A 140,471-nucleotide genomic window follows, 5' to 3' on the forward strand; every position below is an offset into this window, starting at 1 on the left:
GCAATTACCACAATGATGGTGACACAGCAATGATAGGAAGCTCTCCTGTATCACTAGTTCTATGCTAGAAACCTGTCTATTATTGATTGCTATTCTCTGTTGAACACGAAATTACCATTTCAGGCTCCCCTCCCCTTCTTTTGTCTTTCCATTGTGCTCTATAAAACTTAGTTTTGGGGGCTGGGAATATGGCCTAGTGGCAAGAGTGCTTGTCTCATATACATGAAGCCCTGGGTTCGATTCCCAAGCACCACATATATAGAAAACTGCCAGAAGTGGCACTGTGGCTCAAGTGGCAGAGTGCTAGCCTTGAGCAAAAAGAAGCCAGGGACAGTGCTCAGGCCCTGAGTCCAAGGCCCAGGACTGGCAAAAAAAACCAAAAAAACAACAACAACAACAAAAACCCCAACAACTTAGTTTTGTATAAAAGCCAGAGATTTTCTGAGGCTCAGCTAAGCTCTTGGTGCTGATGAATACTCTCATCTCCTAGTCCATCTTGTAATTACAAAGCCTCTTATCTGCACAACTGGGTTCATTCTGAAGCACACTCTCCATTTTCTCCCTCTCTGATTAAGGGGTTTTGACTGCTTGTTAGTGTGTATCAGATGGAGAGATTAACCCCTAATTTCCCTGCCCCTTGTTAGCCTTTCATCCATCTGCACATTAGAATCCAGTTTCTTCCCAACTGCCTACCTGAGGGTCCACCAGGCCCCCCATGGTTAAGAATATACTTCCACTCACACCTCACTGATGATTCTCTTTGTGTTTGCTCCGCTTATGCATTTCCTGTCTGAGTACAAGAATTCTTTCATTATTTTCTTTCATCTAAATTCCATTCTTCCTTTAAGGTCAAGTTCAGAGCCCATAAAACTTCCCAAGGCTAATCAAACTCTCAAAAGCATATGATTAATATTTGTTTTGCCTTAAAAATATCCTTTTAAGGTAACTAAGTCATAGTCCCTCATCCACAATAGATTATAATAAAACAACCTTCTCTTACTTTTGTTGTTTCTCTCCATCTCTGCCTCTGGGACACAGTAAGTATTAAAAAAGTAGTGAAATAAAACTGTAACCTCTCTGTACATCACTTTGACAATAAATAAGAAAAATAAATAAATAAATAAATGAATAATAAAAAATAGTGAAATACATTACTGTTTTAATGATCTATGGGCCTTCTGACCATGACAAAATCTCCCTAGATACCAAAAGATTTCAAATCAGTATGTGACTTCAGTCCTGTATTTTATACAGATGTTTAATTTTGTTTGAAAATTCTTTTTTTTTTTTGGCCAGTCCTGTGGCTTGGACTCAGGGCCTGAGCACTGTCCCTGGCTTCTTTTTGCTCAAGGCTAGCACTCTGCCACTTGAGCCACAGCGCCACTTCTGTATATGTGGTGCTGGGGATTTGAACCCAGGGCCTCATGTATATGAGGCAGGCACTCTTGCCACTAGGCCATATTCCCAGCCCCTGAAAATTCATTTTAAAAAATCCAGTTTAAGAAGATACCAGGAATTTGCAATTGAAGCTACAAAGCAAATTATTCCTGGGTCACAGGAAGCTCCAAGTCCCAGGGACTTGACTGACAGGTTCAGTAACCTATAGGCCAAGTGCCCACCTCTGTCTCTAGGGATTCAGGAACACCCATCACCTGGGGATGGGACTTCCCTTCCTCTAGGAATACAGGCACAGCCATCAAGACAAGATGCCAGATAGTACATGGTGCTGGCCAGATCTGACCTCCCCACTACAGGTAAGACCAGGCTGGACTCAACCCCCAGTTTGAGAGAACATGATTTTTAAAAACTTAAGGTCTTTTTCCGGGAAGATCTAATGTAAGTAATCACTGTAGGTTTTCTCTTTATAGCTGATATTTTAAAAAGGAATGATCACTCATAAAAGCAAAAAACAACAAACCTCTTACAAATGTCTTTATGCCTATGATTCTTGGCACAAAGAACTTCATAACTTGAAAAGTGATAACTAAACACAAACTAAGGTACAGGAAAAAATAGTAGAATAAAAAGAAGCAACAATGACTCATGTGTCTTTTGTTATTTCTTTGCCAGTGTTGAACTACAGGAGACAGTGAACCTGGGATTGCAAACAGTTAAGATATGGCCAGTCTTCAAAGGACATTTTGAAAATATCTAGCTTTTCTTGTCAAGTGCAAGAGCAGAATACTCCAAGATAATTCTCAATCCTGACTGATATTTAGAAGAGGTCATGAAGAGTACTTACATGGGCTGTGGCCTGTTTTTTTTTAAAGCTGAAAACAAGACAAAAAAGGGTGGTTCAAAAATCCAGTTTCAGGGAAGTCAAGTTAGCAAAGTCAATTTCTATCTTAAGACTGTTTCTATCTTCTTTGTTCTATTTTGGCTTTATTGTGGGTTGAAAAGTGAATTATTTACCATAACATTTTGTAACCATAGCTAAGTAACATTTTCCCAACACTGGATGCTCTGTTGGTATTTGCTGCTAGGTGGGTTGTGTTCTCTTTCCAGGCTGTGATTTGACCATATTGGCCCTCAATGCAGTTACCTCTCACATGGGCACAAAACAACCATTGTTATGCCTAAGTCGCGGGAAGACCACCAAGAAGAACACCGAGAGCCAGACATTCCGAAATGAAAAAGCAAGGCTTTATTCAAGCGGGCTGCAGCTTGGGCCTCGTCCTATACTCCGACGCAGCGGAGGTTAGGAGGAAGCCCCGAGTTGCGATTTCACAGAGCTTATAAAGGCATAAAACAAAGTTACAGCAATCAGGTGTTCAAGCAAGCAAGATTAGGACACGGGTACAAATCTGATTGGCTCAGGGCTCGAGGCATTCCGGGGTCGGTTAGAGTTAGGTATTCCCAGGCGGCTAGAGTTCTTGATAAGCTTGTCCTGGGTTTGCTCACAGGGCCTGCTTATCTCAGGTTTGTGTGGTAAAGTGGGGCCTGACTTCAAAATGGCTTTAGTCTGGCTCTTCACCATCTCTCCTTCCTCCCCCAACCCTCAGTTCCAGCCTCCCTGGAAGTTCCTCTCAAGGCTAAACTGTGATGCTTGTAGACTATAAGGATGTAGGTTTGAGTTGAGCATCCTCAGCTGGAGTCCTTGTAGTCCTTTATCAGGGTCTTATCCAAGCCACCTTAAGGTTATCTAAGCGGCCTTAGAGTTGGCTCATTAGCTTGTGAGCCCGTCAAACAGAATTTGTCCTTTCTCTCTCTTTTTGTTTCATTCAGTTCCTCAAAGAATCTACTTTCCAACTTAAATTTTGGCTTTTCTGCTTATTAGATATTAAGATTTTTTTTAAAGAAGAAAGATTAGTTTTATTTGAAAATGCTAAAGACAGAGGGGTTCCAGATGAAAAGAGTACACTTCCCTTTGGGCAATATCACCCCTTTTCTCAATCTCTCCCTCCCATCCTTGAATTTGTTCACTTTTTGTCCCTCCATTTCTGTGCCTTCCTCTTACACTCCCAAAGACAAACATAAGACAAAAACAAAACAAAACAAAACAAAAACCAGCAAAAAACCCTTTTGTTTCTGTTTCCTGGAGTTCATTTTGGTAATATTTTGTGTGATCAGGATTCCTTAGTGCCTTGTCCTCAGTTCTGTCTCCATTCTGTACTCTTCTAGATCTCTGCACATATCATCCCTGCCATGGTATCCTTCATTATCAATGCTACCCACTCCCAAATTGATGACATTGGCCTAGCATCCATTCTCAACTGTAGATCTTGTTGATACTTTACTTCTCTGCTTGGATTTCTCAAGCTTAACATGTCCAGGGCTGAAGTTGTTGTCTTCATGAGTAAAAGTGGTTCTCTGGGCTTCCCAGCCACATTCCCATGTGGCTTAGTGTACAGGCTTGCCTAGCATGCACAAAGCCCTGGGTTCGATTCATCAGCACCACATAAACAGAAAAGGCCAGAAGTGGCACGGTGGCTCAAGAGGTAGAGTGCTAGCCTTGAGCAAAAGGAAGCCAGAGACAGTGCTCAGGTCCTGAGTCCAAGCCCCAGGACTGGCAAAAAAAAAAAAAAAGTGGTTCTCTTCCCATGCTACTTTAGTGAACAGAACGAGTGGGCCTGCACACAAGCAGCAGCCCAGGTTTTGTCCTAACTATAGCCATCTTTACTTTCTGAACTCAGTATAACCAGCTGCTCATTTAATCTCTAAGAAAGTTGTAGTTTCCTTCACTGTCACATCTAGTTAGAGCAACTTCTAAGGATCTTCAGTGAAAGCATATAGCACTCTGGTTTCTTCAGGTTCCCTCCCTTCTACCTTCAACTTTAACAAGTACCAGTGCTCAGGAATATATCTGATAATGACTCATGGAATAGCAATGGAGTTGTTGCCTATAGACAATATTTTATGAGCAAAATTGAAAATTTGTAATATTTAAATTCTGACATGACTACATTTTATATAAGTTAAATTCTGGATAAGATTGACATTTTAAAAAAATTCAATGTGTAACTGATAATAATTGCTAATAACACAAGTATGGCTTGTAAAAGATTAAAATAGGGCTGGGAATATGGCCTAGTGGCAAGAGCACTTGTCTCGTATACATGAAGCCCTGGGTTCGATTCCTCAGCACCACATATATAGAAAACGGCCAGAAGTGGCACTGTGGCTCAAGTGGCAGAGTGCTAGCCTTGAGCAGAAAGAAGCCAAGGACAGTGCTCAGGCCCTGAATTCAAGCCCCAGGACTGGCAAAAGAAAAAAAAAAAGAAGAGAAAAAAAGATTAAAATAGACTGAACATAGTACATTTTTTTTGTTTTGTTTTGTTTTGCCAGTCCTGGGGATTGAACTCAGGGCCTGAGCACTGTCCCTGGCTTCTTTTTGCTCAAGTCTAGCACTCTGCCATTTTCTACATATGTGGTGCTGAGAAATCGAACTCAGAGCTTCATGTATATGAGGCAAGCACTCTTGCCACTAGGCCATATTCCCAGCCCCTACCTGGGATTATTTTTTAAGGCTCTGTGTCAACAAACAAAAATAGATTGCAAAATTTTATTTTACATAAACAAATTAAAACTAAGAGTAAATTAAATGCTATATGGAAAGATTGCAAATGGGAACCTAACCCAAATCTGGCTTCATTGAGGAACTGAGTTTCCAAAGCTTCCTCATCAAGCAAAACAATCACAATATAAAATGAACACAACAAAACAGGCTCTGCATGTCACAAAGTGCTGTCAGGAAAAGAGGGCACCCAAGATGTAGGAGTTGTTTTGTCGGTCATGGGGCTTGAACCAGGGCCTGAGTGCTGTCCCTGAGCTCTTTTGCTCAAGGCTAGTGCTCTACCACCAAGCCACAACTTGACTTCTGGTTTTCTGGTGGTTAAATAGAGATAAGAATCTCATGGACTTTCCCTCTGGGGCCAGCTTTGAACCATGGTCCTCAGTTCTCAGCCTCCTGAGTAGCTAGGATTACAGGTGTGAGCCATTAGCACCTGGCTTTAGGAGTTTTAACAAGAGAAAACTCTCTCAGCAAAGAAGTCCAGTAGTGCAAAGCTTTTCTCTATGAGAATAACTGCCAGGTTGTGAGCTGCACAGGAGTAACCATGACAACAGCATCTGTATAGGCTAGCTGATGTAGTTCAAGGTCAAACTCGGCATTTGTCAGAAGGCCTCATCCCGTTCCTCTGCACAAAGTTGTCATTGAACAGCAGCCCAAATCTGAGGCCCCCTTAGCCTTGTAGCTGTTGGCCAAATGGCCATGCTAGCTTTCCTCCTATGTCCTGCCAGGACTTGTTTCCCACATGAGATCCTCCATTTCTGGAAAGCAAGTTGCTGGGCTACAGATGGACTGGGTGCCTAAGAAATCCTTCCACTTCATCCCTCTGTCATCCTCTTCAGTGCCTCCTGGCTCCTGCTGTAGGCCTCAGTTAGAAACTCTGCTTTGAATGGAGCTTTTGCTCTGCCTTCTTTTCTGTTTGCTGATTATAATTGTAGTTTATCTTTTTGTTGGTTTCGTTATATGGGTTTGAGTTAGAGGAAAGCAGCCAATTGAGGAATTGTAGCCTATAGAACTTGCATCTTGGCAAGATAAGATAATGAACCAAAACCTGTCTGACAACAAAAGAGAGGCAATGGACTGAAAAATAAGGAGGCAGTAAAAAGGATAAAAGAATGAAGAAATAAGGATGGGATACAAAATCTTTGGCACCAATACCTTACAGGAAACAGAAAGGAGACCCACCAGCCAGAAAGCTATCCAATTCACAGTTTAACACACGCCAAATTCTGCAAATAAGGAAGATGGCCAGGATACAGAGAACGGTCTAAAGTGCCATCTTTCTTCTAACATGTCTATGCCGCATGCTTTTTCTCTGTTATATTTCTCTTCTAGTAAACTTTCCTATCACCTTTATGTTTGTATATTGCATGAAATCTCCTCTTGCCAGATTCAAGGACTGAAGTAGTTTAGATGCCTTTAACTTTCTAGGAACATACTCAGAGCATTGGACTGAAAGTTAACTGTTAAACTTTTTTTTTTTTGACTCACTGACTTTTTTGGACTCACTAAATGGTTACAATACCTCTTATTTAACTCGTTGGTTTAGGGTTTATAGCACATAGCTGGACAAGCTAAAGTGACTTACTACTTGTTTCTGTAAATAAAGTTTTATTTACAATTTACTAGTGAATTTGTTTTCTCTGGCTGCTTGTGTCCCATGCCAATAGAGCTGAGTATTATAAACAAGACTGCATGGCTCATAAAGTGTCAAATATTTACTAGCTGACCCTTTACACAAAAGGTTGCCCATTCCAGATAAGCATTTGAACTTAGTAAACTCTATTTTCAAGAGATGTTTATTATTTCATGTTTACTTGCAACATAAAGCCAGAAGTGGTGCTGTGGCTCAAGTGGTAGAGTGCTAGCCTTGAGCAAATAGAAGCCAGGGATAGTGCTCAGGTCCTGAGTTCAAGCCCCAGGACTGGCACACACACAAAAAAATCCAGATTTTTAATAATTTCCAGCAATGTTTTCTGTCATATTTAGCTTTGGTCCTCTGTACATGCATCATCTTTCTCTAGTTGTTTTCTCCTCTATTATTTGAATTAACCATTTGATTTTGATGTGCTTTGTTGTAGCTTTTAAAAAATATATATTTCTTGGGTACTTGGGTTTTGTTGAAAATCTTTAGCCTGTGGATTTGTTTTGCAGTTGGCAATGTATTTGGAACAATTTCAGCTACTATTTTTTGTGAGCTTCTACTCCCTAATCAAACCAAATTTCTTTTTTTTTTAAAATTTACTAATTGAACACAAATTTTTTGACAAGGTGTTGTGCACAAGGGGTACAGTTACATAGTAGGGCGTGTGTACATTTCTTGTGATATCTTACTCCCTGTTTTTCTATCCCTTCTCTAGGTCAGGTAGACATATATACAATACACAATGTATCAAGAACATATACAGTAGCCACGTGGCCACGCCCAAGAAAGTTCGCCTAGGGCTTTAAATGTAATATTAGACCATATGTCGACAGTACAGTACAGTACAGTACAGTATGAATGTACATACATAGCTTTTGAGCTATTGTATTCCCCTGAGAGGTCAATTTTTGACCTTCATACGTTGAGTAATTGTTTGGTTTTAGTTACATACTGTTGGGTCGCTGCCCCAATCCTGTGGGGAATACTATTTGACAAGCAGTTTTTGGTTTCACAGACTTGGTCTCTACTGTCTCTCCGTCTCCCTTTGTTAACAGTCATATATCAGGGAGATCATGCCCCTTTGTTTTCTGTGTTCTATGCTTGTCTCACTCAACATTATTTGTTCAAGTTCTGACCATTTCCCTGCGAATAACAATATTTCACCATTCCTAATCGCGATGTACTATTCCATTGTGTATAAGTACCATATTTTTGGATCCATTCGTCTGTGGAGGGGCATCTGGGTTGTTTCCATATTTTGGCTATTGTGAATTGTGCCACGATAAACATGGAAGTACAAATGTCTTTTTGATATCTTGGGGTTTGCTGTTTAGGATAGATGCCTAGGAGTGGTATGGCTGGGTCATAGGGTAGGTCTATATTGAGCTTTTTGAGAAACCTCCATACTGTTCTCCAAAGTGGTTGTACTAATTTGCACTCCCACCAACAATGAAGAAGGGTTCCTCTTTCCTCGCACCCCCTCCAGCATTTGTTATTTCCTGAGTTCAGAGTATAGGCCATTCTAACTGGGGTGAGGTGGTATCTCAGGGTTGTTTTTATTTGCATTTCCTTTACTAGCAGGGATGTTGAGCATTTCCTCATATGTTTCTTTGCCATTTTTATATCTTCTCTTGTGAAGTCTCTCTTTAGCTCCTTTGCCCATTTCCTAATAGGTTTGTTGGGCTTGGAGGGGCTTAGTTTTTTGAGTTCTCTGTAGATGACAGATATCAGGCCTTTGTCTGTTGCTGTGCTGGTAAAGATCCTTTCCCATATCGTTGGCTGTCTTTCTATTTTGGTGGCTATGTCCTTAGCTGTGCAGAAACTTTTTAATTTGTAGTAGTCCCATTTGTCAAGTCTTTCCCCTGTTTGTTGTGCCTCTGGGACTATATTCAGGAAGTTCCTTCCTGTGCCTATAAGTTCTAGCATCTTTCCTACTCTGTCCTTCAGTAGTTTCAAGGATTCAGGTCTGATATTGAGGTCCTTGGTCCATTTTGAGTTGATTTTGGTGCGTGGTGATAGGCTTGGGTCTACTTCGAGTTTTCTGCATATGGCTGCCCAGTTCTCCCAACACCAGTAGTTGAAGAGGCTATGTTTATTCCATTGTATGTCTTTAGCTCCTTTGTCAAATATCAGCTGGCTGTAAGAGTGTGGTTTTATTTCTGGATCTTCAGTTCAAATCCATTGGTCTTCCGATCTGTTTTTATACCAATACCATGCCAAGTTTTTGTTATGATGGCCTTGTAGTAGAGCTTGAAGTCTGGTATTGTGATACCTCCTGCACTGCTTTTTTTTTTTGCCTAGAATTGCTTTGGCTATTCTAGGTTTTTTGCTGTTCCATATGAATTTATGGGTTGCTTTCTCTATTTCAGTGAAGAATGTGGCTGGGATTTTGATATGTATTGCACTGAATTTGTATAACAATTTGGGCAATATGGCCATTTTCACTATATTGATTCTGCCTACCCATGAGCATGGGAGGTCTTTCCATCTCCTTGTGTCTTCTTTGATTTCCCTTATTAGATTTTTATAGTTTTCATTAAATAGGTCCATCACGTCTTTGGTTAAGTTGATCCCTAGGTACTTTATTTTTTTTTTTGGCTACTGTAAGTGGAATTGTTTCCATAATTTCCTTTTCTGTTTGTATATTGCTGGTGTACAGAAAAGCTGCTGACTTTTGTGGATTGATTTTGTATCCTGCTACTTTGCCACATTGGTTTATTAGGTGTAGGAGTTTGGGTACTGAGTTTTTTGGGTCCTTCAGATATAAGATCATGTCATCTGCGAATAGGGATAACTTGATTTCTTCCTTGCCAATGTGGATCCCTTTGATGTCCTCCTCTTCCCTTATTGCTATGGCTAGGGATTCCAGCACTATGTTGAAAAGAAGTGGGGAGAGTGGGCATCCTTGTCTTGTTCCTGAGTTTAGAGGGAATGATTTAAGTTTCTCTCCATTTAATATGATGTTAGCAGTTGGTCTGTTGTATATGGCTTTTATTGTTTTGAGGAATGTTCCATCTATTCCTGTTCTCTCCAAAGCTTTTAATAGGTATGGATGTTGTATTTTGTCAAAGGCTTTTTGGGCATCGACTGAGATAACAATGTAATTCTTAATTTTACATCTGTTTATGTGGTGAATTACGTTGATTGATTTATGGATGTTGAACCATCCTTGTGACTGTGGGATGATGTGGTCATGATGTATAATTTTCTTGATCAGTTTCTGGATCCTGTTAGCTAATATTTTATTGAGGAGCTTTGCATCTGTGTTCATTAGTGATATTGGTCTGTAGTTCTCTTTTTTTTGTTGGGTCTTTGCCTGGTTTGGGAATGAGTGTGATATTAGCTTCGTAGAATGAGTTTGGGATTTCTCCCTCTGTTTCTATTTCGCGGAAGAGTTTGAGGAGTATTGGTATTAGCTCATCACTAAAGGTTTTGTAGAATTTGTTGGTGAATCCATCTGGGCCTGGGCTTTTCTTTGTTGGGAGGTTCTTGATTACCTCCTTTATCTCACTGTAAGTTATTGGTTTATGTAGTTGATTTATTTCTTCTTGGTTCAGTTTGGGCAGTTTGTACTTCTCTAAGAATTGATCCATTTCTGCAAAATTATTGTTTTTTGCTGAGTAGAGGTTTTGGAAATAGCTCCTTGTGATTGTTTGAATATCGTGTGCACTTGTTGTAATTTTTCCGGTGGAGTCCTTGATTTTACGTATATGAGTCTCTTTTCTTCTTTTTTTGTAAGTCTTGCAAGGGGTCTGTCAATTTTGTTTATTTTCTCAAAGAACCAGCTTTTAGTCTTATTTATTTGTTGAATGGTCTTTCTATTTTCAATCAGATTTATCTCTTCTTTAATCTTTGTGATCTCTCCCCTCCTAGTCGTTTTACATTCTGTCATTTCTTTTTTTTTTTTTTTTTTTTTGCCAGTCCTGGGCCTTGGACTCAGGGCCTAAGCACTGTCCCTGGCTTCTTTTTGCTCAAGGCTAGCACTCTGCCACTTGAGCCACAGTGCCACTTCTGGCCATTTTCTGTATATGTGGTGCTGGGGAATCGAACCCAGGGCCTCATGTATACGAGGCAAGCTCTCTTCCCACTAGGCCATATCCCCAGCCCCGATTCTGTCATTTCTTGTTTCTAGAGTTGTTTTAGTTTCATCGTGAGGTTATTCACCTGCTCTGCTTCCATTCTTTTAATGTGAGTGCTGAGGGCAGTGATCTTGCCCCTCAGTACTGCCTTAGCTGTGTCCCATAGGTTTCTTTGGGATGTGTTTTCATTGTCATTGTGGCTTATGAATTCATTGATTTCATCTTTAATTTGGTCTGTGGCCCAAGTGTTTGATAGCAGTGTGGGGTTTAGCCTCCAAGAGTGTGTATAGCCTCTGTGGTATCCTTTGTTGTTGAGGGTTACCTTTAATCCACTGTGATCAGATATAATACATGGGATGACGTCAATACTTTCGTATTTGCTGAGGTTCTTTGTGTGGGCTATGACATGGTCTATTTTGGAGTATGATCCATGGGCTGCTGAGAAGAAGGTGTATTGGGTCTCTGTAGGGTGGAAGATTCTGTATAGGTCTGTCAGATCCATTTGGGATATGGTGTTACTTAGGTCCTCAGCTCCCTTGCTAATCCTCTGGGTGTTGGATGTGTCTCTTGGAGAGAGTGGGGTATTAAAGTCACCCACTATGATTGTGTTTGCATCTATCTTATTCTGTAATTCTGTGAGAATTTGCTTGACATATGTAGGGCCTCTTTTGTTTGGTGAGTATACATTTATCACTGTGATGTCTTGATTTTTTATGTCTTCTGGATTTTTCCTTGTATTAATATGTAATGTCCTTCTTTGTCTTTTTGAGTTGATTTTAATGAAAAGTCCAGCTTGTCTGAGATCAGGATGGCTACACCTGCCGTTGTGGTAGGTGCGTTTGCTTGGTAGATCTTGCTCCATCCTTTCATTCGGAGCCTGTTTTTGTCTCTTGCTGTAAGGTGGGTCTCTTGTAGGCAGCAGATGTCAACTTTTTGTTTGCGGATCCATCCTGCCAGTTTGCTCCTCTTTATCGGAGAGTTTTTATTTATATTTAAAGAGATCAAGGATAAGGGTGTTTTTTCTCCTTCCATTTTCTTGTTGGGCTGTTTTTTCCTCTTTTTTTTCCTTGTCTTTAGTGAGCTGTTCTTTCTGTTGGACTTTGGCTATTGTAGTTTCTTTCTGATTCTGTCTGTGTGTCTTGTACGATCTCTGTTGGGTGGGGCTCCCCTCTTAGAATTCGCTGTAGGGCTGGTTTTTTATTCACATACTCCTTTAGCTCCTCTTTGGTGTGGAAAGATCTGGTTTTCCCTTCGAATGTGAACTCCAATTTCGCTGGATATTTGATCCGAGGTTGCAAATTGTTAGCCTGAAGTACTTGGATGGTGTTCTTCCACTCACTTGGTGTTTGGTAAGTTTGTGTGGATAAGTCAGCTGTTATTTGAATCTTCTTCCCATTGTAGAAAATTTCTTTCTTCGCTTTGGCTGAATTCAGAATTTGCTCTTTAATCTTGAGTTCTGAAGTCTTGAATATTATGTGCCTTGGGGTGGCTTTTCTGGGATCTGGCCTGCCAGGTGTCCTATAGGCTTCGGTTACCTGGGTGGGGTCCCCTGTGAGATTGGGGAAGTTTTCTGCAATAACTTTATTGAGAACATGTTTAAGCCCTCTGCTCTGGTATTCGGCTCCTTCTTCTATTCCAATTATGCGCAGATTATATCTCTTGTCTTTGTCCATTAGTTCCTGGATTAGTCTGCCCTGAAACTTCACCGTTTTTTGTAGTGTGGTCATTTTCTGGTTGCTGTCGGCTGCTTCATCGTCCAGGCGAGAGATTCTGGATTCCATATGGTCAACTCTTTGTGTTATGGTTTCAATTGCGGAGTTTATGGATGTCAGAGAGCTATTTATGGTTGTCAGATCAGCTCTGATTGTGGAAATTTCTTCCTTTAAAGAGTTGTATTTTAAATCTATTTTTTCATGCATTTCAATTCTCAGGATGTGAAGATTTTCTTTAAAGAAGGCTTGCATTGTATCCATTTTTGCTTCCATTTCTTTAATTGAGGCTTTCATTGTATCCATTTTTGCTCCCATTTCTTTCTTGGCTTCCTGGGTGTCCTTCCAGATTTCCGCTCTAACCTCCTGGAATTATTTTCTGATTTCATTTCTGATGCTTTCCATCATTCTTGTTAACATGGCCTCATTTGCTTTTTTAGTCTCCATCTCCTCTTCAGTCGTGCTGCTTTTTGGAGCTGGCAAGTTGGCTTGCTCTTTGATGAACTGTGTTATGTTTCTTTGTGATTTGCACATCTGGAGATCTGTGGGTAGCTTTTCAGATTTGGTTTATAGCTCTGCCCTCCCTCCTGTGTAGGCGGGTCTACCAGAGCAGGTGCTGCCGCTGTGGCCCCGCCCACCAGTGCAGGGTACGCCTACCAGAGCCGGCGCTGTCGCCGGGGGCCCCGCCCACCTGTGCTTGTGTGCCCGCTACTACAGGCTCTGGCGCTGTGGCCCTGTCCATTTTAGCGGGGTACGCCTCCCAGAGTGAGCCCCAGGTTGTTGGGTTGTGTTTGCGCCCTCCCGCGATTCCATTGTGGGGGGTGGTATGTGTGGGGCCCAGTGGGATTGACTGTCCGGGCACGGGTTAGCACCCTCAGACCTTGCCTCCGCTGCGAGGTGGGGGTGTGATCAGGCCCAGGTGTCCCTGCTGTGCTGGTATTGCCCACCAGCGCCTGTGATTTTAGTTGTAAGAGTCCGTGAGGTCCAGGCGCCTTGGGTGGGGCTTGCACTGCTGGCCATCCCCCCGCCCCTGTTGGGAAGGGGGCAGGGCCAATTCAGCCCATTCAGGATCCTATGTGGCCTTGGGGCTGCTCCACCCTTCCCCTGCTAAACTGACTTCCTGGCGCATGATGGGAGCTTCCCGCCTGATTTGGGGGTTATTTGTTCCCTCGGGGTGGAAATGGGGAGGGAGGGAGATCTAGCTTCTTTGTAGGGCTTGCGTCTCTGATAGCTGGTCTCCCGTTGGGGGAAGGGGTAATGGGGGACTCACTGATCCTGCATTGTGTGTGTGTCCCGCGCAGCCGTTGGTCCTTCAGGGGGTGGCAAAGTGTCGTCGTGGTGTCCCCAGTTCCCCCCTTCTGCCGCGCTGGGTTCTCCAGCCGCTGTCCTACCAAACCCGGTGTGGACCCGAACTTCTCGTCGCCGCCATCATATGTCTTAGTCCACACCCTCTCTAGTGACCATGGGGTCTCCCGCTTTCTGGATTCTGTGCTCCTGGCAGCTTGTCTGCCGATCGCTGGGTTCCCCTTTCCCAGCCTGGCCCTGTTTGGGCCAGGGTCGGCTGGTGGGGGAGGGTGCCCCGGAGATTCTCCGGCTCCGTGTAGGTTTTCAGCCCTTCTTTTTTACTCCTTTGTGTTTTCCTGTGTATCTCTACTGCTTCTGGCTGCTGGTTTTGCTGGGTTCTTGATGGGGTGTTGGGTGTTGGAGTTCCCAGCTCGCTATTCAGTTGGAGCGAGTCGGGGTGCCTCCCTACTGTGTCAGCACCGTCTTCTCTTTCCAAACCAAATTTCAATTGTACAATTATGCATATATTAGGCTGACTGTAGTTCACTTTATAGTTTGTTCTTTTTTTCCAGCTTAAAAAAATTCTGTGTGTGCTTGAATTGTGTTGGAATAACTTATATTGCAGCGTTATCATGTTTCCTGGTTTTGTCTTCTGTACTTTCTCCTCTGATGTCCAGACTGGTCCTGAACTCCTAGACTTAAGTAATCCTCTTGCTTCAGACTCCTGAATAGGTAGGATTGCAAGAATGCACCAACACACCTGCTAAATTGGAAAAAAAAAATGTATGGTTCCTATGTCTATTATTAACATGATCATGCTTTCCTTAACCTTCTCCTTAAATATATGGAATGTCATCATATTTACTATCTAAATGTTCTCATTTATTAAGTCTATTATCTAACTCAGTCCCAATCAACTCTTTCTTTTTCTCTGAATTCTAGCCATCTTTGTCTGAAATTCTCAGCTATCTCTTCAACTCAAAAGGATTCCCAAGCTTTCCTTATGTCTCCAGCTCAAATTCTGTGTCCAGGAATTCCTCTCCAGATCTGAAAATAAGGAAATCTGAGGAGAAATGTCTATTTTATTTCCTAACTTCTTATTATGTTTGGAAGCAAACATACTCTACAACAAAGAGAATAGCATAATGAGTTACCATTAAGTCCTTCCTACTGTCCAATAATCTATGCTGTTTCTCCTATATGATTATTTTTCTTGAGAGTTTTGAAGCAAATTTTAGACTGCACATGTCTTAGAAATATTTCAGCATAAATGTCTAAAGGTATAATTGATCAGTAAAGACTTTTAGAAATCACTCTGCGACTTATCATTGGAAAAGGGTATTTGATAACTATTCCTTAATATAATCTATCATTCAACCAGTATGTTGAATTGATCTTATTTTATCTATGATTGTGTGTGTGTGTGTGTGTGTGTGTGTGTGTGTGTGTGTGTGTGTGTGTGTTGGTGCTGGAGCTTGAACTCAGGCTTTTTATTCTCACTGAGGCTTCCTTTCTTCTCTTTCTTTCCTGAGGTTCAAACCCAGAATCTCATGTCTGCCAATCCATGTTGCCATCCATCCATGAGCTTCCTGTACGGATTCTTGTGTTTTTAGCCAACTGGAGCAGTGGTCAAGTGAGGTCATCCATCACCTTCCTTTCTGTCTTCACTCCTTCCTAGTTTCTGTGCTGGATTCTAATGCCCAGGCTGTGGCAGAGGCTTTTCTGAATCCTCAGTATGTGTAATTTTCTTCCAATGTGGCTTCCTCTGTGTTTCTTCCGGTTTGAGTAATGTGGAAAGGCCATTCCTCATTCCTTGAATTTTAGGGTTCCTGTGGCATGTGGATTTTCTCATGTGTCCTCGCTTTGATTCCCAAATAAATGATTTGCCACAGGAATGGCATTTGTAGGGTTTGTCCCCAGTGTGGCTTCTCTGGTGAACTCTGAGGGTGGAGTTCTTTTTGAAGGATTTGTGGCACAGATCACATGTGTAGGATTTCTCTTCCATGTGTGTTCTCCCATGTTCCTTTAAGTTGGAGGGATCCCAGAAGGTCTTGCCACACTTTTTGCATTCATAAGGTTTCTCCCCTGTGTGGATTCTCTGGTGAATTCTAACTTTAAAGCTGGATGGGAAGGATTTGTGGCACTGTTCACATGTGTAGAGTTTCTCTCCCACGTGTGTCTTCACATGTTCTTTGAGGTTGTAGACAGACTGGAAGATCTTGCCGCACACTTTGCACTCATAAGTTTTCTCCCCGGTGTGGATTCTCTGGTGTTGCCTAGCTGCTGAGATTTGTTTAAAGGATTTGTCATAGTGGGGACACTGGTAAGGTCTCTCTCCAGTGTGGATTCGCTGGTGGATGATCAGATCCCCACACTGCGTGAAGGATTTGTCAAATGCACTGCATCTGTGATATTTTTCTCCTGTGTGGATCAGTTGGTGGCCTTTTAGATTTGAACATCTTCGAAAGGCTTTGCCACATGCCATACAAGGGTAGGGCATCTCCCCTGTGTGTATTCTCTCTTGTACCTTCAGCCTGCAGACATATCTAAATGACTTGTCACAATCTTTGCATTGGTAGGGTTTCTCTCCAGCATGGATTTTCTTGTGTATCTGAAGAACTGAATTCTGTGTAAAGGATTTGCCACATGCCTGGCACCGGTAGGGTCTCTCTCCCATATGAATTCAGATATGTCTCCTATAACTGGATGGATGCTCAAAGCACTGGTCACAGTGCTGACACTTGAAAGGTTTCTCCCCTGAGTGGATTCGCTGACGCTTCTGGAACACAAATTTATGGCAAAAGGTTTTCTGGCATTCCTTACATTCATATGGTGGCTTTTCACAGTGGATTCTCTGGTGCAGAGTAAGGGCGGAGGATTTCCTGAAGGTTCTCCCATGTACATCATATGGGGGCTGTGTTTCTGAAGATTGCTCATCTATAGGTTTTACTGATGGTTCCTTTCTCCTTCTTCTCCAGGGCTCTTTTCCTTGCTCCAGACAGGTGATGAGGTCTGGTTTAGAGACATTAGGACCCATGGACAGCAGGTTCCTGTAGTTGTCCAGCATGACCTCCCTGTACAGAGCCCGCTGAGCTGGGGTCAGGCACCGCCACTGGTCCTGCGTGAACTCCACAGCCACATCCTCAAATGTTAACTTGACCTGGGCCAGAGTTTCCTGGGAAGCAGCCATCACTTCCTCTTCTTCTTCCTCCCTCCTTGTGTTTCCTGCCTCCCTGAGCTTAATTAACCCCTTATTTTATCTTAAAATTTCCTTTCTTTTTTATTTTCTTTCTTTCTTTCTTTCTCTTTCTTCCTTCCTTTCTTCCTTTCTTCCTTCCTTCCTTCCTTCCTTCCTTCCTTCCTTTCTTTCTTTCTTTCTTTCTTTCTTTCTTTCTTTCTTTCTTTCTTTCTTTCTTTCTTTCTTTCTTTCTTTCTTTCTTTCTTTCTTTCTTTCCTCCCTCCCTCCCTTCCTTCCTTCCTTCTTTCCTCCCTCCCCTCCTTCCTGCTTTCCTTCCTCCCTCCCTCCCTCCCTCCCTCCCTCCCTCCCTCCCTCCTTCCCTCCCTCCCTCCCTCTCTTTCTTTCTTTCTTGAGAGCAAATATGAAGGTGATAAAGGTTTTTCCATAATAATTTTTTTTGCCAGTCCTGGGGCTTGGACTCAGGGCCTGAGCACTGTCCCTGCCTTTTTGCTCAAGACTAGCACTCTGCCATTTTCTATATATGTGGTGCTGAGGAGTCGAACCCAGGGCTTCATATATATGAGGCAAGCACTCTTGCCACTAGGCCATATTCCCAGCCCAACAACTATTTTATTGTGAAAACAAAGAATCTGAGATAAAAGCTTAAGATGACTTTGAAGCCAATGGAGAGTCTTAGGGTGGCTGCAGCCTTTAATATTTTCCAAAGGAGACTATGAGCTAGAAAAACATTGAGAATTTCAGATATGAAAGACGATAGAATCTAAGGACACGGATAGCCATAATCTTTTGCCTATAATGATCCCCTGTCTTTCAATGATGCAATAAAAATAAATAGTCATGGGGCTGCGAAAGTAGCTTAGTGGTAGAGTGTTTGCCTAGCATGCATGAAGCCCTGGGTTCAATTCCTCAGTACTACATAAATAGAAAAAAACAGAAGCAGTGCTGTGGATCAAGTGGTTGAGTGTCAGCTTTGAGCAAAAGAAGCTGAGGGACAGAGCCCTGGCCCTGAGTTCAAGCCCCAGCACTGGCAAAATAAATAAATAAATAAATAAATAGTCATAATGAGAGAACACATCACACCCACAAGCATGGTGATTATGAAAAGGAGACATAATATTGCAAAGTGTTGGTAAACTTGAAGAAATTGAAACACTCATATTCTGCTGGTGAGTATGTAGAGTGCTGTCAGATGACACAGTAATTCATTCCTGGTATAGACTCAAGAGAACTCAAAACATGTTCACATGGAAGCTCAGATACAAATGTGCATAGAATAATAATAATAATAATAATAATAATAATCATCATTTAAACAACCCAAGTACCTACTAACTATTGATACAAAATACAAGGATAAGCCTTGATACTTTCTGCTTGATGAAAGAAACCAGTCACAAAAGATCACATGTGATGGAATTCCATGTATAGGAGATGTTCAAAACAATCAAATCCAGTGTCCCAAAGTAGACCAGTGGGTGTGCAGAGTGTGAGGAGCAGGGCAGAAGGAAGATGGGGATGGATGCTGCTGGATGTGAGAGGTTTCTTTGGGGGTGATGAAATGTTTAAAAATTAATTCATGATGGCTATACAACTCTGTGCATGTATGAGAAGCTACTGAATTAAATATTTTAAAAGTTATGCTGTGAGTTGTATTTAAATAATGTTATTTAAAATACAAATGATTCCTGGTGGCTGTACTCCTAGCCTGTACTCCTAGCTACTTTGGAGACTGAGATCTGAAGATTGTAGTTGAAAGCCAGCCAGGGCAGAAAAGACTCCTAACTCCAATTAATCACTAAAACCTCTTACCTTAATCTCTTAACATCTTTTCTCTCTGTGAGACTCTTCTCTCCAATTAGCCACTAAAAAGTTGTAAGTGGAGCTGTAGCTCAAGTGGTAGAACACTAGCCTTGAACAACAACAACAGAAAGTCTCAGAGACAACACCCAGGCCCTGGGTTCAAACCCCATGACTGGCCTCTTTTTCCTTATGTCCCCTTTGCAGTGCTGAGATGCTTGTGCATATAGACAAGCACACTACCTCTGATATCATCCACAGACTTAGAATTGATTTTTTAAGTCATCTATTATCTTTATATTCTTATTTATTCTCATCTTTCTCTATTTAATTTAATTAAAAATATTTTTGGTCATAGGGCTTGAACTCTGGGCCTGGGTGCTTGTCCTGAGCTCTTCAGCTCAAGGCTAGCGCTCTACCACTTGCGCCACAGCACCACTTCCTGTTTTCTGGTGGTTAATTGGAGATAAAAGAGTCTCCTGGGACTTTCCTTCCTGGGCTGGCTTTGAACCATGATCTTCAGATCTCAGCCTCTTGAGTAGCTAAGATTACAGGTGTGAATCACCAGGGCCTGGCTCTATTTAAAATTTTAACTTAAAGGAAGGGAGGGTGAAAGCTGTCAAGAATTCATTGTATATACCACAAAATTAAGAAAAGTAAAGGATAGGTGGGTTGAGGGGGGGGGGGTGAGAATGTTGAAGGGGGTCATTGATCAAGATGCATTATATTCATAAACTGCTTTGTTAATTGGCACCTCCTTGTACAACTGCTTAGAGATAAAAATTTAATTTATATTAACAATGAAAGATTACTCTACCTAATATAGCTGGTTGAATAAATCCATTAAAATGATCAAATTAGATTAGAAAAATGTTCAATGAATAAATGTTTAGATAAATAGTATAAACCAATTTACTTCTTAAGTTAGGAGAAGGGCACATGAAATCTCCTAAGTCATGTGAAAAGTGAGTTGTGTGTCTAATTTTATGATCAATTCATATAAAGAAGAAGAAACTGAAAGCTGTGGATATGAAGAGACAAGGAGACAGGAGTAAGTAGGGTTGCTAGAATCTTGAGACTTTCAATGTGAATTGAGCTTGAAAATATATCTTTTACGATCTACTTAGAGTGGAAGGAATGAGAATCTGTGAAAAATATCCCTCTTCTGTTTCCAGCGAGAAAGCAGACTGCGCTACTAAGTAACTCAGGTTAGTGATCAATGGCTTAAGACTATCTGCATTTTAAGATATGGAAACGTGGAATTTCAAATGCGGAATATCAAATACTATGTCATGAATTCAAGATGCAAAAAGATTGCATTAATAAAACTAGAACAACAACAACAAAAAAACTCCAAGAGGTTTCAAAGGAAAAAGAAGCAGGCAAAAGCTTTCATAGAAGCAATGCTCCAGGTTCCTGGGCTGAGGACTGCTGCTAAGGCTTAGATCCATCCCGGTGTTGGAAGCTAGATCCCACCCTAGTGCCTGGGCACTGTCCTTGAACTCTTCAGCTCAAGGCCAGTGCCCTACTACTTAAGTCACAGCACTATTTCCAGTTTTCTGGTGGCTAATTGCAAATAAGAGTCTCACAGACTTTCTTGCCTGGGCTGGCTTTGAACCACAGTCCTCAGATCTCAGCCTTCTTTTTTTTTTTTTAATTTTATTTTTTTGCCAGTCCTGGGCCTTGGACTCAGGGCCTGAGCACTGTCCCTGGCTTCTTCTCGCTCAAGGCTAGCACTCTGCCGCTTGAGCCACAGCACCGCTTCTGGCGGTTTTCTGTATATGTGGTGCTGGGGAATCGAACCTAGGGCCTCGTGTATCCGAGGCAGGCAGTCTTGCCACTAGGCCATATCCCCAGCCCCCAGATCTCAGCCTTCTGAGTGGCTAGGATTACAAGGGTGAGCCACCAGTGCCCCGTTTACCTCTTTTCTTTATTAAGTACTCTGTCCTAGACATTGTGTTATAGTCACAGAAAGATAACCAAGGAAGTTTAGCAGCTTGCTGAGTACCTTTGAGTACACAGTAGTGAGAATAAAATACCCTTTAAAAAAAGATCCAGAAAGAATTAAAAGAAAACCCCCAACCAAAACCCCCAGAAGATGTTGACGCTTAACTAGTCTTTAGCAGCTGTTAACATGGAAACTCCCTGCCTTATTTGACCTGTGATTGGGAGGCAACATTTGTTCAGACAATGAATATTTTCTGAAAGAGTTGGACTTTCAGATATTTCAAAAGCAATTTCAAGCTGGGTGCCGGTGGCTCATGCCTGTAATCCTAGTTACTCAGAAGGCTGAGATCTGAGAATCTTGGTTCAAAGCAAGCCCAAGGAGGAAAGTCTGTGAGACTCTTATCTCCAATTAACCATCAGAAAACTGGAAGTAACACTGTGGCTCAAGTGGTAGAACATTAGCCTTGAGCTGAAGAGCTCAGAGACAGCGCCGACCCACAGTTCAAGCCCCCTGACTTACCAGAACAAAACAAAAAAGCAATTTCAACCACTACAAATTGTGATAGACAAATATAAGAAACAAACATCAAAGGAGAGACCATAAAGCAACACTCTCTGTCTGTGACCTTTGAAGAATCTTCTGACTCTAAGGCCGTGGTGAACTTTTATAAGTGAAGTGTCACTATTGCTTTGTATCTATTCCAGGTCAAGTTAAGTTGAGAGCCCCAAATCCATACTGTCCTATGAATTCCATAGTCTTTAGTATTTGAATGGTGAATTTAAATCATTACTAATTCATTTTTTAAATTGCTTCCACTGTACCAATTAAAGATGTGTTGAAGAACTCCTTCCATCTCTTGTGCAAACTGGTTGCAGATTATTTTAAACTATCTCAGGAACACTGGTGACTCTTATCCTAGACAGTTGCGATCTTGAGGATCTTGGTTCAAACCCAATTGCGGCAGAAAAATCCACAAGACTCCATCTCCAATTAACCAGCAAAGAGCTGGACTAGAGGTGTGGCTTCAGTGGTAGAGTGTCAGTTATGAGCAAGAAAGCCAAGCAGGCCCCAGTAGCTGCACAAAACAGAACTGAACAAAAAATTAAAAAACAAAAACAACTGTCTCCTATACTCCTGTCAAGTGCAGTACACTCCATTTTTATTGAACAACTTTCCATCAATTCTCCCTAATGACTGTGTGTGGCTGGACCAACAGCTCTAAGGGTGAAGACTAGCTCACTGTGGCAGGGCATCTGTTTGTTACGTTCGCATATTTTCACATGAACTGTAAGCCTGGCATGTTCACCAGCTTCCACTCTGACCTGCAAGCTTGTGTTTCTACAGTGTGTCACACTATGCAAGTCACACATACTCCTCACCCGCGGCCCCCTCCCACCTTGTTGTAACAGCTTTCCTTAGATCCTCAGTTCAATTTGACAAGATGTCAGGGAAGAGCAAGCATCGTGTTACAGAACAGGAGAAGCATGAAATCCAGGCTATTTATAACTTTGCCCTTTTCTATCGCAGTGTGCAGTACTCCACGCGTAACCTTCACTTGCAGTTAATGATCCCATATGTGCCAGTGCTGAACTGAGATTCTTCTAATTTTTATAATTAAATTACAATTTATATTCAGATATAAATACCTCAAAACTCCAACGCAAAATCTGATGTCTTTATCAAGAGCCAACCTACCTATCACACAACCCACCCATTTAAAGGTTCAAAGGTTTCTATGCACTCACCAAGCTGTGCAGCCTAAAACCATTTCCTGTGACATAGACCTACCTCTTCTGGAAATTTCATAGAAACTAGCTTTACAATGTGTGATCTGTTGTGGCTGGCTTATTTCACTTTAGAATAATGCTTTCAAAAATTCACTGAGATCACCAGGAACCAGCTGTCACACCCGTAATCCTAGCTACTCAGGAGGCTGAGATATGAGGATGGTGGTTCAAAGCCAGTCTAGTCAGGATGGACTGTGAGGCTCTTATCTTCAAAAAGCTAGAAGTGGACCTGTAGTTCAAGTGACAAAGTGCTAGCCTTGAGTGAAAAAGCTGAATGACAGCACCCAGGCCCTGAATTCAAGGGTGAGTGCGTGCGCGCGCGCACACACACACACACACACACACACTTCATCACATGCATCAGTACTTCATTTCCTTTAATTGGCAAACAATATTTCAACATTTGCATATACTACAAAAGATAAGTAATTGTTTACCAGGTAACACATACTCAATACAATTTTTTAAAATATAAGATATAGCTTGACAATTTGTCATTGCTAAAATATTGAACCAACCCAGATGTACCTCAGTAGATGAGTGGACCAAGAAAATGTGGTACATATACACAATGGAATTCTATGCCTCTATCAGAAAGAATGACATTGCCCCATTCATAAGGAAATGGAAGGACTTGGAAAAAATCATAATAAGTGAAGTGAGTCAGACCCAAAGAAACATGGACTCTATGGTTTCCCTCATTGGGAATAATTAGTATATGTCTACGATACTCCTAGCAGAAGATCACAGTAGTTCAATAGCTATGTACATATGAACACATAAGATGGTGCTAGGCAAAATGAACTCCAAGTTATGGAGACAAGTGGTTTAACACTGTTGTTGTTATTTTCAACATACCATGTGAAGTTATGCCTTTGTCTTTTGTCTTTCTTCCCCATGTTTTCTTTTGTCTTTCTTCCCCATGGTTTTACCCCTGATGTCACTGTAACTGACTTTGGTACCCTGGATATTGTATATACGTGCATTAAAACTTGGGAAGGGAAGGGGGATATCAAAATGGAGAGACAATGGATAAAAGACAAACGAATGCAACAGCAATACTTACAAAACTATATGCTGTAAACCAACTGTACAATTCATAGTGGGGAGGGGGATGGGGAGGGGGGAAGGCAGGGGAAAATGAGGGAGGAGGTAACAAGTTGGATAAGAAATGTACGTACGGGGCTGGGGATATAGCCTAGTGGCAAGAGTGCCTGCCTCGGTATACCCGAGGCCCTAGGTTCGATTCCCCAGCACCACATATACAGAAAACGGCCAGAAGCGGCGCTGTGGCTCAAGTGGCAGAGTGCTAGCCTTGAGCAGGAAGAAGCCAGGGCCAGTGCTTAGGCCCTGAGTCCAAGGCCCAGGACTGGCCAAAAAAAAAAAAAAGAAATGTACGTACTACCTGACATATGAAACTGTACATCACTTTGACAATTAATTAATTAAAAAAGAAAAGAAAACAAAATAAAATGAAAACATGACAAAAAAAACCCCAAATAGCTTGGCATGGATTTACCTGTAATCCCAGAACTTGAGAAGCTGAGGCTAGTGGATTATAAGTTCAAGACCAGCCTGAACTACATAATGAGAGTCTGTCTCAAAAAAGAAAAAAAAAATAACCCCAACAACATTAGTAGTCATATAATTGCCAGAATCTCTTGGCTGTTTGTTCCATGTGTTTTGCAGTGATTTAAAAATCCTAGTTGACATGTAATGTATGCAAAAGTCTGAGTATGAGCTGTGAATACAGTCGTGAATTATGGAAGGGATGGTGTATTATTCAGGTTCTCTGGCTTAGTGGAGACTTTCCCACAGATGTTGGCACACACGACATATCCAACAACAATGTTCTCAGTGTCCGTGATGCTGTCAGTGCTCCTCAGTTAAGTTGATGTGATATGTACCTGATGGTGCTTCCCTATTTAGATGCATCCTAAAGAGCCAGGGCCTTCAAGCCCAGCCCAGACGAGATCCACTCTCTACATTCAGCCTTTCAAATGGTTTGGAGCATCCTGTGTGGAGTCTCAGGCTGCCTTGACACTGAAAGTGGAAATGGGACCCCTCCCGAAATGATGGCTCTATGTCAATAAAGGACACTCTCTGTTCTCATCTGCAAACATAACTTCAGGTAATTTTTGCAGGATCATGTTGCTTGCACTTTCAAAAATGATGCTAGGCTATTGCCCAAAGATTAGTATTTATTCCACTGGCTAGAATAACCACAGTCTGTAGATGAACAGCATGAATTATTGTCAGAAAGCAATGGCACCTCAAAGCAGTTACAGGCCTTATGAATAAAACACTGCAGCTCAGGGTATAGTGGGAAGCAGGGAACACAGCTCTCAGATTCAGGCAACGAGTGTCCTAGAAACACAAGTGTTGTCTTTCCATGCTTGTTTAGCCAACACGACACCTCTCATGTCTGTTTACTCCACTGTAAAGGAAGATGGTGTAGTACTAGTCAGAAAGGTGAATTAAAATGATGGATGCAAAGCCAGGCAGCAGTGGTTCATGCGCGTGAACCTGGCTGTGCAGGTGGCTGAGATCTGAGGATAATGGTTTGAAGCCAGCTTGGGTAGGAAAATCTGTGAGGTTGATCTCCAATTAACTACTAAAAAGCTGGAAGTGGAGCTGTGGCTCAAGTGGTAGAATTGTAGCCTTGAGTGAAAAAGCTAAGGGAAACATCCAGGCCTTCAGTTCAAGCCCCAACACACACACACACACACACACACACACACACACACACACACACACACACACTATGCAAAATATAAAATATGGCAGTCATCCTAAAAACTATTAGCTGAATCTGAGAAGAACCAAATGATGCCAACTTGGCTTCTGCCAATTACCATTATAGAGATCTCTGTTTCCAAAGAATTTTCCAGTACAGTCACAATCACTGAGAGAGATTCATGAATTTCATTAGATGTTGATATGTGTCCAACAAGCACCTCAATTCAATGTGGTGCTAGGAAAGCCTACTATACTGTAGAGTCCCAGTTACTATCCTCAAGAATTTCACACTCAAGAGGATGGCAGAGTTAACCTTAGCATGAGCCAGATGTGAGTTCTGGGAAAATACTTGTTCCAAGTCCCTTGTCTGTGAGATTAAAAAAAATGATTTATTGATGAAGGTTTAGAATTATGACTAGAGAGATTACAGCATTTTTCTCTTATTCAATCCTTTTTCTGTTATTCAAATCCTCCTCAGCACTTTCCAGCCATTGCATCTTTGAGGGTTTTTTTTTTCATTGCTATATTGTCTGTTCCTATTTTCACAACTTGTATTATAAGAAAAAGGTTGAAGTATGGCTAATTCTCAATAGCTGTGGCTCTTCAGAACCTGGATGTACTGGATTATAGAGCTTGCCACTGTCGTTCTCCAGTACCTTTGGTTTAATGCTGACTATATCATTATCATGATGCTGCCACTGGCCTGGCTGTGAACAATGGCTCCAAAGACGCCCTTCAATATGGTTGCTGTGCTTCATTGGAGATAACTGTCTTGTCAGCTTCTGTTGCCATAAACACAGTATCTGAGGCTGGGGAATGTGTAAAGAAAAGAGGATTCTTTAGTTCACAATTCTGGTGTTTCAAGAATTTAGGATGGGTATCTGCTTAGCTCTGGTGATGGCCTTAGGGTAAATGGTATCACAATGACAGGTGTGTGTGTGTGTGTGTGTGTGTGTGTGTATGTGTGTGTGTGTATGAGAGAGATGGAGGCAGAGGCAGAGAGATCACATAGTAGAATAGGAAGGACAGTGATTAAACGATCTGGCTAACTTTCATATATATGTATATAAGTACATACATATATATATATATATCAATGTATTCTCATGGGAATTTACTCACTGACTGAAAACAGTAGTAATGAGGATGATTCCCTAATGCCCTAATAACCTTGAGGCAAACCATTCCTCTTATAGGTCCCGTTACCTCCCAACACTGCCCTAGAACTTCTGGCGTATGAACCTTTAGGGGACAAACCACATCCACACCATAGCCAGTAATACAATCTTACCCATGAGACCTGAACACACAGGAAAATGGAATAGTAGTTTATCTTCCTGTCAGCCTCTCTTGTTTGGAAAGTTACAGCTTGAGCATAGGACAACCGTGCCTCCAAATATACTTTCTCCCCTGCTCTTTACAGTCAATCCTGCATGGCTAGCAGATGGCCTCTGAGGCAGTGGGCACTCTGTCTTCCAGGTATCACCACCAGCACAGAGCATAGCTGAGGGGTCACAGGGGAGGAGAAAAAGGTGGTTGCATTGATGCAAAAGGTGGGATATGGATGGAAAGCAGAGCAAGAGAGTAATCAGAAGGATATGGTGGCTTGGACTGGTCCTAGGCATTGTGGAACATTGCTTCAACAATCTTACAGTCATAACCACCGTGTGTGTGTGCGTGTGTGTGGTGTGTCTCCTAGGGCTTGAAATTAGAGCCTGGGCACTGTCCTCTAGCTTTTTGATCCAGGTTAGCATTCTCCTACTTGAGCCATAGCTCTACTTCTGGCTTTTTCCTGTTTAATAGGAAGTAAGAGTCTCATGGACTTTCCTGCCCAGGTTGGCTTTGAACTATGATCCTCAGATCTCAGTCGCCTGAGTAACTAGAAGTACAGGTGTAAGCAACCAGCACACAGCTCATAACTACCTTTGGAGGACTCCTAAGACATACAGGGTCCTAGGGAGGGGGAGGGATGACCCCTGTGGTGACAGGGGTCAGAGGTGTGCAGTGTAGAAGATGCCTTCTGCCCCTCCTCCAATGGCCCTCAGGTGCTCTTGATGGGTTTGGAAGCACAGCTGGAAAATAAGCAAGTGAAAGCCAGAGATGATGATATACATCATGACTATGTGACTGGGGCTCATATAAATGGAATTATATTATGCACGATTCTTTGTGACTGGTTTTCTTCATGAAGCTTCATGTTTGGTTTAATGCTCTATTGCTCCATCCTGAATCATCAATAATTTTATCTTTGTATTAGCAGTATGCTGGGAACAACTGGAGCAACTGCAGCTATAATAGAAAGCAGAGGCTGCTGAGTCCAGGTATAGTGACACATGCCTGTAATCCCAGCACTTGGGAGGTGAAGGCAGGAGAATTTCCAGTTTGAGGTCAGCCTAGGCCTCGTACTGAAATACTATCTCAGTCCCTCCCTCCCCCCACAGAAAAGGTATTCCATATAGGGGCAGCTCCAGGTCCTGGTGTGGGAGGCAGCTTGCTCCTGTCTCCAACATTCATCCTAGCAGTCTGCACAATCGCAGACTCTCTGGCTTGGAAGTAGAGACAGGAAGTGCAGATGATCAGGCGGCAAACTTGGCTAGCAAATAATTGCACATGAAAAGCACACACATGAGCACTGCAATGGAGCATGTCAGGAAGTTATTTGTATTTTCAATGCATGTGTAATCTCCACTTTTCTAAATTACTGGGACATTGCAAAGTAAATATCCACAGGTTTAGAAATTAAATTTAAAGGTCACTACATTCAATGGAAAAGAACACTATCTTTGTAAGAAGTCTCTAGATATTAGTTACTTAGAGACAGTTTTACATTATTCCTTTTTCAGTGAAGATGTAGTCATTGAATACATAAGCAAGGATTTATAACATATAAACATCATGAAGCCAATTTCAAATGACCTCTATAAATTAGAGGAAATATTACAGAAAATGTTAAAATGGCCTATGTGGAAATTCACACTTAGAAATCAAAATCAATTTTGGTTAAGAATTGATTTATATGAAGAGAAATATTTTTTAGAAAAATTCTGTGAGCTTCATCATTTCTAGATGGACTAAAATTTATATTTCAAAATAATTTTTCAGGAAGCCAAGGTGTGAGAATCAGTTTGAAGCCAGTCCAGGTTAACAAATCTGAGACTCTTATCTCTAATTAACCACCAAAAAGCCAGAAGTGGAGTTATGACTCAAGTGGTAGAACACCAGCCTTGAGTGAAAAAGCTAAGGGACAGTGCTCAGGCCCTGAATTCAAGCCCCAGGACACAAATCAGTAGTTATTATCCTACTGTTGTCACAAATGCTCTTACATGGGCAAAAGTATCTGTTCCTATTACTCCTACTTCAACATATTCAGAAGATCTGAGCCAATACAACAAGAAAAATAAATATAACACATGTGGCCTGGACAGAAAGAAATAACATGTTTATTTTTATCATGCATAATTGTTTCTACCCAAACAAAATGACAGAAAATGTACTCAAATTAATGAGAAAATTTAAAAGTTTATGAATAATAGATAAATGTAGAAAATCAATTATACTTCAATATGTTCTTAATGAGCAATTGGAACTTGAAATGTATACATAATACATTATGGCATTTAAATCCCTAGGACACTTAAGAACATCTATAATTTACCCTAAGATTTACAAAAGCACCTGTTATAAAAATGTTCCCAATAGCTTTATGTATATTATCTCCAAACTGAAAAAAACACACAAATGACCATCAACAAGGTATGGGTAAACATAATATATGTATCCCTACAATGAAATATTACTTAGTATTAAAAGGAATAAACTGCAGGTACATGCAACAATGTGGGTGACTCTCAAAAGCTGTATACCAAGTGAAAGAAGCTAGACAGAAAGCATTGGATGTTGAATGATATTCTTCTCAATTATAATTCTAGGTGTTGCAAAGCACTTTGGGAAGTCTCTTTTTCAGTGGCCAAAACAAATAAATGTAAAACAGAAGTATCTCTCAGTCGCTTTAATTTTTTTGTTGCATTAGTTCCACAATTCTCATGTTTCTGTCACATAATTATGTGCAAGTGATATTCATAATTGTCTCTTAATTTATAGTCATTTTATCACTTACAGGATCCTTATTACTTTTTCCCTATGATTATCATGGAAGACAAACAAGCCTTTAAAAACCTATGAAGTTAACTTGGATGGGAATTTCAAATAGTCACATTCCCCTTGCCCTGACATTCCAGATGGTGCCCATGGTTTGTGTTCATAGCTATGCCAAATGACAGATGTCAGGAAGCAAATATTTTCAGCATATTAAGAAGAGTGAATACAATGCCACCTTCCATATTAGCAGCTATCAGGCTGATAAAAATGCTGGTGGGAGCTCTGCTGTCGCAAGAGAGAGTCACATACTCTCTTGGGTTGGTTTAGTGTCTGAATCAGTTCGTGAGAAATCAAAATCCAGAACCATCACCAGAGACTCACTGTATGTCGTGGTTGTACTCCTTGTGGAATATAAGAGCAGAATGAATGAATAAATATACCTGTAACATTAATAAGCACTTTTTTTTAGCCTGGGCATCAGAGAAAGAGGTAGGATGCACAATTTTCCAAATACCTGAAGCTTATTTTTTCCCATTTTATTTACTTTTTTGCCAGTCCTACAGCTTGAACTCAAGTCCTAGCACTGTCCCTGGCTGCTTTTCTGCTCAAGGCTAGCACTCTACCACTTGAGCCACAGCGCCACTTCTGGCTTTTTCTATATATGTGGTGCTGAAGAATCAAACCCAGGGCTTCATGTATGTGAGACAATTACTCTACCACTAGGCCATATTCCCAGCCCCTGAAGCTTAATTTTTACACTGAAATACTTATTTTTTAAATTTCAAAGCAATCTCTAAAATGTATACCATAGTTTACATCTTTTTTCTTGTAGGTGACACAGACATAATTTCAACTTCATCTTTCCTCCATAGGCTTAACAGTAGTTAGGCTGAGTAGTTGGTTTCACTGCGTGAAAAGGAAGTCATCTGTAGAATTTCAAGTAGGTTTGGTAAATTATTGTTTTTCCCCCCTTATATAGGCTTTTAACTAATAAGATGGGTCCCATCTACATTAAAGACAGTAATCTTCTTCATTGATTGAAATGTTGATTTCATCTCAAAAGACCACCACAGATATTCCCTATGTTAGGAAAATGAAGAATGGTAAAAGAATAGGCTGGACTGATCGACAACAGGCTAGGTCTGCACACCTTCCCACAGGTTTGTGGAGGTTGTGAGAGGGACTGGATTTGAGGCTGGGTTTATATAGGCCTTAGCAGTGAAGCAGGAAAAATAAAATGGGCTATTGCCTCTTGGGGGCCCAGGGCGGTGTTCTGGGCCAGACCCACAGTGGAATGCTCTGCCTGGGTTGAGGGGACTTCTGGCTGAACCCAGGTTCTAATGGCTTGCCCTCGGGCAAGCAGGTGAACGAGCACCTGGTGCTTTGCTGAACTCTGTGGAATCTGACAGGACTCAATCTTTCACCCTATATATAAGGCCCACACTAGGGCCCAGTTATATATTAACACATACATTTAAACATCATGAAAATATATGAAACAGACTGGCTTAATGGAAGGGCAGGTTTAAACCAAAGTATGTCAGTAATTATGTGCAAGCTGATTGTATGCCATAGTTGACAGAGGTTTCCTGTGTTCAGCCCTCTCTCCATAATTTGACCACTTTCAAGTAGGCTTGCACCTTGTGTGTGTGTGGGGGGGAACTTATCACCTACAGAGAGTGGCACTGTATGTGTTGATTTGCAGATCTACAAGTCAGAGCCATTGCTCTCTCAAGTCTCCTCTGCAATGTGGTCATGGCTGCATAGTATTGTCTCAAATTGTAAAATCATTGTTTTAGTTCTACCATCCTATTTTACCTAAAATGAGTGTGTGTGTTTGTGTGTGTGTGTGTGTGTGTGTGTGTGTGTGTGTGTGTGTGTGTGTGTATTTGCTAGTCCTGGAGCTTGAACTCAGGTTCTGGGTGCTGTTCTTGAGCTTTATTTATTTATTTGTTCAAGGATAGCACTAGCACTTGAGCTACAGCTCCACTTTGATCCTCAGGTCTCAGCCTCCTGAGTAGCTAAGATTACAGGTATGAGCCACCAGCACCCAGACTACCATGATTTATTTACCCTCCCCAGTGCAACTCTTGTCTGTTCAGACCATGTTCCTAATGGAATGAAAAACTGGTATGAGTGGTTTTAAGTGTTTATGCTTTGGAAGCATTGGTGACAGTGGTGGCATCTTCAGTTCCAGAAGGTTAGCTCCCTCTACTGTCTCAGCAACATAGGTCATTTAACAACAAAACTAAGAAATAATATTTAGTGATGTAAGCCAGACCTGGAGAAATATAGGTTGCATGGCTTTCCTCATTTGTGGTAGTTAGAAGGGACCTATAAATTGATAAGTAGACACTGGTTGTTATGCAAGCAGTTATAAATGAATTAATGTTAAGTATAATAGACTCTATGAAGAGCACAAATAGTATTATTCTTGAGAAAGACTAAGTCAAAGCCCAACAAAATAAGTACCAGGAAATTGATACTTGCAGAAAGGGGGAGGGAAGAATGGGGAAATTGAGTAGAATGCAGGCAAGAATGCCTTGTACATGCAGTTTATGACAAACCAACAGCAAGCATAACTCTAAATGGTGAAAAACTAAAGCCATTCCCTTTAAAATCAGGAACAAGACAGGGATGTCCACTCTATCCCCTTCTCTTCAACATAGTACTAGGATTCCTAGCCAGAGCAATTAGGCAAGAAGAAAATATAAAGGGGATCCAAATAGGAAAAGATGTAGTTAAACTTTCTCTCTTTGCAGATGACATGATCCTATACCTAAAGAACCCCATAGACTCTACCCGCAACCTACTAGAGCTGATCCAAAACTTTGGCAAAGTTGCAGGATATAAAATAAACCCTCAAAAATCAATGGCTTTTCTCTATGCTAATGACCCAAAGACCGAGGCTGAAATTAGGAAAACAACTCCTTTTGCAATAGCCTCAAAAAACATAAAGTACCTAGGAATAACCTTAAACAAAGAAGTGAAAGACCTCTATGATGAGAACTTTAAAAACATGAAAAATGAAATTAAGGCAGAACTAAGGAAAAACTCCCATGCTCCTGGATTGGGAGGATTCATATAATCAAAATGGCAATATTGCCAAAGGTTATCTACAAATTCAATGAAATACCCATTAATATCCCAACACCATTCTTTAATGAAATAGAGGAAGCAATCCAGAAATTCATATGGAACAATAAAAGACCTAGAATAGCAAAAACAATCCTAAGCAGAAAGAACGGTGCTTGGGGCTGGGAATATGGCCTAGTGGCAAGAGTGCTTGCCTCATATACATGAGGCCCTGGGTTCGATTCCTCAGCACCACATATACAGAAAATGGCCAGAAGTGGCGCTGTGGCTCAAGTGGCAGAGTGCTAGCAAAAAAGAAGCCAGGGACAGTGCTCAGGCCCTGAGTTCAAGACCCAGAACTGGCCCCCCAAAAACAAACAAAACAACAACAACAAAAAGAAAGAACAGTGCTGGATGAATTACAATACCCAACTGAAAGCTGTATTATAAAGCTATAGTAATAAAAACAGCTTGGTATTGGCACCGGAACAGGCCTGAAGACCAATGGAACAGGATTGAAGATCCGGAAATGAACCCACAGAACTATGCCTACTTAATCTTTGATAAAGGAGCTAAAACAATAGTCTGGAAGAAAGATAGCATCTTTAACAAATGGTGCTGGCAAAGCTGGTTCAACACATGCAACAAACTAAAACTAGATCCTTATATATCACCCTGCACCAAAACCAATTCCAAATGGATCAAAGACCTACAAATCAAAACAGACACCATGAAAACACTAATCAAAGGAGTAGGAGAAACACTTGGGCTCCTTGGCACAGGACGGAACTTTCTTAACAAAGACCCAGAAAGGCTACAAATCAATGAAAGGTTAGACAAATGGAACTGCATCAAACTGCAGAGCTTCTTACAGGGCAAAGGACATAGCTCACAAGATAAACAGAAAGCCTACAGATTGGGAGAAGATCTTTACTGGCCATTCAATGGACAAAGGCCTCATATCTAAAATATATGCAGAACTAAAAAAATTACCTTCTCCAAAACAAAACCGCAAAGAACCAATAGCTCCCTCATCAAGTGGGCTAAAGACTTACAAAGAGACTTCTCTGATGAGGAAATGAGAATGGCCAAGAGACACATGAAAAAGTACTCTACATCACTGGCCATAAAAGAAATGCAAATCAAAACACCATCTCACCCCAGCAAGAATGTCCTATATCAAGAAAACTAACAATAACAACTGTTGGAGGGGATGTGGCCAAAAGGGAACCCTACTCCATTGTTGGTGGGAATGTAAACTGGTTCAGCCACTCTGGCAAGCAATATGGAGATTCCTCAGAAGGCTAAATATAGAATGCCCCTATGACCCAGCAGCCCCACTTTTGGGTATCTATCCAAAAGACCACAAACATAATCACACTAAAGCCACCAGCACAACAATGTTCATCACAGCACAATTTGTCATAGCTAGAATCTGGAACCAACCCAGATGCCCCTCAGTAGACGAATGGATCAGGAAAATGTGGTACATATACACAATGGAATTTTATGTCTCTATCAGAAAGAATGACATTGCCCCATTTGTAAGGAAATGGAAAGACTTGGAAAAAATTATACTAAGTGAAGTGAGCCAGACCCAAAGAAACATGGACTCTATGGTCTCCCTTATAGGGAATAATTAGCACAGGTTTAGGCAAGTCACAGCAGAGGATCACAGGAGCCCAATAGCTATACCCTTACGAACACATAAGATAATACTAAGTGAAATGAACTCCATGTTATGGAAATGATTGTTGTAACTACTTTCAATGTGCCATATGTAATTGTAGCTTCTATTATTGATGATGTTCTTGTATCACCATCCTGTGGTTGTTCCTACAGTTTCTCTGTATCTTATCTGGGTATATTGGAAACTGGGTATACTGGTATTAGAACTAGGAAATTGGGAGGGAATACCAAAATCTAGAGACACAGGGTAAAAAAAGACAAACAACTACAAAAGCAATACTTGCAAAACTGTTTGGTGTAAATGAACTGAACAACTCATGGCGGGGGGACGGGAAAGAGGGATGGGGGAAGGGGAAATGAGGGACAAGGTAACAAACAGTACAAGAAATGTATCCAATGCCTAACGTATGAAACTGTAACCTCTCTGTACATCAGTTTGATAATAAAAATTTGAAAAAAAAACAATACCTTATGTATGAAACTGTAACCTCTCTGTAATTCAGTTTGATTATATATATATATATATATATATATATATATAAAAGAATGCCTTGTACATATCATAGAATTGAGAAGTTTAAGAAAAGGGGTGGATCAGAGAGGGATTGAAGATACTGAAGGAATGATACAGATCAAGATACACTGTATACATAAAGTGCTTTGTTGCATGGAAACTTCTTTATACAGCTACTTAAAGGAAGTAAAATATTCAAGGAAATAAATAAGAGAAAACAAACAATTCTTAATATAGAAACATAAAAATGGGGCTTCATCATTGTTCCCCTAGTTCTGAGGCTTCCAGTTTCTTAGACTGAGCTCAACATGTTCATGTGCAGGCAGCTTCCAATCATGGACTATCTAGACACTACTCATATATACCTCATACACACATATATGATATGATGTATATATGTGTATATAAATATGTATAGGTGTCTATATCGAGTGACATATTGTTATATAGTAAATCAAGAAGCCACATATTGGAGGATCAAATCTTGGAGTTTTTATTAGAGAATTAGCAGTCTGCAGACAGCCAGTTGTTACAAAGCTTGTAGCCCACAAATACCCTTAACACTGTAAGGAAACAGACCAGAGAGGAAAGAAAGAACAAAAACAATACCAACAAACCAATTCGGCTCCAATGGTGAACTGAAGTGGGATGCCATGGTGACTGGAGACAAGCCAGGAGACAGGACACAGGACATAAATTTGGAGACATGTGGCATGGTATAAGGGCACCTGATCTGGCCTGACATTTAGGGATTGAGGAACACCCATCACCTGGGGATGGGACTTCCTTTCCTCTAGGAATTCAGGCACACCCATCAAGACAAGATGCTAGATAGTGCAACTCGCCATGTGGCCAATGATTTCCCTGGCCAGATCTGACCTCCACACTACAATATATGTATATATATATGTCCATATGTGTGTATATATGTATGTGTGTGAATATTATATATTTATTTACTTATGCTGTGCCCCTGAGACCATTTAGGGGCATTATCTAAAGTCATTACATAAACTTGGGAGTCACTGGTCCATTAAAAATAACAAAAAGCATTCTACTATTCAGGAAATACCAAGGGTTTTGGATACTCAGTGCCAGAAACTGGAAACAAAGCCAAATATATTTCTTATTAAATTGTAATCTAAAAACTGGAGCTGTATAAGTTGAGTAACCACCATGTCTCAGTCTCCTGTTAAGTGGCAATAATAACAGAGCCCATTTAGTAGGTTTATTATGAAGATTGGATGAATTAATAAAAATTGGAAAATATCTGATAGTTGTATGACAAGAAAATGGAGAAGCCACATTTTGAAAGATTGAATCAGGAGTCTTTGTTAAAAGGCAGGCAACTGCATGGTGGACTCCTGTCCAAAGCCAGAGAGTACAGTTAACACTGTTAGGAAACTGAGCCATGAAGGCTGGAGAGGAAAGAAAGAACAGAAACAATACCAACAAACCAATTCATCTCCAATGAAGAGCTGAATTGGGGTGCCATGGTGACAGGAGATGAGCCAGGAGACTGGAGACTGGACATGAAAAAGCTGGGCCTAAATAGTGTGAGGGCCAGCGGGCCAGGTCACAGGAAACTTGAGTCCCAGGCATTGAATTGTCAGGTCTAGTAACCTATCAGCCAAGTCCACACCCCTGCCTCCAGGGATTCAGGCATGCCCATCACCTGGGAGGTGGGGACTTCACCTTTACCCTCCAAGAAGACAAGATGCCAGACCCTACCATCCACCATGTGGCCAAGATGGCGCTGGCTAGACCTGATCTCCTCACTTCATGATCACTGTTCACTCATGAGCTGATTCCATAAGATAAAATTCTGTATCTCTGTTGCCTACAGATTGAATTCCAAAGGCCTCAGTATTTTGAAAAAAACCCCAAAAACTTTGTTTCCATATTATTCACAGGTGTTTGATAGGTGCTGAATAGAGGTAAGATTGGACAGAGACATCCATTCCTTCTGTCCAAGTGACAACCTTGGTGACTGGGTGAGAATTCCACCCTGTGGAATACATCTAGGAATACATCCAGACCTTTGTTAACTATCAACAATTATAACTATCAGCTGTAGGGGTTGGTCTCCAAAAGGGAGGAGGGCTCTGCCTGGCTCTGGGATGCTAGTTTTTATTTGTATCGTGGTGCAAAACAAAATCTTAAGGCACATCAAGATAGAGACCAAGAAGGTCTTTTACTAAAGCAAAGGAAAGGTCCTAAAATGGAGGCTGGGCAGCCGATTCCCGGTTGAAGAAAGGATGTGGAGTGAGCTACTGCCTTCTGGCCTAAATGAAAGTGATATTGAATCCAATTCCGAAGATGAAGCCATACCTTAGAACTCCCAAGTTTAACGTACAAGCAGTTAAGGAGGATGGGACCAGTAGGAAACCAGTTGCCTCAGAGTTCCCGGAAGATGGGCCAGAAACTGAGCCCGGGGTCCAGGCAAATGCATATGAAGAGTGCCCTTCTGGAATTCCCATAAATATGTGGAATAAATTTCAAAAATTGCACAAAAAACAGTCTGAACAGAAAACTTCAGCCTCAAGATTCAGAGGGAGAGAAAGAAAGCTCTCCAGAAAAGATAAGTTGAAGAATGAAAGAGAATCTCATCGTGAACAGTCCTCAAATGAAGCCCAATGGGAGGAGCTTACTCAGTATTTCGGAGCCAATGATAGATATGAACCTCCTGTGAAAAAGAAAAAGGTTGAAAAGTCAGGTCTCGAAAAGAGAATAGGCCAGGCTGTGGAGGAGTGGGATGTTGAGAAGGCTGAGGACCTCAGCAACTAGCTAGCTACGCGGGAGCTTGGTGTAAAAATTGCCAAAGCAATTGCCTGCCTCAAGTTTGTAGAAGCCAAAAAGGAAGCTGAAAATTCACAGGCTGCTCGAAAGAAGAAGCTGGCACGGGGGTTTGAAGCAAAGAAGAGATGGAAAACCAAAAGCAACATGGGATATATGTAACCTTGCAGAGCTGGAAACACTTAACAGACTCATGTGCTCACATTAATAAGACTTTCCTGCTTGAATGTGTTCAAAATTGATAGATATAAGACATTGATTGAAGTGGAAAAAATGTGCATAAAACTTAGGAGTTGACTATCAATTGTTGGACTTTTTCTAAGGAGTTTATTCTTGAAATGAATGTTTTTATTATGTGTGTAAGAAATCTAAGCATACACAGAGGGAAAAGGTATGGGATTTTTCTAAAATCAATCTGCTTTCCATTTGTTTGGTATAGTGAAGTCTGTGAGGTCCTTGGACCTTCTTATCTGTTCTAGGTATGGCTACACTGTTTCTGGAATCGTGATTTTAAGATTGTGACAGTTTTTTACAAATAACTTAATGTCATGAAAACAATTATTTATCCCTTATTGGTGGCAGTAGAATTGATATTTTTATGGTCTCATAGTAAAATAATTTCTATATGCCATCAGGTGAGATAATTAGAAAAGGGGGATAGAATGTAGTATGTGGGGGGGCGGTTTAGTTTCAGCTCTGCATAGACATCTCCTATCTCAGCTCTGTTCTTTAAATTATTAGATGGCATAGTTACATTAGATGTATATATTATATTAGATACATCTAATAGTTTTATTAAACAGATAATTATAATTCCAAATAACAAAAAAAAAAGCAAAGGAAAGATAGGAAGAGAACAGATGACTCAGACATGAGTGTTGCAATGCGTGCTGTGACATCATGAGTATTTATGGTGAAAAATAGTTTGAAATGTGGCTCAAATTTACTTTAGGATGATTGCTCCTTTCTGAGCTGACACTGGGTATTTCTGGTCATGCTTGCTGTTGCGCTCTCCTATCAACTGGGCTCAGAGATTTTTCAATTGATTTACTTATTAATTTTAGGTTATTGTGACACAAATGTTTGAACATCCCTTTAAAGAAAGCGTGGATTTGGACCCATGTTCCCTTTAAGACACATCTAATGAGAGGTTTCTTGCTGCATCAGAACATGACAAGAGACATCACACCAGGGAGAGAGTGTTGGAAACACATGACCCTTCAGTGTCAGACAATGAATAGACACAAGAGATATAGGAGATTTTGTCAAGGCATTTTACTTCCACACAGAAGGGTGTACTGCTACCACTCTCTCCAGGGCTACACAAGCAACTGGTCAGTTTGTTTAGTCTTTATTCCAACCCAGCGGGTGACATTGTCCCTTCTTGTTAAGGAAACAGGCTAGCTTTTTCTTTATAATTGGTTACCAGGGTGGTGATGGGATGATGAGGTAATACACAGAAGTTAGCACTGTAACCATCACTGAAAGATCTCTACTGGAGTGGGGGAGACTGTTCTTTGGGAAGCAAAATGCACATTCTTCTTGTCAGAGGTAGGTGGGAATGAGGCGAGCTGATGGCTACAGATGGAGAAGGTTGGTAAAATCTTTGGAAAGTTCCCACTGGAGGTGGGGGGTGGTGGTCTATTCCTTAACTCTATTGATTAAGATTCACGCCTCTGACATGGCTGGTTGGTTACAAACAACACATGATAGTTACAAGTGATGTCAAGAAGCAAATAATTCCAAGAAATACCACTATTAGAAAATATCAGTACAGAATGCTGACTTGTTACAACAAAGAGATATTCTAACCTGACAAAATAGATTGCTTTTTCTCACAATTGGGAGAAAGAGAACAAGAGAAAGCAAAAGGAGACCAAACTTAATTTTATAACAACTATGTCAGCTATAATCACATTATTACTCTTCCCTCTTGACCTAAATCCCTCCCCTCAGGCCCTACCTCCCAATTCTGTTACACTGAGGATGAAATTTCTAGCATATGACCTTTGTGATACACCTTCAAACCATAGTAGTTCCAAAACACTGCTTTCAATACAAATGAAGAGAAAGTATCTTTGCTTTTCAGAAACTGATAAGTACTTTGGGGCCAAGGTATTCCAATAAATTGTGTTCCTGGTTGTTGGCCAAATGACAATATTTCCATAACAAAATGTTGACTCAAATCCACATGCCGCCGAGTAGACTGCACCCATTTCCATTATAGTCCTTGATTTTTTTCCCCATCATTTTCCCCTGGTTATTACAGTTCTCTTTGGAAGAGGGCTAAAATAAGCTGATTCATTAATCTGCTCACAACCCAGTGGTAAACAGTAAATCAAGATAAACCCATACAGGAAAATCAGGTTGCAGCAATGAATAATTCTCACACACCCACTTGTTTCTCATTTGTGGCTATTTTGGGTGTCTCCTGCAGATTAACTTAGGAGGACTCATGGACTCTTTCTAAGGATCTGCTTGAATCTGCTGCTGTGTGCCAGCAAGGTCCCATGCTCCCTCTAAGGCCCAATTCAAGTTCTACCTATCATGAATATTCTCCAGCAGCCTTACTTAGAAACTAGATGCTGTATTCCTTACCTTCTCCATCCCCAATTCATATACACCGGGCTATGATTCCTCTTTGTGATGGTATCATAAGTTGGGGATGGTGTATCAGCAGAGTTAGATATCAGCAGAAACTTTCGTGAATGTTATTATTGGCCTTATTATAAAATACAGCCATCCTTATACCAATCATAGTGTCAAAGGAGATGACTATTTTGATCTGCCAGCCTGAGTCATGTAGTCACTTACTTTCCGATGATTGACGGCCTCACCAGAGCTGCCAAAGGAGTAAAGTTCCCATGGGAAAGAACACTGGAGAAATCACATACCTACTATATCAATCCAGCCCCTCAACACTCCACAGTTCACCTCCAGATGACTCCAGACTTGAAGGAATAATATAAAAATTTCAATAAATAATTTCCACAGTTCATAAATTATATAACAAATTATCCCCCTGCCCCCAATTCTCTCTTTTTTAGAGGCGTAGCAAGTTTTTGTTACAGAGTTCTTAGTGCTTCCGAATAAAAGGTAAAAATTAGGCTGGGCACCAGTAGCCAATAGGCCTATAATCCTAGCTACTCAGGAGAAAGATCTGAGGATTGCAGTTCAAAGCCAGCATGGGCAGGAAAGTTCATGAGACTCTTATCTCCAATTAAACAACAACAAGGGAATCAGACCTGTGGCTCAAGTAGTAGAGTGCTAGCCTTGAGCAAAAAAACCTCAGGGACAGTGCCCACACCCTGAGTTCAAGCCCCAGGACTAGAAAAAAAATTACAAAGAACCTAAACTTTACCATCCTTACTTCAAAATTATTTTATTCATAAAATAAATTGTCTTGTCAGTCATGGTGGTATATGACTATAAACTCAGCTACCTGGGAGTTGGAGATTATATGGGTTGAAGTTTGGGGCCAGCCCAGCAAAAAGATCTCATCTCAACAAGTGTAGTGATTGGTATTTATTCACATTTACACAATATCAGTCACCAAAATTGATGGCACGATAACTGGGAAGGAGTCAGGTACTATTATTGCGATTTTAAAGATTTGTGAAATGGGACTGGGGCTGTAGCTCAGTGGTAGAGCACATGTTTAGCATGCTCAAGGCTCTGAGTTCAGTTTCCAGCACACACACTTCTCACCAGCAATGCTTTAGAAACACCGAAGTCATTTGCCTGAGGTCACATTATCAGCTAGTGGCAGAAGCAGCCTCAGAATGCAGACACACCAGCTCCAAGAGTGCATGATTTCTCAGCAACCATAGGGATTGGTAGATACCAAAATCCATGCTCAGAGTCTCTCCTATCTAATGGCCTTGAGTTTGCAAAGAACCCACAGACATCCTCCTGTGCTTTATTATTACCTGTTGATCGCAGATAGTACCTAAAGCAACATAAATGCTGTGGAAATGGTGCACTGTCCTGTGTAGGACTAACATTAAGAGAAAGTGTGTAAATGTTGAATACAAATGCAACTAGTGCGGGCCTAGCTAGTTTTGACTTGAGGTTGATTGATTCGGCATTTACAGAAGCTGAGTGTATAGGATTGGCTGCTCTGGCAAATGCCACAAACCTCTCAGCCAGCTCCTTTGACCTCTCACATCACTTCCGGTTTCCTCAAAGGCATGGATTTTCACTCAAAAGAAATATGAAGTTCAGAGTTATGAGGTGAAATCGGTCTTTTTCTGTCCTGGGAAAAAGAAAAACTAGGAACCTTCCATAGTTTCTTCTTCTGTATTGAAAATAAACAAACAGGAAAACAGAGCATGGTTCCTTCCTCCTTGGCACTTTGAGGCTGAGTCTTGAGTGATGGGACAAAGTTGCAAATTAAGTCGTAATTAATTAAGTCATAAATCTGCACAAGGACTTGTGCAGATTCCAGCTGACATCTCTGTAGTCTTGGATATTCCTGTTGCTTGCAGGGTGGAGTAATGTTATTTTCCCACAGCATGATGAGCTCCTAAACAACAATAACCCAAATGGGTCCTGTTATTAATCTTTCTTCTCCATCTGCAAAAATGTAAGAAAAGCACTCTCTCCAGTGAAAGAAGCACCCAGGAGGGAGGTGAGAAAATTGGCTTATATTATCCATCAATATGATTAGACCATGATATCCAGCCATTTGGTCAAAAAGTAATGTAGATGTTGCTACAGTGGTATTTTTAGGTGAGATAGACATTGAAATCAGTTATATTTTGAGAGAAGGAGATTGTTGTACATAATGTGGCTGAACCTCATGAAATCAGTTGAAGATGTCATGAGAAAACAGACTGAGGTCTAGAAAGTATCTTGTACTCAAACTCAGGTATTGACCCTACTCTGGGTCTCCAAACTGTCGTCCCAGTGTGTAGAGATTTGACTTCCTAGTCTCCACACTTGTATGAGCAATGTCATAAACTACCCTCCCCTACCCCACCCCTAAAAAACCCCTCTCTGATCTATACATGTTGGATTAGCTCTGTTTTGTATAGAGAGCCCTGATGAGCAGAATGAAGGATGGGCAGTCTCTATTTCTTGAAGCACGTGCTTGCACACCGTGTTTTGGGTGCCATGTGACCTGCATTTCTCCACCCAACCTGCTCATCCCCTGCACCCTAGCTGCATGGGGCCTGCTGTGTCTTCTCCATTGCACTGTAGCTGGCCCTTCTGGACCCATAGGGTTATTCTCACCTGTGCTATCATTCTTCCCTGTGTCTTTGCCCCTCAACCATCATCCATCCTTGCCCCCATACCTTCAAGCAGTGCACTTGTCCTCCGTCCCTAAGGGACATCACAATGGCAGTTTCTTCAGGCTTACTATCTCCTCTTTGATGGTTGGAAAACACATTGCTAAGGGAAACTGCTGTTTTGAATTACCTTCAGCAGCCACATCAAGGCCTCTTTAACGCACAAAGAATTTCTTTGTGAGACATAGATACACAGGCAACAGCGCAAGTTCTCCCCGTTGCATTTATTTCCCTGTTCCTCATACAGACTTTCAACAATGTGCCTTGGTTTTCACATTCTAATCCCAAGGATCAACTCACTACCATTTGGAAACTTAAACATCATCTCCTCTATCTACATCCCCAGGATGCTCCCATTTAATTAAAAAAACGAATGGAGAAAACACTTCTTTAATAACTGATTCATCTTATAATCATGCAAGCATACAGTAGCTGTAGCCTTTGGGAATAAGTGGCTTTTACTTTCTCTCTTTTCTGTAAAATTCACAGATTTCCATTAGCTCATTTTTGGTATTTAGGCTCCTTTCCAATCCTTTACCATGTCAATTTAAAACTTGTTAGCGCTGGTGGCTCACGCTTGTAATCCTAGCTATTCAGGAGGCTGAGATCTGAGGATCACTGTTCAAAGCCAGCCTGGGCAGATAAAGTCTGTGAGACTCTTATCTCCAATAAACTACTCAGAAAAGGCCAGAAGTGGTGCAGTGGCTCAAGTAGTAGAGCGCTAGCCGTGAGCACAGAGAGGTTCAGGGACAGAGCCCAGGTCCTGAGTTCAAGCCCAAGGACTGGCAAACAACAACAACAAACCTTGACTTTGAAAATGACCCAGGAGACCAGGGAAAATGCAGAGTGCACTTTCTCTTTGAGGATGACCCAGTCAGTGTATCTTTATTGCCTCTCTCCTTAGCTCTCCAAATCTGTTGGGAGTAGTATACAATATAATTCTTAAAAGAATAAACCTATAACAGAAGTAGAGTGTGGTAGTATATGCCTGTAATCCCAGCACTTAAGAGACTGAGGCAGGACAGGAGAAGCATGAGTTTGAGGCCAGCCTGGCCTATGTAGTGAAATTCTGTCTAAACAAACGACACACAAAACTAGAAAAGAAGAAAGTGTATTTAGCAAATCAAAAGTTTGTAAAAGAGTATAGTTAGTAAACCAGCACATAGAGGGAGGGAGAATTTCTGGGATATTGAAAGCAAATGGCATCAGATTTATTTAAAAACCAAGACAAAGACATAACATTTAACACAGGCAGGGATAGGCTTGTTTATGAAGTAATGTTTTCCAAACAGCTTTGAGTCAATGGATTCTGACTTGTTACTCGCCACTCAGACCTGTCATCAAGCTGGTTTGGTCTTTTTTCGTGTTTCCTCCATTTTTTCAGGGCTTCCTTATCTGGCACAAGATGTTCCAGACTCATCCTGTACTTTCCCCACCCTATCCCTGGAGTCAGCCAATACACACACACACACACACACACACACACACACACACACACACACACACACACATCTGATTCCTTTTAGGGGGGAATGATAAAGAATGGGCACTAGCTGTGGCCATTGTTATTAGTAACTAGTCATATATATGTATATATATACATACATACACACTCAAACTCACATATATATACAGAATTTATGCTATCTAATATAGGTATATTATATTCATATATATATATATATATATTTAAAGCCACATGTTTCCACTAATACTTTTTAATTTTTTGTTTTTTTTGTGCTAGTCCTGGGGCTTGAACTGAGGGTCTGGGTACTGTCCATGAGCTTTCATGCTTAAGGCAAGTGCTCCACCTGTTGAGTCTCAGTTCCATGTTTGGCTTATTGATAGTAAATTAGAGATAAGAGTCTCATGGACTTTCCTGCTTGGGCTGGTTTTGAAACGTGATCCTCAGATCTCAGCCCATTGAGTAGCTAGGATTACAGGCTGAGCCACTGATACCCAACAATCTTGTGTGTGTGTGTCTGTGTGTGTGTGTGTGTGTGTGTGTGTGTGCCAGTACTGGGGTTTGAACTAAGGGCCTATGCACTATCCCTTTCCACTACCCCTTGAGCCACAGCTTTAGTTTTGGCTGGTTGTTGGTGAGTTGGAGACCAGAGTTTTGTAGCCAGCCCTTGCTAGCTTCCAAGCATGATTCTCGGATCTCAGCTTCCTAAGTAGCTAGGATTATAGGTGGGAGCCACCTTCTTATTGTAAGTAACAGGCTAAGACTCTAGAGGACACATAGATACTTCCCTCATTCTGCTAGGTGTTGGCCACTCTGCTTTAGGTCTCCCCTACCAGTTCTCCACCCCCTGGATGGCTCTATCTCTGCCAGGCTCTAACAGCTGGGGCTAAACTCTGTGTTGTTTTCCCCACTCAGAAAGGTTCTGATGTCCTGTACCTATCTCTGCTATTCCCTCCACAATTTTCCTATTCTCTCCATTTGGTTCCAAGACCCATGTTGTTCTCTTATTCAACCTGCTAGACTCTGCTACTAGAGCTGATCAACCCTTACACACAGACACACACACACGCGCGCGCGCACACACACACACACACACAATCTCTTTCTTTACCTTACTTTAGCTCAAACATCTCACACTGCATTGCCTACTCCAGGTGTGCTAGAGCTGGCTCCCATGGAATCATCATCATCCATTGTGTATTCCTCTTCCTAACTCTATTCAGATCATGTTGGTAGGCAAACATTTCAAATCAGCTCTCTCCATCCATGTCATTTTTTGACACTTATTTGCACACCTCTGGCCCTACTTCATTCAGATGTCTACATAATTCAGCTGCACTGAATGGTTTTTGACTTTATAAAGAGAAGAAAGAAGAAAATCTTCCTTGCTTAATTTGAGTTTTATTTTATTTTATGGTTCTAGGGATTCAATCTCTTGTATGCATTCTGCCTCTGAGCTACATAGTCCCTGTCCCTCAGTTACTTTTGAATTAAAAAAATCTAATTACGTCTACAAAGTTCTATTGTTTTCCTAAATTATACTACTTGTTTAAACTAAAACAAATCATTGGAATTTTCCAGCATTCCAAATTAGATGAAAATAGTTACCACCGGCTAGAAGAGAACATGCAATTATGGCTCTATTCTTCTGTTTTACAGTCTACAGAGACCGAGACTTCAGTCTTTACACTGAGTAAAGAAAGCAATGTATGTAGATGACAATAGGAGAAAGTTGGATTAGACTTTCAGACAAAATTACAATACATGTATTTTACCATCAAAATAAATGAACACATGCAGTTAAAGCATTTCCTTGGCTCATGATCTTTAAAGAATAAATACTATGAAACTGAGCTGCTAAACATTTCTTTTTCAAGTAACTTTCTCTAAATCTGTAACAGAGAATATAACTGTGTTAGTCACAATTCTCCAAGGAAACAAAACCCATAGGAGAAATATATTCCTATGAATATGTACTATATATGTGTGAGAGCTATAAACACACACATACATATATTTGTACATAAAATATATGTATTAGAAAGAGATTTGTTTTTAAAATTGCTCATATGATCACAGAACTTAGCAAGTCTGAAGTGTGTAGGGAAGAACTGCTGCCTGGAAACTAGGGTGTGTTGTTGTTACCATCTTGGGTAGGATTCCTCCTTCAGGAAACTTCAGTCTCTGCTTCTCAGCCTATGTTGGCTAGAGGAGGCTCACCCACATCATGACAGGCCACTCCTCTTTACTTAACGTCAAATAGTTGTAAACACCTTCATAGTAACATCTGATTAGTGATTAGTGGACAAATAACTCAGAATACTAACCAAGCCAAATTGACTCATAAGAGGAACCATTGTTCCAGGCACTGGTAGCTCATGCCTATAAACCTAACTACTATAAACCTAGCTACCCAGGAGGATGAGATTTGAGGATCGAGGTCCAAAGTTAGCCGGAACAGGAAAGTCCATGAGACTCTTATCCTTAGTAAATTACTCAGAAAAGGCCAGAAGTAACACTGTGGCTCAAGTGGTAGAGCGCTAATCTTGAGCCAAATCTTGCATCCAGGCCGTTTAGGATGAGAGAGAGAGAGAGAGAGAGAGAGAGAGAGAGAGACAGAGACAGAGACAGAGAGACAGAGAGAGACAGAGAGAGAGACAGAGAGACAGAGAGAAAGGGAACAAAAGAAAGGAACCATCTCAATAATCATCTGCTTTAAAGGAATATTGATTTTTCTTTGTCAGGCAATTCTAAATTTTGGCTTAATATTAGCATGAGCTAAATAGCAAATAATTTGTTCTTAGCTTATTGTAAAAGCATATGCACTCATCTTGTTAGAAAATAGATGCTGCATGCTTAGAAAACATTTATGGCATTATTTTGGATCACTTTCAATTTTTGTTATCTCTGATTTTTTATTGGATTTTCACCAGTGATTTTTCTTTGATGTTACTTATTTGGGAAAAAAATAGATTAATTGAAGCAGACATGTGTCATTGGAAAGGCTTACACAAATAAAAACCAAGTCTTGTGGTACAGGTTGGAACTCAGGAGCTGGTGTGGCCTGTATGTGCTATCTCTTAGCACTATGGAAAGATGCTTTGCTCCTACAGTGTGGATCTAATGTGGATCAGTTGCTCCTTAAAAAAAAAAAAAAGAGGGCTGGGGATATGGCCTAGTGGCAAGAGTGCTTGCCTCGTGTACATGAGGCCCTGGGTTCAATTCCCCAGCACCACATATACAGAAAACAGCCAGAAGTGGCGCTGTGGCTCAAGTGGCAGAGTGCTAGCCTTGAGCAAAAAAGAAGCCAGGGACAGTGCTCAGACCCTGAGTCCAAGCCTCAGGACTGACCAAAAAAAAAAAAAAAAGACAGCAAGCTAGGAGCAGCCTTGCCAGCTGCACAAATGGCCAATTTGGGCATCCAGCAGACTGAGGGTAGGTGACAGCTGCTCAGGCAGTTGGCTGTTTGGCTTGCCTGTTGCAAGCATTGGTTGACCTTGTAGCATTAATCATGTTGCACTCGTGCCCAGCCTCTTGTGCAGTCTTCATTTAAATGTTTGCCAGGTGGCTAGACACAGATGGCTCACTGCCTGTGATCCTAGCTTCCCAGGAGGCTGAGATCCAAGGATCATGGTTCCAAGCCAGGGAGGGCAGAAGAGACCAAGGGACTCTATTGGCAATTTACCAGTAAAAAGACAGACTGGAGGTGAGGCTCAAGTGGTAGAATTTCAGTCATGAGTGAAGGCAGAGGGTAGCTAAACGCACACAGTTTCCTCTTTATGGAATGCACTTTGTTCATCATCTGTCACCTGGCCATTGCCAAATAAGATCAGGTTCTCATCGATCTAGCCCATGAAATCCTGCACTTTTTTTTTCTTCCCCAAATTCACTGTAAGTTGTAATTGAAAGGAAACATAAATGCTCATAGGCATACAAAGCTATCTTCAAAACCAAAGAAATTAACATAATGAAGTGTTTTCACACTTGCCATGACTTGAAAAGGTCCCTTAGGACCTAAGTTTTATGTTTTTGGCAGGATAGCTGTTGGTATGCACAAGTACTTTTGTGAAAATTGGACTCCTCCTTTTCTAAAATTATTAATTTATTGTTATTATAGAGATGATGTACAGGGGGATTACAATTACATGAGTCAGGTAATGACTCACTCGCTCTTAGGCCCTCCCTCCTGTCTCCACCCATAAGTTGTCTAGTTTACTTTCATCAGTGTTCAGTTCCACTGCTGCACTTTCTTCACCCTTTTTCCCCCTCAAGTTCTGTATCCTCCCCAATCCTTCTGAAGATGTACACTTGAATACTCTCTATATATAAGGTAAATAAGACAGAATCATCAAAAACTAAAAAAAGAAGGAACCAAAAAGAGAGATCTCTTGTTTCTGTATCTTGGAATTCATTTCCGTATGTATTTTATTTTATATAAATATGAAGAGGCACTTATGCATTGCACCTTTGTGTTTTTCTCTGAAAGGTATCCTCTTTTGGTCTCACTGTGTGTGTATGTATCTAGAATCCTGTATAATATACCATATCCCAGTGTATTTTAGATCTAATTTCTGCATATGAAAGAGAACATATACCATTTGTCTTTCTGAGCTTGGCTTACCTTACTTAACATGATTTGTTCTAGTTCCATCAACCTGAAATGACATTATTCTTTCTAATGACTGTGTAGATCCACTCATCTATTGTGGGGCATCTGGGCTGTTTCCATATCTTGGCTATTGTTAATAATGCAGCAATGAACATAGATGTTCAGGTGTCTTGATCATATCCTAGATGCCCAGGAGTAATATGGCTGGGTCACAGAAAAAGTCTATGTTTATTTTTCTGAGGAACCTCCAGACTGCTGTCCAGAATGGTTGTACTAGTTTATATTCCCACCAACAGTGCAGTAGGGTTCCTTTTTCTCCACATCCCTGCCAACATTTGCTGTTGATAGAATTCAACATGTTGGCCAATCTAAGTGGAGTAAAATGGTATCCCAGGGTTGCTTTGATTTGCATTTCCTTTATGGCCAGGGATGATGAGCATTTCCTCATGTGTTCCATTTTCATACCTCTTCTTCTGAAAAGTCTCTTTTTAGCTCCCTTGCCAATTTAGTGACTGGCTTATTAATTGGGGAAGGGCTAATTCCTTGAGCTCCTTGTAAGGGACTCCTACTTTGGCAACCAGGAAGACTTGTACCATGACTTTGTTGTACCATAAATTTTGGCCTCTACTTGAATAGCAGGTTGTCATTCCTTAGAGCTTTGTGATGCTGCTTTTCCAAATTCCAACCTACTTTTTACTCACTCTTGTGACTACTCATTCTCTGTAGACTGAGTCATTCAGTCTTGACCACCATCTGACTTACCTTTGACCACAAGCTGCAACATCAAGTTCAAATTCTTTAGCTTCTTAGGTTTAAGCCAAAAGGTAGGAGCATCTTTGTCAGAGTGCTACCATTACATTGCCTACTATTGGTTCATAGTAGGACCAGGCCAAGCGTTAGGCCATCATGTGAATGCTGCATTCCTGACCTTCTGTTTGTACATTTTTGTACATTTTCTGTTTGTACATCTTTGGGGTGAGAACATCTTGGAGAAATAGGGTAACATGCATGTACAGTTTGTGTTTGGATTCCAGGGAGCATACAATTTCTTTTGGCACAGCTGTTGAGCCTAACCTTTATTTTTAGCCAATTATGGGGCTTGAACTCAGGGCTTGGGCACTGTTCCTGAGCTTTTTCACTCCAGGCTAGAGCTTTACTACTTTAAAACATAGCACCACTTCAGGTTTTCTGGTGGTTAATTGGAGATAAGAGTGTCATAGACTTTCCTGCCAGGGCTGGCTTCGAACCGGGATCCTCAGATCAGAATCTACTGAGTACCTAGGATTACAGATGTGATCCACTGGCACCCTGCTTGAGCCATATTTTAAAGAAAGTGAAGGGACACAGTAACCGACCAGATGATTAAGTCAGATTGATTGTGCAACAAGGAAGGACAAACTATGTTCGGGGTCAGGAAGAACCAATTGCCCTGATACTCCTTAAGACTTTTCTAGCTAAATATCTGTCCTCTTTTCTATGTTGCCTGATGATTTTAGAATACTCATTTTTCATAAGCTGTCAGCCAAGAAATATTTGTTGGAACAAAGGCTATCTGTTCCAACTGCCAAGTTGTGGAGATGCCCCAAAGAATAAAAATTAAAAATAGATTTGCTCTAAAGAAGCCAGACCTGACTTGAGTCCTTTTTTTTTTTTGGTGTGGGGGTGTTTTGATAGCTTTGTCCTTCAGTGGCCATCCAGAAGCTGGGAGGACAGTATGCCAGCATTCCCAGGTCAGGATCTGCTAGGCAAACTGAGATGTCTCTGTCTTTTTAGCACACCCAGGAAGCATCCAATGAAGTGAAATGGAAGCTGTGGAGGCTCCCCCAAAGCCACTATTTGCAATGTTGGGGAGACACATAGCCAGGGCAAGTTCAAGGCCATGGGAATGACGGGATTTGTTGTAAAGTAAGGATAGGACTTGGTTTCTACTACACATCAAAGTCCTGGCTTTCGGAGCTCTCCATGTGGTCAGTGATGAAGGGGAGATTTCTGGAACAGGTCAGGAGAAAGAAGGCTCTAAGCTGGAAGTGGGTGGGAGAGCAAAGAAGGGCCTGTGTTATCTGACAGGAGATAATACCGCATACCTGCTTGCTGGAAGAAACGATCCAGTAGACAGAAACGGATGAGGGCCATAAAAAGGGGCAACTTTAGAAGTCTTTGAGAACATTCAGTTTAGTCAATGGGCTTTAGAACTCACGGTGGGCATTTTGTACCATGCAAGAGGAATGGCTATGAATGTGGGTACAAGATGATGCTGTGGAGATACAAAAATGAGTTATCTTTTTTCTGTGCTGGTACTGAGGTTTGAACTCAGGGCCTGTGAATCCCTTAGGTTTTATTCACTCAAGGCTGGTACTCTACCACTTGAATCACACTTCTACTTCTGGGTTTTTGCTGGTTAATTGGAGATGAGTTTCACAAACTCTTCTGCCCAGGCTACCTTTGAACCACAATCCTTAGTTATCAGCTTCCTGAGCAGGTGTAAGGTACAAATGCCCCATTAAGATGGATTGCTTTAAGTTTTTCTTCAAACCTAGGTGGTATTTTCAGCCAGTAATATGAGTATTCATAGAGAACAGAGATCTGATACATAGGATATGGTTGACAGGCAGTAAGAGGTGGTAGTGGGGGGCATAGAGTAGGTGGAACTTTGGACTTTTAGAGTAGCATCTGAGTTCAGAGTGCCTGTAGAACAGAGCAGAGAGACCATGGAAGGGAAGGAGGGAAATTGAGCTTTGAAATTTTAATGACAATGTGCCAAATGTTCAGTTAATGACTGTTCACCACTATCTTCTACTTAAGAGCCCACAAGTTTCTAAATTGTCTTTGAAGAAATCAAAATCTGTTGAATCAATGAAAAAAGCAACTATATCTCTATATAGTTCCCAGTAGGGAGAAGATTTAAGAAGACTGCTATTATTTAAGGAAGAGGGATAAGAGCTAGTGGATCAGATTTGGATAGAGGCTTAAGTGTATTTTGTAGTCAGGTCTGGGCCCGCTGTGCAAGTGAGGACACGTGGCAGGTCTTCCATATCAAAACACTGACACTCAACATTTCTTTGAATAATAAGGGAAAAAAATCAGTGTGAAAAAAAGTGATTTGAAGGTGCAATTTACAAAGATGGGGAGATTATAAAAATGATTACCAACTGCTTCCAAATGACGTTTCTCCTTGTACTTACATAAGAATCACAAGGTGCGTGCAAAAATTCAAGACTATTTTTGCTTTCAATCGATGACTCAACACAGTAGTAAAGTAGTTGTCCTGCTATGAAGCATGACGTAATTAGGGTGACTCAGAGAAGCAGCTCGTCTTATGAAGGAATCAGAGGGCTTCAAGAAAATGGTTTTGCTTCATGTTGAAAAAAAGATTAAAGAATCCATTTGCTGACAATGGAAGTGATAGTTTTTGTTTGTGTATTTGAATCTGGAACTGATTTCTCTTAATATTTTCATCCTGACAGATGGGTTAGTGTGGGATAAATGGCCTAGACACTGGTTGGTGACTTTTTAGAAGTCACTCATAGATTTGCCAGCTTTGGCTACATTTGAACTATTCTTGTTAAATACAAAATCATCTACTGGGATTTTATTGCCATTCTCACCCACAGTCAAAACAAGCACCAAATTAGGACTGAGAAAAGTGGTTTTCAGTTTATTTTTAATAGAACTCACAGCAGATTTTATAATATAACTTAGTTCTTAAAGAAACAGTCATTTTTAAAGCAAGTTGAAAATACTTCCCAAACAGTATCTTTTAGAATGTGGGTTTGGAATCTGGTCTGTTCAGTAAGTGTAAAAAAAAAATAGATGCTACTGAAAACCCTGTGAAATGGAATTTATATGCACTAATGGATTATGCACCAATTTGAAAAACACAGGTTTAGAAAATATATTTTTCTCATTATAGGGAATCTATGTAGAATGATAGCCTGGTTTTCATAAGCTAGAAGACAGTTGACAGTTGAGGTGCAGAACAAAGGGGATAAGATTTAGGGTTTTCTTTTCTTTTTGTTACATAAGGTAATGATTACATTTATTGTTGAACATTGTTACCCCCCTCTCCAAAGCCCCTCCCAAATTGTAAAGTTCATTTCCAACATAGTATTTTATGAGTATTGCTGTTGCATTGGTTCACTCTTTGTCCTTTGTTTCACCATTTTGTTGTTCCCCTTCTCTTCAGTTTGGGATTTTCTTGAACCAAAAATTGAAACCATGTACTTGCATTTCTAGACAAGTACTTTATCTCTGAGCTTTTTCCTCAGCCCCTGGAATTCATTTTTAAAATAGTAACTACTACTCAGTGTTTGCTCTGTAATCATTACAGTATCAGGTTCTTTATTAACTAATGTGGTCTACAATCTTCATAATGACCTGTAACTTAGGGTACTGTTACTCCTGTTAAGGAACCTCAATTTTACAGAAGACATCAAGAAGTAATGAGACAGCAAAGATGACGACGAGGGAAGCAAGCAGATGCCATTGCTGCTGAAGTGGACGAGACTCAGTGGACTACAGTCCAGCTTATTCCTCTCAGTACAGCAAACAGCTCAGTAATATCCAGAGTCCTGGATGCCATGAGGACAACCACTGCAGGTAATCGATAGTATGGCTAAAGGATCCAGGGCCAAGGGCTCAGCACCTAGAGCAAGCAGAAACAACACTACTTCCTTTCCTGAGGGTGAGCAGGTAAGTAGTCCTGCTATGCGTGCCTGCATGAAAAGCAACGTAGATCCAGGTGATCATCATAGTTTGGCACACTTAGCAAGAGCATGCATCATGTTTGGGTGCCAGTGCCATATTGCTTTAATCTTTGTTGCTTGAAATAAGCTTCAGTGACTGGCAGGAATAGTCTCACTTTGTAACCCTCCTTGGTTAGCACTTTTTCTAGCTATTCCAGTATAGCTTACCATAAGAATTTTGAGGGGACAGGTGTAGTGATGTATGCTTGTAATCCCAACTGTGTGGGAGGTAGAGGTCAGAGAATCAAAGTTGAAGCAAGCCGAGGTAAAAGTTCCCAGATCCTGTTCAAACACAAGTATCTATCAAAAACAATACAAAAGTAGTTCAAATTTTACTAGGATAAACATGAATTTGTAGGACCATATAGGTAACACACACACACACACACACACACACACCCTTCATCTGATCATTAGCAAATCCTGCTGCACTTCCTTTGCTGTGTATCTAGAAGCTGCCCACTTCTCACCCACCTCCAGTTGCCATCCTTGTCAAGCATCAGCATTTTGTCATTTCCTTAGTATCTTGTCTCTCTGCCCGCCCTCTTGCTTCAGTCTATTCTCCACACAGAACCAACTGTTCTAAGTCCCTTCACTTCACACCAAGGAGCAAAACCCTCAAGGATTTCCACCTGGCTCTCTGGGAAAAATGGACACGGAGTGGAGATATGGAGGTGAGCTGACCATGTGATTGCAAAGATGGGGAAGGGGGAGGGTGCTCTCAGAATAACAGCCTGATCAAAGGTAGCCTGGCCGGAATACAGGGGCAGAACACCGACCATAGACCTGAGCTTCATCTGCCAGTGTGTGTTTGAGGAGGAGAGCTGAAAGTAGTTACCTACCTTGACTTCTAACATTACCCATGACTTCAGTAAAAGTGAAGGAAATTCTAAAACTTACATATGAAAGAAAAATGAAACCCGGACAAGCTGAGCAGATAGCGCGCCTGTCAGCATGTAGTAGGAATTAGGCTTTTCTTATATTGACATTCTTTTCCTTCCCTTCCCTTCCCTTCCCTTTCCTTTTCCTTCCTTCCTTCCTTCCTTCCTTCCTTCCTTCCTTCCTTCCTTCCTTCCTTCCTTCCTTCCTTCCTTCCTTCCTTCCTCCCTCCCTCCCTCCCTCCCTCCCTCCCTCCCTTCCTTTTTTCTTTCTTTCTTGGGCCTAGAAACTATCTCTGAGCTTTTCTTTTGCTCAAGGCTAACACTCTACCACTTGAATTGCAGCTCAACTTCCAGCTTTTTGGTGGCTAATGGGAGCTAAGAGTTTCATGGATTTTCCTGCCTTGGCTAGCTTCAAACAGTGATCCTTTGGTTTCAGTTACCTGAGTAGCTAGGATTCAGCTGTGAATTACTGGCACCAGGCCATCATGGCAATTTTAGAGGATATCAATCATTAATATTCCTCAATTAAAAAGTTTAATTTTTGAGCTGCCTCTAGAAGGTGAGGAATATAAAGTGTATTCAGCATTTAACAAGCCAAATGGAATGCTGACAATTTAGTGATCTTCTGGAAAAATATAACAGGAAAACAAAAACGGAAAAGGTTACAACAATTTTTAATTTCCTTCAGTTTCACATCTTAATGAGAATCACACTGTTGGGAAAGTATTTGGGGGGGAAAACACATGATTTTTAGGAATACAAGTCAAGTTAATAAATATAGGAATTAGATGTACTTCTACTGAAGAAGCCTCTGAGAAATAAAAAATCCCTCCAGGCTATTTAATTAACTATGAGCCTTCACAAATGAGGCCCATCATAACCCACTCAGACTACCTATCTTCTGTGAAAACAAATACAGGGCACTCACTCAGCTTCGCTCTGCAGACCAAGCAGAGAATGAGCCTATGGAGTGCTTGAAACAATCTTCTCGTAATTACATGTCTACCTATAATGAAAACTTCTCCCCACCTTTTTGTACTCAAAAACTCCTATAATAAAACTTTCAAGGTTAATTTTTCTTTTCTTTTTTTAAAAGCCATACTGAGGTTTTGAACTCAGAGCCCCGGGCATGGTAGGCAAATACTCTACCATTTGAACCACTTTGACAGTAGTCCCTTTTGTGTTGGTTATTTTTTTTTTAATTTTTATTTTTCTAGGTATGAGGTCTTGAGTTCTGGGCCTGGGCACTGTCCCGAGCTCCTTTTGATAAAGGCTTAGCAATCTACCACTTTAGCCATAGCGCCACTTTTGGCTTTTTCTGTGACTAAATGGAGATTGCAATCCTTGGCACTCAGCCTCTTGAGTAGGATTACAGGCATGAGCCACCAGTACCTGACTTGTGTTGGGTATTTTAAGATAGAATCTCACTTTACCACAGCAAGACCGGACTATGATCTTCCTATTTGGACTTCACTTTGCTGCCCAGATGGCAAGTCTGTATTACCTTGTCCAGCCAAATATTGAGGAATTTCCTGAACTGTTGTCTAGTTTGGGTTTGAGCCATGATCTCATCTTTTCCTTCAAGTAGTCAGAATTATAGATTTGAGGGCTGGGGATATAGCCTAGTGGCAAGAGTGCCTGCCTCGGATACACGAGGCCCTAGGTTCGATTCCCCAGCACCACATATACAGAAAACGGCCAGAAGGGGCGCTGTGGCTCAAGTGGCAGAGTGCTAGCCTTGAGCGGGAAGAAGCCAGGGACAGTGCTCAGGCCCTGAGTCCAAGGCCCAGGACTGGCCAAAAAAAAAAAAAAAAAAAAAAAGAATTATAGATTTGAGCCACCATATTGAGCTCAAGGTTAAATTTTGCTTACATTTTATTTTTATCATTTTGGTGCTGGAGACTGAACTCAAGCTTTGCCTTTAGCTTCAAGGTAAATTTTGAATCAGCTAATTTGATCAGTTGTGGGGCTTGAACTCAGGACCTGGGCACTGTCCCTGAGCCTCTTTGTGCTCAAGGCTAGTGCTCTACCTGGATGAGCTAATTTTGAAGCAAAGTGTTTAAAAATCTGGATTTTCTCTTCCCCATAGTTTCTCCTTTTTCTGCATTGCATTGTTTTATTAATGAAAGGAGACAGAACTGAGCATAAAGATGGTTTGCTGTTTAAAGTATCAAGGACATAGTGGCTTACACCTATAATCCTAGCTACTCAGGTGGCTGTGATCTGAGGATAGCTGTTTGAAGCCAGCCTGGGCAGGAAAGCCCATGAGACTCTTATCTTTAATTAACTACCAAAAGGCAGGAAGTAGAACTGTGACTCAAGTGGTAGAGCACCAACCCTTGAGCCAAAAAGCTCAAGGACTACTCTCAGGCCCTGAGTTCAGCCCCAGTACTGGTATTAAAAATAAAATTAAAGCCAGGCACCAGCGGTTCAAGTCTGTAATCCCAGCCACTCAGGAGGATGAGATCTGAGGATTGTGGTTTGAAGCCAGCTGGGGCAGGAAAGTCCATGGGACGCTTATCTCCAAACCACCAGAAAACCAGAAATGGAGCTGTAGCTCAAAGGATAAAGAGCTAGCATTGAGAAAAAATAAGCTCAGGGACAGCATCCAGGTCCTGATTTCAAGCCTCAGTACTGACAAAAAAAATAAAATAAAAATCAAGTACAATTTGCTAACATTCTAGGTCCTTGTGGAGGACTTGTACTGCAAAGGGAACACAATAGCTCCAGAGGTTTTGTTGGAAAGCCTCCCAGACGCCAGCAGTTACAAAAGGAAAATGGCTGGGGTGGGAACATTTCCTGTCACCACCATCAGCCTATTCAGGCAATTTATTTTGGAAACTAGATTTACACAGGAAACTAAGTAGAAATGGAAAAAATACACAGATTTTCTTATTTTTGGTTTTCAATAGCAAAAAAAATGTGTAAGTAAAACTCATCACGAAAGAATTTTCCTTATTATAAATTTCACAAAGTCATTAAAGATCCCACTTTGAGTCAATGATTAAATTCATTAGCACATTGAAAAGCTTGTTTATAAATATTAACAATTCATATAAAGTTGTTCCATCTTTTGTCTCATCAGTGGTTTCTAACCTCTCATCTGAAGAATATTTACTAATAACTTACATAGCATACATCCCTCCAAATCTAAACAAATTTCATCAAAGGACCTTTATATCCCATAGTGTATGGTGGTGCTTTTTCTGGCCAGTTCTCTTCTTTTTCATTCCATTCTATTCCAAAATGTTAGTAAAGATGCTCAATTACTTTCCTCACAAACAGAAATGTTGCCAGATTCTGGCACATAATTGAAAATACTGAAATTCTGACCTACAGATTACCAGATGGTATTACTGTTTTTACTCTGTGGAATAGTCAATGGTAAGAAAAATAAAACAACACAAAAATCTCGGTATTGTAACACAGCATGATATTTAAGTTTGCTATTATTAAAATTGTCAGACAGCCCTCTGCAAATACTAGTGTTGGACATATCTGTAATACCCAGCAGAGCTCAGTGAAGGTCAGACAGCATACTTAACCCACTTAAAATGTTGCAGCCCATGAAAGAATGATGTAGGATGGCCATGATCTTAGCAGCAATTAAACAGAGAAAACCCAAAGAGCAGATTTAATACCAATTACTCTCCATAGGCTATGTACGCACTTCTGACTTGTCAAAGCATACTGTAAGAAACACTTTTGTCTTTTCCCGTAACTATAAGTTCCAATCATTTTCATCTGAAGTTCCACTTGGTTCTTTTCTAATCTGCTTAATACTTTCTTGTTCATTGCTCCATTTCCTTACATGAACTACTTAGGAGTAGGGGTAATGTCAATACATCCCTGTGGCTGTATTCGTCCAGCACTTTTATTGGCAGGCTGCCCTGCTGTTGTGTGCGCAGATCCGAGTTGAAGGACCCTCCACACAGCGCTGCCTGTTTCTACAGGTGTACACAAACTCTCCCAACTTGGAACATTTGAAACTAAAACTTCGACTTAAAAAATTTATTTATTTATTTATTTTTGCCAGTACTGGGCCTTAAACTCAGGGCCTGAATACCATCCCTGGCTTCTTTTTTGCTCAAGACTAGCACTCTGCCACTTGAGCCACAGTGCCACTTCTGGCCATTTTGTATATATGTGGTGCTGAGGAATCAAACTGAGGGCTTCATGTATAGGAGGCAAGCACTCTTGCCACTAGGCCATATTCCCAGCCCTTGTTTTTTTTTTTTTTTTTTTTTTTTTTTTTTTGCCAGTCCTGGGCCTTGGACTCAGGGCCTGAGCACTGTCCCTGGCTTCTTTTTGCTTAAGGCTAGCTCTCTGCCACTTAAGCCACAGCGCCACTTCTGGCCGTTTTCTATATATGTGGTGCTGGGGAATTGAACCCTGGGCTTCATATATGAGGCAAGCACTCTTGCCACTAGGTCATATTCCCAGCACCCCCTTGTTTTTTTTGTTTTTTTTTTTTTAATATTCCCCCATATGAGGAGGAATTGGGACTAAAATCCAAGTTAATTTTTGCACATATTATTTGTGTGTATATGTATATATGTGTATGTATGTACATATGACAGGACAACTTTTATATGAAAAATGTTAATTTTTAGAAGACAATCTGCTTAGGACGTGGGTGTGTACATACAAACAGTTACACACACACACTCACACACACTCACACACACTCACACAGACACCTCTTCCTCAGGGCCTCACTGGAGGAGAGGTCTCAGCTGGAAGTCTACACAGGTATATCTGGGTAATTCCTTACCTGAGCTGGTTCTATATCTTGGCTTCTGGGACCTCAATGTTATGAAAGCTCATTTTCCTTAACATCTAGGTTATAATTCCCATTCATCCATTCATTCTAGACTATAGATATTCCTTATTTTCTTCTGAGCTCATTCAAAAAGCATTTTGTCACCCAACATTTGGAGTAGTTTTCAGCAGGCTACATAGCGCTGTGTAGATTTCTAATTTTAATTCTTCTGCTGAGATGACTTGAAATAAAACATGTACAAGAGTCTCTGTAATTCAGACTTTATTGCTTATTATTTTGTCATTCCACACAAGTGAGAAAATATACTGGGAGTGTTGGACAGTGATAGCACTATTGATGAAAACATTCGAGTATTTTATAATAGGTAACAGGAGGCCCCACTGCCACTATCACCCCAGAAATTTTGTACATTTCATTTTTATAAAAAGAGTAAAAATAGTTCATTGGCATTTAACTAGCATTGTTCTTTGTAATCTATGAACCACAATATACCTGATGAATGTCAGAATTTCCAGAGTAGAACAAAATTTTTTTCCATCACCAAATATTTCTCCAAAGAACATGATCAAACAAATCAACCTAACAACAAAAATTACATATACAGAACCTTGAAAAATACAGTAGTGGTCCTCAATTTTAGCATTAATCCCAGACACAAAATGTGATTCATCTTCTGAAGATGAGATTAAACTCCTTAACTGCAATCATACATATTTATAATTCAAACAATTTAATGAAGCCAAGATTAACTGTGTAAAAACCACGGACATATCTCAAACTGCTCTATCTATGCTAAGGTAATTTCTTTATAAGTATTTTTTAAAACCTCAGATAACAACTACACAAGTATAACTTGATGTACTAACAACCTACTCTTCCAGATCCACAGCAGTAGTTCTAAGAGTTCTTAAAGCTAGGAGCACATACAAAGTCACTGTGTAACATTAACAACTTTCCCTACTAAAACTATACCCTTCCCTCTACTGATGACTGTTAAAAGTCAAGTATGTATAACAGTTCAGCATTTCAAGAGTCTTATATATATTATGAAGAAGATGCAGAGGTTGAGAAATATACCTGGATGTTAAAAAGACACTACAAAAAAAGAAGACCCTAACACTTGAAATGTAGTTTTAATGTTGAATCCATTTAAAGACCTATTATCCAACAACTAAAAACACAATAACAGAAAATAGGAATTTATTAAAACCACTGTCTTGCACAATACAAAAATTAAATATTAAGGCATCATTTTTTCCCATCCTGATATGTGCAGCAAAGAGAAATGTTTTAAGTAAGAACTAGCAAATGTCTTTCTAAAGTATTTGGCAGACTTGTTTTTGTCGTCTTTGATCACATAGTCAAACACCCTGGCTCAAATCACAAGAGTATAAATAGGTTATCGATTTATTAAAGGGAGGCAGTTCACTGTTGAAAAATAAAAAATAAAAAGGAACTACGAAGAGTATCATATAAAGTTCAAACACTGGGATTTGAATTTCTCTGCAACAACTTACACCTCAGTAACTAGGCAAAAGAAAACAGCAGGACTTTAAGATGATAGAAGCCTATTAATGAGGGTCATGCTATGGATCAAATGGCGATTCAATTAGTATTTGGCTCTACTGGGATGATAGCTTGAAAACGGTTTCGTATTCCTTTAAAAATGACCACATCCACTGGAGTAAGAGGACCCACATCCACACTGCTAGTATTACCCATACCTGTCCATTTACAAAGCTCAGAGGGCTTCAGAAAGTATACAAATGCTAACATTTTCACCTTTCGTTAAGGCAAGTTTGAGAAAATAATTTAATACAACCAGATCTCTCCATGAACTTTCTACTTATAATATTTTTTAAGAAACATACAAAAAACCTGTACTGTATAAAAAAGCCACCTCAATATCAGAAAATAGTAATGAAAGGTGTTGAGCCCAGTTTACTTTTTGAAGGATGCTTTTTCCTTGTCTCTAGTTCCAAATGCTATTCATCATCTTTAGAGCCGGTTTTGCTTAACTATAAAAGAAAAAGACATAAGAAACATTCAACAAATATAAGTGATCTCGGTATTTGAATCATTTCCACTTAGAATCAAAGCTAAACAAACAAAAAATAATTTCCAAGCAATGTGAAATTTAAATTATTGATAGCTTCTTTCCAAGTGTAACTACTTTTCAACATTAAGCCTACTTACTTCAAAAAGATTTGAAATACAACCTGAGCAAAAGTACAACCTCAGCATAAATAATAATCAAGGTTATAAAAGCAGAAAGTGCTATTTATAAAAATTAATGATATTCTACTTTTATTTCCTATCACAGACAACGGATTGTGTGTGTGTGTGTGTGTGTGTGTGTGTGTGTGTGTGTGTGTGTATTAAACCTAGGGCTTTATCTAGATTAGGCAAGTGCTCTACCACTGAGCTATACCCCCCTGCCCCACACCAAATAATACATTATTTTTAAAAGTTTAAAAAAGTTAATTTTGGTCAATAACACTTAAGATTTGTTATCTTAACCAATGTATTATGAAAATATTAAAAGTACAATTTTGCAAATATGATTAAAAAAAACCTTAAATTGTAATTTTTCTAGATAAAAATCTTGGTAGAATTGACAAGTTCTGAGGCAAGACACAGAGAACTGTCAAACAATATAGATGAGAAGAACAATGGTCCTTGTGCACCCCCACCGTCCCCAGTGCCTCCTGAGAATGGGGGAGGCTGGGAGAGCAGGCCGTCCTCAGGGTGCTAAGGGCTCTCAAACATTTTGGACTTCTTTATATTCTCAACCTGAGGATCCTAAATCAGAATCATATTCAGTGTAATGAAATTTAAAACTGAAAAGCCTCACTCATATGGGTGATACATGATAATACCGTTTTAAGAAAAAAGAACTAGGGGCTGGAAATATGGCCTAGTGGTACAGTGCTCGCCTCGTATACATGAAGCCCTGGGTTCAGTTCCTCATTACCACATATATAGAAAAAGCCAGAAGTGGCACTGTGGCTCAAGAGGTAGAGTGCTAGCCTTGAGCAAAAAGAAGCCAGGGACAGTGCTCAGACCCTGAGTTCAAGCCAGAGGACTGGCAAAAAACAAAACAAAACAAAAATAGAACTACATTTTCTAAAACAAGTGAAATTTAACGTGACAAGTGGCGCTGGTTTTCCACACTTGTGACTCTGTCTATAGAAAGCAGGTTGTTGTGGCCAACAGCACAGGGGGAGTACTGGAAAGAGACTGAGGTAATTATGCACCCCCCAATGCCACCTTAGGACACTGAGTGAAACAGAACACACAGCCTGCATGGGGTTAGCTTTAGCAGAGTGCTAGAGGCATAGCCTCACTTCTTGCAGCATCAGAACTGCCACTGTATGCCCAAGAGAAAGTGGGAAACAAGTAAGCAACATTTTAGAATTAGGATGCAAATAGTTTTGGCCTGGTACATGCAGCACCCAGAAGTCTTAAGGTGTCCAAAGACTACATTTGGAAAATATTGGCTTAGGATGCATGATTCTGGGACTGAGCTGTAGGTAGGTGACTGACTACTTTAAGAACAAGTTTTTTCTGGGCTCTGAGCGTGCCTCAGTGGTAGAACACGCACTCTGGGTCTGATCCTCATCACACAGAAAAAAAATGTTTTCCTGTCCCCCAAGATTGCTGAATCCAAATTTGACTTTTTTTTCTGTTTGAACTTGGAATTGTATGTATACTGGAGTTGGGAAAGGAGGGCCATTTTCATCCTTTCTGCACCAATCAGAGGGTTTCTGTACTCACTTTCAGCTGAGATCTGCTGTACTAGAAATGCAGCACTCTGGCTAAGATAGTCCCTCACTAGGAAGGACAGAATTTCGAGGAGAGAATGGACTTAGTTGCTAAGCTACACGGGACACAGCGAGGATAACGAGGATAACATGACGTATCCTGCAAAAAGGGGCCCTGGGAAATGAGAGACTGCAACTGAGGGTTCATCAACACAGACATTTCTGCAGGGCCAGCCTTCTTCCCAGGAATGGAAGAACAGAAACTAAGAGTCTTTATTCTGATTACATTTTGTGGCTCCCTATAATATTCTTCCTTTCTTTTTTTGCTTGGCATTGGCTTTTATTGCTTAATGTCAATCTTTTAGCCATTGGCTTTCAATGTTGAAATCATTTCATTATTAACATAGTTGATGTTCTTATTTAACTTCTGATAGCAAAAGCCCCGTTAGCCAGATTTTGAAAGAGAAGAAAAATCTCTCCCCTTTGATCCCTTTCATTTTCATCTGTAGGAAATACATTCTCATCTTCATATAATAATCAGAAGCATTATAATAAAGAAGTAAAAGATAAGTAGACTTACTTGCCATATGTCATCAATGTGCCAACTAAATTATTTCCTCTTACTAGAGATATTCTTTTTTTTTCTTTATTGTCATAGTGTGGTACAGAGGGGTTACAGATTCATATGAAAGGCAGTGAATACATTTCTTGTTCTACTTGTCACTTCCTCCCTCATTTCTCCTCCTTCCCCTCCCCCCCAAGAGTCGTGCAGTTGGTTTCCTAAGTAATATTCTTACACTACATTATCCATTACAAAGATTATTTAATAGTTTTCATAGAAAATACACTGATTTGAAAATAAACCTTAGGGCTGAGGGCATGACTGAGGGCAAAGTACTTGCATAATAAGCCCCAAGCCCCAAGTTCAAATCTAGTACTGATAAACAGCTTTAAAAATATGCTGGTCTGGCCAGGTATGAGTGGTTCACACCTGTAACTACTCAGGAGGCTGAGATCTCAGTATCCTGATTAGAAGCCAACCTGGGAAGGAAAGTCTGTGAGACTCTTATCTTTACTAAACTGCCAAAAGAACCAGAAGTGGAGCTGTGGTTCAACTGGCAGAGTATAGCCTTGAACTAAAAGAAGGTCAGGGGCAGCAACCAGGCCCCAATTCAAGCCCCAGGACCAGTGCACACACACAAACACGCTAGTCCTAAATTACTCATAGTGTTTATTGTTGGATCATAAATACTTCTAATAGCAGCGTAGCACATATGGTATGCAACTTCACACATAATGAACTTAGTGTATTATGTATAAGTTTAACATATTTAAAAACTACTGAGAGTGTAAGCAAATTTTAAGAATGGTTGGTAGAAAAATTAAAATGAAAAATAAACCGTTTAAAACAATAAAATCAGAAAATTTGTCTTGACAATGATGGGCAACATTTAAGAAAACAATTAAGACTGATTTCTACTTAAAAAAATTAAAGCATTCCTTCTATTACTGGTTTTGTTTAATTTCCATGTTATCTAGAATTTGTCACATTTAACCACATCCATGAAAGAAATAGTCATGCTTGCCATTCAACAGACAAAAGCCTCATATCTAAAATATATGCAGAACTAAAAAAATTACCTTCCTCCAAAACAAAACCGCAAAGAACCAATAGCCCCCTCATCAAGTGGGCTAAAGACTTACAAAGAGACTTCTCTGATGAGGAAATGAGAATGGCCAAGAGACATATGAAAAAGTGCTCTACATCACTGGCCATAAAAGAAATGCAAATCAAAACAACATTGAGATTCCATCTCACCCCAGCAAGAATGTCCTATATCAAGAAAACTAACAATAACAATTGTTGGAGGGGATGTGGCCAAAAGGGAACCCTACTCCATTGTTGGTGGGAATGTAAACTGGTTCAGCCACTCTAGCAAGCAATATGGAGATTCCTCAGAAGGCTAAATATAGAACGCCCCTATGACCCAGCAGCCCCACTTTTGGGTATCTATCCAAAAAACCACAAACATAATCACACTAAAGCCACCAGCACAACAATGTTCATTACAGCACAATTTGTCATAGCTAGAATCTGGAACCAACCCAGATGCCTCTCAGTAGACGAATGGATCAGGAAAATGTGGTACATATATGCAATGGAATTTTATGCCTCTATCACAAAGAATGACATTGTCCCATTTGTAAGGAAATGGAAGGACTTGGAAAAAATTATACTAAGTGAAGTGAGCCAGACCCAAGGAAACATGGACTCTATGGTCTCCCTTATTGGGAATAATTAGCACAGGTTTAGGCAAGTCACAGCAGAGGATCACAAGAGCCCAATAGCTATACCCTTATGATCACATAAGATGATGCTAAGTGAAATGAACTCCATGTTATGGAAACGATTGTTATGTCACAGTTGTAACTACTTTCAATGTCCCATGTGTATCTGTAGCTTCTACTATTGATGATGTTCTTGTATCACCTTTCTGTGGTTGCATCTACACTATCTCTGTAATCTTATCTGAGTATATTGGAAACCGTCTATACTGGTATTAGAACTAGGAAATTGAAAGGGAACACCAAAATCGAGAGACACAGGGTAAAAAAAGACAAACAACTACAAAAGCAATATTGTAAAACTGTTTGGTGTAAGTGAACTGAACAACTCATGGGGGGAAAGGGAAAGGAGAAGGAGCGGGGGGGGGGTGGTAAGAGGGATGAGGTAACAAACAGTACAAGAAATGTATCCAATGCCTAATGTATGAAACTGTAACCTCTCTGTACATCAGGTTGATTTGAAAAAAAAAAGAGAAATAGTCATGCTTTATTTTAAGTATTACCTAGATCTATACAATTTTCCTTTATTTAAGAAAAAAAATAAACTTAAGGGTGTTGGGAAGCAAAGAATGTGAAGAATATTTTTAAAATACTTACATGCTGAATGTAAAAAAGGAAACAGACATCCAGGAATTCCACAGATTTCAGGGAAGAAAACAGAAAATATAAATTCATTACTTGATGGCAATGGTTATAATAAAATTTGATGACTAAAATGTAGATATTATATACCTTCACCACATCAACCCAGTTCCAGCCTCGAGGAAGTTCTCCTTTGTGATCTAGAGGATAAAATACAATAAATGCATTTGTAAGATCCATCAGCTAGGGGCTGGGAATGTGGCCTAGTGGTAGAGTGCTTGCCTCACATACATGAAGCCCTTGGGTTCGATTCCTCAGCACCACATATATAGAAAAAGCCAGAAGTGGTGCTGTGGCTCAAGTGGTACAGTGCTGGCCTTGAGCAAAATGTAGCCAGGGACAGTGCTCAGGCCCTGAGTTCAAGCCCCAGAACTGACAAATAACAAAAAAAGATCCATCAGCTAGTCTTAATAATCTAAAATCTTATATACTATTACACACAAAAAATACACCATTAAGCAAATTAGCTGCATTGTTCTGGTGGGGTTACTTGCAAAGTACTTGAGGTACACTCCTTTTATATTTACTCACTATTCAAGAACAAAAAGATGCTAGTGGATTGGGGTCGATTTATTAATTTCATGTATTTGCACAATTCTGCCTTATCTAAGGTCATTGCTAACTTAAAGGAGAAAAGCTGTGTGAGTCCACTGTTTTAAAAGTTAGCACCTTTCCTCCAGGAAGTTAGACTTAACACAGAAGGCCTCATAAACAAATGTCTAGCTTCAAGGCTAAGAAGAGTCCTGGTTAATTTGCTGAGTTCTGATAAAAGTCACTTCTTCTTTTTTTTTTTTTTGGCCAGTCCTGGGCCTTGGACTCAGGGCCTGAGCACTGTCCCTGGCTTCTTCCCACTCAAGGCTAGCACTCTGCCACCTGAGCCACAGCACCCCTTCTGGCCGTTTTCCATATATGTGGTGCTGGGGAATCGAACCCAGGGCTTCATGTACATGAGGCAAGCACTCTTGCCACTAGGCCATATTCCCAGCCCCCTAAAAGTCACTTCTTAATCTAATATTTTTCAAAAGAGCTTTCCTTTATTGAGAATGCTTGAAAATAAACAAAGAACTTAAGACTTTACAGGGTGCTTTCATTCTTTTAATAAAATATTCAAAATTAAACAATAGACTGGGTATTGGTGGTTCATGCCTATAATCATAGCTGCTCAGGAGGCTGAGATCCAGAGGATTGTGGCTTAAAGCCAGTCGTTGAGAAAGTCTGAGAGACTTATTTCCACAAAAGCAAGAAAAAGCAGAGCAGGAGGCTTGGCTCTAGTTATAAAGCACAAGCCAAGCAAGCAATCTGAGAAAGCGCATAGCCCCAAGTTCAAACCTTGGTACTAGATTTCAACAAACGCTACTTTCAATTCAAATTCATTTTCAGATGGCTTGATGTTCCTTATGCTCCATATATGCTGTATGTCTCATTTTTCACATTCAAAACAAGTATATTACATAGACCGAATGTCTCCGATCCCAAACTCCTAAATCCAAAATAATAAAAAAGCTGGAGCTTTTTGAGCAGCTCCGGATTTTGGAGCATTTTGAATTTTAGATTTCTAGAAGAAGGATGCTCAGCTGATAACTCTGCAAATACTCCATCAACCAAAGAACTCTGGAATATGAACACTTCTAGTCACAAGAATTTTAGATAAGGGATATTTAATCTGTACTAATTTTATAGGAAAGGGAATAATGAGACTAACTCCATGGTTTTTATAGGAGAGAAGAATATTTCTGGAGCTAATCTTGAGATGATAATGGTTCTTCTCCAAGAACAATCTTCTTCTACTGATTATGAGGAGCACAGTGGTAGGTCACCAACTTTGGTTAACTGTAACACTTACAGTACTGTTGTGTGTCCTATTAAAAGTTTTATCCAGAGTAAAGTTTCAAGTCATTATACAAAGACAATGACTTTAGATGTGTGGACATCATCAAAGAGATGAATGAAGGTCAGGAGATATAAATGGCAAGAAATATTCATAGGTCATTATACATGAAACCAACAGGTAACTGACATGCTAAAATATTATAGAGAGAAATAAAAATTCTGAATACTGGACTGCAATGGCTAACAAATTATTCTTTCATTGTTAATATACTAATGATGCTCTGACAGGTGGTGGCATTTGATTCCAAGATATTTATCTCACAAACCATTATAATTTTAAAAAGTGTACTTTTGGGGCCAACACTGGGTTGCTTGCTTTTATTCTGTCACAGAAAAACATTAAATAAAACATAAACCACCAACCCTAACAACCCTAACATAAGAGAAATGACATTTAAAATACCTTCACCAAAATAAAAGAGTCAGTTCTCAGTGAGGGACAGTTTATAACCTAATACCAGTAGCACACAGACACATATTTAAGCATAAATGTGATTGTGTAAACATGATAATGCCCTCATTTTCCCTGACTGGAAAAAAATTACAGACTGATACCAATGTGCAAATCTCCAATTACATAGAAAAGATCAAATACTATTGCTGATAGAAGCTAGAGTTTATACTCTTTTCTTAAAGGAATATGGCTTAGGGGACATGGGAATTCTATTCTTGAAATGTGTAAATAAGTTAACTAAGGGCAAAAATATTCCATTCTTACTGTGCTTATATATAATGGTGTACCAGGCTTCATTTCAAATGAAAATAGTATTTCACCCAGTGAATACACATACCTGCCACAGAGGTAAAATAAGGAAATTCCAAATATGGTAGTAGGATCAGTAATATGCGTTTTCATATACTGTTCTATTGTTCCTTAATCTCCAAGCACATTTTAAGCTACTGTGTCTCTCAGTTACCTTCCTTTCAAATGCTTATGTCCAATGATGAGTGAGTAGTAAATACTTGTGATATTCCTACACTGTGACTACAGAGATCTCTGATCCAAACTTCCCAAGAACAAAGAGTACAGAATTAACCTAAATCTATTAAGCACCCACACCACAGTATGTGGTTACACAAATAATATAGATAACTATTTACCTGTGTTATAAAAGACAAGAAATAATACTAACCTGTTTTATCTGCCAGCTTACGTTTCTGGGCTTTTGAAAGTTGTTCCTTTTTATCTTTTTTCTTACTTGATGGGGCTACATTTGGTGTTTCAACTGAGATAATATTGCCTATGGATGTCTAAAAAACAAGAAATGGTTCTTAAGGTTCATGCCTTAAAACTTACTGGGTTAGACTAACTATAGGAATATCCTGACAAACCAGTAATTTTTAAACATACAAAATAATCAAATTAACGAGAATGGCCAAGAGACATATGAAAAAGTGCTCTACATCACTGGCCATAAAAGAAATGCAAATCAAAACAACATTGAGATTCCACCTCACCCCAGTAAGAATGTCCTTTATCGAGAAAACTAACAATAACAAATGTTGGAGGGGGTGTGGCCAAAAGGGAACCATACTTCATTGTTGCTGGTGGGAATGTAAACTGGTTCAGCCACTCTGGAAAGCAGTATGGAGATTCCTCAAAAGGCTAAACATAGAGCTCCCCTATGAGCCAGCAGCCCCACTTTTGGGCAGCTATCCAAAAGACCACAAACAAGAACATACTAAAGCCACCAGCACAACAATGTTCATTGCAGCACAATTTGTCATAACTAAAATATGGAACCAACCCAGATGCCCCTCAGTAGACGAATGGATCAGGAAAATGTGGTACATATACAGAACGGAATTTTCTGCCTCTATCAGAAAGAGTGACATTGCCCCATTCGTAAGGAAATGGAAGGACTTGGAAAAAATTATACTAAGTGAAGTGAGCCAGACCCAAAGAAACATGGACTCTTTGGTCTCCCTCATAGGGAATAATTAGCACAGGTTTAGGCTAGTCACAGCAGAGGACCACAACAGCCCAATAGCCTTTATGAACACATAACATGATGCTAAGTGAAATGAACTCCATGTTATGGAAACGAGTGTTATATCACTGTTGTAATTACTTTCAACATGCCAGGTGAAACAATAGCTTCATTTGTGGATGATCCTCTTGTATCCCTTTCCTGTGGTTGTACCTGCGCTATCACTATATCTCATCTGAGTACCCTGGATACTGTACATACTGGTATTAGAACTAGGGAAGAGAAAGGGAATATCAAAATTGAGAGACAAAGGATAAAAAGACAAACGAGTCCAAAAGCAAAACTTGCAAAGCCATTTGGTGTAAACCAACTGAACAACTCATGCGGGGAGAGGGGGAGAGGGAGAGTAGGGAGTGAGGGAGGAGGTAACAAACCGTTTAAGAAATGTACCCATGGCCTAATGTATAAAACTGTAAAAAAATAAAAAATTTAAAAAATAATCCAATTACTATAATTTGTACACTAAATCAGGTGCCTTTCATACACTATTAGTTGTAGTCTTTCCCAAGTTCAATAGTAGTATAACAGTTAAAAGCAGAACCCTGAAAGGATCTGATTACTTGCACGAACACTAGGATATCTTCAAATTGAACTATAACAGGATTATGACAACTCTTTATAACAAAATCAGCTTCATAGAAGAAGTAATTTCACACGTTCGTACCTAGTTTAACACAACCTAAGGAAAGACATTAAGTAAATTTCATCCTTTTTGTGGTGGTTCTGGGGTTTGAACTCAGTGTTTTCAGCTCATTCAGCTTGCTTGCCTAGCACCAGCACTTGAGCCATGCTACCAGCCTAACTTTTGTTGATTATTTTAGACATGGAGTCTCTTAAGCTTTTCAGTTCTGGCTGGCTTTGAAGTGGATCTCAGCTTCTGGGTTATCTGGCTGATAACTATTATTGTTTATCTTTTTAAGACATCCACTCACCCACCATCCTGGCCTAGAGCTAAGTAGCCAAACTCCTGATCCTTCTGCCTCAGGTTCCCGAGTAGTGGGATTAGTGGTGGGTCACTGTGCTGCTTCAGTATTTCAGTTTTGAAGAACACAAGTATTTTAATTTCTTATGAAGGATGAAAGTCTAGAGAATGTGAATTCACTTTCTAAGCTAAATAGAAGAAAACTAAGCTTTCTTGTTCTCACTTAACTCAGATGTTAACTCATTTTAAAACTGAAACAAAGTCTTCCGATTTTCAAAAAATATTAACTGGACTCATTAACATAGACCAAGGGGTGGAGTGTCTAATGAGCAAGGTTTTCAATTCAAACCTTAGTAGTGCCAACAAAAAAGACTTGTGAAAAAAATTAACTAGCAAAATTTCATGACTAGCAGACTCAAACCAAAACAACAAGAGAACAAATCTGGTTTTAAAAATAATCATCACATACTCACTGTAGAATTGACAGGATGGTGATTCTCCATGAACTGTTCTTTATTGTCCTTGGCATATTCAAACAATGTATAGGTCATAGCAGTTCCAAGATTCAGTTCCACTGCTTCTTGTAACTTGGCTAAGATACTCTGCTTTACAGCTGATGATCTGTAATGTGGAGCAAACATACTGTCAAGAGAAAAGTAATAGAGTGTGAAATGAAAACACAAGGAAAACAAAACTACTCACATGGTGTTGTTAAAAAAAGCGTTCATAGATATAATTGGAGGTGTCTGAGGATACGTTTCTGTCCAGGAAATCTCTATTAAGAAGGCTTTGGGGTCGCCATTTTCACCTATCTGAAAAAAAGGGAAATCTTACACTTGCGAAAAATGATTGAAAAAAAGAGATAGAATGCTAAGTTATGATCTTTAAAATGACTTATTCTTCCCAATATTTATGCTCAGATCAGAAAGTGTATTTTGAAAAGGTTTAGTCCCAGGCTAAGACTGAGCAGAGGTGAGGGCAATATTGAGTCTAACTTTTAACTTAGTTCTGGCCTGCCTCATACAGCTTTAGTTTACACCCATGGCCTGTTTCTCAATTAGACCACCAGCCTTTCCAGAACGGAAGCTGCATCTTAACATGTTTTTGTTTCAAATCCAAGTTTTCTGAAGATGAAGACTAGAGACTGGGCCAAAATAATAATCCATAAACTTGAAGCACCTCATATTTTTCTGAAGTTTTCTAACTGCTTAATCAAAAGACATAAAAAGAATAAGTCAATCCATATGTATCAGCACGTTCCCAAGAGACTAGAAAAATCAAGGGTAAAAGTGAGAGGGAAAAAAACAAGGTAAGGTAAAAGAGAAGGAAAGAATACTTTAGGCAGGACAGTAATTCCTGAATAACTGTAACAATGTCTTTTCTTTTGCTCCCCTAACTTTTTAAACCTTAATGAAAAACTCAAAATAGTACCATGAATGCCACTGGTCTTTATTTATTCAACATTTTTTGCCTATTTATCTCTCCAACTACAATCAACACTCATTCCATCAATGAGTGATTTTTTCCTATGTTTTCTGTTGAACCAGTTTAAAGTAATCAAATGTCCTAAAATACTTATGGGTAAAGGATCCTTAGGACATTCTCTTTTATATCCACAACTCTAAGAAATTCAACACCGATACAAAAAATACTAATATAGAATTAATATTAAATATCTCCCAATTTCTGGGTGCTGGTGGCTTATGACTGTAATCCTAGCTACTAGGAGGCTTAGATGTGAGAATCAAAATTGTAAGTCAGAATGGGCAGAAAAGTCTGAGAGATTCTATCTTAAAATAACTAGCAAAAAGACAGCTGCAGAGGTGATTCAAGTGGTAGAACATCAGCTGTGAACAAGAAAGGAAAGCCAGTATGAGGCCTTGAGTTCAAGCACTGGCAAATAAGAAAAAAATAAAAGTAAAGAAAAGAAAAACACTTCAGGAAACCATTTAACAATCCATAATGCCTAATGGGTGTTAATGGTAGGGAAAGCTTGGAGAGTCAATTTGAAACAAAAAGGAGGACTTATGAGTGGCAGATGAAGAAAGCAGATAGTCCTCATTCTGTAAGTAAGGGAAACCCATAGAAACCTTTTAAATAAAGAAATAAACTGTTTGAATAAACTGATGAGTTCTGTCTGATAGAGGACTAACAATAAAGAGTAAGGAGGAAACTGTAGAAGTGAAAGCACAGAAGTAATTTAGGAACAGAGTAAACTATTTTGTACAAGAGCCAAAGCTGGGTATGGTGGTCCACACTATAATCCCAGCACTGGGGAGAATGAATTAGAAGATGGCAAGTTTGCTGCAGGTTCAAGATATATCCATAGTAAGGCTGAATATTGCCCCTCTCAAACACACACACAAAGAAAGAAGACAAAATCCTAATTCTTCCTCCGCCTTTCAACATACTGTTTCCAATCGTCCATCTCATTCTTCATCAAGGAATAGATTTCATCTATTTTTAAATTGCATGACTTTGTTACAACAAAAATAACAAAAAACCCAAGTTATTTTAATTTTTAAAAAAGCCTCTGAACTAGTCAGGCACTGGAGGCTTATGCTTGAAATCCTAGCTACTCAGGTGGCTGAGATCTGAGGATCACAGTTCAAAGCTATCTTGGGCAGGGAAGTCATGAGACTCTTTTCTAATTAATCACAGAAAAAGCTGCAAATGGTGCTATAGCCTTGAGCAAAAGAAGCTTAAGGGCAGCATATGGGCCCAGAGTTCCAGACCCAAGGGCAGCAAAAAAAAGTTCTCAGCTAAGTTTTCAAATGCTAAATATGACTTGTACCATAGTGCAAGTTTTCATTTGAATGCTTCAGAAAATGCAGACAGATATTTAAGCCACTAACTTCAAAAAACAAAATCAACATTTTCAGCCATCTTTAGAAATTCTGTTTCTAGCAAAGCAGTCAATATACTTATACATGCTGTATCTTACCCTATATTGAAATGAAACTGGACTTAATTCCCGGAAACTCTCATCTCCTTCATAAATAGAACGTAATGCTTCTAGCTCCATCTGAAAGGGAAGAGTCAATGAGTTTTGTTTAGTGGTATAAATGGATCTGAACTGGAACCCCTCGTTTCTGAGTCAAGCCCACTTAACAATGATAAACTACCTAACGTATGTGGTTATAATACATGTGAGTGGTTATAATACATGTGTACATATCAATACAATCAACTAATAATACTTTAAAATTATGTGTATGGAATGGCTAAGTGATTTACATGGGAACCTCTCACTTGATGCTTTTGGCAATCCTGTGAAGAAGACTCTATCTGCGTATTTCTTCCTTCCTGCCTTGAAGGAAAATATGATTGCGTTTAAATCAACTTCACATCATGTGTCCTCTGTTACTCTCCTACTCTGAGGTAGAATAAAAGCACAAAGCATGAAGAAGAGAAATGTGAAGCACAATGACAAACCTCCACCACTTTTTGAGAGACAACCACTTGGAATAGTTACCTTGACATATGCGTTTATTGCTGCAAACTGTTGTCTGTTCTACTATGTAACAAAACATCAGAACTTGACCTTCCTATTTAATTCTATCTATTCACTAACCATCATGATTATAGTTATCAATCCTCCCTCCTCTTTACTTCCTCCCAGGAACCTTAATGCTCAGGTATCAATTAATTGGTTGGACTTTGGGTTCTTTAATGATAATAATCCTGAGACTCTGTTACATCTTCCATATGTAAAAATGTCAACTTTCAAGTGGTCTGTTCTAAATAACACCATCAACTACAATTTACCTACACCACCCAAGAAGGCTTGGTTCCCCACAACCTCACAGTGCAGTCCTGGGGTGCAGATTGCACTACTTTTAGACACCTTGCCTAACCTATTCACGTTCCTAAGTTAGAAGATTCCCCTGCAGGTGACGGGTAGCTTCCCCTCCAATGCTCTTACTTGATACAGCATGAAAATAACACCTTCCTTGCAAGAAAAACACCTAAGCCTACATCAACCATACAAGTCTGGACAAAATGATTTCACAAAACAGAAGCCGGAGACACTTACTGTCACTATTTTCCTCCAGTAGGAATTAACTAACTCAACTAACTCTTTTACTGCCAGACAACAGATTGAAAACATTTAAAGGTGATCAGATTCCCAGATATCATTACTCAGTACACAAACGCTAAGCCACAACAACAGGCTTTAAGGACAGGCAAGTGCACCAGGGTCGAGCAGCAAGGACCTCATCTTGTTAATACGGAAACTTGAGGGTGGAGGGGGCAGGTTTGCAAAAATGAAAAAAAAATGTGGGGAGCGTGCCGGTGTGTGTGGGGAGGGTGCTTGCCTCACAGGGGAAGAGTAAACGTGGGGTACCGAGGCCAGCCTCTGGAGGCTTCTAAAGGAGGACGCGCGCGGGTCCCCAGGCTGCCCTACCTCGGGGTCTGCGAGGGGAAGGGGATGTCCAGCCCCCCCGGGGGGGTGTCCTCACCTCCTGGTCCTCGTTGGCATTCATCGCACCACGTAGAGAGGGGGCAGAGGCCTCGAGTCCAGGGCGCTCCCTTTGTGCTGCGGGGAGCACTCCACGCAGCCGAAGACACGGTTTCACGCGCCCCCCAAGCCTGGGTAGTGCCAGGCGGTGAGTAGCGGTCTGCAAGCAGCGCAAGGCCAACGCCGGGACCCGCACGGCAGAGGGGTACTTGGGCGGTGACGACAGAGGCTCCGCCCCCTCCGCTTACGCTTCTCTTATTGGTTCATTTTCTCTCCGCCCCTAGCCCTTTCCCGTATAGGAAAGGGAGCGCCTTCCTTACGTTTTGAGTTAGAACGTAGTGTTTCGGGGTTGCGATTGGTTGTAGCGCGCTGTCACTCAGGCTCAGAAAGTGCTTCCTGTGCCAGGGGAGGTGGGGAAAAGGAAGTCTCGCCAGCTGGAGGCAGCTGGGGCTGGCGGCTTGGAGGCCTTCCTGGGCTCTCGTTGACGTCCCCGTGTCCTCCGCGTCCTCTCCGGGCTGGCGGCGGCCGGCCTCAGACGCCGGGGGCCCAGGGCGTGCGGCCTGGGTGAGTCCTGGAGACCCACGGGGCCCGGCGAGAGTGCCCTGGCTCTGGTCGTGTTTGGTTTTGGGCCTGCGTTTTCCTAAGGCATCAGCCGCGGCGGTCCTGACAGGTCTCTTTCACCTGCCAAGAAAAATGCACTTGTTTCTAGAGCCTTCCAGGATTCCTTGCCCAAGCCTTCCAGGTAGGGGTGGGGGCAGAGGAGGAAGATGTCGTCTGTCTTTAGGGCTGCTAGATCCTGCTTCTCCTGTCTTTTCGCGAGCCCACAGATGTGAATCTTGCGACCCAGGGCCCCACTCTTTCCCAAGTAGGGGTGTGGTCCGCTCAGCCTCCTCTCCTATTTTCCTTCTTTGTCAGCCGCAAACTCTCTTTCTTGGATTTTTGTGTAGATGAACTTCTTTGAATCCATTCTCCCTCCTAGCCTTTGTCCTGTACTCTGAGCCTCCAGTTTATTTTAAAAAGAAAACGATATGTATTTATTTACTTGCCACTTTGGTTGGGCACCATGTTTGTCATCCTCTCTGGCTTCCAGATAGTAATCCCTACCCGAATTCCATCCAGAATGCTCAAGGTGGTCTATTTTTTCTTCCTACCGTGTCCTGATTTGGTTACGTTACTCCATTAACACCCCAGAAAGTAACATTTTTTGTTTTCCCTCCTCTGGCTATCACTGAGATCCATTCAATCTGTATTTATACCTCTCTTCTCACAGAATAAACATGACAGTTTCAGGTGCCCAAGCTGTACAAGTAGAATAGGGCAGCAACTTCTGGTACAGTTTTCATACAGTGGTTTTGGAACAGGTTTACCATAATTTGGACTATAAAGTAGTCGGTTGCCACATGTTGATGGCTTGGAATGGACTAGTCTGAATTTAACGTGACGTGTGAGTATGAAACACCATCTCTTTGTTTAGAGCCTTGCTGAAGGGTTTATTACAAAAATAGTAAAAGATTTTAATAGTGATTATATTCATGTTGGGTAATATTTTTAGGTATATTGGGTTAAATATCATATTCCTACAGTGATTTTCACATGGTTCTTGCTTTACTCTTCAATGTGACTGCTGAAACACTTTTTTTTTTTTTTTGCCACTCCTGGTGCTTGAACTCAGGGCCTAGGCACTGTCCCAGAGCTGCTTTTGCTCAAGACTAGCACTCTACCACTTGGTCTTTTCTGTTTATATGGTACTGAAGAATTGAACTCCGGGCTTCATGCATGCTAGGCAAGCACTCTAATTCTAAGCCACATCCCTAGCCCCTGCTGAAACACTTTAATGAATTTTGTGGCTCATACACTATTCCTGTTGGGCAGTACTATTGTAAAGCTTTATGTCATTTCTACATCACAGTGTTTCAACACTGTTTTCAAAGGTGACAGGTATTTCTTTTGACAGTCTTGGATTCTAAGGGAAATAGGCTTGTAGAGCTCTAGTGTAGACTCTAGCATTAGGGAAATATACCAATATCATATTTTGACCTGTTTTTAATTTTAGCTCCCAAATACCTTTTATTTTCATTTGGAATTCTCTAGAATCAGTGTATTTCTACCTTCAAAGCTTAATTACTTAATTACTTAAGCAGTTTTTGTTTGTTTTGGTGCTAGTCCTGAGGCTTGAACTCAGGGCCTGGGTGCTGTTCCTGAGCTTCTTTTTGCTCAAGGAGAGCATTCTTCCACTTGAGCCACAGCTCCACTTCTGGCTTTTTTGGTAGTTTATTGGTGATAAGAGTCTCATGGACTTTCCTGGGGCTGGCTTTGAACCATGATCCTCAGATCTCAGCCTCCTGAGTACCTAGGATTACAGGAGTGAGCCAAGCTGCTGGTGCCCAGCCAGAATTTTTTTGTTTTGTTTTTTTTTGTGCCAGTCCTGGGCCTTGGACTCAGGGCCTGAGCACTGTCCCTGGCTTCTTTTTGCTCAAGGCTAGCACTCTACCTCTTGAGCCACAGCGCCACTTCTGGCCATTTTCTGTATATGTGGTGCTGGGGAATTGAACCCAGGGCCTCATGTATACAAGACAAGCACTCTTGCCACTAGGCCATATTCCCAGCCCGAGATTTTTTTTAATATGAAAAAAATATTTTTCAGAAACTCTCATGTTAATTTTTTTTTTAATTTTTATTTTTGGCAGTTCTGGGGCTTGGATTCAGGGCCTGGGTACTCTCCCTGGCTTCTTTTTGCTCAAGGCTAGCACTCTACCTCTTGAGCCACAGCACCACTTCTGGCTTTTTCTGGTTATGTGGTGCTGAGGAATCAAACCCGGGGCTTCATGCATGCTAGACAAGTGCTTTACTGCTGAGCCACATTCCCAGCTCATGTTAATAATTTTAATAGGTCCTACTCAGCAATTAAAGGTTTTCTTCTTGCTCTCTTGTATTTGCTTAACAGTTTGCAGACATTCAAAGCCTTTTCCTTTTCGTAGTGTTTTTAAAAATGAGATTCATATATTACATATATGTTGGTTTTTTGAAAATGAATTATTACTGTGTTAACATTTGTATTTCAGATTTTCTTATGACATCTTAAATATGAGTGCCACACAGTGGGATTTCCCTGTGGAATTATGTTGTCGGCCTATGGCTTTTGTCACACTTACGGGCCTAGATGTAGTATACAATGCTGTCCATCGAGCTGTCTGGGATGCTTTTTGTGCCAATCGAAGAGCTGATCGGGTACCAATTTCTTTCAAGGTGCTCCCAGGTGACCATGAATATCCCAAATGTAGAACAAAGGTAATGACATTACAATTGCATGCGTTCTTTCCTTTGGGGAGGGGTGTGTGTGTGTGTGTGTGTGTGTGTGTGTGTGTGTCTGTCTGTCTGTCTGTCTGTCTGTCTGTTTTGTTCCCATTGTTTGTGTTGGAAAATCCCTGAATTTATTGGTTATAGACATTCATAAAATCGGAGGCATTTTTATTTACTATGTAGTATATGTCTGTTTAATCAGATTTTTAATATAATTCCTTTCAAAAGTTTATCTACTCCTTTTTGTTTAAGTCCCCTATTTGCGGGGGGAGGAGAACACCCACGTGTTTCCACAATTTTAACAAAGTCACATTCTCTACTCATTGTTACCAATATTATAGAATCTATGGTCTTTGCAGTTTGGTTCAGTTTCACACATTTTCTTTGAGTGCTTGTTTCTGTGAGTGTAATTAGAACCAGGCAACAACCTGCTGATACAGGTTGAGCCAAGATATTTCTCTTTTTTTGGAGGGACACATATGACTAAAACAGTTTACTCAATATGGAATGAAGGAAAGCAAACTTCAGAACTGACCTTTAAGGTGAATAATGTGACATACTAATTTGCTTTATTAAAATATTTATAGAGCTGATGATGAGTTTATATATATTATATATATAATTATATATAGCATATATGTTATATTATATATTATAACATATAACACATATAACATGTATATATGTATCATATGTAACATATATAATATACATGCATTGTATAATATATATTTATATAATAACTACCCCACTGTTTTTTTAAATATATCTATGTTTTTTTCCCTAGAGCAGTATTTCTATGTAATAGTATCATTGGGGGAGTTTTACTTAAATGTAGATTTTAGGCCTCCTTAATCTCTGGGAAGGTAAGACCAAATCAGGCTTTGGTCACTAGCTAATTATACTGTGTATATATTTGAGAACTACATCCTGGAGAATCAGTTTTACCTACCTATACCTGGAAACAGATATCACAACCCCACTGATCCTATATGGTTTTTACCAAGGATGGGCTAAGTACAACTCACCCTTTTTCCTCCTTCCTTCGGCAATTCAGTTTGTTTTTTATTTCTTCCTCCCAATTCTTTCCCAAGTCCCTAGCTTACTTTGTCTTGGCCTTCCTTACTGTCCTTGATTTTCCTTACTTGAAGTGAACAGTAGTTCGGTGTGAGTTAAAGTAGCCGGAGTCACTATGGGTAGAAATAATTTGAAATTTCAAGTTAGCTCTTCAGGGCCAGCATGCTTTCACTCTGTCCCTTATTGTACCACTCAGAGTAACTGCTGTTTTGCTTCTATATTTAAGAATTGTGTCTCACTTTTTATTTTATGGATAAGGCAAGGTACTGTCATAGGAATGTCTTTGAAAAATGAAACCCTACTACACTTTAGATAGTGTTCATTTGTTTGGTGGCACCACACTAAGGAGATGCTCTATTGCTGAGCCATGCCTCCAGCCATTTTGACTTTGATGATTTTGAGAAAAGGTCCTGATTTTTTTTTTCAGCCTGTACTACAGTCTTCTTATTTATGTGATCTTCATATTTGTGCATCCTTCCTTAGCTAGGATGACGGGTATGTGCCTCTATGCCCAACTTTTTCTGTTGAGATGGGGCTGGAGAACATTTTTGCCCAGATTGTCTTGGAACTATGATCCTCCAGTCTCAGCTGTGCACATATTGGGATGACAGGAGTGAGCCACTGGCACCCAGCTTAGACAGCATTTTTACTTGAGTAGATTTGCAACAACAAAGGATTGGTAAAGAATAGAAATAGAATTTACCTAGAAAAGGGCTACATTCTTTACAGTGTGTTTAAGGTCTTAGCATCATTAGAAATTCTGTCTATACTCATTCTTCTTCAATTTAGAAGAAGGAAATTCTACCCTAGCAATGGTCATCTGTTACTTAATTTCTGTAGGTCTGAGTGTCCACATCTTAAAAATGGGCACTATGCATATTGGATGATAAATGCATATAATGTGCCTGGCACTTGATGGTTTCTGCTGTCCTTGTCACATAAGTCTTTCATTTCCTCCTGTCTGTAGAGGACATCATATGAATGGTACATTCCTAAAGGGATCTTAAAGACTGGCTGGATGAATAAGCATCTGAATCTGGTGCCAGCCCTGGTGGTTGTCTTCTATGAACTGGACTGGGATGAGCCTCAATGGAAAGAAAAGCAGTCTGAATGTGCGACCAGGGTGGAAATCGTCAGGTAGGACCTGCTTATATCAGGTTGGCCCAGGTAGTTTGAAGGTATCATTTCTTTACTAACATTCATTAGTCTGAGGACTATTTAGACAGCAGTGGTCACTTTGGGGATTGTTGAACTCCACTGAAACTTGCTCAGTTCCTAATAAGCAGTGTAAGTCTTATCTGAACATGATACAACAGTATGTGATGGAATCTGGAATATAAATTGGTTTGAATTTGCAGATGGTTGTTTTATACCTCTGCTGTTTTTTTTGGAAATAGTACTTTACTATTTGGTCACAAGATATTTTTGGTTTATCCCTATTCCCTGTCCCTATTGTTAAGATAATTCTTTTGGATGATTAGTATCTCAAAGTTCTAAACTTGCACTCATAAAGCAGAATTTTATAGGGATGGAAGCTTGACGTGAGATTATACTTTGAAAATTGAAATTATGAGCTAAAATATGGAAACAACCCAGATGCCCCTCCACAGACGAATGGATCCAAAAAATATGGTACTTATACACAATGGAATACTACATAGCGATTAGGAATGGTGAAATATTGTTATTTGCAGGGGAATGGTCGGAACTCGAACAAATAATGTTGAGTGAGACAAGCCTAGAACACAGAAAACAAAGGGGCATGATCTCCCTGATATATGACTGTTAACAAAGGGAGACGGAGAGACAGTAGAGACCAAGTCTGTGAATACTGTATATGTTCTTGATACATTGTATATTGCATATATGTCAACCTGACCTAGACAAGGGATAGAAAAACAGGTTGTAAGATATCATAAGAAATGTACACACTGCCCTACTATGTAACTGCACCCTTTTTGCACAACACCTTGTAAAAAAATTTATGTCCAATTAATAAAAAAAAAAAAAAAAGAAAAAGAAAATTGAAATTATGGACCTTCTGAAGTTCATAGCATGAAGTTATATGTTCTTTTTTTTGGTTGTAGAGTTTGAACTCTGGGCCTAGGCCCTGCCTCTGAGGTCTTCAGCTCAAGGTTAGTGCTCTACCACTTGAGCCATAGCACCACTTCCAGTTTTCTGGTGGTGAACTGGGGATAAGAGTCTCATGGACTTTCTTGCCCTGGTTGGCTTTGAGCAATCCTTAGATCTCAGCCTCCTGGGTAGCTAGGATTACAGGCATGAACCATCAGTGCCAGCTTATATGTCCTTTCTGTTCAGAAAAAGATTTACTGTGATAATGATCTTTTTAGTTGAAATTTATCTTCTTTTGAATTATCCAGCTTGTAATTCGTATGAAACTTTGAATATACTTAGTTCTTACAATTTAATTACTTAATTCTACTGCTATGTTTTCTCTGCAGACAAAGTTTACAAGGAAGGAACACAAAAGTTGCAGTGGTTCTGATTCAGAAGAAGACCCCTCTGCCACCAGGTATCCAGTGTTAATTGCTTTAAACTTCCAGCTCTGCATATTATGAGGTAGAATTTTTTTTTTTTTTTTTGGCCAGTCCTGGGCCTTGGACTCAGGGCCTGAGCACTGTCCCTGGCTTCTTCCTGCTCAAGGCTAGCACTCTGCCACTTGAGCCACAGCGCCGCTTCTGGCCGTTTTCTGTATATGTGGTGCTGGGGAATCGAACCTAGGGCCTCGTGTATCCGAGGCAGGCACTCTTGCCACTAAGCTATATCCCCAGCCCGGTAGAATTGTTTTTAATGTTTAAACATTTTACACAAGTCAGTTTTGAGGCAAATGTAGTGTAAACTTTTAAAAAGCACCAATCACTGGGCTCTGGTGGATCACGCCTATAATCCCAGCTTACTCAGGAGGCTGAGTTCTGAGGATCATGGTTCTAAGCCAGCCAAATAGAAAAAGTTCTTGAGACTCTTATCTCCAATTAACCACCAAAAACATAAAGGCGGAAGAGGACCTGTGCTTCAAGTGGTCGAGCATTAGCCTTGAGCAAAAAGAGCTCAGGGACAGGCCCAGACAAAGAGTTCAAACCCTAGTACTGGCACAAAAAAAAAAAAAAGGGAAAAAAAGCACCAGCCATGCGCCCCAGGCTCACGCCTGTAATCCTAGCTACTCAAGAGGCTGAGATCTGAGGATAGTTCAAAGCCAGACTAGGCAGGAAAGTACATGGAACTCATCTCCAATTAGCCACCAGAAAACTGGAAGTGGCGCTGTGGCTCAAGTAGTAGCGCTCTAGCCTTGAGCTGAAGAGCTCAGGTACAGCACCCAGGCCCAGAGTTCAAGCCCCATGACTGACCAAAAAAAAAAACAAAAAAAAAAATTGTACATGAATGTTTGTAATAAAATTTAAAAAATTAGTAAAGATTACAAATCTTAACTCTTCTTGAACTTAGCTCCTCATGTACGCATACCATCAATTAACAAAATAGTTTATTCATTTGTTTTATAGAAAAGAATGTTACTTACCTGAGATCTACTAAAATTTTATTCCTTTATACAGTGATAAATGCTATAGGATTTCTCATTTCCTCCAAAAATATTTTCATTTTAAATACTTATTTTACCAAATTTTCATAGGCTAAAGTATTTTTTGTTGCTGTGTTGAAACTTGTAGCATGCAAATTTTTTCTTTTTTTTTGGAAAGGAGTTGTTACTGGGATTTGAACTCAGGGCCTCATGATTGTTATACTTTTCTGCCCATGCTGGCTTCAAACTGTGATCCTTGGATCTTAGCCTCCTAGTAACTAGGATTATAGGATTGAGCCACTGGCACTCAGCTTAAAAAAAAGAAAATAGTTATGTGATGTGACACTGCTTGACCTATTCTGGCTCAGAAAATTCTGTAATGCTTTCCTAATGTATATGTACTATGTAATTTCTGACTCCAAGCTCTCAAGGAGCCCAGAACTACTTTTAACAGGATGAAAAGTTGTTTGAGGTTTTCTTCCTAATTCCAACTTTATTATATTTTTAATATAAGTTTATTGTTATTAAGGTGCTGTACAGAGAGAGGGGTTACAATTCTGAGGCAAACACTCTTGCCACTAGGCCATATTCCCAGCCCGGGGTTACAATTCTGTAAGTCAAATAATGAGTGCTTTTCAGACAATGTCACCCCTTCTTTTGCTCTCCCCTAGTTTCCCTCTCCTGTCCCTCTCCAAAAGTTGCATTGTTCATTTTTCATATGGCATATGTTGAATACCATTATTGCATTTGTTCACCCTTCCTTCCTCCATTTCCCTGCCCCCTTGTAGCTCCCCTAAAAAGACAAAGATAAAACATAAACAACACCAACAATAACAAAAATCGTGTTTCCATTTCCTGTAGTAAGTTTTGATAAATAGTATTTTATTTAACTTATTTATTTTAGCCAGTCCTGGGGTTTGAATTCAGGGCCTGGGCACTGTCCCTGAGCTCCTTTTGCTCGAGGCTAGCACTCTACCACTTTAGCCACGGTGCCACTTCTGGCCTTCTCTGTTTATGTAGTGCTGAGGAATCGAACCCAGGGCTTTGTGCATGCTAGGCAAGCACAGCACCATTAAGTCACATTCCCAGCCCAAATAGTATTTTAAATGTTCAGAGGAGTTATGCCTTGGAGCTATATTAATGTGGAAAAATACATGTGTGTTTGTTTTTGGTTTTTTGGCCAGTCCTTGGGCTTGGACTCAGGGCCTGACCCTGACTTCTTTTTGCTCAAGGCTAGCACTCTGCCACTTGAGCCACAGCGCCACTTCTGGCCGTTTTCTATATATGTGGTGCTGGGGAATCAAACCCAGGGCTTCATGTATACGAGGCAAGCACTCTTGCCACTAGGCCATATTCCCAGCCCCTACATGTATGTTTTACTTCATTGTGTTTCTGGCACTTAACAGGAGAAGATGTGATTGCTTCAGAAAGGGCAGCAGCTCTCTGCAATGCATGTGAACTCTCAGGAAAGTCCTTGTTCGTGTTGCCCCACACTGACCACCTCGTGGGGTATATTATAAGGTAAGCAGAGGTTATCTGTAACGTCCTTACATTGTTCCTTAGGAATAAAAAGACACATTCATAAGAGACTTCAAATGGCACATAGGATAAACAGTGATATAAAGCTCTTTAACTCTCCTATTATCTGAGGCAACTATGCTCAATAATTTCTTAAGTTTATTTATCAGAGGATTAGAAAGGTTTGCTAACATTCGGTGGTCAGTATCATGCTAACTAGGAAATAATTAAAAACAAACCACACAACTTTGCCTTTCAAAAGAAAGGTGATAGTTCAATGAAAAAGCTGTCATTTGAAGGAAAGACTCTTAAAGGAGTTGTTGTAGAGACCCTGCTGAAAAGCAGACTGTTTGCACATCTTTTATCATTGTGCATTTTTTTTTCTGAGGTGAGGTTAAATGTGTGCGTCATGTATTTGCTGTCATCAGCATCATCATTTATACTCCTGAAAATAATGGAAACAGTTTTCGAACTAATTTGAAATGGTTTCATGTAAGTCATCAAGGGTCTGAACTAATAAAAAATATAAAACAACATACACAGATATCCAGATATGTGTGTGGTTTGGGGCATCTGATGTGTGCCTTTTCCTAAATTACAGGTTGTGGTTGCTATAAGCATTTTCATGGCAGGGCCTATATTGCAGCAAGAGTATTGATTGCTCTTGTCCCTGTTTTCCTTTAGGCTGTTGGGAAGGAAGGCCATGCCACCCTTGTGTCTCCTCTTGTCCTTTTCAGCCTTTAGCTGATGAGCTAACATCAATTTAAACTTTCTTCCAAGTACACAGAAATTCCTCCTTTTGTCTCCTAAAATTGTGTGACTATTTTTTTTATTATGTAAATTTTAAAATTCAGGAGGAGGCCTTTCCTTTCAGACTTAGATCTTCATTCATATTTGAGAAGTTGAAAATCCTTCTTCTGAGAACTGGTAGCTCTGTTTCCTAGAGTGAGTGCTAGCTATAGTGACTAAACTGTGTGTGTGTGTCTGTGTGTGTGTATACACACATTTATACGTATACATGCTTATACACATAAATATGCACATATGTAAAAATGTGTTTATATGTAAACATACATAAGGATATTTTAATAAATTGTTTTAAATCACTGAGAATAACCTACTGTAACATTAGACATTTTAAATGTCACTACTTACTGTTTCCATTTACAAAACATTTAATTAAAAGACAAGGTTTGATTAATTACAGGATTCCAGTTTAGAATATAATTTTGTTTTCAAATGATAGTTTTGAAAATAGGAAGTCTGTTAACCTATTCAGATTTCAAATATAAGTTAATAAGATGAATCTGATTTAAATAATAGAAATGTTATTTTCACTTCATTTTCAGTTATCACTTTTGGTTATTTGTCCCATCAGTTTTCTTATCCTTTTAAACCTAAATATTAAAATAACAAAACCTAATAAAAACCTTAAATAAATACTAATTTTTTTTCAAATGTTCAATAAGGTTATAAAATAGTAGAGGTAGAAGTAATCATAGAGATTACCTCCTTAGAACAGATTATTTTTTATCAATTTTATCGATTTAAATGGATTTTTGAAAGATCTTATTTCTAGACCTTTTGTTTAGAAATCCAGGTTATATCTCGGTTCACTTTTATTTTTTTATTTTATTTTTTTTCCCAGAGCTGAGGACCGAACTCGGGGCCTTGTGCTGGCCAGGCAGGCGCTCTTCCACTGAGCTAAATCCCCAGCCCCTAGTTCACTTTTTATTATATTAAGCATGATGTAAAACAGACATTATTTCTGTCAGAATTTCACTTTAAGGTCTCACAAATACAATTCTTGAAAAGAGTGCTTTAAAATAGCTTTAATATTTGATTTTTTTGACAGGTTAGAGAATGCCTTTTATGAACATGCACAAAATTATTACTACACAGAGCTCAGAAGAGTGAAATCTCATAAGGAATTTCTCAATAAAACGACACACCAGGTACGTTTTCTTTTTAAAAATAAGAGCAGATTAGATTACCTATTATTGATTATGTATGAGATAATTACGGTATACCTTTACTATTAGGGTATTTTAAGAACTTTTTTTTTTTTTTTTTGGTCGTGGTGGAGGTTGAACTGGGGGCCTGGGCTGTCCCTGAGCTCTTTTGCTTAAGACTAGCACTCTACCACTTTGAGCCACAGCACCACTTCCTAATATTTGAATATTTTAAATGATGTCAGTACTTTAAAGTTTTTTGAAAATTTAAAACTGATGCCAATGGCTCATTTTTTTCTTTTTTTTTTTTTTTGCCAGTCCTGGGGCTTGAACTCAGGACCTGAACACTGTCCCATGGCTTCTTTTTGCTCAAGGCTAGCACTATACCACTTGAGCCACAGCTACACTTCCGTCTTTTTCTATATATGTGGTGCTGAGGAATCGAACCCAGGGCTTCATGTATGCGAGGCAAGCATTCTGTCACTAGGCCATATTCCCAGCCCCCTAATGGCTCATTTTTATGAGTCTTTAATTGTAGCTACTCAGGAGGCTGAAATCTGAGGATTGCATTTTGAAGCCAGTCTGGGCAGGAGAGTCCATGAAATTCTTACCTCCAATTAACCACCAAAAAGCCAGAAATGGGCTTGTGACTCAAGTGGTAGAGCCTTGAGCAAAAATGGTCATAGACAGCACCTAGGCCTTGAGTTCAAGCCTCAGGCCTGGCACTAAAGCAAACTAAAACAACAAACAAAAAAACACTTGTGTAGTCTTTGCTTATTCTTTCAAAATCCTTTGCCCTTACATTTTTTTAAGTTAAAAAAAGTTTTTAAAGTTTTGTAGCCATCAACTGTATACTTGTTTGTTGAAATAATTGTTGAATTTAAATTTTGAGTATTTTCCTTTATACTTTAAGCATTATAGCATATAATATATTCTATGTCTATGATTCTTTTCAATCCTTTTTTTCAGCTGTTATTTGTGAGACATCAGTTCAAAATAGCTTTCTTCAGTGAGTTGAAACAAGATACACAAAATGCTCTCAAGTAAGTTTATGTTTTCAATTTAAATTTCTCTTTATGTTAGTGATAGCATATTAATGGCAATTTCTAACTCTTAGACAATCTTTACTATTATATTTATGTTGATTAGATTCCAATATTTAATATTTAGTTTAAATGGGATATAGTATTTTTGAATTTAGAACAAATTCCAATTTACTAGGCATTCAAGAGGCCAAGATCTAAGGATTATGCTTTAAAGCCAGCCCAAGCATAAAAGGTATAAGACATTTATTTTCACTTAACCACCAAAAAGCCAAAAGTGGAACTGTGGCTTATGTGTTATAGCTCTAGCTTTGAACGAAAAAGCTTAGAGAGACAACTCCTAGACCCTGAATTAAAGACCAGCACCAAACTAAATAAATGAATTAATAAAGTAATTTTATTATTAGGAGTATATTTTATAAAACTTTTAAATTATGCTATGAGCTAAAGAAATATACTATTACTCTTTCCCCAAACTTTCTATTTCTTACTTGTATATTCAGTAAAGTTCTTGTGTTCAGACTGATTTTCCAAAATATAATAAACATTAACTATTATCTAAATCATACTATGGATTTTTGGGGGGAGAGACAGTCCTGGAGATTAAACTTGTAGTTGTTCAGTGCCTCTTTTGCTTAATTTGTTTTTCAGATAGGGTCTTCATTTTTATGCAGGACAGCCTAAATCTGATCCTCATTGTAACTGGGATGATGGATGCATTCTTTCCAGTTATTTGAGTTTATAATACCTGCCTATAACCTCATTTTTGCATCTGAAGGTTCTGCTTAGAGCCATGAGGATTTTTTGCAATATGTTGGCAGTAGTTAAGCATTTTATTCCTTTGTTTTTACTAATCACAGTTTAATAAAACACAATCTTTGTGTAACTTTAGCTCAGTTATTTAAAGAATGACAGTATATAGTGAGATTAAAAACCAGTTATTTTCTAGTATAATTAGGTTGAAAAAATAGAAGTAAAGAAAAATAACTGGCTTTAATGTAGTTCATTTTTAAGGATGCAGTTAAAAACCTTCAACTTCGGGTCTGTAGAAAAATAAATCCAGAACGAAAAATATATCCAGAGAGGTTAACAGTGCACCTCTTCCTATGGTTTGGAACTTTTCTCAGTACTGTCACATTTGGGTAGCCCCATAGCATACCCCCAAGAGCTGTCCTCTCATCTCCATTCTCCTCTGTCCTTGCAGCTATAAGGTTGCTTCCCTCCTCTCTAGCTTCCCTCTACAATCAGTAGTAGCTCCTTAGCCTGTGCAAACCTTGAGGTTTGAAAGCTGTTGACCTGTGCTTTCTTGATAACACCTTTGTGAATGTTGTGTCTCTTTGAAAAACTCATATGGTACTTTAAAATAGTTTTTAAAAGAACTCGTTTTCTATTCCTTTTATTATTAAACTCATTTTCTATCGGCTATTGACATGTTAATGACCCAACAATGATATTTGGTGGTTTTGGTCTTTGGGAAAAATCATCGATCACTTCTACATATATTAATCATTTTTCAGGACACTGACAGTTGTTGAATGTGCTGTTATTGAGCTATTGAATGCTAAGAAATATTGAGTAGTTTCATTTATAATAGTTTTGTTCTTATGAATTTTTAAAAATTCATTTTAATTTATATTCATTATATTCATTTTATTTATAATTAACTATTTCCTTATCTTTTTGTTAGGAATTATAGGACTGCCTATAATCTTATACATGAATTGAGAGCCCATGAAATTAATATAATGGAAATTAAGACGATAGCAGGATTTATAAACTACAAGGTAATAGTTTTGCTTTCAAGTAAAGAGAATTTGTTTTAATGTTACCTTTTTAAAATTGGAAAATCAAAAATTTCTGAAAGGTGTATTTGGTTAATTACATTTTCCATTTCACACGTCTGTTTCTTAGGCTAATATCAGTGATTGGGCCTAGTTATTGGGACATAAGAGACATTTTTCTTAGAGTGTTTTTTAAGGGAGCAAGAAGTAGTGAGAAGAAAGATGCCTATATTTTAAAAGTTTTAAGATACAGCATATAAGCCTTTCCGTGTTTTACTATCACAACTATAGAAAAGGTGTGTCTATTTTTAAAAAAAATTTCTTTCTTTTGCTGTTGTTTGTTTGAGACTATATCTCATTATGTTTCCCAGGCTGGTCCTGAACTAGTGTGCTTAAGGCATCATCTTCTTATCTCCTGCCTCAGCCTTCTGAGTAGATTGGAATATCACCATTCCTGGCTCTGTTCACTTAGAAGAAATTTTCATAACTACTGATTAACTGTTTAAAGATTGTATACTTTAGAAATAAATTCCTCTCCTTCTCCTGTCAGGCAGATGAGGGCTGTTTACTTCAGATTTTTCTGCACTCATCCTTTTTTTTTTCTACACTTAAAGTATATAGTACTAGGTTAGTGATATGTGGGTAAATACTTTAATTCATTGTTGGTATAAAAGTAAACTAGTATAACTTTTATACTGACTATTTTTGCAATGACTATTAGATTTAAAATGAAAGTTCCCTTTGATCTAGCAGTTCTATTTCAGGAAGTTTATTTGACATAAGCCAGTGTTTACAAATAACATCTATAGATACTACATCTTCTGATCATGAAAGATTGGAAACAAGCCAACTTTAATTGATTGGTTATATAAATTATAACTAGTGAAACTTTGTATAAATAGTAAGGTAGTGACTCGGTTGTTGCGTATTGATATCTAAGGCATAATTAGAATAAAGTAAGGCAAAACTTAGCATATATTTGGTCTCATGACACTTGTACACTAGTTTATATGTATACACACATACATACATATACACACTTGTCTATGTTAGAATATATCTGGTATATATCAGAAAGGATTTGAGTCTGGAAAGGGAAAAAGGATGGCTGGAGGACAGGGCTTCAGTTTGGGTGTTTTGGTTTTTTTTTGTTTCCAATCCTGGGCCTTGAACTCAGGGCCTGGGCACTGTCCCTAAGCTTCTTTTGCTCAAGCCATAGCTCTACTTCTGGCTTTTTCTCTGTATGTGCTACCAAGGAATCGAACACAGGGCTTTGTGCATGCTAGGCACATGCTAGGCGAGCAGTCTGCCATTAGGCCAAACTCGTTGCCCTTGTCTTTTCTTTTTTTGGTACTGGGGATTGAATTCAGGACATTGCACTTGCTAAGCAAGCGCTTTGCCACTGAGGTACATCCCAGCCTAGAGATTCTGTTGTATCTCCAAAATAAAATTGAAAGTTAAACTAAACATATGAAAGTAAGTTCAGATTTTATTTCTTTTGTTATTCCATTTACCCCCAATACATATGCTACATTGTTTTGAAATAACATCCTAAACAAAATGTTTTTGAAAATTTCTATAATTTTAATGTGATGTGGAAGTATTTATAGTTTGTGTTGCAGGAAGTCTTTCTAATATACTGATGGACAATATTTACTTTCTTACTTACCTGTTGGAAATATTTTTTCCCGTATTTATTTTCTTCATTGGGTATAACTTTTTACATTCTGTATTTTGAAAAGCTTCTGAGGTGTAATAAGTTCAGTATAAGTTGAATTATTTAGTTTCATTTCTCAAAGGCAGATGAAATCTGGTTTTAGTAAGCCCATTCTAATCAGTAAAATTAATTCTATTGTGAAGAACATCAGAGAAGGAAATTGAATTGTAATCTTACTAAAAGATACTAAAATACCTTTTTAAGTTAACCTGTCTTTTGACTTTTATCCCCCATGTGGGGTTGGTTTTCCATTTGCAGATCTGTAGGCTATGTTTTCAACATAACACCCCACTGGATGCAATTGCTCAATTTCGAAAGCACATCGACTTGTGTAAGAAAAAGATTGGAAGTGCAGAATTGTCTTTTGAGCATGCTGCATGGATGTCTAAGCAGTATGTTCTTAAATTGTGTTTTTTGTATATTTTTAAAAATAAGTAGGGATTTTAAAGGAGTTAAGATGAACTTTGGTTTTAACATGAATTTTCAGTAAGTAGGCTTTTAATAACATAGCATAAATAGATTTCCAGAATGTATCATATTAATTAGTTTCTTGACGCAAATCAGTTAATTGATAGTACCATATTTCTCATTGATTTTCCACTCACTGTTCCTCATTGAACAAAACAAAATTCCTGCTGGCAGGAGCTCACTGCTGAGACTGTTTAAAAACTGCTAAAGCAAAAAAAAAAAAAAAAAAAAAACTGCTAAAGCAGGCTGGGGATATGGCCTAGTGGCAAGAGTGCCTGCCTCATATACATGAGGCCCTGGGTTCAATTCCCCAGCACCATATATACAGAAAATGGCCAGAAGTGGCGCTGTGGCTCAAGTGGCAGGGTGCTAGCCTTGAGGAAAAAGAAGCCAGGGACAGTGCTCAGGCCCTGAGTCCAAGCCTCAGGACTGGCCAAAAAAAAGAAAAAAAACTGCTAAAGCAAAATTGTTTCCAGAAATCTGGATGTATTTGAGTGGCAATAATATGTTGAGCTGTAATTTGATTATATGTAGACTTTTTAACACAAAAGAGATGGCTGAAATACAAAATTTAACCTCATACTTAATGTGTACTAGTATTTACAAAGAAATATGACATATTGTTAACCAGTAGTATAATTTTAATACAGTATGTTGAACATGTGATTTCCAGGAGAATGATAGCTAGTTAGAAGTAAGTTGATTTTTCCTGTTTTTTAAAAATTCTCTATGCCTTAAATTTTTTTCTTTTTTCCTCTTAAGATTCCAGGCCTTTGGAGACCTATTTGATGAAGCTATTAAATTAGGGTTAACAGCTATTCAAACTCAGAATCCTGGTTTCTATTATCAGCAGGCCGCATACTATGCCCAGGAACGGAAACAGCACGCAAAAGTCCTTTGTAACCATGAGGTAAGGCCTGAGTCTTGTACTATTTAGTGTTCAGGAAATGTATTAATCCTCTTGAGAAAAGCTACACTGACTGATAGGGATTTTTATCAAGCCTTTGAATATAGTTTTTTTTTCTTTCTTAAATTTAGGAATTATGACTTCTTAGTTTTAACTGAAGTACTGCATTTTTATCTGAATTCAGCTGAAGTTTTTCTGTTTACATGATTTGTAACTACTATCTTAATATATTTTTATACTTTGGAATATCGTAATTTGAAACAATGTTTTAGAAGTTTGTTAACACTAAATTTTGTGAAGGATATGTGGAACTGGCCATTGACTGGAATGAAAAATAATATTTTCAGAAAATTAACTTGAGGAGCTTTAAATATCCAGTCCTGGAGCTTGAACTCAGGGCCTGGGCACTATTCCTGAAGGGTTGTTTTGCTTAACGGTAGCTCTAATACTTTGAGGCACAGTTCCACTTCTGGCTTTTTGGTGTTTAATTGGAGCTAAGAATTTCACAGACTTTCATGCCTGACTGGCTTTGAATAGCAATCTTCAGATCTCAGTCTCTCAAGTAGCTAAGATTACAGGAATGAGCCACCAGCACCCAGCAAAACTAAGTATGTTCTCTGATTCAGGTTTCATTTTCAGAAATACTGAGGTAGATAATACCCTAAGCAATAAGCAATGATTTATGAAGTCCTCATAGATTTATTAATTATGATACAAAATATAAAGTGAAGAACTATAGGGAAACTGCTAAAATATGGGATGATCAACAGCCATGAAAAATAATATTTAGAATAGTATTTAGTGATATGATGAAATGTACAGATATATTTAACAGGAAAAAACAGTTGGGAAATTATTCTTATTGGTAACAGCTAAATTTTTGACAAAGATATGTGAGGATACTAGATATATACTTACCAAATAGTAGTACATTTGTAAGTCATTTAACTTTTTTTCTCTTTTTTTTTTGGTCTGGGTCTGGTGCTTGAATTCAGGGCTTGAGCTCTTGCTTGGCTTACTTGCTCACAACCGGGACTCCACCACTTGAGCCATACTTCCAGCCTTAAATCTTCTTTTTTCTCTTTTGGATATTTTGTACATTACTCAACAATATCCTTCTACTTTGGTTTCAGAGGGAAGAAGTTATAAATAAGTGGAGCAGTGTAAATCTGTCATTTCTAGTACCAGAAATAAACCCCTTCCACTTAATTTGCCCTAATCCCAGGGCAAATATGGAAGTAACAATGATGAAAACTACTGTTTTCTCTTTAAAATTCCTAGAAACATTGTTTTTGTTTATACAAAGGACATTTGAATCTGGAATCAATATCAAACATAGTATGTAATGCATCTTTAATATCTCCTAGCAATGATAATAAATACAAAGAAGTTAGTTATTATGAAGTCATTTTTCAAAATCAGATTGACTTCTTCAGTTTTTGTAATCTTTTCCAAATTAAATGGAACATGTAATTTGTTAAAATTTAATTCGTTAAAATATTCACAACTGTGATATTTAAGTGTACTGGATGTTTGTACTTATGAAAACTTCAAGATTGAGCAAGAGTTGGTTTATGATGAGTTATATAAGCTTACTTAGGTTTCTGTTTTAATTTACAGGCTTCTGTAACGTATCCCAGTCCCGATCCCTTAGAAACACAAACAGGCGTTCTTGACTTTTATGGACAAAGGTCATGGCGACAAGGAGTACTAAGTAAATACGTTATTTCATTCATTCTCAAAAAGGCAAAGAGTGATTATAATTTCTTATGCCTAATGAAATCAGTGGAAAAATTATGTTGAAGTAAACATATTTGGAATTTTTTTTTTCCAGTCCTGGGGCTTGAACTCAGGGCCTGAGCACTGTCCTGTCCCTGGCTTCTTTTTGCTCAAGGCTGGCACTCTACCAATTGAGCCACAGCGCCACTTCTGGCTTTTTCTGTTTATGTGGTGCTGAGGAATCAAACCCAGGGCTTCATGCATGCTAGGCAAGCACTCTACCACTAAACCATATCGCCAGCCCCCCTTATTTTTCCTTTTTTGAAGGGTTTATAGTTTTACAAGCCACTAGAAACGTTATAATTAAAGGTGTTGATGTGGTTAAAATATTTGGATAGGCCTGGGAGTGTGGCACAAGTGGTAGAACACCTTCTGAGCAAGGTTGAAGCCCTGAGTTCACCAAAAAATGATAAATAAAAAATTCAGATGTCTGTTGTCTTAAATGACACATAAAGCCACTATTGGCTATTTAAACATTTTAATTCTAGTTAAATTTAGTACATGTTAAAACAGAATTACTTTGTATCTCCTTAAAAACAATTTAGTTATATCTTTTTTCTGTTTTATACATACCTCAACTTGAGCAACATTTATGGCACCTGAATTTTAAGTGTGAAGAAGGCTGGGGTATATCTCAGCTTCCTAGCATGCATAGAAATTATATGTCTGACTTTCCAAAGAATGCCCTCTTATAAGGCATTGTATCTATAGTATTCTTCAAATGGTTGATTTCAGTAAGTAAAAGAACACTGGGATAGGAATGTTCTCTTCAGAACAGAGAAGTTTCCATGTCAATAAAGCTGTCTCTTAGAACTTTTAAGATTGTAGAATGTTGAAAAAAATACATATTAAAGTAGAAGATTCTGGGAATGTACAAATCCAATGTCCATGTGAAGACTTATGTTAAATGAGCTACCTAAAATGGGTTGTGTTATATCTTATACAGGTTTTGATCTTTCTGATCCTGAAAAAGAGAAGGCAGGAATACTTGCCATTCAGTTGAAGGAGAAAAATGTTGTTCACTCTGTAAGTTACCTCCTCATATAAACGGTTTCTTAAAATGTTCAAGAAAAGATGAGATTATTTTTATCTAAATATTTCACATTTTATCTTTCTAACAGGAGGTAATAATAACTCTTCTGAGCAATGCTGTTGCACAATTCAAAAAGTATAAGTGTCCAAGAATGAAAAGTCATCTAAGTATGTATCCTTAACACAGTATAGTTTCATGTAACTTGAAATACTTTTGAATTATGTATATAAATCTTCTTTCTTTTACAGTGGTTCAAATGGGAGAAGAATATTATTATGCAAAGGATTATACCAAAGCTTTGAAGTAAGTTCCATGTACTACTTATTTTTATTAGTCTTCTAATCAGTGAAGTTGGAATAGAAAGTGTGCTTTGAATAACATCTGGGATAAGTCATAAATCTAGAGCATATATTTATATATTTCTATTAAATTCCATTTCTGTGACAACTTTTTCAAGTGCTGGCATAATCTGTTTTTCAAAATTTTAAGAGACTTCAGGTTTGGCTAATATAAAACATCCTGTGAACTATATTTAAGGATATTTCTTATATAAAATGTGTTTGATAGTGTTCCCAAAAATTCTTGCCATGCCCTTTGTGAAGCCGTCTCCATTCGTCTTTATGCTTGTTGCCTCTCAGGTTGTTGGATTATGTGATGTGCGATTACCGCAGTGAAGGGTGGTGGACTCTGCTCACATCTATACTGACAACAGCACTGAAGTGTTCCTACCTCATGGCCCAGCTGAAGGATTACATTACATACTCCCTAGAACTCCTTGGCAGAGGTAACTTGATGTTCTTCCCTTTAAATTCCACTTGGCATGATTATTTAACGTCTTTAACCTTGTTAAAATTTGAAGATTCATCCAATCTCTCATATTTAGCAGTACATATGTTCTGTGCAAATCATTGTACTTAGAAGGAGTCTTTAAAACGTTTGGAAACAATAAATAGAGGAACGGACTTGTCTGTCTTAATAGTTCTCATTTTTTCTTTTCCATTTAGCTTCTACTCTTAAAGATGATCAGAAATCTCGGATAGAAAAGAACCTCATAAATGTTCTAATGGTAGGTTGGAATTCTTTATATAACATATGGTATAGGAGGGTTGGAGGTGCAGCTCACGTGACAGCACTTGCCTGCAAGTGCAATGCCATGAGTTCAAATCCAGTACTGCCAAAAACTAAACAACAACAACAAAAGTGTTATAGGAATATCTGTCTATCTACTCACCCATCTATCTATATACCTCATTATCTACACTTTTTTTTTCAACTAGTTGAGCAAATGTTTGATTGTTGTTGCAGAATGAAAGTCCTGATCCTGAGCCTGATTGTGATATCCTAGCTGTGAAGACTGCTCAGAAGCTGTGGGCAGACCGAGTTTCTCTGGCTGGCAGCAATGTTTTTACAATAGGTGTACAGGACTTTGTGCCATTTGGTAGGTAGACAGTAGTTATTTTAAAGAAAGGACCATTCTTTTTATAAAATGAACAGATGGAGAAGGAAGAATACAGAAATAAAAAAACATTTTCACAGTACAGTCATTTCATGGATAAATTGTGGATTTGTTTTTGTTCTCAATGTCTTCCAGAAGTAATCAGCTATTAAGTTTTTGATATATATCTAAAAATCTGCCTTGTTGACATATACCAGATGTTATTCAAAGCGCACTTGACAAGACAGTTATTTAAAAGATTTATGCTTGAATGTCTGGGTAGAAATGTGGAATAAAAGCAAGTGATTATTTTGTCACTAACTATTTGGGGAAATTATGTTTTTGTTTTTTGGGTTTTTTTGCCTGTCCTGGGCCTTGAACTCAGGGCCTGAGCATTGTCCCTGGCTTCTTTTTTTTTTTCCTCAAGGCTAGCACTCTGCCACTTGAGCCACACCACCACTTCTGGCCATTTTCTATATATATGGTGCTAAGGAATTGAACCCAGGGCTTCCTGTATACAAGGCAAACACACTTGCCACTAAGCCATATTCCCAGCCCCTGGGGAAATTATGTTTTTAAGATTGAAGATGGAGCCAGCCTATAATCCTAGCTACTCAAAGGACTGAGTTACAAAAAGGTTGAAAATGGTTTTGAAGCTACATTTATTCTTTTTTTGGTCAGCCTGGGCACTGTTCCTGAGCTCTTCAGCTCAAAGTTAGCACTCTATCAAGTTGAGCCACAGCACCACTTCTGGTTTTCTGAGTGGTTTATTGGAAATAAGAGTCTCATGGACTTTTCTACACGGGCTGCCTTTGAACCACAGTCCTCAGATCTCAGCCTCCTGAGTAGGATTACAGATGTGAGCCACTGGTGCCCGGCTACATTTACTCTTGTATCTTTATTGGTTATATGTTATTTAATATATCTTATTATTATTCTGCTATCTACATTTATTGTTATATCTTTGTTCATTTAAAAAATTTTAGCTATATTTATGTCTAACTGCCTAAAGTGTACAAGTCAACAAACATACTTTAAGTCAGAAAGAATGAAGATGTACAGTTTGTGACAAGTTAGTGTGGCTCTCAGAATGTGTATGGGTCTTGCATATCTGCTATTGTATAATACAGCTCTTTTTGTTTGATTTCTAGTACAATGTAAAGCCAAGTTTCATGCTCCAAGTTTTCATGTTGATGTTCCTGTTCAATTTGATGTTTATCTAAAGGCTGATTGTCCACATCCCATTAGGTTCTCCAAGCTCTGTGTCAGCTTTAATAATCAGGTAATGGTGTTTATTGTGTTTTACTGTACGTGTATATTATTGTGACTTACATTACACTACATAAGATGAACTTGGTGAATTTTAGGCATTAATGGTTTCATAGTTACACATGAACTTGATTTTAAAAATAAAATTTGTAAACTTCTGGCAATTCAAGTTTCACTTTTCCTACTCTTTATTTTTATTTTATTCTTCTAATCTAAGAAATTCATGTTCTTATATTTTCTGTAATGCATAATTTCAATTTCTAATATGATAGAGAATACATATAATTTATTTTTCAAAGTCATTTGCTCTTTTTTTTTTTTAGCTTTTTTTTTTTTATTTTTTTTTTATTATCAATTGAACATAAATTTTTTTTTTTTTTACAAGGTGCTGTGCAAAGAGGGTGCAGTTACATAGTAGGGCATTGTGTACATTTCTTGTGATATCTTACAACCTGTTTTCCCATCCCTTGTCTAGGTCAGGTAGACCCATATGCAGTATACAATGTATCAAGCACATATACAGTGTTCACAGACTTGGTCTCTACTGTCTCTCCATCTCCCTTTGTTAACAGTCATATATCAGGGAGATCATGCCCCTTTGTTTTCTGTGTTCTAGGCTTGTCTCACTCAACATTATTTGTTCGAGTTCTGACCATTTCCCTGCAAATAACAATATTTCACCATTCCTAATCGCTATGTAGTATTCCATTGTGTATAAGTACCATATTTTTTGGATCCATTCATCTGTGGAGGGGCATCTGGGTTGTTTCCAAATTTTGGCTATTGTGAATTGTGCTGCGATAAACATGGAAGTACAAATGTCCTTTTGATATCTTGGGTTTTGCTGTTTAGGATAGATGCCTAGGAGTGGTATGGCTGGGTCATAGGGTAGGTCTATATTGAGCTTTTTGAGAAACCTCCATACTGTTCTCCAAAGTGGCTGTACTAATTTGCACTCCCACCAACAATGGAGAAGGGTTCCTCTTTCCCCACAGCCCCTCCAGCATTTGTTGTTTCCTGAGTTCAGAGTATAGGCCATTCTAACTGGGGTGAGGTGGTATCTCAGGGTTGTTTTTATTTGCATTTCCTTTACTAGCAGGGATGTTGAGCATTTCCTCATGTGTTTCTTTGCCATTTTTATATCTTCTCTTGTGAAGTCTCTCTTTAGCTCTTTTGCCCATTTCCTAATAGGTTTATTGGGCTTGGAGGGGCTTAGTTTTTTGAGTTCTCTGTAGATGACAGATATCAGGCCTTTGTCTGTTGCTGTGCTGGTAAATATCCTTTCCCATATCGTTGGCTGTCTTTCTATTTTGGTGGCTATGACCTTAGCTGTGCAGAAACTTTTTAATTTGTAGTAGTCCCATTTGTTGAGTCTTTCCCCTATTTGTTGTGCGCCTGGGACTCTATTCAGGAAGTTCCTTCCTGTGCCTATAAGTTCTAGTGTCTTTCCTACTCTGTCCTTCAGTAGTTTCAAGGCTTCAGGTCTGATGTTGAGGTCCTTGATCCATTTTGAGTTGATCTTGGTGCATGGTGATAGGCTTGGGTCTACTTTGAGTTTTCTGCATATGGCTGCCCAGTTCTCCCAGCACCAGTAGTTGAAGAGGCTATGTTTATTCCATTGTATGTCTTTAGCTCCTTTGTCGAATATCAGTTGGCTGTAAGAGTGCGGTTTTATTTCTGGGTCTTCAATTCTAATCCACTGGTCTTCCGATCTGTTTTTATACCAATACCATGCTGTTTTTGTTATGATGGCCTTGTAGTAGAGCTTGAAGTCTGGTATGGTGATACCTCCTGCACTATGTTTTTTGCCTAGAATTGCTTTGGCTATTCTAGGTTTTTTGCTGTTCCATATGAACTTATGGATTGGTTTCTCTATTTCAGTGAAGAATGTGGCTGGGATTTTGATAGGTATTGCATTGAATTTGTATAACAATTTGGGCAGTATGGCCATTTTCACTATATTGATTCTGCCTACCCATGAGCATGGGAGGTCTTTCCATCTCCTTGTGTCTTCTTTGATTTCCCTTATTAGATTTTTGTAGTTTTCATTGAATAGGTCCGTCACGTCCTTGGTTAAGTTGATCCCTAGGTACTTTATTCTTTTTTTGGCTACTGTAAATGGAATCGTTTCCATAATTTCCTTTTCTGTTTGTCTATTGCTGGTGTACAGAAAAGCTGCTGACTTTTGTGGATTGATTTTGTATCCTGCTACTTTGCCAAATTGGTTTATTAGATGTAGGAGTTTGGGTACTGAGTTTTTTGGGTCCTTGAGATATAAGATCATGTCGTCTGCGAATAGGGATAACTTGATTTCTTCCTTGCCGATGTGGATCCCTTTGATGTCCTCCTCTTGCCTTATTGCTATGGCTAGGGATTCCAGTACTATGTTGAACAGAAGTGGGGAGAGTGGGCATCCTTGTCTTGTTCCTGTGTTTAGGGGGAATGATTTAAGTTTCTCTCCATTTAATATGATATTAGCAGTTGGTCTGTTGTATATGGCTTTTATTGTTTTGAGGAATGTTCCATCTATTCCTGTTCTCTCCAAAGCTTTTAATAGGTATGGATGTTGTATTTTGTCAAAGGCTTTTTGGGCATCGACTGAGATAACAATGTGATTCTTGATTTTAGTTCTGTTTATGTGGTGAATTACATTGATTGATTTACGGATGTTGAACCATCCTTGTGACTGAGGGATGAAGCCTACTTGGTCATGATGTATGATATTCTTGATCACTTTCTGGATCCTGTTAGCTAATATTTTATTGAGGAGCTTTGCATCTGTGTTCATTAGTGATATTGGTCTGTAGTTCTCTTTTTTTGTTGGATCTTTGCCTGGTTTGGGGATGAGTATGATATTAGCTTCGTAGAATGAGTTCGGGATTTTTCCCTCCGTTTCTATTTCGCGGAAGAGTTTGAGGAGTATTGGAATTAGCTCCTCACTAAAGGTTTTGTAGAATTCATTGGTGAATCCATCTGGGCCTGGGCTTTTCTTAGTAGGGAGGTTCTTGATTACCTCCTGTATCTCACCGTAAGTTATTGGTTTATTTAGTTGATTTATTTCTTCTTGGTTCAGTTTGGGCAGTTTGTACTTCTCTAAGAATTGATCCATTTCTGTAAAATTATTGTTTTTTGTTGAGTAGAGGTTTTGGAAATAGCTCCTTATGATTGTTTGAATATCGTGTGTATTTGTTGTAATTTTTCCTGTGGAGTCCCTGATTTTACGTATATGAGTCTCTTCTCTTCTTTTTTTTGTGAGTCTTGCAAGGGGTCTGTCAATTTTGTTTATTTTCTCAAAGAACCAGCTTTTAGTCTTATTTATTTGTTGAATGGTCTTTCTATTTTCAATCAGATTTATCTCTTCTTTAATCTTTGTAATCTCTCCCCTCCTAGTCGTTTTAGATTCTGTCATTTCTTGTTTCTCCAGTTGTTTTAGTTTCATCGTGAGGGTATTCACCTGCTCTGCTTCCATTCTTTTAATGTGGGTACTGAGTGCAATGATCTTGCCCCTCAGTACTGCCTTAGCTGTGTCCCATAGGTTTCTTTGTGATGTGTTTTCTTTGTCATTGTGGCTTATGAATTCGTTGATTTCATCTTTAATTTGATCTGTGGCCCAAGTGTTGGATAGCAGCGTGGGGTTTAGCCTCCAAGAGTGTGTATAGGCTCTGTGGTATCCTTTGTTGTTGAGGGTTACCTTTAATCCACTGTGATCAGATATAATACATGGGATGATGTCAATTCTTTTGTATTTGCTGAGGTTCTTTGTGTGGGCTATGACGTGGTCTATTTTGGAATATGATCCATGGGCTGCTGAAAAGAAGGTGTATTGGGTCTCTGTAGGGTGGAAGGTTCTATATAGGTCTGTTAGATCCATTTGGGCAATGGTGTTATTTAGGTCCTCAGCTCCCTTACTAATCCTCTGGGTGTTGGATCTGTCTCTTGGAGAGAGAGGAGTATTAAAGTCACCCACTATGATTGTGTTTGCATCTATCTTGCTCTGTAATTCTGTGAGAATTTGCTTGACATATGTCGGGCCTCTTTTGTTCGGTGAGTATACATTTATCACCGTGATGTCTTGATTCTGGATTTTTCCTTGTATCAATATGTAGTGTCCTTCTTTGTCTTTTTGAGTGGACTTTAAAGAGAAATCCAGCTTGTCTGAGATCAGGATGGCTACACCTGCCGTTTTGGTGGGTGCATTTGCTTGGTAGATCTTGCTCCATCCTTTCATTCGAAGCCTGTTTTTGTCCCTTGCTGTAAGGTGGGTCTCTTGTAGACAACAGATGTCAACTTTTTGCTTGCGGATCCATTCTGCCAGTCTGCTCCTCTTGATCGGGGAGTTTAAGCCATTTATATTTAAAGAGATCAAGGATAAGGGTGTTTTTTCTCCTTCCATTTTCTTGTTGGGCTGTTTTTTCCTGTTGTTTTTTTTTTTTTCTTCTTGTCTTTAGTGAGCTTGTGTTTCTGCTGGACTTTGGCTATTGAAGTTTCTTTCTGAATCTGTCTGTGTGTCTTTTACGATCTCTGTTGGGTGGGCTTCCCCTCTTAATATTCGCTGTAGGGCTGGTTTTTTATTCACATACTCCTTTAGCTCCTCTTTGGTGTGGAAAGATCTGGTTCTCCCTTCGAATGTGAACTCCAGTTTCGCTGGATATTTGATCCGAGGTTGTAAATTGTTATTCTGAAGTACTTGGATGGTGTTCTTCCACTCACTTCGAGCTTGGTAAGTTTGTGTGGATAAGTCGGATGTTATTCGAATCCTCTTCCCATTGAAAAAAGTTTCCTTCTTCGCTTTGGCTGAATTCAGAATTTGCTCTTTAATCTTGAGGTCTGTAGTCTTGAATATTATGTGCCTTGGGGTGGTTTTCCTGGGGTCTGGCCTGCCAGGTGTCCTATAGGCTTCGGTTACCTGGATGGGGTCCCCTGTGAGATTGGGGAAGTTTTCTGCAATAACTTTATTGAGAACATGATTAAGCCCTCTGCTCTGATATTCGGCTCCTTCTTCTATTCCAATTATACGCAGATTATATCTCTTGTCTTTGTCCATTAGTTCCTGGAGTAATCTTCCCTGAAGCTTCACCTTTTCTTGGAGTGTGGTCATTTTCTGGTTGTTGTCAGCTGCTTCATCGTCCAGGCGAGAGATTCTGGATTCCATATGGTCCACTCTTTGTGTTATGGTTTCAATTGCGGAGTTTATGGATGTCAGAGAGCTATTCATGGTTGTCATATCAGCTCTGATCGTGGAAATTTCTTCCTTTAAAGAGTTGTATTTTAAATCTATTTTTTCATGCATTTCAATTCTCAGGGTGTGGAGATTTTCTTTAAAGGCGGCTTGCATTGTATCCATTTTTGCTTCCATTTCTTTAAACGAGGCTTGCATTGTATCCAGTTTTGCTTCCATTTCTTTCTTGGCTTCCTGGGTGTCCTTCCAGATTTCCGCTCTAAACTCCTGGAATTGTTTTCTGATTTCATTTCTGACGGTTTCGATCATTCCTGTTAACATGTCCTCATTTGCTTTTTTATTCTCCATCTCCTCTCCAGTCGTGCTGCTTTTTGGAGCTGGCGAGTTGGCTTGTCCTTTGATGAACTGAGTTATGTTTCTTTGTGATTTGCGCATCTGGAAGTCTGTGTAGTTCTTCCCTCCCTTCTGTGTAGGCGTGTCTGCGTCAGCAGGTGCTGTCGCTGTGGCCCCGCCCACCAGTGCAGGGCACGCCTATCAGAGCGGGCGCTTTCGCCGGGGCCCCGCCCTCCTGTGCACTGTGAGTCCCCTACAACAGGCACTTAAGTGGGGTCTGCCTCCCAGAGCGAGCCCTGGGTTGTTGGGTTGTGCTTGCGCCCTCCCGCGAGTCCGTTGGGGGGGGGAAGCAGTATGTGTGGGGCCCAGTGGGATCGACTGTCCGGGTGTGGCTTGGCACCCTCAGACCTCGCCTCCGCTTCGAGGAGGGGGAACGAGATCAGGCTCAGGTGACCCTGCTGGGCTGGTATTGCCCACCAGCGCCTGTGATTTTAGTTGTAAGAGTCCGCAAGGTCTAGGCGCCTCGGGTGGGGCTTGCCCTGCCGGCCGTCCCTGGCCCCTGTTGGGAAGGGGACGGGGCCGGTTCTGCCAGTTCAGGAACCTTTGGGGGCTTGGGGCTGTTCCGCCCTTCCCCTGCTAGACTGGCTTCCCAGTGCCTGCTGGGAGCTTCCCGCCTGATTTGGGGAATCTTTGTTCCCACGGGAGTGGGGAGGGGGAGGGAGGGAGATATATCGTCTTTGTCGGGCTTGGGTCTCCCGTTGGGGGAAGGGATTATGGGGGACTCACTTTTGCTGCTTTGTGTGCGTGTCCCGCACCGCCGTTGGCCCTTCAGGGGTTGGCGAAGTGTCGTGGTGGCTCCCCCGTTCCCTCTTTCTGCCGCGCTGGGTTCCCTTGTCCGAATCCGGTGTGGACCCGAACTTCTCGTCGCTGCCGGGTGTGTCTTGGTCCGCACCCTGCTTTGTGTCCGTGGGGTCTCCCGCTATATGGATTCTGCGCTCCTGGCAACCTGTCTGCCGATCGCCGGGTTTCCCTTTCCCAGCCTGACCCTGTTTGGGCCAGGGCCGGCTGGTGGGGGGAGGGTGCCCCGATTAATCTCCGGCTCCGTGTAGGTTTTCGGTTCTTCTTTTTTGCTCCTTTTTGTTTTCCTGCGTTTCTCCACTGCTTCTGGATGCTGGTTTTGCTGGGTTCTTGGTGGAGTGTTGGGTGTTGGAGTTCCCAGCTCGCTATTCAGTTGGTGCGAGTCGGGGTGCCTCCCTATTGTCTCGGCGCCATCTTTTCGTTCTTTCCATTTGCTCTTTTTTTAAACATGATTTTCTTTTTGTTTTTGATGGTACAAGACTTCACACTTGTAAGGCAGATGCTACATCACTTGAGCCACTCTACTGATTCCATGTCTAAGCATTTTTGAAGTACAAAGTACTTGATTATGTTACATTTCTTTCACTAGTATGTTCATTTATAGATATTGTCTGATCACCTAGAAAGTTTGAGCTTTTAATTAATAAGTACATATTAAGAATGACAATATTCTTAGCATTCTTAACTTGGAAGAGGTTGTTAGTGTATCAACCCTAGTAAAATGTAAGCATTTTGGGTTTAAGGGTTAGGACCAACTTATAAATTGCCCTTGTAGGTAACAAAGACTAAATCATATAGTCTTTGCTCTCTTCTCTTGACTACTTAATTCCTCTTAGTCTGTTATCGCAAGCATTGCTTCCTCACAATAGCTCACTAGCTATGTACATATGACCATATGATGCTAATTGAAATGAACTCCAAGATATGGAAGCAAAAGTTTCTTTTTAATGTACCATGTGAATTTATTTCTTTTTTCCCTTTGTTTATCTCCTGTTGTCAATGTTTTTTATTTTGGTACCCTTTGTCTTATATATACATTTATCTGATTTGGGGAAGGGAAAGAGAATAACAAAATAATGAGACAGGATAAAGGGTAAACCAATGCAACTGCAATACCTGTTGGAGATGAGCTTTACAAATTGAGGGAAGGGGAGTCGGGGGAGAGGGAAAGTGAGAGAAAAGGAGGGAGTGGGTAACAATGTTCCACTGAAATGTACTCATTACCTTACTTAATGTAACTAACTCCTTTGTATATTGCCCTTACCAAAAATAATTAACTAAAAAAATTAGAGGAGAATGTTTAAAACTTAGACTTAAGAATTTACTGTGAAGTTAACTCATCTGCCAGGTTGGAAAGTGGCTCTTGGCAAGTTCAGAATTCTCGAACTACAAGATGTGTATACTAATTCAATAGATTCGTGAGTGAAAGTCCTTTCCTTTGATTTATATGTAAGGAGTGCATTCTTCTAGGAAGGTAAATAAATATTCATACTGGGAACTTGGGATGATAGTAGGTGTATTCTGTAGACAATCATGAGTATAAGCCTGCAGTTAAGGAAATAGAAGACTAGAGTACTTATGTGGGATATTTTAACACAAAGGTATAAAAAATGAGGAAATGGGTAAACTTGCAAATGAAGTGAGCATAAAGAAAAAACATAGAACTGAAAGAAAGCCAATGACCAAAACTTGTGGGACAAGATAAAGGGAAAAAGAGGCCTCTGAAGAAAAACCAGGAAGTAACCAAGAAAGATGAGGAGCAGGAGATGGTATAATATTACAGAGGCCACAATAAAAAGAAAGCTCTTCGGGCAAAGGTGCTGATAGTAGCAACAAAAAATAAATCTTGTTTCTCCCTTTATGAGGGATATCTAAATATTTACAGAAGTAAATACAGATTGTATTTAACAAACTTAATTCTTGTGGCAGCATTGAATAGATAAGTTCCTGAATTTGGCCTCACAACTTTTTTTTATTAATAATCCATAATATTTTGGTGCTGGTAGAGTTGAAACAAAATGCACTCTTAAGTTGGCATTTAGTGTTAACAAAACAGCTGACATTTACAAGCAATGACTCTTGCTCATCTCTTTTTCAGGAATATAACCAGTTCTGTGTCATAGAAGAAGCAACCAAAGCAAGTGAAGTTTTAGAAAATTTGACCCAAGGCAAGATGTGCTTAGTTCCTGGTAAAACAAGAAAATTGTTGTTTAAATTTGTTGCAAAAACTGAAGATGTTGGAAAGAAAATTGAGGTCAGTTACAAAATTTGTCTAGAAATACTTATTTTTTATTAATTAATTAATTTATTACTAGCCCTGGGGCTTCAGCTCAGGGCCTGAGCACTGTCCCTGGCTTCTTTTGCTCAAGGCTAGCACTGTTCCACTTAAGCCACAGCACCACTTCTGGCTTTTTCTGTGTATGTGGTACTGAGGAATAGAACCCAGGGCTTCATGCATGCTTGGCAAGCACTCTACCACTGAGCCACCTTTCCAGACCATAGAAATATTTAAATCTACATATATTTGTGTCAAAAAATATAAATAATACATAAAATTATAATCAGTATAAAATGAGATCAGTCTTAATTCTCATTCTTAATTACTGAATAATCAGTTCTAAGTAGTTTTTGACTGATTAGAGAAAACATAAGATTAAATTCAATATTGAGTTTTTTGCTTATTCATTTTTTATAAATCCTTCATGGTTTTATTAAATACATAATTTATTTTATTTTTCATATGGTATCTAAGGAAGCTACAAAATATTTTGTAATTGATAGCTTTTGTTTGAAACTTTCCATTAATGGATTTAGTTCAGAGAAACATTTATTCAGCTAACCACTGGTAGCCCATACCTATAATCCTAACTACTTAGGAGAGGGGCTGGGGATATGGCCTAGTGGCAAGAGTGCTCGCCTCGTATACAAGAAGCCCTGGGTTCGATTCCCCAGCACCACATATACAGAAAATGGCCAAAAAAACACAAAAAACAAAAAAAAACCCTTCTAACTACTTAGGAGATATATTTGAAGATCTGTTTGAAGTTAGCCCAGGCAGAAAGGTCTGAAAGACTTCATCTTTAGTTAACTAACAATATGCTAGAGGGGAGATGAGGTTCAGTGGTAGAGCACTAGCTGTGAAGGAAAATGCTGAGCTAGAGTAGGATATTCATTTCAGCATCCACTGATTGATCATCTATTATCTGAAGTACTGCAGCAGGTGTTACATTGTAAGTGTACATTCCCATCTCTTAGACAGAAAGTAAGGTTATGGTATGTGTTTTAAACGTAAAGAAGTTGAAGTCCAGAGTACATTCACTTATTAGTTTCCCAGCCAGGTGAGACTCAAACAACAGGTGTTCTGTGGCCCTGTTATCCTGGTGTTTAGGTGAACTCTTCATGTACCTGCAGCTCTCAGTATGATTTTGTTGATGGAGTGATGACAAGCAGGTATGAAGTGGCATATTTAACCCACCTCCCTCTTTCAGATTACTTCTGTGGATCTGGTTCTGGGCAGCGAGACTGGCAGGTGTGTGGTTTTGAGTTGGCAGGGAGGGGGAGGAGATGCTGCTTCCTCCCAGGAAGCACTGCTGGCTGCCCGGTCTTTCAAAAGAAGACCTAAGCTTCCAGACAACGAGGTTCACTGGGACAGCATCATAATCCAGGCAAGCACCATGTAAGTTTACAGTGTAAAGCAGCATTCTCTTATTTCTTTTAAGTATTTTTTGTTTTGAATTGGTTACTAAGCTAAGGTTTTTTCCAAAGGATAATTTCCAGAGTCCCAAACATTTCTGTACATCTGCGACATGAACCTCCTGCCCTGATGAATGAAATGTATTCTTTGATTGTGACTGTTCAGTCCCATGAAAAGACTCAAATCAGAGATGTGAAGCTCACTGCTGGTTTAAAGCCAGGTAAGCATCCATTTTTTGTAAGTTTGGTCAGTATTAATCTAACAGGAAGTAAATGCTACTGTTTCAACAATGGGATATTTATTTTAAAAGATAGTAATAGGGGCTGGGAATATGGCCTAGTGGCAAGAGTTCTTGCCTTGTATACATGAAGCCCTGGGTTCGATTCCCCAGCACCACATATATAGAAGATGGCCAGAAGTGGCGCTGTGGCTCAAATGGCAGAGTGCTAGCCTTGAGCAAAAAATAGAAGCCAGGGATAGTGCTCAGGCCCTGAGTCTAAGCCCAGGGCTGGCAAAAAAAAAATAATAATAATAATAATAATAATATACTGTGTCTGGATGCCGTAGGCTCACATTTGTAATCCTAGCTATTTAGAAGTCTTGAGATCTAAGAACTTATGTTTTAAGCCAGCCCAGACAGACAATTCTGAGGGACTGTTACCTGCACAAATCCGAAAAAAACCAGAAGTGAAGGGGTGGCTAAAGTAGTGGAGTGCACCAGCCTTGAGTAAAAAAGCCAAGGAAAAGTGCAAGGCTAGTATTGGCAGTAAAATAAATAAATAAGCAAACATCATACAGTGCTTGTCATATAGTATAGATTGTTATGATAATGTTTGAATTCTCTATTTATCTTAAAACATCATTGTATTAAACCTCTTAGGACAGGATGCCAATTTAACCCAGAAAACTCATGTGACTCTCCTTGGAACAGAACTATGTGATGAGTCCTACCCGGCTTTACTCACTGACATTCCTGTTGGAGACTTGCATCCAGGGGAACAGGTGAACTTGGTCAACTGGGATTGGAGATGACATTGCTTTCTAGCTTTATGAATACATGAGTTTTAGACAGTTTCAGAGCCTGTAATCAGCATATTCTAGGACTAAAAGAGTGATTTAACTAATGAACATTTTTCACATATTTAAATGTGTAAAAATCTTAGGAAACAGTTTTTGTGAGGTATTTTAGAACAAATAATTCTGATATGGAGAACTGTGCATATAAAGTGTTACCTATAGTTTAGTGCAATAATCTCACTCTACTTCTGTTTCCAATGCAATTATGAAAAAATTGTTGCAAAGTTAAGGGTGGTAAAAGGAGTTGAAATAGGATCCTGTTCATGGTGGGTGGTGAGCTCAGGGCTCCACAGGGTGCTGGCTTTCCTTAGTTACAGTAGTTACCCTGAAAACCCACGTAAATGTTAGCAAATTTAGCCAAGTACTACAGTAAACATCTGAAAGTTGGAAGCATCAGTCCAGAACATGTATCAGAAGGAATTCTTTAATAGTAATTAAAATATATCACTTACTTTGTCACAGCTGGAAAAAACATTATATATTCGCTGTGGAACAGTGGGCTCAAGAATGTTTCTTGTATATGTTTCTTACGTGATCAATACAACTGTTGAAGAAAAAGAAATTGTTTGCAAGTGTCACAAGGTATTTTTTTTTCCTGTAACTACCTCATGAAGTATCACCTGTCAAAACTTTCTCGCTGTTGTGTTATTTCAGTGAATATCTTCTTGATCTTGGCAAGAGTATTGTGTCAGTTCTTCTTTGGTATTGGCTTTCTCACCCCAGAAGAGCAAACAGCCTAGAAATTTGGAGATTTGTAGTTTAGTTATTGTACAGATTCTGGGCAATGGGCTTTTAAATAAGTTATTGGGAGAGAAAAATTTGCCAGAACAGGTAAGTAGTATTTCCCAGTTGTGAGAAGAAAGCATATAAGTACTGTCAAAGATTTCATATACCCTAATATAGTATTAAACTAAAATCATGATTAGGAAATAAATAAGGCTGCCAGGCTCAGGAGTTGATGTACATTGTCTCTTTTACTTCCAACCCTCTGGGGATTATGAAAATGAAACTGAGAGCCACTTCTGTTGTATGTATAATGTCCCAAAGCCACATAGCTTATATAAACATGTAAGCATGTATCAGGCTAGATTGAAATCCACATCAATCTAGCATTGGAATATGAGTTTTTCTTTTTCTTTTCGCTAGCACTAGGGCTTGAAGTCAGGCCCTGTGCTCTTGCTGGGCTTTTTTACTCATAGCTGGTGCTCTACCACTTGAACCATGCCTCCACATCTGGCTTTTGGTAATTAATTGGAGATAAGAGTCTCATAGACTTTGCTGACAAGGCTGGCTTGAAACTGCAATCTTCACATTTCAGTTTCCCGAGTAGCAAGGATTATAGGCTTGAGTCTGGTACCTAGCACAGTATGAGCTTTTAACTAACACACCTATGTTGAAAAGTTTCCCACCTACAGTGTAGGTTATTTGTTTTGAAAAGCATAATAACCATGTTGCTTTTTGGACAGACTCTTAGGAGAGGTAGCATATTGGTTAAGAATAGAGCTCCAGGATCAGTTTGGGTGAAGTTTTTGCCTTTGTCACTTATGTACTGTGTGACCTCCTCATCTAAAAATGTCAATCATAATAGCACCTGTCTCCTTGTGTGATTATAAGAATTATATAATACAAGCATAGTGATTCTAACAGTGTCTGTCATACAGCATTATGGGCATCATTGTCTTGAATCAAGGTGAAGAAAAGGATTTGCATTAAGGGAAGGCCTAGATTCTAGGCTTAGCCTCATTTATGGCCTTAGGCAACTTACTTTATCCTTAAGGTCTGTCTCCTTTTCTGTAAAGTGGTGATCATGCTGCCTTGCCTTCTTTGACTGGATCTTGAGGTAAATAAGGTAGAAAGCACTTTATGGTAAGGGTTCTTATATAGTCACAGACAATCTAGAAACAGTGGGCCTCTACATAGATGTTCACAAATATTACCTAAGGGGCTGGGAATATGGCCTAGTGGCAAGAGTGCTTGCCTCAGATACATGAAACCTTGGGTTCAATTCCTCGGCACCCCATATATAGAAAATGGCCAGTAGTGGCACTGTGGCTCAAGTGGTAGAGTGCTAGCCTTGAGCAAAAAGAAGCCAGAAACAGTGCTCAGACCCTGAGTTCAAGGCCCAGGAGTGGCTAAAACAAACAAACAAACAAACAAACAAATATTACCTAAGGACACCATTCTTGCTTTTTAATATAGTACAAATATAACTTGTTGATCAGTTATAAATTATGCTTTCCATTTTTATTTATGCAAAAAAGATTTAGAAAAACCACTTGAATGTGCCTTTTGCCTTTTCTTGCAGGATGAAACTGTGACTATAGAAACAGTCTTTCCTTTCGATGTTGCAGTTAAGTTTGTTTCCACAAAGGTACGTAATGGCCTGTGATACCTACTAGAAACATTTAGATGATAGAAATAGAAGTAAATAAAACATCTTAATCTTTCTTCTTCATTGGTGACAGTTTGAGCACCTGGAAAGGGTCTATGCTGACATTCCTTTTCTGCTCATGACGGACCTCTTAAGTGCCTCACCCTGGGCCCTCACAGTTGTGTCCAGTGAGCTGAAGCTTGCTTCATCTATGACTTCAGTGGATCAGTTGGAGTCCCAGCTGGACAGAGGTAAAACTTGGCATCACCCCCCCACTTAGGGTTCAGAAAGAGTGCTAAGCACAAGAGCTACCAGCTTTTTACTACACCAGGGACCTTGAGATGCTCACAAAAGCAAGTAATACATGTGTAATTAGAGTTAATGTCATTTGTTTGTGTCTACCTCACTTTAAACAATGAGATTTCTTACTCTGAGGACAATTTTGCAAGGCAAGTATTCTACCACTAGGCCATATTCCCAACCCAACAATTACACTTTGAAAAATGATTTGAAAGGAAGATAGGAATTTTTTCATGTTTAAATTTCTTTTTTGATGATTCTAGGGATTGAAATCAAGGCCTCCTGCTTACTTGGCAAACACTCTACTACTTGAGCCATGCCTTGGTCCTTTTGATTTTAGTTATTTTTTGATTGGCTTCCCAAGGCATGCCTAGAACAGTCATCTGCCTGCCTCTATCTCTTGAGTACATGAGATCACAGGAATGTATCATCATATCTAAGATAGAGTCTAGGTAACTTTTTGGCAAGTTGGCCCAAACCAAAATCCTTCATTTCTCTTACTTTCCAAGTAGCATGTTCTACTACAGCTGGCTTATATTTGAAGTTTTTATTATTAATTTAAAAAAATGAGCATGAAATGAGATATATTTATTAAACTGTAAGTTACAGAAAAGTAGAGGATAAATTTCCTAAATCACTAAAACAATTCATAGAATAAATTCAAACCCACAACAACACATTTCCAATGCACTGTACTTTGGACTTGTAGGTACTTTTGGTTCTAATATTTGCTTTCTCATAAAATGACCCTGAATTTGTCATGCATACTTGACAGACTTTCATAATACTCTAGTCCTTATCCAGTCAGGACTTCCTAGCACCTTCTATAGAAGTCTGTACTTTCTTTGTTCTTTCTCATATTTCAACCAGAGAAAACTTACTACACTTACTGAACATCATCTTCATAGGCTTTTGAATGTGTTATTGCTTGCTTGACCCTTCACACTGCTCTTTGTTAACCTGTTGCATTCTTATTGGCTCTCTTTGATTTCCTGATCTTCTCAAGCAGGCTTTGTATTTTTTCTTCTTTACTCTTACAGTATTTTGCACATACATCTATTATAATATGTACTCCCTGTGTTGCATTTTTTTTTATAAATCTGGCTCTGTAAATTGTGTTGGGGGCAAGGCTGTGTGTGTTCGTTTTTGCATTGTAACATCATTTAATAAGTGTTTATATTAAATTAGAAATAATCTCTTGTTTAAACTTGTGCTACATTAATGTCATGTTGCTGCCTTAACAAGTAACCAGAAGTTAGTTGCACAAATTTATTGTCTTTAGCTCTGGAGGTTAGAGGTCTTAAAAATGAGTGTTGGTACAGACATGTATATTCCTCTTAAGGGTATAAGGGAGAATCTAAAGGCTACTTGCCCTTCTTGTCATGGATCTTTCCTCCATCTGTAGCATTTCTCTGTAACAAACTGATCTTGCTTAGAATTTAGGGTGGACTTTGGTAATTTAATATGAATAGCCCAGGTTGTTTTATTTTTTTATACGCTATCTTCAGGGCTTTGATGTACCTTTTAACTTTCAGCATCATCTCCTAGTTCTTAAAATTACTTAAAAGAATTTAAAAGTATAAATTGACCTAGCCTTTTTCCTTTTATCTGTGGATAATTGTCAATCATAAACAAACTGATTAATCTGTCATAGTCTTCATTAGAAAATTATAAAAGATGTTTAGGAATATTATTACTTCTGTTTGGCAATCACAGATTTGCTAATACTGGAGTTAGATAGTGGGCACTTTTGCCCACTCACGTTTAAAAGAGTGACTTAAACTGTAAAATGCTGAAAGGTCAGGCAGACTTGATGTAGGTGAAAGCTTAGTTTGTCGTCAGGGAATTCACTTGAAAATTGCAAAACGGAACTTTCCTTGCACAAAAAAGTCAGTGGTTACACTAGACAATAATGAAGTATCAGTAGTTACTTGTACTATTTATGTAGTAGCAACAGTAAGTATTTACTTAGAGGGCTGGGGAATATGGCCTAGTGGCAAGAGTGCCTGCCTCGTATACATGAGGCCCTGGGTTCGATTCCCCAGCACCACATATACAGAAAACGGCCAGAAGTGGCGCTGTGGCTCAAGTGGCAGAGTGCTAGCCTTGAGCAAAAAGGAAGCCAGGGACAGTGCTCAGGCCCTGAGTCCAAGGCCCAGAAAAAAGTATTTACTTAGAGAAAGCCAGAAATCTTTAAAGTAACATTATGAATACTTAGGGTAATTAAAGATTTCTTTCTTTGTTCCCAAAAGTATTTTCTTTGAAGACATAAAATAATTTAGAAAAAGAAAAATAATCACTATCAGGTACCTTCTGTCTCCATACTCCCCACTCACTAAATTTAGTAGAACTCTGTCACAGATAATAGATACTACAATGGTTTCTATTATAATGGATATTAAGTATTCCATGAATATTAAAATATAATTATTTTCTTAAAATAATTATTATATTTCAAGGCCACTGACTGGCCTTTATGAACTTGAAAAGCTCACTTAGCCTTAGTTTCTGAGTCCCTATAAATATTATTTGATCTGGCACTTTTTTATATGAATGTGAAACTCCTAGATGAAATCATTGCATAAGACTATAGAGTCTTTCCTGTAGTTGTCTTACAGACTGGAGAGAGTGCTAGCGAATGCTTTTGTCTTCGATGCCCCTCTGTTGGAAATGTCGAAGGTGGAGTGGCAACTGGACATTATATTATCTCCTGGAAAAGGTAAAAAATTGTATCACCCTGTGTCTTCTTTAGAGTCTTTGTTCTTCTTCTCTTACTTACCCTTATTTGCCATCCTAAAAGAGTTGAATAAAGACACATGAGTGAGTAATGGTATGTTAAAAATACAAAGATTACCTCTCTGTACATCAGTTTTATAATAAAAACTTTAAAAAATACAAAGATTGAAATGAAGAATTCAGCTTTAATTTGTGTTACTCACAATTTGTTACTTAGGTGCTAATGAATGAATTTTTAGCCAAACTAAATGTGAAGATAGGACTATTGGAAAATATCAGATGGAACTCTCCTCATTTGCAGCCACTCGGATTATTTCAGGGATGGGAAATTTCCTGCCCATACACTATATAAAACCCGAGCAGTCATTTAGTATATGCAAAGATAGACATGAATGCGTCTCCTGCGCTTCTTGTCAGCAGTCCAGGACCATCTGCCTCCACTGATAATTTTGTATGACCTTTAAATGTTATTAGAAATACCTGTGTGGCCCTTGGCAGAAGATAGGATCCTACTGCTGGTAGAAAACCCAGGAGAATTAAGAGTTTCAAGGGGGGCTGGGGATATAGCCTAGTGGCAAGAGTGCCTGCCTCATATACACGAGGCCCTAGGTTCGATTCCCCAGCACCACATATACAGAAAACGGCCAGAAGCGGCGCTGTGGCTCAAGTGGCAGAGTGCTAGCCTTGAGCGGGAAGAAGCCAGGGACAGTGCTCAGGCCCTGAGTCCAAGGCCCAGGACTGGCAAAAAAAAAAAAAAAAAGAGTTTCAAGGGTTGGAGGTGTGGCTCAGGTGGTAGAGAGCCAGTAAGCTTAAGTGTCAAATACCAGGTTGGAGTCCTGGTGCCAGACAAAACAAACAAATGAGTTTCATAATGGTTGCTGGGTATGTATCTATCAGAAGCCTCTAGACAAGTACTTGAAAATTATCATTTATGTAGCAACCACAATTCCAAGATACCGAAGACTATATGATAGAAGATTTTCTTTCTTTTATGAAGAAAATTACAAAACTTGAAAACATCAAAAGACTACATAAACAAATGGGAGAGGTGTACAATGCTCTTGTGTAAGATTTCATCTTGTAAACTATTCTATTGTTTCAAGGAAGTTGCTATATTAACAGATTAATTTTTGTTTAATATATTCAATTCTGAAATTTATATAGAAAGGCAAAAAGTCAGAAATAGTTAAACCACTTCTGAAAATGAACTAGATAATGGCACTTTCCTAAATTCTCAGACTTGCTATAATAGTCAACATTACAGGATTGGCCCAGGAGTTTATAAGCCAGTGGAAAAGTCTAGAACAGATCTATACATCCACACATATATGGAAATAATATTTTACAGATAGCAATGAAAGTAACTATTAGAATACTACTGTTGATACTGATGGTAAAATAGGTTTTAATTACTCATTTCATATTGGGAACGTGTTATGAGTTTTAACAGCATTTTTAAAGTCATTTGTGAACTATCCTCAGTGAGTTAAAAAGTTTGTGTCACAGTATAAATCACTGCATTGCTTTGCATTGAGAAAGTCCAGCTGCCTAAACATTGGGTGAAATGGTGTGCATCATGTTTAACAGTGTGATGCACCTCCTAACTTAGTGCACTAGTAACGGACAGCAGCCATGGTTATTTAGCCCACTGGTAGCCATTTGTTCAATGGAAATATTTAAAACAAAAGTAGCAGTCTATTAGCTTGTTCTTCCAGTACTTTCCATAAAATATGTTTTGGGAAATGGTAATTTATACTCCCTTTGAAATTAATACATGATCCTGTAATTGATTTTTTTAACTTTTGCATAAAATGTGGACTTACAGTATGACCTCTTCTGCCGTAGGACTTCAGCCATGGAAAACATCCCTGTCATCAGTACTATCATCACACTGCCACATGTGATTGTAGAAAATATTCCTCTCCATGTGAGCGCAGGTATCAGGAATTCAGAAAAAGCATCCAGTAATATTGACTTTGAAATTTTTAGATTTTTAGCTTCTTAGTATTAACAATGACTAGCATTTATAAAATCTGTGCCCCTACATGCTCTTTATACCTTGGTTATTTGAAACAAACCCCACGTCACTCAATTTGTCTTTGAGGGTCTCTATTTCTAAACATAATCATAGTAACATTTTAATGACTTCTAGAATTAGTGATAAATTCTTTTTTGCTGATCCTGGGACTTGAACTCTGTCCCTGGGCTCTTTTTTGCTCAAAGCCTAATGCTCTACCACTTGAGCCACAGCACCACTTCTGGCTCTTTCTGTGATTGATTGGAGATAGAAATCTCACAGATTTTCCTGCCCAGGCTGGCTTTGAACCATGATCCTCAGATCTCAGCCTGCTAAGTAGCTAGGATTATAGGCATGAGCCACCAGCACCCAGCTGTGATAAATTATTAATAACATCAGATTTCACTGCTAAAAATGTCCTGTTGACTAAAAGTCTTTCACTCCAGCAATTGATGAATAAGTGTCATTCTATCCATCCAAATGTGTAAGTAGGCTGATGGCTGTTTGCTCCTATATGCTCAGGTCCTTTCCACAGTGAACCTCCGCCACTCCTCTCTTGCCCATCCTCTACCATTGCCAGCTTCTCCCCATCTGTTTTCGCTCCACTTTTTTTGTTGTTTGAAGAAACAAAATCATTTGTCCAGCAGGTCTTCCCACAGGCTGCATTTTGCTAATAGTATAGTGCCATTTGCAAATAGTTCTCTGTTCCTATACATTGGAACTCTGTAGGCTTGATTAGATTCAGGTTCAAGTTTTGGGCAAGAATACTTCAGTTAGTGGCATGTGCTCCCATAGGAGGCATATAATATCTATCATTCATTCCTTCCCTCTGGAATACTTTCAGAGAAACTTCCCTTTATTAGTGGTTATGTGATGTCTATAATAATTTTGAAAAATAGTATATAATACTTGCCTCAGTAGCACATGCATTGCAATTGGAATGATGCAGATAAAATTGGCATGGCCCTGTGCAAATATACACTAAAATTTGTGAAGCATCCCATACTTTTGTATCCTAGAAAAAAATGAAAACCAAATTTCAGCAAAAGATATGAATCATATGTATATCTAGATGGATGAAAGTTTTATAGTTTCACTAAAAATATAACTTTGGGTTGTTTTAGTTTAGAGATCAAATTTTGGTACTTTTTTGATTTTTTAAATTATTTGTAAATTATGTTCAGTTTCTGATAGCCATATATTCTTTCTAAGTCAGTTGTTTTTAGGAGACTTATTCTGTTTTATCATAACTCCATGACTATTGTCCAACTAAAGAATTTTCTTATCTGGAAAAAATACAGTAATGTCATGATTTGAATATCATTATTATATTATATTATTTGAATTATATTATTTGAATATTGAATAATAGTACACATTCTACTGAATGTGATTCTTTTACAAAATATGGGCCCATAAATGATGAAAAAGAACAAAAACCAAGAGAAATGTGTCACTTTTCTTTGTAGATCTGCCATCATTTGGGCGTGTTAGAGAATCATTACCCGTCAAATATCACTTACAGAACAAGACCGACTTAGTTCAAGATGTGGAGATTTCTGTGGAACCCAGCGATGCCTTCATGTTCTCGGGTCTCAAACAGGTACGGGTCATTTTGTCATGATGTTGCTGGTGTAGACACAAATATATGTCCAGAAATGGAGCTGGAGTTTTTTTTTATATATATAAATGAACCAATTAAGTAATGAAGTCACTTAATCAGTATTGTTTTGTTACCGAATTTTTAAGCACTTTTGAAAGAAATTGCAGATTCCTTCAAAGATGGGTTTCCCTCTTTAGATCATGTAGATCATTTAAATTCTTTCTCCTTATAAAACAAAAGTTCATGGGTCACTGGGCTATATTATAAAATAATATGTTAGGCAAACTTAAATCTCTCCCTTGTTTACTGAAAATTTCCCCTTTATTTATTCTGTGCTGGGTAAGTGTGGTGCTAATTTGAACCTGGAGATCCGAGTATACCAGTGTTAAAAGCCTGTTCTAAACCATCAGTGTGAAGTTGTTTGTATTGAAATTTTCATCTTGCACAGGATTTACTTTGATATGTTTAAATAAAATTTCATATAAATTATTCCATACTTTTGACAGTCAAGTTAGATGGAAAATTTTTTATCAGATTTTGAAAAGTCAACATACTCCACTGAGAGTACTAGATATGTTAAAAGTATAAAAGAGGGGCTGGGGATATAGCCTAGTGGCAAGAGTGCCTGCCTCGGATACACGAGGCCCTAGGTTCGATTCCCCAGCACCACATATACAGAAAACGGCCAGAAGCGGCGCTGTGGCTCAAGTGGCAGAGTGCTAGCCTTGAGCGGGAAGAAGCCAGGGACAGTGCTCAGGCCCTGAGTCCAAGGCCCAGGACTGGCCAAAAAAAAAAAAAAAAAAAAAGTATAAAAGATACTACCTGACTGTCAGTGAATACTTTCTACTAATATGGGCCCAATTATAATTATAGGACCAGACATAGCATAAATGCCTGCTTTGACTTAAACAATCAGCTTTGCTCGGTAGATTCTTAAATGCAAAAATATAATTATATATGAAATATGCTATATATCCACGTATCATATGTCTGACATTGAAATATTAAATATGTGTATGCATAAATTATCCTTGCTATGTAATGTACATATATGTGTACCCATATTTCATTTGCAAAAGAATATACTTTTCTCAAATACTCTGATGTTTTCAGGTATTCATTTGTAAATAGTTACAAAATATAGCAATACTAAATCATACAACTTTGCATTCTTTTTAAAATGTTGTTAAGATTCCAAACACCTTTTTTCCTGAAGGTATTAACGAATAGTAAAATCCCTAAAAGAAAATAAACAGAAATAACTGGCTTGTGTTATCTTGACTCATCTATAGAGAGTCATATTTTTGTGTGTTTGTGTCAGTGCTAGGGCTTGAACTTAGGGCCTTTGCACTATCCTTGGAATTTTTGCTCAAGCCTAGTAATGCTCTACTTCTTGAGCCACAGCTCCATTTCCAGCATTTTTTGAAATAAGTGTCTCACAGACTTTCCTGCTCTGGCTGGCATTGAACTGTGACCTCAGATCTCAGCTTCCCGCGTATGAGCCACCAAGTGCCTGGCAAGAGTCATATTTAATGAATTTCCTTTAACATCTTGGGAACATAAAATCTACCTTAACTAAGCCAAAATCATAACCTGACTACTGCTTTCTGCTTCAGTGGTTATGAGTTGCTTTCAGATCGTGATAAAAGCTGAGAAATCATGATTTGTATAGATAGAAGCTGAGAAATCATGCTCTGTACATTTGTTAATACATGTCGGTATGCCTCATCATAGCCTCTTACTGATTTAGGTCTGCATTTTAGAATCCTGGAGGGTAGAATAGAAAGGAAAGTGAGGGCTGGGAATATGGCCTAGTGGCAAGAGTGCTTGCCTCCTACACATGAAGCTCTCGGTTCGATTCCCCAGCACCACATATATGGAAAACTGCCAGGAGTGGCGCTGTGGCTCAGGTGACAAAGAGTGCTAGCCTTGAACGGGAAGAAGCCAGGGACAGTGCTCAGGCCCTGAGTCCAAGGCCCAGGACTGGCCAAAAAAAAAAAAAAAAAAAGAAAGGAAAGTGAGTATTTCATTGAAAATACATATGTGTTTGTCTTTTGTAAATAATTGTGTATGTGTATATACTTTTACATACATATATTGCAAATATGTATGTTTGATTATTTTTCTCCAACCTTTTATGATTAGATTCGATTACGTATTCTACCTGGCACCGAACAGGAAATGTTATACAATTTCTATCCTCTAATGGCGGGATACCAGCAACTACCATCTCTCAACATCAATCTACTTAGACTTCCTAACTTCACAAATCAGCTGCTCAAACGTTTTATACCTACCAGTATTTTCGTAAAGGTATGGCTCAGAAATTTTCTGGTCTTTAAAGACCAGGATTTGGAATACTAGAAATAAGTCTGTATCAGTAACCCCAAACTCTTCCTTGTCTTTATCTTTTTAGACTTACTTATACAACTTCTTTTTGCATCAAGAAAACATTTTAGTACACGTACTTAAAAGTTAGAGATTTAGGAGAACTTTGAGCAAGCGAAAGATTAAAACATCAGTTGGACAGGAGTGGTAACTAGCTTCCATTTCTCGTGCTAGTGGTGATAGATGGCAGTAGATGCTTGAGCATAAGACAGAGAGAAGTATTAGCTGAAGCGGATGTAGCCGGTAAATAAAGTGTATGGTCAACTGGAAATGTCTTCCATTGGTACTGGGACCAGCACAGTATCAGACTATGCAGTGACCACCAGATTTAGGTGAAGAAACAGTAAAAGAGGGAGAACAATTAGATATTTATGTACATTTATTCTGCTTTTGTAAAATAGCTCAAAGAATCCATACATCCTTTCAGTTAACAGAGCTTTCTTACCATTGTTCCTTTGTAATCTCATTTTGTTTTTCCCACTGTAAAGCCACAGGGTCGACTGATGGATGATGCCTCAATTGCTGCTGCATGATGCTCAAGACCAGAAGACTTGTTCTTACAGAAGACTCAGGCAGAGCTAACATAGGTATCTTACTGTGGCCTGTAGATTTGATCATGGTAAAAAAATTAATCTTTTCTATTTTTTAATGGACGTCATATCAACCCTTTGGAGGAATTATTGCTGAAAACATTAGGAAAATCACCCTCTCTTATAGTTTTACTAATAAAAATTTGAAAGCTTTGTCAGTGTGATGTGAAAGGATGTCAGACTATTGTTACTGTGGAAAGTCATTTTATAAACAGTAAATTCTTTGTAAAGTAAGTGATTTGCATGTGCAACATCAGAGGTAAGATAGGCATCTTCAACATGACAGAGAAGAGACAGAGAATGCATGTGGTATCTCTACCAATGAATTCCTGGTGAGTATTATAAGAGTTGACCAAACTAGAGACTATCCATCCTAATTGCCACTCATGATCAGAAAGCATACACAGCAGTATATACCACTGTATGACTGGCACAGAAAATCTCCAGAAAGTTTTAATCAAAGCAGTTTAAGTGAAAGACATCAAAATACTTTCGTTGATGATCAAAAAGTATCAGAGAGAGGGGATCATTCATGAAGTAGATTCTTCTTTCTGAAAGAACCTGAACTGTAAAGATGATAGTAGAAGCATGAGTCCTAAACTTCCTGAGAATGACACAGGAATAACAACTCCAGTTATATTGAGTAGTTTCAAAAGAACTACTTATGATTCTTGAAAATTAATGTAAATAAAAAAATTTATGGTGAATATTTTCATTGTTAAAATATCTGAGTAAGTTTAACTACCTGATTTCTTAGAAAATTTTATTATTTAAAAAGTGTAGCCATTGTAAAAAAGAAATAGAAATGTAAATAAATACATTCTCTCAACTATACTTGTATATATTCCTTTATTTTAACTTTTTTATTTCAGCTTCATTAGAAATCTTTGACTAAGTGGTTCATGAGGTGGAGTGGAAAGGCAGGATTGGGCATCATGTTCTGGAGTTGACTGTCTAGCTTTGCTAATACTTGGACACTGGTATGGGTTGTCTTGGGAAGACATGAGTTCCAACCCAGCCTTGTAAGTAGAGGCCATGGAGAGTGATTGAGAATCAGCTAACTGGGATCAGATCCCAACTCTGCAGCTTTCTGTTTTAGGTAACTATTACTTAGCCCCTGTAGGTCTGGGTTTTCTTGAGGGTGCTGTGTTAAGAAAACATGTCACAGGTCTGTTATGAAGATCACATAGATTAATACCTGAAGAGAGCTTGGGCAGCCCCTGCCCTAAAGTTTGTCCTGAGCTGGTGACATCTGTTATTTCTTTTCATGAGAAGGCTAAACAGGACTTTATGCATCTCCTACACAACTCCATATTATAAGAATTTATTACACATCTTACATAATCTAGTACACATAATGAGGGTATACATATATCCAAACTAGTGTGGGTATGTAAGCATGTAAAACTATAAACAGAAGTTTGAAGAGGTAATACTTGTAACTTTTGTATCCTATTTTGAATACTATTGTGTTTTAAGAAATACCCCTCATTGTGGCTGGGCATTGGTGGCTCGCACCTGTAATCCTAGCTACTCAGGAGTCTGAGATCTGAGGATCACAGTTCAAAGCCAGCCAGGGCAGGAAAGTCCGTGAGACTCTTATCACTGATTAATCACCAGAAAACCAGAAGTGGCACTGTATCTCAACTGGTAGAATGCTAGCCTTGAGCTGAAGAGCTCAGGGACAGTACCCAGGCCCAGAGTTCAAGCTCCATGATGGACACAGAAAAGAAAAAGAAAAAAGAGATACCCTTTATTGTAACCTGCTAAACCAATTTCATTACTGACAACTGGTGAGATGTAACCTATTTTTTAAAAGTATTTTAGACAAAGATTTTTCAGATCCCCTGGAATTCTAAGATGGTTTGATATGGAATGTGCTTAATAAAGTTCCAGATATTAACACTGCCATTGTTCAACATGAAATTCATGGGCAAGTGACTCACTGCCCCATACTTAAGAGAAACATTAATGCTGATGTTGATGTGATCTGTTTAACTGTGTCTACTATTGAAAATGTACCAATAAACAAGTATGTATCTTTTCTCAATCTCTCTTAGAGTTGGAGATAGTTACAGTCTTTGTTTCCTACACAGGCATTTTCCTATATCATAAATTCTACTGTAAATATATTGACCCAATTTTGAAACTGAAAAATTAAAAATACATGAATTTATGATCTACTTCGGGTTCAAAACAGGACTGGGGACATGGTACAAAGTGGCAAAAGCTGCCTAGAAAGAGAGAAGCCCTGAGTTCAAACTCCAGTGTGACCAAGAGAAAAAAATCACAACTCACAGTGGCACAGTGTTGGCTTACTCAGATAGTGTGGAGAGGCAGCCTTCTTTGTCCTTGTGCTTTTGTGTCATCAGCCCTGGTGTCTGTCTCTGGTGAGAGTACCCACCTCTATCTCTACCACTCCACCACCTGCCTCTCAGTGCCCCTTCTTCAGCTGGTCACCATTAAGACTAAGGCAAGTTTCAAGTAATGCATTATAAGTTGGAGGATTTGTGTAATAGCTTCTCTCTCATCCATACCATAAGCTCTAGTGAGCAATGCAAGTTGTTACCTAAGAGGAGGAGGAGGAGAATAGCATTGGGAGGGTAAAACAATCCCTAATTTAGTTGATTTTATATTTTTGTGATACTGGAAGGTCTGCTTGCAGCTTTGATCTCCTTAACTCAGTTTTTCCTAACAAGGAAAATTTAAGATTAATGTAACTATTACACTTAGGTTTGTTTTTTTTAATGTTTTGGAAAGGTAATTGTAATTTAATCATTTCTTTGACAGTCATATTATCTCCACCCAGAATCCAAAGTCTTCCATTAACCAATAGCTATTTAAGAGTTGTGAGCTGTCATTCACACTGCATTGCAACAGCAAAGGGAAAAGGTTAGCTTACCAGATCAGAGAGAGGGGCCATATAATCCCAGCGGGTACCTTTCTGGCATTACTTCCCCTTTTGAGTTTTTTTTCCCCCAATCCTGGGCCTTGAACTCAGGGCCTGAGCATTGTCCCTGGCTTCTTTTTGCTCAAGGCTAGTACCCTGCCACTTGAGCCACAGTGCCACTTCTGGCCATTTTCTTTATATTAGGTGCTGGGGAATTGAACCTAGGGCTTCATGTATACAAGGCAAGTACTTTTGCCACTAGGCAAGCCCCTACTTCCCCTTTTGACTTCACAACCCGGAAAGGCACCCGAAGAGTCTCAAGTCCTAGCTTAGTAGTGAGTTGTGTTATGTAATGGTAGTGACTAATTTTCAACAAACATGACATCAGTGGGTAGAGGTGGTTCAGTATATGATACCATTAAGAATGTACACTTCTTATCTTGTTCCCTTTATTTAAGCTATGTAGATTCAAGCTGCAAGGCTAAATCCTCTGCAGCCAAAGCATAATGAATGACTGCCAAATAAAACCCATACACACTACAGCCACCATTCTAATGTAAGGCCCAGAAAATAAATTTATTCACAACTTAAAGTTTTCATCAATTTGTGTGTGTGTGTGAGAGAGAGAGAGATGAAGAATGAATCAAGGGCTTCATGCATGCTAGACGAGCCCTTTGCCTCTTGAACCGCACAGCCTTAGTCCTTAAACACTTTTTTAAACAATCTTAAAGAGGGATACTCTACCAGGCATGGTAGAATACACCTGAAATCCCAGCACTTGGCGGGAGACCCTGTCAAAAAACAAAAACACACTATCTTTTGGTAGCTCAATAACTATCTCCCCCTATTTTTGTTTATTTTTCTTTTGTTTAGCAAATTTATTTTCAGATGTATCCACTTAAATGCTCTATAAAATTGATTGAGTACAATATTTTTTGTTTTCATGAAAAACAAATCCATAGTTATATTCCAGTTCCTTTCAGAGACCAAATTTGTGAGAAACTTTTCCTTCTAGGCAATTTACTTATGCCCAAGAACAAAAAGTAAAGCAAGTAATCACAAGGCCTTATTGTCTCTGCTTTCTGAAGCATGTGTCCCCCCGGGGAATAGAAGCAAAGTCATAACTGCCGTGAAGACCTGCATTTCAGGGTCTATGTACCATGCAAATTATACCCTGAGCAGTGTTTTGATTCTCCTTCCCAACCATGGCAAGAATGAATGCAAAAAGCAAATTTGAACTTGATTCTTTTGTTTGTAGAACACATACATGCATGGCAATTGGGAATTAAGGTTATCTTTGTTAGGTTGGTTGAGCTTTCTAAATCGATCTTTCCCAAATGATAATTGCTGTCATTTATTGACTGGTACAGTGTACCAGACAGAGAAGCTATTTGCTCATTTAATACTTGTAAAAAAGACAAAAAAAAAAACAAAAAAAAACAGAAGTAAGGCAGTCACAGCTATTTTGAATATGTGGAAACAGGAGTGTCATGTCCAGTGTCTGGCTGTTTATTGCCACAAAATGTGTTATTCAGTGTTTGGTGACTTAAAACAATTATCTTTCATGAGTCTCAGGACTAGCACCTGGGAAAGATAGAGCTAGGAAATTCAGGCTTGGTTACAGGTGCATTGTTAGCCAGCTCTAACCGCAACTGTAGTTAGGACTGTGAGACCCTTATGGGCGAATGGAGCTTTGGACCAGCCAGCAGCACTTCATTTAAACTTAGGAGCATTCCATGTGAGCCTTGGGCTTCCTCACAGCATGGCAGTCTGTAGGTAGTTGGATAGTTTCCATGGCAGTATAGAGCTCCAAGGAGAACAGAATCTGCAAGGAGGAAGTTGCTCTGCTTTTGTTTTTTGTGTTTGGTTTTTTGTTTTTTTTTACCTTCAGTCAACTATCACATGATGTCACTAACTATGATCACAAGTCCACTCAGGTTCAAATTGGGAAAACAAGCTATAAACCTCCTTGGCCTAGACATGGGACAGGAGATAGATAGTATATACACCTTTGGAGAAAATGTCTTGCTATGCCCAATGACAGGCAGCAAGCAATGCTGACAGAGGCTAATGGAGTGCTGCCTCTATGGCACTCCTAATGCTTTAGTGCCCATGCTAAACAAGAAAGTCCTTGGTTAAATGCTCATTTGTTGGATGAGGTACAGGGCATTCTATAAACTAAGGTTTGTTGTAGGATAAGGGCAGTGTTTGCTTAATTTTATATTGATTTTGAGTGTATATCATGGGCCTCTTGTAGGCCAGTTTCTGTACTGGTTGCTAATACCATAAGGAATCTATCCCCATAGACCATTGTCCAGTAAGAGAAACTGTCATGTAACAAAACTACAACATAATGCGGATGCAAAACTGGTAGACTAATGGAAGGCCTGGAATTTAAAATATTCCAGGAAAACAAAAACTGTGTGTGTGTGTGTGTGTGTGTGTGTGTGTGTGTGTGTGTGTGTGTGTGTAGGGATGGTGGATGAAGATTTGGAAAACACTGATGACATTAAGGATGGGTCACAGGTACTTCAAGGCTAATTATTATATTCCCTCTTCTTTGAATGCTTTAAAATTTTTCCATAACATGGCTGGATGCCAATGGCTCACGCCTGTAATCCTAGCCACTCAGGAGGCTGAGATTTGAGGATCACAATTCAAAGCCAGCCCAAGCAAGAAAGTCCATGAGACTCTTATCTCCAGTTAACCACCAGAAAACCAGAAGTGGCACTGTGGCTCAAGTGGCAGAGCACTAGCCTTGAGCTGAAGAGCTCAGGGACAGCAGCCAAGCCCAGAGTTCAATCTCCACAACCAACCAAAAAAAAAAATTCCATAGCAAAAGTAACAAAAGACACAAGGGATCAGGTGAGCATGGCGCCTTACACCTGTAACTCCAGGTATGATTACACCTGGGAAGCAGAGATCAGGAGGATCTCAAGGCCAGCCTAGGCAAAGTGAGTGAGATGTCAACTCACTAACTCAATGATAAAACGTGATTCTATCCCAGCTATATGGAAGAGACTAGGTAAGAGGCTCACAGTCCAGGCTCAATTGGTACAACACTTGCCTAGGAAGCATGAAGCCCTGAGTTCAAACTGCAGTACTAACCCAACACACACACACACACACACACACACACACACACACACACACACACACACACACCCAGAGGCAGTAACTCTCCTTATAAAATGGGAGCAAATTACTAGCAGGGAGATAGGGCTTCTTCAAAGAGTGACAGTAGGGAAGTTGTTTTTGTCTCTGTGCTCATAATAAGAATTATTTTGTTTTTCTTGTATGGGAAGATATTTCCATCATCCATGAACAGATAATAATATGTAAGTCAGGTTTGGGATGTTATATAAAAGTTTGCAAAGTAAACATGGCAAGGAAGAAGCATTTAGGTGATGAAAGGACCTGGCGAGATGGCATGCCGATGATTTCAACAGACAGACTTGCCCACTGAGAAGTCAAGCTACTGTTCTCTCTGGCACTGGAGACTCATGCTTCCTGATCACATAATGAGCTGAAAGAGGAAAACTACCAGAAACTCAGGTGCTTGCCTGCTGTCTCCTCCGCTGCTACTGATGTCATCTCCTGGCATCCAAGCATCTAAGGCTGAAGCTTTTCATCTTTTTTATAACCTCCAGGCTTTTCTTCCCAGAGGTGTGTACTGGGGCTTGAACTCAGGGCCTGAGTGCTGTCCCTTAGTGGTTTTGCTCAAGGCTACTGCTCTGCCACTTGAACCACAGCTCCACTTCTGTTTTTTTGGTGGTTAATTAGAATAAAGAAACTCACAGACTCCCCTATACTGGCTACCTTTGAAATGCTCCTCAGATCTCAGCCTGACAAGTAGCTGACAAGTAGCTGACAAGTATCAGCCACCAGTGCCCAGTTTAGCTCTGTCTTTGTTTGTTTTGTTTTTGTTTCCAGTCCTGGAGCATGGACTCAGGGCCTGAGCACTGTCTCTGGCTTCTTTTTGCTCAAGGCTAGCACTCTACCTCTTGAGCCACAGTGCCACTTCCGGCTTTTTTCTATATATGTGATGCTGAGGAATCGAACCCAGGGCTTCATGTATATGAGGTGAGCACTTTACCACTAGGCCACATTCCCAGCCCAGGCCACATTCCCAGCCCTAGCTCTGTCTTAAATTGCATTTAACATAAGGCTTCCTCCTAACCTCCGCTGTGTCGGTGGGTAGGACGAGGCCCGAGTTGGCAGCTCGTTAAATAAAGCCTTGCCTTGCTTTTGCATTTCGGAGTGTCTGAATCTCGGTGGTCTTCTTGGGGGTGGTCTTGCGACTTGGCACAACATTTGGGGTTTCGTCCGGGATAGCCCCAGAGACCCCGAGATCCCAGACTCCGAAGGTAAGAAAACAGCGCTGTTCATTTGTCTTGTCCTGTAATTTGTCTGTTTGTCTGTTTTGCTTTTGCTTATACTTGTAGGGCGCGAGTCAGTTTGGTTTTTGGCTGGAGGGCCTCCTAAACGAGACTCAACCCGCCCACCTTGTACTTGGGTCTGCTCCTTCTGCTTATCTGGCAGGAGGTTGTGGGCCAACTCGGGTCCACTCCTTCTGCACCCTTGCAGGAGGTTGTGGGCCAACTCGGGTCCATTCCTTCTGCACCCTTGTGGGAGGTTGTGGGCCAGCTTGGGAGATCTCCAACTCGTAGCTTTTCTTGTTCTCAGGCCTGTGTGTTTTCCTCCTTTTGTATTAATTGTTTTGTTTTTTGTAGCCTTTTGGACTGAACATCTGATCAGAGCTATGGGTAACGTTCTATCTTGAGGACCTCCATCTAGCCCCCTAGACTTGATCCTAGCTCACTGGAGGGAGGTTAAGGAGATAGCTCAGAACCAAGGTTGTGGCCCTTAAGAAGGAAAAGTGGATCACCCTGTGCAAGTCAGAATGGCCCACCTTTGAGGGAATTGAGGGAGCTTTGACATAGGTAAGATCAGGACTTTGCAACGCCTAATCTACATCCCTCGTTCGGGCCATCCAGACAAGAGAGAAACCAAGAAGGAAGAGAAGAAATTGTACTCACCTGTCCTCCAGGGAGGAAGCACGGAGGAGGAAATGTTTCCCGCTCCATGCTCCCCACCCCAGTTAACTCTACAAGAGGAGGACTCTGAGGAAAATGTTTCAGCTGTGCCCTCCGCTCCAGAGGGTCTTGCCCAGTCAGCTCGCCGGCGCCGACAGCCCAGGACACGCACGCATCAGCCCCAAGTCCAAGTCCTGACCCGCAGCCACCGACGGGGTGGACGTAGGGCCAGCCCAAGCCACCCACAGGTGGCAGAGAGTGACCTCACCATGCTGCGCTGTCATCTCTGTGTTGTTTGTAAGTCTAACAGTCTCTTTTGTGTCAAACCTGCATAGCTCATTGGAAAGATGTACAGGCGATGGTTCACAATCAGTGTGATTGTCCACAGAAAGAACTCTGGGGGGACCCCCACCCAGCCTACTTAAGCAGAAAATTATTTGGTGCGCTAAAATGTTTTACTAAGACTAAAAATGTTTTACTAAAACTATCAAGCCCTGGAAAATGAGGCTGGAGAATGCTAAAATCATTTGTTAAAGGTTTTTGTCTTAAAATGTACGGCCGATGCTTATTCTGCGTGCTTTAAGATATTTTGAATATGTATGTGTGTGTGAATGTGTGAGTGTGAACATGTTCAAGACTGTTAGTATGATGTAAAATTGAGTGAGTTTAAGTTTAAATTCAAATGGTCATCAAGTTCGGGCATTACCAAATGCTTTAAAGGATTATTGCATTGCATTAAAGAGGAGCTATAGTTAAAAAATGTTTAATTAAAAAAAATTCAGAGCTAAGTGTCAGAAATTTGGATTTAAAAGGATATATATTAAACTAATGGGCATAGAAGTAAACTCTCATTAACTCTGTATGTAGGAAGAAATGGGCCAATGTTTCTCACTAATATATTGGAAAGCTGAATGGATAAGTATTTCTAATTGTAATTCTTGCATTAAGGAAAAATTCAAAAGTCTTCATGCCATGCAGTAACGGACTGAAGAAAAAAAAAAAAAAAAAAGAGGCTCTTTTGAAACAAGCAGCCCGTAAGCAAAGGGCAGCACCTGGTTTCAGATTGCCTGTGAGCTTCAGTTTTTCCAATGCAGATAAAAGCTAAAGTGTTGGGTTAGTAAAAAGGCTTTGGAAATCAAGAATACATTTCTAGAAAAGAAATTTGGAAGTAAAATTGTCCTAAATAATTATCGCAAAGTGAGAAAAGGAGAATTATGGCTACCAAAATGTTTAATTGCCATTCTAGCTTCTTTGTAGATTTTTTTGTAACAGTTTCCAGCAGGCACACAGAGAAGCACAGGTGATTCCTACAAGTTTGTCAAGATCTAATACTGGCCCTTAATAAGTTCCAGGTAAGAGAGCATGCTTAAAAACTACTTCTGTGTGGACCACCTTGTTGCTTATAATTGGAGTAAAGTGGCCCCTTATAAGACTCACTGATCTGAATCTGCGGTTCAAAGCCAGCCCTGGCAAAGAAAGGTTCCTGTGAGAGACTTGTCTCTAATCAGCCAGCAGAGTGCTGGGAACGGAGTTGTGTGGAGCTCAAAGTGGTAGGGTGCTAGCCTTGAGCTGGAGAGCTGAGGGACAGCGCTCAGGCCCTGAGTCCAAGTCCAGTGGGAAGTCACTCCTCCTGGGACAAAAGTGATGGAGCATTCAGAGGCAGTAGCCACTGCTTGGATGGCAGAGATGGTGTCAGATCCTAGAGTCACTCCTATTTGGCCTTTTAAAAGTTAATCAAAGCTGGGAAGTCCTAGAAGAATAGTTCATAAGCATGCCTTTCCAATGCCCATGTCTGTCTACTGGGCAGGAACTTGCCAGTCATCTGTGATAGTGGTTAGTAAGGGGAAGTTTGTCAAATGAGAGGATAGATTAAAATCTCAACCCCCCCGCATTTACTCAAAGCTCTGACTGGCAGTAAGAATTTTAAGCTGATACATCTGTTAGGAAAGAAAGCTTGTAGACTTGAGATTGTGTCCTTATTGAGATCTGTTAAAGGCCTGCAAAGGTAATGTAGGCATTTTTTTTAGGTCATCAGAGATCAGTTCCCCAGCAGTTGTTTTTGGGAAGCTGAGGGCAGGCTTTGGTTACTACTTTGGGCCCTATTGGCCCATGCCTTATCTCTATATCATCCCCTAGACATGCAAGCCATTGAAATGGACAGAATGGAGCCATGATTGGCTCCCAAGGTACCAAAAAGAAAAAGGGGGAAATGAGGTGCCAGACTTTGAAGTCAGGCTCCACCACGTGAACCCCATTTTAGAATCGAACCCTGAGCCAATCAGATTTGTACCTGTGTTCTAATCTTGCTTGCACAGCTGATTGTTGTAACCTTGTTCTTTGCCTTTATAAGCCCTGTGTAATCACAGCTCGAGGCTTCCTCCTAACCTCCGCTGTGTCGGTGGGTAGGACGAGGCCCGAGTTGGCAGCTCGTTAAATAAAGCCTTGCCTTGCTTTTGCATTTCGGAGTGTCTGAATCTCGGTGGTCTTCTTGGGGGTGGTCTTGCGACTTGGCACAACAGTATCCATCAGTGGCAATTATCTGAACTTATTTAAATAGAAGAGGCAAAACGCAAATGAAAAATAATATTGTACCAGACACCAGTGTATGTATGCCTGTAATGCTAGCTACTTAGGAGGCTGAGATCTGAGGATTGCCGTTCAAAGCCAGCCTGGGCAGGATAGTCTGTGAGACTCTTATCTCCAATTAACTACCAGAAAAACAGAAGAGGTACTGTGATTCAAGTGGTAGAGCACTAGCCTTGAGCTGAAGAGCTCAGGGACAGTGCCCAGGCCCAGAGTTCAAGCCCCATGACTGCTGGGAGGTGGGGGGGGGGGGGGCGGGAAGGAAGGTATTGTTCTTTTGTTAACTGGAATTCCTCTGTAGAAACTGCTTTCTCTCATCTGCTAGGTGTGTTTTAATTACCCTAACACCTAACATGTAGCTCCTATAGGAAAGAGAATTTTTCATAATTATTTATAATGGTCAGAGTAAGAAGTTGGTGCTGCTCTCTCCATCTCCAAAGTTATTCAAGGCCCTGTGTGTGTGTGTGTGTGTGTGTGCATGTGTGTGTGCGTGTGTGTGTGTGTGTGACTGATCAAAGTACATTATATGCACATATGAAACAATCAGGAAAGCTATTGAAATTGTTATACAATGGGAGTATGACTAAGAATAAGCAATAGAGAAGAAGAATAAGAGCTGGGAATGTGGCTTAGAGGTAGAGGGCTTGCCTAGCATGCACAAAGCCCTGGGTTAGATTCCTCAGCACCACATAAACAGAAAAAGCTGATGGCCCCCAAAGATGGCACCGCCACAGTAGGGAGGCACCCCAACTTGCTCCAACTGAATAGTGAGCTGGGAACTCCAGCACCCAACACCCCATCAAGAATCCAGCAAACCCAACAACCAGAAGCAACAGAGGAACTCAGGAAACAAAAAGAACAAAAAAGAAGAGCCTATAACCTGCATCGAGCTGGAAAATCTCCGGGGTACCCTCCCCCCACCCACTGACCCTGGCCTGAACAGGCCAGGCTGGGAAAGGGGAAATGGCACCAGCAAACCAACTGCCAAAAAGTCAGGCCAGGAGCTCAGAGTCCAGACGGCAGGAGCTCCACAGACCCCAGAACTGAGTGCAGACCGACAGAGACACCAGAGCTGCGGGACCCAAAGGCCAGGATCAGACGTAGGCAGCAGGAGAACCGGGCGGTGCAGACGGGGAGAGCCGGGGATGCCACCACCAAACGACCGATTGCCGCACCCCAACACCACGGCCCCAAGGAGCCCGCGGCGGTTTGGGACGCTCACACAATCCAGGACCATAAGTTCCCCGTTACCCCCTCCACACCATGGGAGACCAGCTCTAACAGAGATCCAAAACCTACAAAGAAGCTAGAGCTCCCTCCCTCCCCCTCCCTACCCTGAGGGAACAAAGGAGCCAGCCACAGATCTGGAGGCAAAAGGTCCCTGCAGACTCTGGGAGGACACAGGAGCTAGCAGGGGCGGAGCAGCGCCAAGGCAGCACAGCAGCCTGAGCCAGCCGCACTGGCCCCGCCCCCTCCCCAACAGGGGACCGGGGACCGGCGGGCATTGGAAGCCCCACCTGAGGTGCCTGGTCCTCGCAGACTTTTTGAACAGCAGTCACAGGCTCACTGGGCCCGAACACACGCCCCCCTCGCAGCTGAGGCACAGAGTCTGTGGGCACCAGCCCGCGCCCAGACACTTGGCCCAGCTGGGGCTCGTGCATACCGCCCCCCCCCCCCACAGCAAACTCTCGAGAGGGCACAAGCACCCTCCAACAGCTCAGGGCAGCACACTCCCAGAGGAAGCACTAGAGTGCACACACATGCGCCCCGCCCCGAGGGCCAGCGTGGGCCAGTGTGCTAGCCCTCCAGCAAGAGGAGCTCCTGCCCAAACCTCCGCAGGAGCTTCACACAGGTGGGCAGGGCCACCCCAGCGGCAGCACCCACTCCGGTAGGTGCACTTCACAGAGGTGGGCAGGGCCCCCCAGCGGCAGCGCTCGCTCTGCTAGGCGCATCTCGCACAGGTGGGTGGGCCGCCCCTCAACAACACTGGCCCCAGAGCAACCCACAAAGGCGGGAGAACCGTCTCTCAGCAGCAAATCTCAATATGAGAGGTGAGCTCCTCTGACCAAGGTACCGAGTGGAAAAAAGAACCAAAGAAGAGAAAAGCCTCCATGCCACGCTGAATCAGTGACCAGCAAACCCCCACCAGGGGCACGGTAGGGTCAGCACAACACAGGGGCAGGACACTATCCCGCAGAGAAAGACACAGAACCTACCCACCCCCAAGCACAGTGAGGGTGACCACCCCAGCAACAACCGAGATGGTCACGCTCACCCATTGGGCAGTAAGGTTCAACAGCCAAACTCAAACCTAGAGCCAGGACACAAACAAGTCTCCACTGACGGACCAGCGGGAACCAGCACAAAGCCAACCCAAGGAAACCACCTACAGATTCCCCAGATGCACAAATCACAAAGAAATATTGCAAACTACATGAAAGGGCAAGCCAACTCACCAACTCCAAAAAGCAGTACGACCGAAGAGGAGATGGAGAATAAAAAAGCAACTGAGGCTATGATAGCAGAAATGATGGAAAGCCTCAGAAACGAAATCACAATGCAAACCCAGGAGTTTAGAATGGAAGTCTTGAAGGACCTTCAGGAAACCAAGAAAGAAATGGAAACAAAAATGGATACAGTGCAAACCTCCGTTAAAGAAGACCTTAATATCCTGAGAAATGAAATGCACGAAAAAATAGATTTAAAATACAACTATTTAAAGGAAGAAATTTCCACGATCAGAGCTGATCTGGCAACCATAAATAGCTCCCTGACATCCATAAACTCCACACTTGAATCCACAGCACAAAGAATTGACCATATTGAAGCCAGAATCTCTCTCTTGGACGATGATGCAGCCAACAAGAACCAGAAAATTATCACACTCCAAGAAATGGTAAAGCTCAAGGACAGACAAATCCAGGAGCTAGTAGACAAAGACAAGCAATATAATCTGTGCATAATTGGAATAGAAGAAGGAGCCGAATACCAGAGCAGAGGACTTCAACATATTTTCAATAAAGTGATTGCAGAAAACTTCCCCAATCTCACAAGGGACCTCACCCAGGTAACCGAAGCTTATAGGACGCCTGGCAGACCAGACCCTAGAAAATCCTCGCCCAGGCACATAATAATCAAGACTACAGATCTCAAGAATAAAGAGCAAATTTTGAATGTAGCCAAAGCGAAGAAAGAAATTTATTACAATGGGAAAAGGATCTGAATAACAGCAGACCTCTCCACACAAACCTACCACGCATGAAGAGAATGGAAGAACACCATCCAAGTCCTACAGGCCAACAACTGCCAACCCAGAATAAAATATCCAGCGAAGCTGGAGTTCATATTCAAGGGGAAAACCAGATCTTTCCAAAGCAAAGAGGATCTAAAGGAGTATGTGAATAAAAAACAAGCCCTACAGTGAATTCTAAGAGGGGAACCCCACCTAATACAAATCGTACAGCACACACAGACAGAAACAGAAAGAAACTACAATAGCCAGAACCCAACAGAAAGAACAGCTCACTAAAGACAAGGAAAAAAAAAAAACAGAGAAAATATAGCCTAACAGGAAAATGGAAGGGGAAAAAACACTCCTATCCTTGATCTCTTTGAATATAAACGGTATAAACTCTCTGATAAAGAGGAGCTGACAGACAGAGTGGATCTGCAAACAAAAAGTTGCCATCTGTTGTCTACAAGAGACCCATCTTACAGCAAGGGATAAAAACAGGCTCCAAATGAAAGGATGGAGCAAGATCTTCCAAGCAAACGCACCTACCAAAATGGCAGGAGTAGCCATCCTGATCTCAGACAAGCTGGACTTCTCATTAAAATCAATCAAAAAGACAAAGAAGGACACTACATTTTAATACAAGGAAAATTTCAGAACCAAGACATCACGGTGATAAATGTATACTCACCGAACAAAAGAGACCCTACATATGTCAAGCAAATTCTCACAGAACTACAGAACAAGATAGACCCAAACACAATCATAGTGGGTGACTTTAATACCCCACTCTCTCCAAGAGACAGATCCAACACACAGAGGATTAGCAAGGGAGCTGAGGAACTAAGTAACACCATATCCCAAATTGAGCTGACAGATCTATACAGAATCTTCCACCCTACAGAGACCCAATACACCTTCTTCTCAGCAGCCCATGGATCATACTCCAAAATAGACCATGTCATATCCCACACAAAGAACCTCAGCAAATACAAAAGTATTGACTTCATTCCATGTATTATATCTGACCACAGTGGAATAAAGGTAACCCTCAATAACAACGGTTACCACAGAGGCTATACACATTCTTGGAGGCTAAACCCTCACTGTTATCTAACACTTGGACCACAGACCAAATTAAAGATGAAATTAACGAATTCATAAGACACAATGACAATGAAAATACATCACAAAGGAATGTATGGGATACAGCTAAAGCAGTACTGAGGGGCAAGATCATTGCCCTCAGCACTCACATTAAAGGAATGGAAGCAGAGCAGGTAAATAACCTCACAATGAAACTAAAACAACTGGAGAAACAAGAAATGATCAAATCCAAAATGACTAGGAGAGAGATCACAAAGATTAAAGAAGAGATAAATCTGATTGAAAATAGAAAGACCACTCAACGAATAAATAAGACTAAAAGCTGGTTCTTTGAGAAAATAAAATTGACAGACCCCTTGCAAGAATTACAAAAAAAAAAAAAAAAGAGAGAGAGAAGAGACTCATATACGTAAAATCAGGGACTCCACCGGAAAAATTACAACAAATACATACGATATTCAAACAATCATAAGGAACTATTTCCAGAACATCTACTCACTAAAAAACAATAATTTTACAGAAATGGCTCAATTCTTAGGGAAGTATAAACTCCCCAAACTGAACCAAGAAGAAATAAATCAACTAAATAAACCAATAACTTACAGTGAAATACAGGGGGTAATCAAGAACCTCCCAACAAAGAAAAGGCCAGGCCCAGATGGATTCACCAATGAATTCTATAAAACCTTTAGTGAGGAGCTAATACCAATACTCCTCAAACTCTTCCGCGAAATAGAAACAGGGAGAAATCCCAAACTCAAACTATGAAGCTAATATTATACTCATCCCCAAACCAGGCAAAGACCCAACAAAAAAAGAGAACTACAGACCAATATCACTAATGAACACAGACACAAAGCTCCTCAATAAAATATTAGCTAACAGGATCCAGAAACTGATCAAGAAAATTATACATCATGACCAAGTAGTCTTCATCCCACAGTCACAAGGATGGTTCAACATCCGTAAATCAATCAATGTAATTCACCACATAAACAGAACTAAAATCAAGAATCACATTGTTATCTCAGTTGATGCCCAAAAAGCCTTTGACAAAATACAACATCCATACTTATTAAAAGCTCTGGAGGAAAAAGGAATAGATGGAACAGACCAACTACTAACATCGTATTAAATGGGGAGAAACTAAAATCATTCCCCCTAAACTCAGGAACAAGACAAGGATGCCCACTCTCCCCACTTCTTTTTAATATAGTGCTGGAATTCCCAGCCATAGCAATAAGGCAAGAGGAGGACATCAAAGGGATCCACATCGGCAAGGAAGAAATCAAGCTATCCCTATTCGCAGATGACATGATCTTATATCTGAAGGACCCAAAAAACTCAGTCCCCAAACTCCTACACCTAATAAACCATTTTGGCAAAGTAGCAGGATACAAAATCAATCCACAAAAGTCAGCAGCTTTTCTGTACACCAGCAATATACAAGCAGAAAAGGAAATTATGGAAATAATTCCTTTTACAGTAGCCAAAAAAAGAATAAAGTACCTAGGGATCAACCTAACCAAGGATGTGATGGACCTATTTAATGAGAACTATAAAAATCTAATAAGGGAAATCAAAGAAGACAGAAGGAGATGGAAAGACTTCCCATGCTCATGGGTAGGCAGAATCAATATAGTGAAAATGGCCATATTGCCCAAATTGTTATACAAACTCAATGCAATCCCCATCAAAATCCCAGCTACATTCTTCACTGAAATAGAGAAAGCAACCCCTAAATTCATATGGAACAGCAAAAGACCTAGAATAGCCAAAGCAATTCTAGGCAAAAAAAGCAGTGCAGGAGGTATCACAATACCAGACTTCAAGCTCTACTATAGGGCCATCATAACAAAAACAGCATGGTATTGGTATAAAAACAGATCGGAAGACCAATGGATTAGAATTGAAGATCCCGAAATAAAACCGTACTCTTACGGTTAGCTGATATTCGACAAAGGAGCTAAAGACATACAATGGAATAAACAGAGCCTCTTCAACTATTGGTGCTGGGAGAACTGGGCAGCCATATGCAGAAAACTCAAAGTAGACCCAAGCCTATCACCATGCACCAAGATCAATTCAAAATGGATCAAGGACCTCAATATAAGGCCTGAATCCTTGACACTAATGAAGGATAGAGTAGGAAAGACGTTCGAACTTATAGGCACAGGAAGGAACTTCCTGAATAGAGAGTCCCAGGGGCACAACAAATAGGGGAGAGACTTGACAAATGGGACTACTACAAATTAAAAAGTTTCTGCACAGCTAAGGACCCAGCCACCAAACTAGAAAGACAGTCAACCATATGGGAAAGGATCTTTACCAGCACAGCAACAGACAAAGGCCTGATATCTGTCATTTACAGAGAACTCAAAAAACTAAGCCCTTCCAAGGCCAGTAAACCAATTAGGAAATGGGCAAAGGAGCTAAAGAGAGACTTCACAAGAGAAGAAATAAAAATGGCAAAGAAACATATGAGGAAATGCTCAACATCTCTGGCAGTAAAGGAAATGCAAATAAAAACAACCCTGAGATACCACCTCACCCCAGTTAGAATGGCTTATACTCTGAACTCAGGCAACAACAAATGCTGGAGGGGGTGCGGGGAAAGAGGAACCCTTCTCCATTGTTGGTGGGAGTGCAAATTAGTACAACCACTTTGGAGAACAGTATGGAGGTTTCTCAAAAAGCTCAATATAGACCTACCCTATGACCCAGCCATACCACTCCTAGGCATCTATCCTAAACAGCAAACCCCAAGATATCAAAAAGACATTTTTACTTCCATGTTTATCGTGGCACAATTCACAATAGCCAAAATATAGAAACAACACAGATACCCCTACACAGATGAATGGATCCAAAAAATATGGTACTTATACACAATGGAATACTACATAGCGATTAGAAATGGTGAAATATTGGCATTCGCAGGGAAATGGTCAGAACTTGAACAAATAATGTTGAGCGAGACAAGCCTAGAACAGAGAAAACAAAGGGGCATGATCTCCCTGATATATGACTGTTAAGGTGGGGGAAGGGGGAGACAGTAGAGACCAGATCTGGGAAACCGAAAACTTCTTCTCAAATGGTATTTGCCATAGGTTTGGGTCAGCGACCCATTACACTATGTAACTAAAACCAAACAACTATGCAACATATAAAGGTCAAAAATAGACCTCTCAGTGGATCACAATAGCTCAAAAGCTATGTATGTACGTTCATATAAAACCATTTTTGACATATTGTCTATTGTCGACATTACATTTAAAGCCCTAGGCGAACTTTCTTGGGCGTGGCCACGTGGCTACTGTATATGTTCTTGGTACAGTGTATATTGTATATATGTCTACCAACCTAGGGAAGGGAAAGAAAAACAGCATGTAAGATATCACAAGGAATGTACACACTGCCCTACTATGTAACTGTACCCCTTTTGCACAACAACTTGTCAAAAAAAATTTTCTTTAATTAATAAATAAGTTACAAAAAAAAAAGAAATAGCTGGAAGTAACACTCTGGCTCAAGGGGCAGAGTGCTAGCCTTGAGCAAAAAGAAGCCAGGGACAAGTGCCCAGGCCCGGAGTTCAAGCCCTAGGACTGGCAAAAAAAGAAAAAAAAATGTAAAAGACAAGCTTGGCATCTCTGTCCCCACTATTCCATCTGTCTGCTTTACTCTTAATCTTTCTCTTGATCATTTTAGTTTCCACAAAGGACAAGACTGATCAATATGACAAGGGACCAAAGCTACCTCCAAGGAAAGGGTTAGCAGAGCTTTGTGGTACCCACTGCCTCCCAAACTAGCAGTGAATACCTGTGATGCTGCCACTGAATGTGGAGCTGGAATGATCAACTCACAGGAACCAGACTGCTCCCCTCGAATGATGGCAGCCATACCAACTTCTTGGAACCCTTGCCGAACCACAACTGAAATAATAATCAACTAAGTCACACTAATTATGCGTACTTTCACCCCTTGCCCAATTCTTTCTCTCTTTATAGCTCATGTCTGTACTGGGAAGCTGGGCTGAGTGAGATGTTTGCTTGGTCTCTTCCCATAGAGTGCCTGGTCCTTGTAACAAACTTCCTTTCTCTGTCCTGCACCACTGCTCACCTCTGCTCACCTCTTTATTTGCTCTATCTGGGTGAATGGCTGGACACTGGGCCTTTGGCCTGGATCGCCCAGGGACAGAATTAGTACAAAGTTTTTTTTGTGTTTTTTTTTTTTTTTTTTTTTTTGCCAGTCCTGGGCCTTGGACTCAGGGCCTGAGGAACTGTCCCTGGCTTCTTTTTGCTCAAGGCTAGCACTCTACCTCTTGAGCCACAGCGCCACCTCTGGCTGTTTTCTATATATGTGGTGCTGGGGAATCGAACCCGGGCTTCATGTATAGTAGGCAAGCACTCTTGCCACTAGGCCATATTCCCAGCCCACAAAGAACGTTTTTGTACAATTAATATATGCTAATGAAAAGGAGGTTTAGTTGATTCGTCCTCTCCCTTTTC

The 140,471-nt window shown here is 39.8% G+C and overlaps 3 protein-coding genes and 1 pseudogene across 5 annotated transcripts; 2 read left to right on the plus strand and 2 right to left on the minus strand.

The window, feature by feature from the left end:
• Positions 1–15,418: 15,418 nt before the first annotated feature.
• On the minus strand, positions 15,419–16,402 carry LOC125339370 (zinc finger protein 431-like). Its single transcript, XM_048330517.1, has one exon. It carries the CDS (start codon positions 16,400–16,402, stop codon positions 15,419–15,421), a length of 984 nt encoding a protein of 327 aa, XP_048186474.1.
• A 20,427-nt stretch (positions 16,403–36,829) lies between these two features.
• LOC125339460 lies at positions 36,830–37,633 on the plus strand (annotated as a pseudogene).
• Positions 37,634–59,384: 21,751 nt separating this feature from the next.
• Positions 59,385–75,316, minus strand: Rwdd4 (RWD domain containing 4). Of its 2 annotated transcripts, none has more exons than XM_048330264.1 (8): positions 75,157–75,316; positions 73,638–73,718; positions 71,396–71,505; positions 71,167–71,314; positions 68,914–69,031; positions 65,981–66,030; positions 65,846–65,848; positions 59,385–61,156 (listed from the first exon to the last, which is right to left on the minus strand). In XM_048330264.1, the coding sequence occupies exons 1-8, from the start codon at positions 75,178–75,180 to the stop codon at positions 61,124–61,126; spliced, it is 567 nt and encodes a 188-aa protein (XP_048186221.1). In that variant the 5' UTR covers positions 75,181–75,316; the 3' UTR covers positions 59,385–61,123. The 2 variants fall into 2 exon arrangements, with proteins under 2 accessions (XP_048186221.1, XP_048186222.1); XM_048330265.1 differs by having other exon boundaries at positions 71,396–71,501; positions 75,157–75,173.
• A 254-nt stretch (positions 75,317–75,570) lies between these two features.
• Trappc11 (trafficking protein particle complex subunit 11) lies at positions 75,571–121,268 on the plus strand. Of its 2 annotated transcripts, none has more exons than XM_048330262.1 (30): positions 75,571–75,719; positions 78,218–78,443; positions 80,500–80,669; positions 81,995–82,065; positions 84,474–84,588; positions 86,441–86,540; positions 87,507–87,580; positions 89,268–89,364; positions 91,337–91,470; positions 92,309–92,456; positions 94,074–94,167; positions 95,179–95,258; positions 95,354–95,432; positions 95,514–95,568; positions 95,904–96,049; positions 96,270–96,331; positions 96,571–96,703; positions 97,852–97,982; positions 106,438–106,593; positions 107,828–108,015; positions 108,105–108,253; positions 108,914–109,035; positions 109,573–109,692; positions 111,416–111,481; positions 111,576–111,732; positions 114,389–114,500; positions 116,363–116,454; positions 118,004–118,137; positions 120,283–120,450; positions 121,014–121,268. In XM_048330262.1, the coding sequence occupies exons 2-30, from the start codon at positions 78,240–78,242 to the stop codon at positions 121,056–121,058; spliced, it is 3,402 nt and encodes a 1,133-aa protein (XP_048186219.1). In that variant the 5' UTR covers positions 75,571–75,719; positions 78,218–78,239; the 3' UTR covers positions 121,059–121,268. The 2 variants fall into 2 exon arrangements, with proteins under 2 accessions (XP_048186219.1, XP_048186220.1); XM_048330263.1 differs by lacking the exon at positions 75,571–75,719 and adding an exon at positions 75,756–75,897.
• The last annotated feature ends 19,203 nt before the right edge of the window (positions 121,269–140,471 follow it).

Source organism: Perognathus longimembris, chromosome 21 (assembly GCF_023159225.1).
Source record: "Perognathus longimembris pacificus isolate PPM17 chromosome 21, ASM2315922v1, whole genome shotgun sequence".
Taxonomy (NCBI): Eukaryota; Metazoa; Chordata; class Mammalia; order Rodentia; family Heteromyidae; genus Perognathus; species Perognathus longimembris.

Coding starts and splice junctions, on each gene's coding strand:
- LOC125339370 (XM_048330517.1), bottom strand. CDS start 16,402: ATGGGAGAGAGACCCTACCGGTGCCAGGCATGTGGCAAATCCTTTACA.
- Rwdd4 (XM_048330264.1), bottom strand. CDS start 75,180: ATGAATGCCAACGAGGACCAGGAG. Junction 73,719..75,156: donor ATGCCAACGAGGACCAGGAG/GTGAGGACACCC, acceptor CTTCCCTTTCAG/ATGGAGCTAGAAGCATTACG. Junction 69,032..71,166: donor ACCATCCTGTCAATTCTACA/GTGAGTATGTGA, acceptor CTTGTTTTTTAG/ACATCCATAGGCAATATTAT.
- Trappc11 (XM_048330262.1), top strand. CDS start 78,240: ATGAGTGCCACACAGTGGGATTTCCCTGTGGAATTATGTTGTCGGCCT. Junction 97,983..106,437: donor GTGTCAGCTTTAATAATCAG/GTAATGGTGTTT, acceptor TCTCTTTTTCAG/GAATATAACCAGTTCTGTGT. Junction 108,254..108,913: donor CACTGCTGGTTTAAAGCCAG/GTAAGCATCCAT, acceptor TAAACCTCTTAG/GACAGGATGCCAATTTAACC.